General features: G+C 42.9%; 7 protein-coding genes, 2 long non-coding RNA genes and 1 pseudogene across 24 annotated transcripts; 7 read left to right on the forward strand and 3 right to left on the reverse strand.

Annotated features, from left to right (window-relative positions):
• Positions 1-3440: 3440 nt before the first annotated feature.
• Positions 3441-15608, reverse strand: LOC135423368 (uncharacterized). Of its 2 annotated transcripts, none has more exons than XR_010434785.1 (2): positions 15130-15608; positions 3441-8646 (listed from the first exon to the last, which is right to left on the reverse strand). It is a non-coding gene; the product is annotated as an uncharacterized LOC135423368 (long non-coding RNA). The 2 variants fall into 2 exon arrangements; XR_010434784.1 differs by lacking the exon at positions 3441-8646 and adding an exon at positions 13210-13434.
• LOC135423357 (interleukin-9 receptor-like) lies at positions 5000-11874 on the forward strand. The gene is made up of 8 exons (XM_064673541.1): positions 5000-5082; positions 5482-5590; positions 7370-7563; positions 8278-8423; positions 8764-8938; positions 9176-9287; positions 10290-10374; positions 10866-11874. The coding sequence occupies exons 1-8, from the start codon at positions 5004-5006 to the stop codon at positions 11403-11405; spliced, it is 1440 nt and encodes a 479-aa protein (XP_064529611.1). The 5' UTR covers positions 5000-5003; the 3' UTR covers positions 11406-11874.
• Positions 15553-42587, forward strand: PDPK1 (3-phosphoinositide dependent protein kinase 1). Of its 7 annotated transcripts, none has more exons than XM_064673540.1 (14): positions 15553-15678; positions 24719-24988; positions 26039-26081; positions 26280-26417; positions 27582-27726; positions 30120-30217; positions 30980-31055; positions 32434-32502; positions 32984-33080; positions 34229-34402; positions 34764-34981; positions 35631-35688; positions 36596-36748; positions 37342-42587. In XM_064673540.1, the coding sequence occupies exons 2-14, from the start codon at positions 24776-24778 to the stop codon at positions 37447-37449; spliced, it is 1590 nt and encodes a 529-aa protein (XP_064529610.1). In that variant the 5' UTR covers positions 15553-15678; positions 24719-24775; the 3' UTR covers positions 37450-42587. The 7 variants fall into 7 exon arrangements, with proteins under 7 accessions (XP_064529610.1, XP_064529604.1, XP_064529603.1 ...); XM_064673534.1 differs by lacking the exon at positions 15553-15678 and adding an exon at positions 15712-15849; XM_064673533.1 differs by lacking the exon at positions 15553-15678 and adding an exon at positions 15722-15915.
• Positions 42588-42618: 31 nt separating this feature from the next.
• Positions 42619-73473, forward strand: KCTD5 (potassium channel tetramerization domain containing 5). Of its 4 annotated transcripts, XM_064673554.1 has the most exons (8): positions 42619-43000; positions 50359-50467; positions 51552-51643; positions 52484-52579; positions 55686-55802; positions 60716-60841; positions 63450-63508; positions 67396-73473. In XM_064673554.1, the coding sequence occupies exons 1-7, from the start codon at positions 42767-42769 to the stop codon at positions 63492-63494; spliced, it is 819 nt and encodes a 272-aa protein (XP_064529624.1). In that variant the 5' UTR covers positions 42619-42766; the 3' UTR covers positions 63495-63508; positions 67396-73473. The 4 variants fall into 4 exon arrangements, with proteins under 4 accessions (XP_064529624.1, XP_064529625.1, XP_064529626.1 ...); XM_064673555.1 differs by lacking the exon at positions 63450-63508; XM_064673556.1 differs by lacking the exon at positions 55686-55802.
• A 970-nt stretch (positions 73474-74443) lies between these two features.
• UBE2I (ubiquitin conjugating enzyme E2 I) lies at positions 74444-87476 on the forward strand. Of its 6 annotated transcripts, none has more exons than XM_064673563.1 (7): positions 74444-74664; positions 78346-78424; positions 78660-78743; positions 81984-82056; positions 83714-83823; positions 83996-84075; positions 86820-87476. In XM_064673563.1, the coding sequence occupies exons 2-7, from the start codon at positions 78359-78361 to the stop codon at positions 86881-86883; spliced, it is 477 nt and encodes a 158-aa protein (XP_064529633.1). In that variant the 5' UTR covers positions 74444-74664; positions 78346-78358; the 3' UTR covers positions 86884-87476. The 6 variants fall into 6 exon arrangements, with proteins under 6 accessions (XP_064529633.1, XP_064529630.1, XP_064529632.1 ...); XM_064673560.1 differs by lacking the exon at positions 86820-87476 and adding an exon at positions 85555-85765 and having other exon boundaries at positions 74466-74664; XM_064673562.1 differs by lacking the exon at positions 74444-74664 and adding an exon at positions 74738-74874.
• Positions 87477-89445: 1969 nt separating this feature from the next.
• TSR3 (TSR3 ribosome maturation factor) lies at positions 89446-93785 on the reverse strand. Its single transcript, XM_064673553.1, has 6 exons — positions 93658-93785; positions 93344-93560; positions 91982-92175; positions 91041-91214; positions 89820-89883; positions 89446-89741 (listed from the first exon to the last, which is right to left on the reverse strand). The coding sequence occupies exons 1-6, from the start codon at positions 93737-93739 to the stop codon at positions 89585-89587; spliced, it is 888 nt and encodes a 295-aa protein (XP_064529623.1). The 5' UTR covers positions 93740-93785; the 3' UTR covers positions 89446-89584.
• On the forward strand, positions 93775-104301 carry GNPTG (N-acetylglucosamine-1-phosphate transferase subunit gamma). Its single transcript, XM_064673543.1, has 11 exons — positions 93775-93845; positions 93922-93976; positions 94197-94264; positions 97445-97499; positions 97599-97682; positions 98713-98806; positions 100068-100182; positions 100729-100811; positions 101081-101209; positions 102606-102687; positions 103829-104301. Exons 1-11 carry the CDS (start codon positions 93803-93805, stop codon positions 103948-103950), a joined length of 930 nt encoding a protein of 309 aa, XP_064529613.1. The 5' UTR covers positions 93775-93802; the 3' UTR covers positions 103951-104301.
• Positions 104302-104567: 266 nt separating this feature from the next.
• LOC135423365 (ubiquinol-cytochrome c reductase complex assembly factor 4) lies at positions 104568-105849 on the forward strand. Its single transcript, XM_064673565.1, has 2 exons — positions 104568-104728; positions 104917-105849. The coding sequence occupies exons 1-2, from the start codon at positions 104583-104585 to the stop codon at positions 105269-105271; spliced, it is 501 nt and encodes a 166-aa protein (XP_064529635.1). The 5' UTR covers positions 104568-104582; the 3' UTR covers positions 105272-105849.
• Positions 105574-109676, reverse strand: LOC135423367 (uncharacterized). Its single transcript, XR_010434783.1, has 2 exons — positions 109588-109676; positions 105574-108976 (listed from the first exon to the last, which is right to left on the reverse strand). It is a non-coding gene; the product is annotated as an uncharacterized LOC135423367 (long non-coding RNA).
• A 123-nt stretch (positions 109677-109799) lies between these two features.
• Positions 109800-117203, forward strand: LOC135423354 (ATP-dependent DNA helicase PIF1-like; annotated as a pseudogene).
• Positions 117204-139178: the final 21975 nt, after the last annotated feature.

Consider the following 139178-nt stretch of genomic DNA (forward strand, 5'->3'; position numbering starts at 1 on the left):
TCCTAATGGATGGATGGATGTACCTGTTAGTACAGATGTGCTACTGCCTGTCATTGTTTTACTTCATAGGTGCCAGTCAGTGTCCTGCTTTTCTGTAGTGCCTGTTGGTGCTTCCTCTGGAAGAGATGTAAGCAAAGGAAGGGATTATGGCCAAGGGAAAGCAGGCCACTTATCACTAATTACTAAGATGTAATGGATGGAAACAGTGTTCAAGGGTCCAGGTCTGCTGTGTCTGCTCCCACTGTACACCACTCATTGTATCATAGAATCCTAGAATGGTGTGGATTGGAAGCGATCCCTGCCATGGGCTTGTCCAAGCCCTGTCCAGCTGGCATGGAACACTTCCAGGGATGGAGCAGCCATTCCCCCCTGTCATGTTACTTCATACCCTTGTCCAAAGTCCCTCTCTGCCTTTCTTATAGCCCTTTTAGATACTGAAAGGGGCTCTAAGGTTTCCTCAGAGCCTTCTCTTCTCCAGGTTATCAACCCCACTTCTCTCATCCTGCCTGCATAGCAGAGGGGCTCTAGCTCTCTGGTCATCTTCACGGCCTCCTCTGGACTTGCTCTAGCAGCTCCATGTCCTTCTTACGTTGAGGACCCCAGAGCTGGACACAGTAGTGCAGGTAGTGGTCTCACAAGAGCAGGGTAGAGGGTAGAACCCCTTCCCTCAACCTGCTGGTCACACTGCTTTTGATGCAGGCTGATGAAGGATTGGCTTTCTGGGTGGCAAACATACATTGCTAGATCCTGCTGAGCTTCTTGTCAACGTCATATCTTGCTGTGGGAGTGACAGCAAGAAAAACACATTTTGAAAGAGTCCAGAGCCTGAAGCTTCTGACTTCCTCTAAGATTTAGGTGAGCATAGAAGACCAGATGTATGAGCTGCAACAAGAAAAAATTACACTGATGAAACAATGTACTCTATATAAAAATTGATGTCAGAGGTGGAATAAAACCTAGGAGTCCTGTCTCTCTGCTGTGGGCTGGCATGTAATCTGACAAGTATCCAAGGATGCTCAAGCATGTTGAAGAAACTTATGCACGCATCTCCATGTCAAATTTTTGCTCATGCTCTTATATGGCACTTCGTGTTTTGTCAGGCCTTTGTAGAACTTGTCTTACCTGTAGTCATCCAAAAGTCAGAGATGCAAAGGTCCTTTCTTGTGTCCATCCCTTTGAACCTATTACATTTCTCTACACAATTCTTCTATTTCTCTTTCTCATAAGCTTCTTGTCCCGACTTCCAAAGTCACTGACAGCCTCTCCTTGTCCTGTTGTCATCTCTCATTTCTCCATCAAAAAGTGAACTGAATGATGTCAGCTTCCACCTCCCACTAGATTGTTAAATCACCTCCTCCTAATCACCCTTTATGCTACTGCTGATATATTGAAGGTACTGCCTGCAATTCGCCTGGGCTACCTCATTCTTTGGGTCTCCTTGTAAAGCTCTGCTTTACTGAGTTGCTAAAACCCAGATGATGTCTAGGCTACCCACATGATGGGACTGTGTTGTCACCTTCTTGTTCTACTTCCCCTCTGTGTTATCTATCAAATAATTTATTTCACCTTATAAATTCTTAAAAGAAAATCTTTTTATTGTGTGTTCAGCTGGACCTGAAATGTGGAGGTGAATCTGAATATGAATTCCTAGTAATAGATCTACCAATAACCGTCAATCATGTGCCTTTCTGTTGGGAAGCAGCTGAGAGCATTTGAAAAATCTGTGCTGTACAAACTCTGCTTCAAAATTACTTAAAATTACTTTTGGGAAATGGAGGCTGCTGGTGGAACTACAGGAGGGAAGGGGAAAGGCAAGGCTGCAAGGCCTCATTTCCTTGAGCAGGTAACAGGCAGAACAACTCGGCCCTGGAAACATGCAGAAAGGATGGAAACACCATTGCAACAGCTTGAGACTACCTAGGAACTCAAGGTCACTACTCAGCTCCTGGTGCTGAGCTAATATCCAGACCGGTGGAAGCATGTCTGGTGTATTGTTTCAGGGTGTCATCTCAGGCATTTGGTCTCTTTCTTTCCTGCAGAGTAAAGGTGGTTCCTCCAGTTTTCACGGGGCTTTTCTGGCTTCACCCACAACTGCCCAGCGTGGCAGGAACTGGGCATTAGAATGCGAAAAACCAGCAGGCAACCTGGCTAAAAAATTGATTTGTCTTCCAGTGCTGGCAGCTGCTGTAATAGCACCTGGGCTGCTGGCACTGGGTTTCCATCTGAGCTACCGGGATTTTGTATTGTTTTTCAAGATACCCAAGAAAGATTTATAGACTACAAGTCTTGCATCATATGTTTAGGCAAGAGGTTCCAGCAATAAAGGTAGTTCCCCTTTGTACAAATTCTACACTTTATTTCTGTCTAATTGTATCTACCTTCAGTGTCTAACAAGTGCATTCTTTCCATCTGTCTCTAGGAGATTTAAAAAAAAAAAAAAGATTTTTCTCCTATGTGAAATCACCTTCCCATGTAAGATACTTATGGCTGGTGTGAAATTACTACTTAGTGTTTCCTTTGGTTAAGTTAAAGAGATTTAGTTGGTCTTTAATGGTTGATTTCTGAGGAAAGTTATCCAAGATCACATCATTCTTATAGCCCTTTCCAGAACCATTTTTATATTGACAGCATCTCTTTGTCTAAAGTATGGATCCCAACAGAAGAAATTATTCAATATTACATGTAGCTACAATAACATTTCTTTTAACTCATATGCATCCACAGTCTGTGTGTTAGCTCCTCTAATTGCATTAATGTACTGCAGAATCTTGTTCATCTGGTTATGTGCTATTTCCTGAAATAATTTTCTGATAAGCCTTTCAGAAGTCAGTGTTACATGACCTACTTATGACTAACATTCATGGCTTCTAATGCAAAAATTTGCATTTAAACATGCTGTATTTGTTTCCAGGTGGGCTAGAGAGCCAGAAAAGTCTGACACATTTTGAACACTGAAGAACTGAACAAAGAACTTCTTACGTGGGTTGGGGGGAGTTTATAAAATTAATAGCAATTACCTGGAAACATTCTGTCCTGGTTTACTTATCTTGACCTATGTTTGTTTATTTGTTTGTGTGCCTGAACAAGTTCTTGTAAGCACATGTATAATTCTACTTAATGCAGCTCTGTCTATATCATATTTAGTCACTATGACTGTATTTATCTCAGGGATCACACGCAACCCTGATTAGAATGATAAGCAGGAGAGGCTTCATGCCTCCCAGCCTCCTGCAGCTAAAATCAGCTACTGGTGACACTTCCTCTTCACAACCCCCACTCTGAAGAAGGTCTGCAGCAAAACAGAGTGCTTACCAAAAACCCATAAATGAAGAGGTGGGGAAGTGGTAGCCAGAGAGACTCCTTTTCTCTTGATAAGTTTCTGAAACATTGTAATTATTTTACTATTCGTTTCAGAAAAGGGACACCATAAGCAGGCATGATCACAGGCAAGAAGTTTTCTGTGGATGCTGCTGTATAGCTTTGTGAAATTCATGACTGGAAGGATACTCTTGGTCATGGAGTCCAGTTCCTGCTGTTGTAGCCATCAGATCACTTAATCCCTTCAGTAAAACAATCCTAATGATTTAAATATCACAATCCTTGCTAAGCATAGGCTTTTTCTCGCTCACTTCTATTCTAGATTACTTCAGATCCTTTGTTGGTTTGAAATCATGATCTTATTCTATAGCCAGGCTGTATCTGTTTGGTCCTGTGCTAATGCTGTACTTAGTGTTTCTCCTATCCTGACACTCTCTCCCTTTTCCCCAGCTTGTCCTGAAAGAGAGATCATAATCTCTGGCAAATTTTGGTTGATAGTTGTTGGTTTGGGTTTTTTGTTTTTGTTTTTTTTAATAATAACTAACCCAAGCTCTTCTAAGACAGAAAATTCTCAGACCCTTACGTTAGCCCAGCCCTAGAACTCAGTTCAGTGTACGTGCTAGGCAAGCAGTGCAAACAGTGTTCCTCCAAAATTCTTTTATTTTCAAGAAACTGTTTTTGTTTTTTAGTGGTCTCTGTCTACAAACTCACTCCATGTTTTCTGGGTTTCAGGCTCCTTGGAGCATCACACTCCTCGCAGCAGTGCTGGGCTCATTTGCTGTGTTCAGGTAACAGCAAGTATTGCAAACTGAAAACATCTTTTAAAAACACCATGTATTGCTGAGTAGATCAGGTCCATATTCTTCGTATTAAACTTTGCCATAAGAATACCAAATCAGAAGCTTTCAGTGAAAAAGTATAATTTTAAATTAAAACTCGGGAGAGAATTCACAGAATGGAATTTCTAATTAAAAAAAAAAAAAAAAAAAGTGAGTCCAGCTTAACACTGTACAGAGGTAGTGTTCCATATTGCAGAAGATACACTTCAAACATCCTTACACAACCCTTCTGTGAACTGGGGTAATGACTAGGTCCTAAGTATTCTACATCTCTCAATGAATGCTTTGACCAGGAGCATATCAGTTATTCTCTGTTTCTCTTTTCTGAATATGCAGAAATTACATCTGCTCCAGGAGGCCCCTGAGCTGCAAATGTCTGGAGGCTGAGAATGTTTTCAGAGAAGAATATCTATGCTCTATTGCTATGATTTTCTCTAAGCATCTGGTTTCGGTTGCTGTCAGAAATGAGATACAGGGAAACGTGAACATTTTTTCCAACCCACTGTGGCTCTCTGCTGCTCTTAAATTGTCATAAACCAGATGCCAAAAATGCAGGAAGAAGGAAAGATGAAACACCCACCCTTTCACCCACCCTTGATCAAATTGCAGGAATTAAAGATTTCCTTTAATGCAGCTCGTTCTTTAGATTCCTGTACAAAGTATTATTTACTGCCATGAGAAGACCAGCTCCTATAGAAGAAATTATATAGCTGAGCTGGTGCCCTGAGAGATTCAAGATAAGCTTGCATCACACTTGCAGAAGCAAGTAGGTAAAGCTTCAACCTGCTGGTACAAATACTGACAAAACTGCTCCTAAAAATTGTTCTGTTTCAGATATTATCTGGAATGGGAAGAGTTGTGTGGCAGCTGGGCCTCTGGCTGTGTATTACTGCTGTGCTGCTCTTTGGTGGAGGAAGAGGGAGAGGTAAGAGGAGATCTGGAATAGGTTCACCGTAGGAAAACAGGCACATACCTGTGCTCATTTTTCATTCACAGACTCTTAAATATGCAACCCAAGATCCTGCCCTTTCCTAGGTCCCAGGAACTGGTACAGCTGGCTGGTAATGCCAAGCCTAGGGAACTGAGCACATACTGGATAAGCTGGGCAGCAGAAAAAGTGTAGCTACTGCCCAAGGTCCCTGCCCTAAGATCTTACACTCATCTCATGCAGTGAAGTGTGGTACAAGAGAGGAAGAACATGATGGGGAAGATTAGATGCAGTGTCAGTAAAGGAAGTACTAGCAAGTAATGCATTTATTTGATGTACTGAGCAAGGCCTCATCCAGTGATACATGAATCCAGCTCTGGTCTCCTTCCTCTGCAGAGCTCTGTGGCAGCCTGAGCTGCCTGAATAACTACATAACTACCGTGAACTGCACATGGGCGACGGAGAAGCCCGTGGGCGATGGACCTTTCCACCTGCATTTCACCAAGTAAGAGCCACATACCGAGTGCTGCCTGTGGCAGCCCCAGCCCTGGCATGGGCAGGATGGCATGGAAAAGCAGAGATGGGGTCCAGCTGTGGGCTTTGCTCCCTCCACAGCAGGAGACCTGTGGCACAGCTACCTTTGCCACCCCATCACCCCAGACCTGGGCTATCTTGGAAGCTGCTCCCTTTTGTGGGCCCACAGCCTCAGCTGGGGCAGCTGAGGTACAGTGCACACAGCTGCATGTTCTGCCAGCTCTGGCTATCCACTCAGTGAACTGTTCTGGCAGATGCCTCAGCATAGGGAGCCTTTCCTTCCTGGCCTTCAGTCTCTGTGATCTGGGAACTTCCAGAGCCCATCGTCCATGGAGCTCCCTAATCAACTTCTAATAATTTCTTGTCTTTTTGCCTAGAAATTAAACCACTAGTGGTTTAATCTATTAGCTAGTATATATATATACAAGTCCAGTGAGTTATAAGATTTAATAACAGATTTATTCAGTGCTGGTGAGGCCACCCCTGCAGTGCTGTGTCCAGTTTCTGGGCCCCTCAGTTCAGGAAGGCCATGGAGGGGCTGGAGCAGGTCCAGAGAAGAGCAACGAGGCTGGGGAAGGGACTCGAGCACAAGTGCTGTGAGGAGAGGCTGAGGGAGCTAGGGTTGTTTAGCCTGGAGAAGAGGAGGCTCAGAGGAGACCTCATCACTCTATCAACTCCCTGACAGGAGGTTGTAGCCAGGTGGGAGTTGGGCTCTTCTCCCAGGAACCAGCAGTAGGACAAGAGGGCTCGGTCTTCAGCTGTGCCAGGGGAGGTTTAGGTTGAATATTAGGAAAAAATTTTTTACAGAGAGAGTAATCAGACATTGGAATAGGCTGCCCAGGAAGGTGGTGGATTCACCATCCCTGGAGGCTTTTCAGATGAGACTGGATGTGGCATCAGTGCCATGGGCTGGGAACCACAGCTGTGTTAGACCAAGGGTTGGACTTGATGATCTCTGAGGTCTTTTCCAACCTGGTCGATTCTGTGATTCTGTGATTTAGAATATTATCTGAATAGTGTTTCCTCTAATGGAAACAATAGGGTGAATAGTTTGCTATGTGACAGGGTAATTTGAGATGAATGTGTTTAGATTATGCAATAACATTGTCTTGACCACCAGTAACTATTACATGAGGGTAAGCCATGCTGACATTAGATGCCTCATATTCTGGTAGGGTTAAGTCAAAAATAGCCTAGCTCTAAATAATACTGGGGTTTAGATCTATGAAGAACTGCCAAGCTGATAAACTGTGATATCCCTGTTTCTTGTGGGATCACATGCAACGTGAAAAATTTGCTAATAAATGGCTACACCACAAAACAACAAACCAACTTCCAACATGTTTTGCTGTCAGTACTGAAGTTTGTTCCTAGCAAAAGAGGCCTTAATGTACAGCTCATTGCTTCTGTGCTGTGCAGTTGTAACTAACTTCTTCCCCCCTACCCAGCTGCTTTCCTGGCAATGACATGCAGCCCTCTCACTTTCAGAGAGGGCAGATATTGGGCTCTGTATGCAGCTCCTTGAAGGTCTGGTGCTTTCAGCAGAGAGGTTATGAAGGCATCTCCTTCCTCCCTATTCAGCCCTGCCATCCAGCCAGCTTTAGGATTGCTTTCTGTGCTCTCTGCACTAAAGAGGTTCATGGTATTCCGGAGTGTGGTGGTGTGCTAAGCTGCCACATGTTCTTCATAAACTAAAAAAACACTTCATTGTATGCCTTCAAAGAAACTTTCAGCCTTTTTATTCTTCTAGCCTCTGGTCAAAGGGCCACAACGCCAGCTGCAAACTGACTGCCACAGAGAGCATGCAGAATCAGTACCACTGCACAATTCATTTAGCCAGCCAGATCTTGGAAACAGATGGTTATAGAGTCTCTCTCCAAGGAAACTTCTTTGGACGTAATCACAAATACATTACCTTTCCAGTGTACAATCCCCGCAAGCACAGTAAGTATGAACAAGGGCAGTCATGAGCTGTGGCTCTGCCCAGCAGCTTTGGGGTAGGTCTGATATGCTCTCTAACAAAGGGTGTCTCAAAGACAGCAAGTGGAAACAATGAAAACAAGCCAGACTGTCCATTCCTGGAGAGTGTGCTGTGTGGACTGTACCAGTGAGGATGCAGTCCCTGAGTCTCTCCATTCTGACCTTTCTAGGACTTTAGAGAGGGCTGGCTCTGGAGCATCTTTCAAGAAGACTTCGCACTTGCATCATGTTTTCTTGTGCCATAGATAATTTACAATTAGATTGCCACAATTGTTTGTTTTGTTGTTTTACTTTTTCCTGAGGAATTATCTAATGAGAAATCAAAGTCACGGATTTAATCGAATGTCCCGTGGCCTGGTACTTCAGAGAAATGCTCTAGTATCTGAAATACTAGTATCTAGTGTCTATATGTGTGGTATGTTTTTAGGGCAGAATGTGACATCCAGAGTGGTTCTTTGCTTGCAAGATTATCCCCAGAGACTGCTGGAGTTATCGTTAATTTATGTCAGTTCTGTAGCTGCTCTGATCCAACCTGGAAACTAATTTGGTCTACTTCTGGTCTTAGTATCACTCTTCGGACCAAGCTTTATCTTCCAAGACTTTAGTCAGCCTGGTATCACGCATCTCCTTTTGTGATGTTCCAAATATTGTGAAAAAACCTGCCTCCTCTATTTACAGTAAAACTTGATCCACCTTTGAACCTCCAGAGCAATGCCACTGCCAGCAAGTGTCAGATATGGTGGAGTGTGTGGAATGTGCCTTGGTACCTCGTTGAAATTCTCCAATATGAATTGCAGTATAAGGAGTACAGCATGTCCTGGGAGGTAATGGATGAGACACACAGTGATGCTGCCTTGCTCTTTGGGCATAACAGCCTTGCTAATCAGCTCAGGGCTCTCTGCCAGCTGACTCTTTTAATCTGGCCTTTCTGGTTTCCCATATGAAGTCTGAAAGATTTTATATAAATCAATTCTGGAGATCAATAACTCTTCTCATGACCCCTACGTTCATAAGTCACCCATCCTCATGCAGGCCCTCTTCTTGCACCTAAGAAAAGAGAATTTGGAAAAGAAAAGGGAAAAAAAACAACAACAAAAAAGAGTATTTAAAAGACCATCCCTTTGCCCAGCCTTGTTAACAGAAATGCTTTGCAATACTTTTCAGATTGCATTGAACAAGACACCATCCAGTTCACTGCCACAGATAGAAATTGAAGCAACAGAGCTTCGCAGTGGCATTGCTTACATTGCAAGAGTTCGCTGCAAAATTTCTGAAAATGAGAATTCCTACCACAGTCAGTGGAGTGAGTGGAGCCAGACAACGGTGTTTCAAAAAACAGGTACAAAGAATGTTGTTTTCATCTTAATTCATTTCATGTCCATGTTCCAAAAAAAGGGAAGATATGTGGAAAAATGGAGCTTTACAAAACAGAACTAGCTTTCTTCAAGTATTCATAGCCAAGTTACTTTCCTTGAGAACTTTAGCAGCCTGTTTCATTTGGATTGCTTGGTTATTTGGAGTTCTATCTTGACTTCTAGACTTTTGCTAAAAATTTTTGTGCTGATTGTTTTCCTAGATGTACCAAAACTGTCTGAGAAGATCTTAAATACCACTATGCAGCTCTTGTTCATTCCTCTGAGTTTGGGCACTCTACTCTATTTATTCTGGAACTGCAAACTTTCTTCAAGGTATGTGCTAGTTTTTCATTAAGTTCCCCTTGATCTTTATGGCCTGAAGAGGATAAATCAAGAGTTGTTATATCCCTTTTCCTTCCTGTTTCTCCTGCACAGGCTCAGTCACTGTCAAAACCTCTTTTGACAGTCATGGGACATGACATATTCCTTGGCTGATGATAGTTAATGACCCACTATACAGTCCTTAAGGAGACCAAAGTACCCTTGTGACTCCCAAACTCAGCTGAAACTCAAGGATGAGGGTCTCTTGGAGTTAAAGAAATTTAAAGCCATGGAAATTTCTTGTTAAGCTTCAGTAGATAAATTAAAAGTGCAAGTACCTAGCAATCCATAAAGATGGTTAAACTGATGTCAATGTTAAGCTACTCGTGACATACGTGGCAGCAGTCGGTATGTAAAATACCAGGATAGGCAAGCTAGACTGACTCAGATTCTGTTGAGAACAAGTTTACAGAGAACAAAGTGGTTTAGAACCTTGGTTCAACCATCTTCTGCCATTTTTATGCTGTCAGAGCAAAAGTAAATCTCCTACCTCTTTTTTTTTCTGCCTTGACATACATTATTATGCTCCATACACACATCATTCTTAGAGAAACAGAATACTTGACAAAATGCGATAAAGTATTTTACAGGATACACTCTAATAAATGGGCAAGAATGTCTGGCAGAATTTCTCTGTCTAAATCTAATGAAGCTAGAATTCTCTAAAACACTTCTAGAAACAGTGGTTTAGATCAAGGAAGTTGAAAAACAAATGTTTCAATAGCTTGGTGCATATAATGGGTAATAGACCAGTAATAAGTTTTTGGATATTCCTAAGAAACTTTTAAGACTGCTTCAGGCTAGAAACATTAAATGCATGCATAGGTAGCAGACAAACGATTGCATGAGATGTCAGAGATCATGGTAAGTGTGGAGATTGCATCCAATCAGTATCATGGAGACAGAATACAGAAAAATTTTCCGGGTTTTTTAAGAGTTGTTTTCTCGCTTTAGGGCAAAAAGTCTCACCTGCTTTAACATTCCCACGCCAGCTGCTTTCTTTCAGCCACTCTATAGTTTGCACAATGGGAATTTCAAGGTAAGAAATAAGTTTAATTCCTTTCTTATGATCCTCAGTTCATGATGGGAGGATTTTTTTTTTTCTGGGATTAATCATTCTAGCTCCTGAGCAGAGTTACTGACAGGTGGTTCTGCTCTTCCTGAGAGTTTACAGTTTCTCAGTTTCTTGTCTCCACATACTAGCTGACCAGCAGAGCTCCTGTCCAACTTCTCGCTCCTTAGAAGTAGAACCCCTCTAGTCACTTTGAACTCTGGCTGAATCTAAAAGGTGCACCCTGTCCTTTCAAAGCCAAAGCAATACAAGTAGCTCGCATTATATTCTGGAGGTGAAATCTTGTAAAATTTCTTGTAAAGCTTTGTGAAATTAGCAGCTAGATTGTCTACCCTATTACTCTAACTTGGCCTGTTATATTTGCACTAAACCTCTGGATTATTGTGCCAAAGCTATATACACAGAATATTTTGGAATAACTATGAAAAATGACCCAAACTTATTGATCCTTTCACTAGGACTGGGTTGGACCTAATGAGGTTTGTAGCCAATTTGGAAGAGAAGAGGCCAGCAACTCAAGCAAAGTGACTGCAGATAGAGTTTCTGATCTAAACACCCAGGAACTGATTTCCCAGATCTCCTGGAAACCTCAGGAAAGCACAAATCTGGTTGCTGCAGAAGAAAACTTTGTATTTGCCCCAGGTTCAAGCCAGCAATATGTCCCCAGTAGGTATATAAGAGCTGAAGAGATAGAAGTGAGGCCAGGACTATTGTTTGCACTGAACCATGCTGATGACACAGCTGGCCTGAAAATCTCTGAAATAATTAAAGACAATTCTGAGAGCCCTAGCATGGGAAGGAATTATTCCTCTTATTCACAGCATGGAAAGGGTGACTTTCTTATGCTTCAGGAATCTTTGGAGATAGAAGATGTGTCCTTCAGTGGCAGTGACTATTGTACCTTGTGTGACAATGATACCACAGGAGGTCTGATTCCTGCTGAACCACTGAAGCTCTCCGATGGCAATAGTCTTGTCAAACATCAGAATGATCAGTGACCTTCCCTGAGGAATACTGCCTACAAAGATTCTGGTGCTCTTCTCTCACCTCCCAACATTGTCTTCCTAAGTGGCTTAAATGGTGACTGTGCAGACAATTGCAAACTTGTATAATTTTAAAATAAATCTTCAATTCCTGTACTTCAGAACAAGATTGTGACCAAGTCCTCTGGCTAGCAAATACTACCCCTACAGGCATGGCAAAGCCCAACTCCAGCAACATCTGTTGTCTCAGAGATACATTACCATGCCCTTCCCTGAATTAACCTCCTGCCAGCAGAGGTCCAGTAACCGCCGGTCTAAGGAGGCAGCAGCAGACCCGCTGTTTTTCCTCAGGAAGAGCTATTGGAATTGTGTGCCTCTTGGAAGCAGCAATATTTGCAATGTGATGAACCATGATTTAAACTCCATAATTTTTTTAAGCTATGCATAATTCTTCATAAAATCACAATAAACGATTTTCGCTAAAGAGGGTAATTTTGCTTCTTAATGCATTGATGACTTCAACTGGTTCCTGATTTGATCAGAATTTGTAATTGCTCTATTTAAAGATCATCAGACAGTGGACCTTGATCTTTATTATTGTGAAAGGCTCTAACTTTTTATTTTGCAATAACTAAGCCTCATGTACTGCTTTGATTTTAACAAAAATTTATCTCAAGGTTAAGTGGCTGGGCTGATCTAATGGAGAAAGATGAAAAGCAAGAACAGCACACATGAGGCTTACTTAATCACAATACAGGCCAGGCCTACTGGCTCTCCAAGGTGGTGAGTCCTTTGTCTTAACTGCACAACAGGTACAGCCTTTCTGAGCTGGATATCTAGAGATTTACTTTCTGTCCTAGAAAATACTATACACAATTAATTTACCACCAGGCAGATTTCTGGAGTCTTAGTTGGATCTCCTCAATTTAATAGGCTCAACAGTTTTAGCAAGCATAGTGAGATATGTAGGCATGCATCTAAACTAGCTGGCACATGCATATATACAGTCACATACATTTATTCCTCTGTCTTTGGAATGCTTCCCTTGTCTCTCTGCTGACCATTAGCACTGAATAGTTTTGACAAGGCAAAGAAACATTTCATTTATAAGTAACAAAGTAGGTTGAGACATCCTTCCCAAAAAACATGCTAGGCCAGAGAATTGTTGTGAGGAGTCTTCAACTGTGAGAAAAACAGGAACAGAAGGAGAAGTTCACATCCAATTTGCATGACAGCCATAGGAGGTAACAGCAGTGATTTGTTTTCAGTGTTGTAAGCAAAGGGCTTACTTGATATCTGAAAATATTATCCCATTTATGGTTCTTTGTGGTTTTTAACTTGTGAAAACTGTATTCAAGTGTGCTTCTTTTACTATACCTCAATCTAATGGCAAGAGAAGAATGTGCTGTTGCTGTTGTTAAGAGTTGCTATAATTTCCTCAGGATAAGAAAATCATATAACAAGACTACACACCTGAAGGATTTTGGTGATCCTAAACTTTTAGACCCCATGGTGTGGTTTGATGTAGTGTCTCAAATTTCAAATCTTCAGAATCAGAGGGATGCTTTCTGAAATTGTCAGATCAATTGTATCTTAAATCTCTCAGATCTTGATAGCCCTTGCTTATGAACCTGTCTGCACAGAAAGTGAACCAGTTTCATAAAATCTTGCTCAGTTAAGAAGGTATTCTGTACTAGGAGTATTAGCAAAATCAGAGTGGGAACGATTATATTCAGATATGGTAAGGAGCAGCAGGTCAGGCTATGGAAGGGAGAACAAAAAACTTCATGAGATGAAGAAGCAAAAGAAAACAGAGAGATTGAATGTAGTCAGAAATTACTTGAGAGAAATGAAAAGTCAAAGATGATGCTGCCCGAGTCCATTAGGGTAGGACAGGAAGACTGTAACAACTGAGTCTGCAGGTGATGAGAGGCTGATGGTTAAAAAGTTGCAATAATATTCCAGCATCAGCGGTTCTCCAGATGAAACAACTTTCAGCTGCTTCTGCTTTTATGGAGTTACTTATAAATGTTAGTTGTTGTCACTAGAAAAAAAGAACAAAATACCTCCGCTTTACAATTAGGTCTTTGGAACAATCAAAGCCTCATTTTCATTCAGCCAATGAAATACTACAAATTTTTTACAGAAGTAGTCTATAAAACTCCTTTTTCCCCCTGGCCTTTTGCTTTGTGTTTTTATTTTAAGGTTTTCTGTTCATTTTTTGTGTGTGTCATGTTTGAGACTGGTATTAGGATCAAGCTATGTTTTTTAAAGCTTCTTCTAGAATCTCTGAACTATTCTAAGGCTGAGTTTTGCCTCTAAGTATCCTTCCAGTGGAAGATAGAGAACTACAATCTAGTAATGAGACATAATATGGGCTCTGGTCAAGCCTGTGAAGCCTTTCATATCCTGGGACTACCAAGTGCATGCTGTGTGTATCACCTGCAACCAGAACAAAGTGGCCAGCAGTTTCACGTGAGTCTGACAGAACTGTCATGTAATATTATTATAAGTCTGCACTTCTCTGTTGCTTCCTTTCTTTGTGTTCACAACTCTATGTTGTGTAATGTTTGAAACAGCTCTAAACTAAGCTCTGTGCAATCCACACATTTTACTAGTTCTATGATGAGCCTGATACTTTTTGAGCCTTATAAAAATATGCACGGACATAAACAAACATAAATCCAACTGGTCAATCTGCTGTCTGGACCATTGTGATATTGTCTAGAAAAAAATTGTGCCAGATGAAATGGAAAAGAATCTGCCTTTTGACCAGGAGGATCTCTTTGAAGAGCAGCGTTCAGTAGCCACAAACACAGTTACAGCATTAATCTGGGGACAGAGGGGCTAGAGAGCACCCAGACAGAGAGGGACCTGGGAGTTTGGATTGACAAGAAGCTGAACATGAGCCAGCAGTGTGCCCAGGTGGCTAAGAAGGCCAATGGCATCCTGGCCTGGATCAGGAACAATGCGGCCAGCAGGTCCAAGGAAGTGATTCTTCCCCTGGACTCAGCGCTGGTGAGGCCACACCTGGAGTGCTGTGCCCAGTTCTGGGCCCCTCAGTTTAGGAAGGACATTGAGGTCCTGGAGGCGGGCCAGAGGAGGGCAACGAGGCTGGGGAAGGGACTCAAACACAAGTCCTATGAGGAGAGGCTGAGGGAGCTGGGGTTGTTCAGCCTGGAGAAGAGGAGGCTCAGGGGAGACCTCCTCACTCTCTACAACTCCCTGAAAGGAGGTTGTAGCCAGGTGGGGGTTGGTCTCTTTTCCCAGGCAAAGATCAGCAAGACAAGAGGGCATGGTCTCAAGTTGTGCCAGGGGAGGTTTAGGTTAGATATTAGAAAGAACTTCTTCAGAGAGAGGGTCAGACATTGGAATGGGCTGCCCAGGGAAGTAGTGGATTCTCCATCCCTGGAGATTTTTAAAAAGAGACTGGATGTGGCACTTAGCGCCATGGTCTGGGAACTGCAGCAGTAGTGGATCAAGGGTTGGACTTGATGATCTCAAAAGTCCCTTCCAACCCAGCTGATTCTATGAATGCCTAAGCTACACAAAAGCTTTTTGCTACTTGGCAGAGTTTCTCTGAGAGGCCTAAAATGTGACTACAGTCTGAAAATGAGTGAAGGTAGGGTTACAACAATAAACTACACATCTCCACTGACCCACGCATCCAACCTATTAGAAGATTACTATCAGTTGTTCTACTCATCTGTTGAAGAAAAAGATGAGAAAATTATCATACAGGAAAGCTGGCTGGCTGTTGTCCTTTTCTGCCTCATCCTTTTGAGTAATGCCTCACAATTCTGTGAATTCCTTGACAAATTCCAATTGTCCGCTGCAGTTTCGTGGTCGGCGGGGTCCCCACTGGGTCCGGGGGGCGCGGGCCGGGGCGGCGCTCGCACACGGCCTGACAGGGCGCCGTTAACGGGCCCCGCGGGCTCGTGCGGGCCACGGGACACAAGGGCCTGTAGGAACGGCCGCGGGAAGGAACCCCAGTTCGCAGAGCGAACACCCGCCCCGGAACCGCCGCGGTGACGCACCTCAGCCCCGGGCTGCGCTCCCGAGCCCCCGCCCATGCGGTGACGTCACTGTCCGCCCCTCCCTCGGCGTCGTGGCATGAATCCGGATGTGAGCGCGCGAGGGAGGGGCGGCCCCGCCCTTTTCCGCCCTCACCTGGCGCAGCCTGCGAAGCGTCACCCCTACAACTGCTCATGCTCGATCCGGCTCGGGCGCGGAGGCTGCCGGGGCCGCCCTGTCCCGGCCCGCGCGTGAGCAGCAGCTGCGGCCTCCAGTGAGCGCGCGGGGCGCGCGGAAGTCCCGCCCGCGGGGGATTGTTGTGGTGACGTCACGGGCGGGGGACGCGGGTGCCCCTTTGGCTCGGGCTGGGCCGAGCGCCGGGCGCGGAACGGGCGGGGAGCGACCCCGGGCCGGGCAGGCCATGGCCAGCACCGGCAGCCCCCTGGTGAGTCCGGGCGCGGGGGGCGGCCCGCAGGCCGGGCGGGCCATGGCCTGCACCGGCAGCCCCCTGGTGAGTCCGCCCGGGGCCGCGGCCCGCGGGTTGCTTGCGGAATAAGTAGGCCCAGGCGCCGGGGCCGGCCCGTGAGCGGTGGCCGCCCGTGCCCGGCGCTCTGCTGGCGGCGGGGCGCGGTGGAGTTTCGCTGGCTGCCGCACCGCCTGCGGCCGTTGGAGCAAGGCGGGCGGGCGCTGCCCTCTGTGGGGCCGGTCTCGGCGTTGCTGCTCCCAGTCCTCCTTCCGCCCCCCGCTCCTGGGTCGCCGCGGGCCTTGCGTGAGGACCCCGCTCCCCGCTCGAGCTCGGTCCTTCCGCGGGAGGAGGCGAGGCCTTGGCCGAGAGTGAAGGGGCCGCCCCGCGGCCTCTCGTGGAGCTCCGTTGCCGGTTCCGGGTACGGGCCGTTGGCGGAGCTTTGCCGGGCCGTCTCCCACGGGGAAAGCCGGGGCTGTTACCCTGGGGGAGGCAGCTGTTACTCTGCAATCGAGTTCATTTGTAGTGGGAACAAACGCGTGAGGAAGATCGTGAGGGTCACAGTAGGACGCCGTTTCACACGCAGTTGTTTACGTTAGTCTGACACTGTAAAGCTGTGACATTTTGTGTACACTAATATAAGATGGAGTTGTAGCCGGTACATAGGTGTGGTAATGGTAAATCTTAATTCACTCTGGAGGTTGTACAGTTTACTTAGTGTAGACCTTCACTCGTGAAAAGAAAAATAACCCCCAGCTTTCACTGATGCTGGTGTAACTTAACCGGCAGTGCTGTGTTCCTTATCCTTGTGTGCGTGCTGCTGTGCTTTTAGGTCATGTGTTGTTTCTGTCAGTTCCAAGCTGCCAAGCTCCACTCTGCAGCACTCTTCTGTGTGCAGACTGGCGTAGCCGTGGTGATTGTTGACATCCTGTTTCACTGTGCTGTCCTCTTCATGCTCAGTGATTTTTTTCCTTAGGGTGTTGCACATAATCATATTTGTTGACTGAAGAATGGAAATATTGCATGGAGTAACCCTACAGAGCTCATGAGATGCTGCATCAAGGACTATGAAACAAACCAATGTTTGGTTATTAAAGGCATTAATTTTGCTATTTGATGGAGCTCTATATAGCTGTTTCTTAGCATCAGAAATTATTTTTGTTTACTTGGACTCTTTTAAACAAGGAGTATGCTTCCCTTTGTGCTTCTGCCCTTGCTTATTGCCTGTCTTTTGAGGTTTTTCTCTCCAAAGTACTTGCATTTCTGTTCCTTTTCTAGATACAGTTTAAGTCCCTGCCCATAAGAGAAACATGCAGAGGGGGGAAAATTAAGAACAAAGTTGACAACCATTTTTGTAAAAATTAAGAGATTTTTTTCAGGGTAATTTCTTTAATTCCTTCTCTTCCATTCTGTTTAATATTTCTCTGGTCAGGTGAGTGTACTGACAGGCAGCACCAGATAGAGGTGGCTCCATTCAGCTGTTTTTTTAATGCAGGTGATATCACATATGGGAAATTTCTGAGGCTGAGCAAGTTACTGTTAATGTTTGTGTGATCGAGTTAATGATTTGCGTGATGGAGTTCTGTGATTATTTTATTGTAAATGCATAAGATGGAATGGGAGGGAGGGGAATAGAATGCAGCTTTGAAAGGAATATTCCAGCAATTCTCCGCCAAACCAGTTAATTTCTATATTTTTATATGTGAGAACAATTCCAAAAACATTCTACTATTTTTTGAAGACGTGGTAAAAAAGGAGGGAATTGTACTTTTAAGAGGGAAAAAATTTTAGTGCTGCTTTAGTTGCAGAGATCAGTGTGGTCTTAGTTTTTGTTGTTAATGCCTTCCTTGTAAGTATATTGGGTGTCAAATCAAGAAGTGCCCTTTCTCTCAAAATGAAGAGTCTGGGAGTATGGTAATTTATGTCTTCTTTTGCAGCACATCTTCACTGGAATGTTTAGCTGCTCTAGCAATTATTAGATTCTACCAGTGTTTCTGACTTGATAAAACCTATAGTGTAATCATGGATCTGTCCAAACAAAACTGCTAGCTGCCTTTTTTTTTTTTTTTTCCAGTGGAACTAACATGAACTACACTTTTTAAGTAACTGGATTCTCAATAGAGTAAGTTCTGCATCTATGCTAAGAATTAGATTAGGCTATATTAAGAGTTATGTTTGTAGTTATTTGTAGCTGTAAAATTTCCAGATAGGCTTGAGAGGTTTTCCCTACATACCTATCTACTTAATATTCTCTTCTCTTGAGTTTTCAGCATAAAGCTATGCTTAGTGCTTATCACTCGTGTAGGCTTTTAATTGGGATAATTTTTCTGTAAATCCCTTACCAGAGCAGGCCGCAGGAATAGAAAATAGTAAAAGATGTGGATGTTGAAGAGGTACTCAAAGGTTGAAAAACTGAAAGTTTTAAGAGGAGCAGTTTTATATACATTCATATTTCCAATGTAAGAAGTGCTTGTAGCCCTAAGAAAGGAGATGATCCACGGAATAATCTGGGTATAATAGCAATGTTCAATTAAACAATGATTCCACTGTGGAGGTAGCCTGTTTACTTTAAAGCAAATTGTTTTTTGGGTTATTGATCCATTACTTACAGTACCAGAAGTAATGTCTGTTTCTTGTAGCTCTTGAGACTCAATAATTAGATTGCTGTAGCTTGCCATTGTAAGACACCCAGCAGTCTTGGGCTCATTGCACTTCCCTAAAGCAGATCAGCTGGAAAGCAGCAGTGCAGGAAAAACTTGGAAAGAGATGCTGACTATTGAAATTCTTGCAGGAGTTTTTGTACAGAAGGCATGAAACCAGCGGCACAATCACTTTGTTGGACTGAAAAATGTAGTAAACCGGCAAAGTAATAAAAATAAGTTTGATCTATGAAGATGTGAAATATTTTAGTAACCCTTGTTTTTCAACAATAAACTTGTATTTTATATAGTTATTTTTTCTCTAGAAAAACTGTAGGGATTGCTGTAGAACTAGCACATCTCTGGCATCAGAAAATATGCAAATGAACTTACAGTATGTTTGAAAGATAAAATCCTTTTCCAAGTCCCTCGTATTGGAGCTTTCTGAAGAATATGTGTGAAGCCAAGGAATCACTGTTTCTGGTATTTCAAATAAGAAAATCTTTCTTTGCAAGTGGCCAAGTTAGATTATGTGTATGTAATAAAGAAGCAAAAAAGGGGAAGGAGCTGATTGTCCTCCCTCCTCACTTCCCTTTCTGACATCTTACTTGCAGTTAAGCTTGTGGAAAGTTATCACAGTCTAAAGTGTTTGAAAGGACTGAACACAACATGCACACAGTTAGCTGTTTGGTCTAGAACCTTATTTTTAACATCTTATGGATTCTCTTCAACAGCGCTGGAGGAAATAACTGTTCTGCTGTGTGACTAAATACTGAACGTGAGAGTTGCTTTCTGCTTTAAAAAACAAGCTGTAGATACTTCACCTGGCAAATACTTTATAGTTCTTTATGGTGAAAAATTACAAGGATTAACTTGCATAGCGCATTCTTCTGAAAAGAAAGTATTAAATTTGGTGTTTGGTTCTTTAGTAATCCTGCAGAAATTTAATTTACAGTTTTTGACTGTGCCATGGATCCTTTATAGACTCTATCTATATACTGCCACTTCTGTGTGGTTTCTTCTCTGTTCTTCACACCAAACCGTTCTCTTTGCCTCCTCAAGCTGCTGGTGAGGAGCCTGGCATTGGAAGTCCTTCTGTGTGTTAGTGGGCCCCATCCCTGCTGTGCAGCACCTGAACATCCTTGTGCCTCAGGAGTAGCTGCTGGTGTAGCCTGGGATCTATAGACCACTGTGATCACAGATGGCTTTTGTTTTCTTGTGAGCTAGCCTAGATCTGTTTTATGTGAGATGAATTCTCAATGGCTTGTTTACATTATAGCTATTTGGGCCATAGACTGACTTTAGATTTTTTTATTTGGGCCATAGGCGGACTTGGAGATTTTTGTGGTTTCCTGTTTCTGATTTGTTTTGAGGCTCAAGGCGGTGAAAGGAGGCCTTAAATAGTCTCTGTCCCTGAAGGTGCTTGGAACTTAAGTGCTTTGCCTAGCAGTAGAGGAGGTTAGAGTGTAACTGGCTGATATGCAGGTTCTTACAAATCCTTTCATTAGCTTTAATCCCTACCTGAATTTGGAATTAGAAGCCTGGAAATTAGTGGCAGGAAATGCCACTGTATGTAAGGTGGTCAAATTTAGAGAAAGGCATTGACATTAACTAAAATCTTGGATCAGCATTGCTCTGTATGTGAAAAATTAATTTCTATAGAAACAAAATCAGTCTTGTAGATAAAATATCTTTATTCCCTAAATGAAGAGTCAAAACAGTCTTATAATGCGGAGGTGTTCTCTTTGCTTCCAAATCATTGAGCCTATTTGCTATATTTTTGCTGATATAACCTGAAGCTGATATTCTCATTACTCACTTATGTATGAACTGTGTTATGGATTTACTGCACAAAGCAAAGAACATCAGTAGACAAATAGTACTTCTGTTTCCCACTATCACAAAGGTGCCAGCCATTTTAGGTAAAATAGTGTCTTTGAAGAATTATCTGTTCCAAGCTTTTCCCTTCCACTAATTCATATAACGTTTAATCGTGGAATGTATTACCAAGACATGATTTTTAAAGATCTCTTCTTGTCTTTTAAATTATGGTTATTTCTATGAAGATATTTTGTTAAGAGATTTTTTGAGGGGACAGTTTTATGCAGTGCTTCAATGAGTGCTTACCGTCCAGCATTTGAGAAACTTCAGATAACAGTGGGCATGAAGGTGAGCATAGCTGTTTTGGTGGGTCGACTCCTAGACTTGTTTAATCAGTTAGCATAGCATTCTGTTTAAACAACAACAAAAAATCCTCCTTTTATATAGCTGAATGCTTTTGAAATTTACATGGTTTATTCATAAAAATGGTCTATTGAGTAACAGTTTTTCATGTGGCAACTTCTGAGATCGAAAAATGTCACACCAGATAGATGTATGATTTCAGATTCTTTTGCAAAACAAATTTGTGTTAAAATAGTTTTTATAATTGAAATATGAGATTCTAATCTGTTCATTTAAATGTAGTAATTGGTAACCATTTATGAACCTTGATCAAAGTATAGATTTTGACAAATTGTTTGGCTTTGGACTGTTTTGCTGACTAATGGTCAGTTTCTTCAAGATGTGTGGAATTGATGGGCAGTTTGTTGGGTTATGAGCTAAATTCTAAGTTCTCTGCAGTCATCTTTGCATACCATTTGATGATGAGGTTTGAAGGAGTGCTGATGCAGCTCTATGCAACATAAATGCAAACCACTGTGCTAGAGGAGACTAATGTTTGATGTTAATGCTTTTTAAATATCTACAATTAATACTCGGAGTAGAGCTTGTTTGCTGCAATTTGAAGAAAATGGCTTATTCTGATCTTCAAAGAACTTTTCTGTAGAAAAGAGCATCCTGTTGTCTCAGGAAAATATCTTTGTAACATAGTATAGTTTTTAATAAATGCCTTTTTTTTTTTGGAGAGGAGTGTTTGCTCTTAGAAATCCTGTTGAACTTCTGTCAAGCTGAAACTGAGCAAAATACATGTTTGTAAATACCTCCAAATTACTATGATATTTTAATTTAATTTAATGTGGCTGTATGTACTAGAGTGTCAAAGTTAACTTGTTAGGTTAACTTGTTAGGTTAACCACAATTTACTAGCTGTGTGGTGCATTCAGAAGTACTGCTGAGGCTTGGTTTAATCTATGTTTTGTTCCATCCATTACATGCTTGATTTTAGGTTATAATGACAAGACAGTGACAGCATCTAATGACACTTTTTAATGAATGTTTTTTCTCTTTAGGCAAGTATCTTCATTCCTTAGAGGTAATAATAATGTTGGCAGATAGTTGTATTGTTAAATTCTTTAAACTATCTGACAGACTTCTAGCATATATAAATGGAAACTGGCATGCAATGGAGTTTGATAAATTATTCAGTATATTGTTTCTCTATGCACAGATGTACAACTGGTTAACAGAAAGAGGATGCTGTTGGTCACTTAGGGAAGGCCTGACAATCCATTTTTAGGCAGAAGTCCAGAGCAGAAATAGACATGAGCATGTAAGGTCTGAGAATTGATGTTTGCTGCAGTTTATGAGAGCACACTATCTAATGTTGCTCTGGCTTGAGTTCATTCAGGGCACTCTCTCTGGCGTACTCACAGTTTATGAAAGGAAAACTGCTGCTAAATATTGATGGGGATCACACAATAGTCATTACAGTTTCTGCAAAACACTCCTGTGTGGGATTGGTATATATTGGGAAGTGCAACCTGTACTGTGCTCTTTGCACTGAAAGGTGAGGCTTTTAGTTGGATTTTCTTATTCTGAATCAGTGTTTCTTTGTATCTTAAGTTTCTTGTAGCTGAACTACACTGCTTTTGCCTGCATTCTCATTTTAAGTACTAAGAGGCATAGTCTGAGGACATATATTCAGGCCTTGGTATCTGACCTGCTGAGTTGCTTTTCAATTTTGGAATATGCTGGAACTCCCAGGGTGTGTTGCACTTTAGCCTTTGAAGTGGAGACTGTCACAAATAGGTATTGGGGAACACAGAGAAGGTAAACATTTTAATTGTGGGATATGAGGGGGGAGGAGGCCAGTGGGAAAGCTGTGTGTAATATCTGTTAATTGCCCCTTCTGATGCTCTTTTTCAGATACAAGATGTATGTCAGATGCAGTTGCTGCATCTTTGTCAACTGTCTGAAACACTAGTGTGCCATGAAAAGAATATATTAAGTATAACTGCCAGCTATTAATTTTTTCCCTTTAAAGCCCCAGGTTGTCAATGTTTAAATTACAAGCAATACAAAATAAATTTCAATTTCAGAACTTTTAGTTTATATGACAATGTCAAAATAATTTACAAAACCTCTCAGGCCAACCCTATCTAACTTAAACTGTCTTTAGCAGAATCTCGGTATTGATAAACAGTGGCAAGTCAGCTTTATTTCTAAAACAACAAAACACCTGTCCACTGAAAGCAGTTTTGCCTTCTCTTAATGTGAAATAAAAGCTTTTATTCCTTCTTAATTGTGCAGGTTAATATAAGGAATTCACATTTTTACTTCAAGATCTATTAGTTTGTACAGTAAGTCTTAGAGTCGTAGATTTTGGAAGATGTCCCTGTACCAAAGAGCTGTGTTTGGCAGAGATGTAAGACTATTCTGTCACAGAGATGTGATGGAATACTACGACAGCCAGGGAGGCTCTCTTGTACTATATCATGTCATATCTGTTTTGAAAGCCTCTCAGTTTTCATTTGTAAGTGAAAAGATAAATTTATAGATATCTCAGTGTGTTGGTATGTTGCTTTCTGAATCCTGCAATTTCTTAAGCAGACTTTGGTGATATAGGGCATCCATGTTTGTATTGATTTATATTCATGATAGTCTGTGAATTTCTTATAATATTTTAGTCTAGCACTTATGACATACACCAGTCCGTAGTTCTTATATCCACTAAGGGTTCTGTTGAATTGCAGGTGATCCTAATTTTCAGACTTCTGTATTACCACATGGCTGAAACAGTCAGATTGTTTAATAAACACACAGGTTTCAGGAGCTCAATCTAGTCAGATGATTAGATTTTTTTTGTTTCCCAGGAGTTCAGTGTCTTGATTTTTCTCCTGAAACTGGTTTGTTTTGGTTTTTTTCCTTAATGTTTGCACCCTACTAGTGGCATTAAGACCTTGCTTCTCCTAGTTCATGCTTTCTAATTCTGCGTATTCAAGTATGGACTAGCTTAAGTTCATTCTCCACTTGTGTCCCATCGTTATACCTAAGTACTTGGACCATATTTTAATTGTAGTCATGTTTTGGTAGAAAGAAAAGTAAGGTCTAACTCTTTATCTATGTGTTTAGGTACCGTTTAAGTTTTTGTTGTCAGCAGAAGTTTAGCAGAGCTCTGCTATTGTTTACATTTTATGGCCAGTTTCACGTAAAACATCTGAAGCAGGTCCTGAGAGACTAATGGTGTTTTACCAAAAGAGATGGAAAGCAGCTTGACAAGATTCCTTGGTCTTACTTAGGGAAAATTGATGAAAGGGTACCAAATGATGATTTGCTTTGTATATTGCATGAATCAGTTTTAGGAGTGTGTTTCTTGTACTTGCTGTTTTCTGGGCAATGTCTGGTTCTTTGTTTTGCAGTTGGGTTGTCTTTATGTGACCATATGTACAATTTGAATAATATAATCTCCCTTGTTTTAAAAGGTCATGAACCAGAGCATTCTTCAAAAAAAAAAGTATTAGATATTGCTGATTATTAAACCCTCCAGCTGATCTACCTTTTGTATGTTATCTCTTTTCTTCTTGTCCTTCCCCAATTGTACTGAAGACAGTGAAATTCCAAGTAAAAAAATAAGAATGTGTCCTTTGTCTCCAATAAAGTTTTCATGTGTTCATTTACAGTTCATTGTAACTTGGATTTCTGAACTAATGTTACTAGTAAAACAGATATTCATTGTATAACTAGAAGTTTAAAGATCATGTTATTTGTAGGAGAATATACTGTGAAATTTGGTAACTTGGTGTTAGGGAGCATTTTTTTGAGTTTGAAAAAAACATTAATTAAATATTCAGACATTTGACTTACGGCTGTATGACAGCCTGACCTAAACAGAGTTGTTTAACAAATTGGAGCTGCCAAAATAAATACTGACATTCCCTCCTAAAGAAATTTCTAATGATAACTCTTACAAAGAAGACTTTATGTGATTCTTGTATGGAAATAAAGTGCTGTTGCACCAGGTATGGGAATAACAGTTTCATTTCTCTTTTCAGTATGATGCTGTTCCAATCCAGTCAAGTGTGGTGTTATGCTCCTGCTCATCCCCATCAATGGTGAGGAACGAAGCAGATTCCAGCACTCCATCTGTCATTTCTCCCTGTGGCAGCAGACAGGGATCTAACATGGAAAGCACAGCACCTGAATCAAGATCTAATTCCAGCTCCTTGCAGCAACATACAGGACAGCAGCCTCCACAGCCTCGAAAGAAACGACCTGATGACTTCAAATTTGGGAAAATTCTGGGTGAAGGATCTTTCTCAACGGTAACTTTGCTTTTTATAAGAGGTGCCAAATATCTTAGATAAACTTCAAAATTTGTTGTGTGTGTAAGATTGATGAGATTTAAATCTGGAAAGAACAGCTTGAAGAATAAATGAATGGGACATAGCGGTTTTAAGCTGAACTATTAAAATAGTGTTGCACTAAATATGGGTGCTGATTTTTTCCAAGCACCTTCTAAATTCATAAAAAGTTCCATTTTATCCTAATGTCTTCATGCTTGGATTTTCAGTCAACATTGCTTTCTAATATAATTGTGATAGCATAATAGCTTATGTTAAAAGTTTATGGTATAAAGGATTGGAACTGGCCTAGGAGTTTGTCTTTGTAAGAACTATGCAATTAGTATAAAGTTGAGATTCTATCAAGGTGTTGAAATGGATATAAACTTACAATGGGAAAGCCTGAAAACTTTAGTCATTTGTTGTTACAAGATTATTGCTCACATTCAGGCAAGGGGGACTTTTCCCTTTAATTTGAGCTTTAATTTGTGTTCCCCCAAAATCTTCTCTTTAAAAATGTAAACCTGCTTGCCTGAAATTTCGTCTCTTGCTTCTACTAATTGGAAATCTGCCATTGCCTTTATTTAAATCTTCTTAACAAACTGTGAGTAGTTAAAAGTTCTGTGTGACTTTTTACTTTTGGTCTCTCAGATAAATTTTGTCTTTCAATCTTCGCCATTTATGTTAAGGAAAGTACTGTGACAATTAGATTTTTATAAATATTCCTCAGCCTGTGCCTTTTCGTCCCCTCTTTAAGAAGATTTGGCGATTTACTGTGACTTATGTTACAACCTTCAGAATTCTTCTGGAAAAAAAGTAAATCATTGTTTTCCCTCTCAAGTGTGTCTTTTAGCAAAACAAGCGTTGTTGTGCTGAACTGAATTTCCACAGAAGTCTTGTTGAAGCCAGCATAATATGAACACATGCTTAAATATTTTGTTGTGTTCTGAATACCGACTGGAAGATCAAAATCGGTGTTAGTGTACATCTTTAATGACCAGTTACAGTATGTTTTTTCTCCTCTGGCAACAGGTTGTCTTGGCTCGAGAATTGGCAAGTTCTAGAGAGTATGCCAGTAAGTATTGGCTCCTTTAACATGAACTATTAGAAAATATAATATCAATGTAGTCCTGGTACAAAACACCTGTTGAAAAAAACAGAATTAGTGGTTTTATGATAATTTTATCAGACCAAAAAGCCCCAAAACAAATTACTTAGATGGACTTCATTTGATTGTACCTATTCTATTTTCACTCTATTTTTTTTCATTAAGTTAAAATTCTAGAAAAACGTCATATCATAAAAGAGAACAAGGTGCCATATGTGACACGAGAGAGAGATGTAATGTCCCGTCTGGATCACCCTTTTTTTGTGAAACTCTACTTCACCTTTCAGGATGATGAAAAGCTATGTATCCTTTGTGTTTTAAAACTTGCTGTAACACTTTCTTAACAGGAACCCAGTTTAGGTTCCTTTGAAACATGGTCTAACAGGAATGATGAAAATAACTTCAGGTACTTTAAATAGCCTAATGTACGTGCTGCAATTTTTGCAGTCATGCTTTTAATAGAAATTAAGCAGATGGAATGAGCAGGTCCCCTCAAAGAAAAGAGTGGGTGTCTTGTGGGATGGGGGAGAGCAACAAAGCAAATTGTCCGTGTGGTAAATGTTGAAGGGTGACTTGCAACGATCCAAGTTTAAAGTAATTTAAAAATACTAAATTGGGGTGGTGTATGAGAAGTGTTTAAGAAGTATTTTATTTGTGATATGTATAGTAAAACACCACGATTCCTATGTTTAATAGGGGTAGCCAGCTATATTTACCACTATTTTTTTTTTGGCAATTAGAGCTATTATTAAAATTTTTCTTGTGTAAAAGTGCTTACAGAATAATCTGAATCTTCCGTTTGGGCTTCTGTTTCCCGTGCTCTCTCTCTAGCAGTAATTGCAAAGTACACTTTCATCCTGGAAGCTCACTGGTTGACAGTTGGCTTTATTTTTTTCCTTGTGAAGAAAACGTTAATGATGCGAATTTCCTCCTAAACTTTCTGCTTCCAATTGGCTGTGCCAAGGCTAAAGGGATAGATCAGTCTGTTTGTGGGGTCAGTAAGTAGTTGTGGTTTTCCCAGAGGCTGCTGGCAGTGCTCGCAGGCCCTAGAGTTCATGCAGCATACACTAAAAGAGCTCACAGAGCCTCTTTGTAGTGGAAACACTTGCTCTGGTACTTCTCAGGTGATGGGACAATTTTAAACTTATAACAGTTTTTACTGGAAATAATTCTTTTTGAGGGCAATTATGTATACAATTTAAATTAATTAGTTGGGTCACAAGTCTGAAAAAACAACAAAGTTACCCCTTTATGTAGTCTTTGCTGTGCTAAGAAATTGGGACCTGTGTCCTAGGTTGTTAACATATTGAAGTAATTATTTTGGGCTGCTGCCGTGTAAAGTTTCAAATTAACCAACTTCTTCCCTCCTGTTTATGTATTTTTAGTATTATTCTTATCTTTGGAATGAGATGTGGGGATTTTTGTTTTAGAATGGCTTAGAGATAGACCTTAACTACTTACATGCAGATTTTGGGCTTAGCTATGCCAAAAACGGAGAGCTGCTAAAGTATATACGCAAAATTGGTTCATTTGATGAGACCTGTACCAGGTTTTATACTGCTGAAATTGTATCAGCCCTGGAGTATTTGCATGGGAAAGGAATAATTCACAGGTAATACAAAGTTGAGACCAACATGCAGTTGATTATGTCTTTTTCTAGAAACATTCTTTGTGAATTTTGTGGAAATGAGCACATAGTAGCATTTGATCAGCACTGGTACTGTTAACATCAGTAGCTAAACATAGAAAACTTGAGGAGGAGAGCCAATCTCTGTTGTTATACAAACTGTTGTAGCAGGAAGAAGTAAGAAAACCTTTTGACCTAGAATTAACATTACCAGAAGCTTGTCTTTCAAGCTGATCAGTTGGTTTGAAAACAGAAACAGACTTTTTGTTTAACTACACTTTTTTTCCTGTGCTGTTATGTAGCAAATGTAATTAGAATTTTTCTGGTGTGTGATTTAGTGTGTGCTATATAATCAAGAAAAGTAAAATTAATCTATATCAGTTTTCACTGAGTGAACAATTTCCACAAAGCTGAACAATAATTAGGTAAATGGTGAAATCTAGCAAAGTTTCTAATAGTACTTTCACAGTTGTTCTGAATGTAATTGTATTCTTTGGATAATCATGTTTTTTCATTCGTGTTTATTAAATAAATTAAGGTTTTAAGTGCTAAACATCTGAGCTGCAGAACTTCTTTTTGGGTAAGGAATCTATTGTGTCTGTAGGTTACTGAGCAGTTGTCGTGAAACAGTAAATGCTAGTTAGCAGAAAGCTGGCTGATTATAATTCTGATAGCATTACTTCTTTCAGTTACATTTAAAAGGAAAAAATGTTCTTCTAATACTTTTTTGTGTAATAATTTGGAATAGAATCTAAGGGGGATGGATGTGGAGAGTATGAAAGCATAAAATTTTCCACGAGGGTGAAAAAACATTCAAGAACTCCCAGTTTCATTCACTTTTACAGTCCATGTGTTAGGCTGAGAGAAGGCTTATAAAATGAATGTAGCACGATTGTCAGTGTTACTAAGCCTATTTTGGAAATCTTGTGTTACAGAAGAGCTGCTTTATGCTTGTCTTCATATGAAGGCCCTTATGAGAAGCTCAAAAGAAAACAGTGAGATTGTGCAATTAGAGAACTTAGTATGAAGTTTATAAGGCCACAGCTCTAGCAGTGCCTGAAAGCTCTTGGGATTTTCTGCTGCCTAAAGAAATAGGACATGAGATAGAACCAGTTTCAGATGTCAGGCTACTCTGGAAAAGTTATTACAGATATATCTCTATGTATCTAGTTATATAGCTATAGATCCGTAATACAGTATTAATGTAGGTGTATAATATAAACACTGTGTATATGTGTTACAGAGTACAATATGTCTACATACAAATGTATATGTAAAAAAACCCCACACAGAGCTGTTAAAAGGGTCCATTCCATTCATATACTTTCTATATCTCTCTGAGATTAGTTACAGGAAAATGAAGAGGATTTTTATGGCTTGTATGTCATAATTACTTCATTCCAATTGCTCTCTGTGCTAATCTGCAGACTCTAAATTGTACAACCCATGCTTTTTCATTATAGGGGGCTGCAATCCGACGAAAATAATGCTGCACAGTGGTTGATGGAAACAGCTTTAAAACAGCTTTGAATTTGTACTGTTTTTTTTTCTTACCAGTCAACCAAAACAGCTCCCATGCTCCAAATTTCTTTATGAGCATTCAAAGATACTGCTTAAGAGGGGGAAGTATGTCATCTTTTCAGCTGAGGAAACTTTGTGCAAAGTAATACTGTATCAGTGTCACCCTTATTTTATGCTCCTTATTTTGTTGCTGAGAAGCCTCTTGACATCTAACTCTATATTACTTTCTATTGTGTTCGTCATACTGTGAGGTCTGGTTTTATTCAGAAAATGGACACTGGTGGCAGTGTCCATGCAAATGGTAGGCATACATTTGAAAGAGAGATTATACATGGAGGTGGTTTACAGTTCTTACGTAGTCTGGACATTTAGCTGGGGCTGAGTTTGCCAGCTGGAGTTTGACTAACTGGAGTTTTGCACAGAGGAAACAGGCCTAGAAGATCTTAATGCTGTATCAGTCTGTCAGGTGTTATTTAAATTAAGGCTTTGGAGTGAAAGGGCTTGGGTTTTTGTGTGTGTTTTTGTGGGGTGAGATTTTTGTTGGGATTTGTTGGGAGGTGCTTTTTTTTTGTTTGTTTCGGGGAGGTTTGTTTTTTTTTTTAATGGGTTTTTTTCATTTCTGTTGAGATGCACAGTAGTGTAGTTTTGAGATGATTAATTTAGAAAAAATGTTAATTAAGGGGCTTATCCAAATCTGATAGTCTGCAGGTTGACAGCTACAAGTTAGAAGAAAGTTGTTGCAACAATGTTTATAGAATGTCTACATCATTTATGATTACATTGCGTACCTAAATCACTAGACAGTTTTGCAACTTTCATTTGTATGGTGTTTGAATATAAAAATCTGTCTTTTCTAGGGACCTTAAGCCAGAGAACATCTTATTAAATGAAGATATGCACATTCAAATAACAGACTTTGGAACAGCGAAAGTATTATCTGCAGATAGCAGACAAGGTATGCCATGATTTATTTCATTATGTAACACAGATAATTATAGCAAGTGATCCTTTGAAAATGTACATATGTTGTATTTACCAAATTGTAACTTTCAAATATCGTCAACCTCATCTAAATCGCTGAGATCTTGAAACAGTTTTGAGTGTCACTGCTTGGATTATGTCAGAAAAGGTAATATTTGGTGTAGTGTTATAGCCAGCTGGATCACCAAATATAGTGGGAAGTCAAACTACTTCAAATTACTTAGTTTTCATTTGCAAGACAAGAATACAAACAGAGGTATTGTGGCTCAGCTGATACAGTAAGTTTTTACTCTGCTTATGTCTTTAACTCCACATTTGTGCAACTCTGATAGCCACTGAAGGCTATAGAATTCTTGTGTTGCTAGTTTTTAGTAATAACCTGTAAATAGATGCTGCAAACAATGCCTGAAAAAAGCACTAAGCTGAAGTGAATTTGATAACCTTTTTTTCTTGAATGTAGTAAGCTTGTGTTGGTAGATTTTAGAACTGACAGAGTACCTAAATGCCCAACTTCTTGAACCACATGAGTGTCACTGAGATTGATTTGTTTCTTCCGAGCAGGTTGTGTGGATTGATAGAGAAATTAAATTCCCATGGGTTCTTGGTAGCATTATGTAACTTGCAAGGGATTGCCTTTGCAGGTTTCTTTAACTGGGTTGGTACAGGGGAGGAAAGGAAAGATTGGTTTATCCATAAGTATGTGTTTTTGGCTTATTTCTTTCTGTTTCCTTACCAGCACGGGCAAATTCATTTGTTGGGACAGCACAGTATGTTTCTCCAGAACTGCTGACAGAGAAATCTGCCTGTAAAAGGTGAGGACTCTGCATTTCAGAACTTCACTGACTCTGTCAGGATGCTGTTAAATGGGGAGGAGTGGATAAATCAAGCAAGGAAGCTTAGTATTGTAAAGAAAAAAGATGCTTGTGTATAAAAGTTTTTTAAGAAAGTTTGAAAATTTTTTTTTTCTTAACAAGTATTGCTTTTTGTCTTAGTGCTGGTTTCCTCAATTCATCTACCTTCTGGAATTCTACAAACAGGATTAGGTGTTGTTGAAGGTGTATAATGTGAAGTTGGATTTCTTACCCATAAATATATCAATTTTTTTATGTTATCCAAATACTGTAATTATTTTAATTCTGTTTTATAAAACCTTCCTCAAATAATGGTATTTCCTGCTGTAGTAACAACCAATGTCGCATGCTGTCAGTTAGGGGAAAGGCTGCAGCGTTCTTTGACTTGTATTTAGATCAACTTGCAGTTATTTTTGCTAAGCTGTACTTGAGGTTTGCAATGTTTTAAAGCTCATCTCTGTGCCTGGTATGAGTGATGCCCTTAAGAAATCTCTTAACTCATTAAAATTGCTTGTTGATGGTAACCCGCTGAATGTGTAGATCTATTTTATCACGGTGATGGAAGAGTAATTGCTGGAAAACCATAGGGGGAAAAAAAGAACTCTTATGGGAATAACTGTAGTAATTTGTGCTAGGTTTTAACTTTTTTGGCTGATGGAAAGACTTCATCAGGCTATCATCTCCATTTAGAAGTTGCATAATGCCTCATCTGTAATTTGAGTAGTTTTGAGTCTCTGTTAGTATTTTAGTCTTCCATGAGGATTTTGAAACTTTAATCAAATCTATGTATAGCTTACCTTGAAGTACAGTAAGTTTAAAGTGCTATTTCAGGGCAACACGCTAAAACTTAACTTTCCCTCACCCACATACCATATAGTCTGCCTTTTTGTTTGTGTCTTAAGAAGAGCTTCAAGTGAAAAAGCTGTATTGTTTTGTTTGGTGGGGTTTTTTTATAAAATACTTAGAGGAGAGGATTTAAATGCTATTGCATTAATTTGGACACATCTTTGAATTGTCATAGTGGATAAACCAGTATTCTTTTCAGACTTATATTCATATTATTTTGCCTGAGAATTCAGTCTTGCATGTGTCCTTGTAGTTAGTTGTTGTGGGATTGTTACTGTATAGTTTTTTTTCTTTAACAAAGTTGTGTCGCTAGCCTTCTCTTCTGTCAGGGGCTGAAGTGAGAATAGTATGGAAATTATACAGAGCAAATTTATCCATGGGGTTTGTGCTATGTTTTAAGTAGCAGAAAGTTAAGAATTTTTCTTTTTAAATTACAGTTTAAAGACTTCTGTTATGAAAAGATGCTATATGTTTCTTCCTCTTTCTTTTGAAGCTCTGACCTCTGGGCTCTGGGATGTATAATATATCAACTTGTAGCTGGATTGCCTCCATTTAGAGCCGGGTAAGAGATTTAAGCTAATTCTTTATACGTGGATCATAAATATATTGACTTGATTTTGATTTTTACCTTACTACCAGTTCTGAAGTACAACTTTTCACATTGCAGTGTTGGTGTTAATGTCATACCTGCTATTATTTGTTCTTTTTGATGTCTTGAAGTTGCTTACACAGCTGTAACTAGAGTTCCTGAGAGACATTCCTTACGTTATCCTAGAATTTCACATGTAATTTGTACCATAGAGATAACTTTATTTGTGAAGAGGGTATAAGGCATCTCTCTGCATCATTTGAACTTCTCTTGTTATTGCTCAAGTATCTGGTGCTTATAGGATCATAGATACTTGTACTCCTTCTCCTAGGAAGATTTATGGGAATATGACTTAACTTGTAGATTTCCTGTTTAATATTTGTCCGAGTTATGCAGGCTGAGGTGAAAGAACCATGGAAAACTAATAACAAGAGTCAATATTTTTCTCTTGCAGAAATGAATATCTTATATTCCAGAAGATAATAAAGTTGGAATATGACTTTCCAGAAAAATTTTTTCCCAAGGCAAAAGACCTTGTTGAGAAGTTATTGGTAAATATTTGCTGCTGTTAAATCACTTGATGACACTGGAAACATTTGGCTTATGTTCAGAAACTTTTCTGAAAGTTTCTATGCACTCTGTTGCAAACATTATAGTAAGGGCTGTGAGCATTATTGAGTGTAGGGGAGTGTCTTGAGAAATCAACATCCATTATTAAACAGCATTAAACTTAAAATGTGGACAAGGAATGTCTCTGAATGGAAGCAAGTGATTCTAGACATTGTGCCTTACACATAGACATTAAGATTCAAATACTCAAGTTTATATAGTTCTCAGATTAATTCTTTTTGAGCTGTATAATGGATCATTTAGTTGAAAACAGTCTTCTATACATCACAGGCAGATACATTCATTACAATGTAAGTAAGTCCACTTACCTCGGCATTAGCATGCACTTTAACACATCTCAATAGTATCAGTCTAAGAATTACTGTTCATGTGGAGGTTTGACAAGTAGGAAGAGAAAGTAGTTCTATCCCATGAGTGAGATTATAGCCATGACACTAAAGTGAATATGCAGAGAACATTTTGGGTGGTATAAGCTTTTTCAAATTCAATAGTCTAGCATATTAGCAGGGGGCAAGGAGGAAATGCTTATCTTTGTGGATGATGACGGGTACAACGTAAAGGGCCTAGCAGTGCATTCCTGTGTCCAAGGCCAGCTCTATGGCCAAGCCAGTGCCTGCTGAATGGTGAAGTCCAGGTTATATTAACATCCTGAGAACCGTGTCATTTTAGGATGCTTGAGAGGTTGATATTTGACACCAACTACAGCTTCCACAGCTTCTTGCATCACTAGAATGTGATAGTGGACTACACTTAAATGAGATGTTCCATCAGGCCTTCTCTGTATGTTTGCTTCTGTGTTTATGAAGAACAAAAAAAAATAAATTGTGTGGACCGAAAGAAGTGCTCCTTCCTTTAGATCTGTGAGCTGGTCTACTACAAAATGTTGCTGACATGACATACCGACAAATAACATCTTTTATTATAAGCAGTCTCCTTGTATTATACATATGTATGCTTAGGGCAGTGAGACCAATTGGTTTTAAGTTTTCACATGCTGCTGTGCAAATGTGAATGGTGCTTGCCCCTTGTCATTATTTTATGGAGGGTAACTTAATTTTGATTTGCTCAGGTTCTAGATGCTACCAACAGATTAGGTTGTGAAGAAATGGGAGGATATGGACCTCTTAAGGCTCATCCCTTCTTTGAATCCATTGTGTGGGAGAACCTACATCTTCAGACACCTCCTAAACTTACAGCATATTTACCTGCTATGTCAGAGGATGATGAAGACTGTTATGGAAATGTATGTTTATCTGTACATATATTCAGCTCTGATGCTGCCTGAGACTTTCATAATTATTGAATATTAAATATTTTTACTGAAATTACTGTTTAGTTATGTTTTAATGAGAACTTCAAGTATTAATCTAAGATGAAATTGCTGGGTAAAATTTTAAGTCAACATTTTTTTCTTACAGAGCGAGTGTTTTGAAAAAATACTGGTTGGCTTGCTTTTGATCAATCATACTTTTTTGCATAAGTGCCTGTTAATCTATAGAGAATGGGTTTTTTGCCCAAAAGCAAAATAAACAAAAACATGCTTAAATTAAAAAACAAAGTTTAATGCAAAACATTTAATTACTTCGTTTTGTTTCCTCCTTTAGTATGACAATCTCCTGAGTCAGTTTGGTTGCATGCAAGTTTCTAGTTCTGCCTCTTCCCATTCACTGTCTGTCCCAGAGACAAGTACACCACAGACATCAGGAGGAAATATTGAACAGTATATTCATGATCTTGACAACAATTCCTTTGAGCTGGACTTACAGTTTTCTGAAGATGAGAAGAGGTTACTTCTGGCAAAACAAGCTGGTGGAAATCCTTGGTAGGATCTTTGAATATTGCTCATCTTTACTTGCACAGCAATAAAGAATCTTGAAAAATAAGGGATTTTGACTTAAATTAATATTTGTCAATCTTAGTATGTTCAAGCAATTAGCAACTACATATTTTTTGTCTTCTATTTTTAAAGCAATAGCAGCAAAACCCTAATACAGTATTTCTAAAATGTACCAAATCTAGAAGATGGCATGGAGTGTGTTTCTAAGATAGGGAGAATGACATTATCCAGTGCTGAGGAGTCTTTGTTCTGAAGTCCTAGAACTAGAAAAGGTTCCTCCTTTCTTACTGATGCTGTAAGTTGTTGGGTTTTTGTGTGTGTAATATTCTGTTGATATCCAACCAAAATATCTCCAGACTATGTAACTGATAGCATTTCTTTGCATGCTTTAGAGAAGTTTCTCGTGTGTGATTGTGATTTTTTTTAATTTTTTTTTCTACCCCTGTCAGGAATTAGAAAAAACTCCTTGGCCTGGAATGAGGAAGAGTACAAAACTCATCTAGTAAAGTTGCTCAGGACTCTTTGGTGGAAAAGGAGACGCTAGGGAGTGAAATGGAAAACTGCTTGATATTAATAATAGCTGTTTCTATGAAAGAATTACTTCTGGAGTAATAGTTATTTTTCTTTTTTTAAGGCATCAGTTTGTAGAAAATAACTTAATCCTGAAAATGGGTCCAGTGGACAAAAGAAAGGTAAGGGTTTTTTTTAAATTTCCTGTAACAAGATTCAGCTGTCACATTTTTGCACAGTTGCAGCATAGATAAGGAACCTGTTTTAAAGCTTATTTGTTGAACTTATAAATAAGTGGCAAATTGTTTACTTTTAAAAATTCTGTGTTTTCTTGTGAGTAGATTGTTTTTGCTTAATTTTGTGATGTGCTTTTGATTTCTTGGAAAAGCTACAAGTAGAGCTGCTATTGATACTTTCATTTTGAGACTGTAGTAAATGAGTTTTTGCTCCCTCTTCTCTTCCCAATCTGATATAGCCCACTAAACACTTTGTCTTGATGTGTGTCTGAATGTGGTTTGAGCCACAAATACTGAACAATGAAATACAAGCTCATGTTGTTCTTACCTGTGGTGTTTTTCCTGGATCTGACTTAGTGCCTTTATTCTGAGAGGGGCAGAGGTGGCATTAGAACAGCTTTAAGTATTAACTTTAATATTGTACAGCTGAGCAAGGATAGTCTGCATCAACTTTCCAGGAAAGAAGGTTATCTTTCATCTAAGTTAGTACCTGCTTGTTCCTATCTTTTCTACAAAATCACAACTGTTGCTTTCTGTGCTGGAATCTTTGACAAATAGATTTCGCTTCACTATGTACAGGTAGGTGTTTTATGTTTTGCTAGAATTTGAAGATGTTTTCCTGAAATAGTACTTGTGTTTTGCCACATAGTAGGAATGCACTGCAACCCCTTAAAAAAGGAGTGAGGTCAAATAGGTAAAGTACATGGAAAATTGAAGTCCCCCAAATCCAAACATACTCTCCTATCACTGAGCTGGTTTTCATTCTACCGCTGTTGTTCAATTCATAGATCTGCACATTTACATTTTTATTTTGTGCCTTTTTTTGCATTGCTGCTTCTACTTTTCTCACTAGGGATTGTTTGCACGTCGGCGCCAATTGCTGCTCACAGAAGGGCCCCACTTGTATTATGTGGATCCTGTCAACAAAGTTCTAAAAGGAGAAATTCCATGGTCATTAGAGTTGCGGCCAGAAGCCAAGAATTTTAAGACATTTTTTGTTCATACGGTAAGTTTCCTTCTTGGATTTCCTTGTAAAATGTACTAAGGTCCTTGGGCTGCTAATTTCAGTTGTTATCAAATAGATTTCTGTGGAGAAAATATAATTACTTAAATACAAGGGTTGATAGTCTTAATTTAAAACAAAACAAAAACCTGAACAAAACCAACCAACCAAAAAAAAGGCACAAAACCAATTCCCCCATACAAAATCAAATAATAATAAAAGAAACCCCACACAAAACCTCACCCTGACATACACATTTATCACAAAAATACAACTGTATTTTTATTGTTGTTTAAATAAACTGTATGTGGATTTGGGGATTTGAAGGAAGCTCTTAAGAAGGACTTTAAAAATTTAGCCCTCTTTGTATGTAGTAAATTATGAGGAGTATAGCAATAATATATTGACTGCTTAACAATGTGCCAGATGTATGGTTATTCAGTAATATATACTATTATATAGCTGTAATTCAGTTTAACTTTTAGAAGTTTTATGAACTAATTCTGAATAGTTATTTTATTGGTAGGTGCAGAATAATTATGTCTTTTTGCTTAAACTGTGTTTGGAGTAATCATTAAAATGTTGTTCACTTATAGCCAAACAGGACATATTACCTGATGGACCCAAGTGGGAATGCTCATAAATGGTGCAAAAAGATACATGAAGTTTGGCGGAACAGATACCACCAGAATGCTGCAAAATAGTAAAGCTCATCCAAAATTTCCCAGTTTCCCTACTTGCTGCTAGAACTCCGTGTGCAGCCGATCAGAGGAATCTTTTCAACCCACCTATTACCATCTCAAGGGGAAGCATATGTTCGAAATGTTCTTTTTTTTTTTTTTTTTTTTAAGAAAGAAAAAAAAGGAAGAAAAGCAAAAACCTAATGGAATTCAGGGTTGCTTTGCTCGCTCTTTGTGCTTATTTTGAGGCTTCCACATGCATATCATTGCAGTGAAGATCTTGCTTTTGTGCACTTCAGCTCAGTTTCTGCTGCAGACTAGTGGATAGACCTTGCATTACCAGCTTCACTTAAGATGAGTTAAAACCAATCCACACGCACACATGCCGAATCATGTACCAGCCTTGCATTTCATGGGGCTGGAGTTTTCTGTGACTCTCAGATTATCATTAAACTGTATTTCATCAGGGAGCTTTTATATGCCTCTCCTAAGCACCACTTCTTTGTTTTCTCTTCCTTTCCTCACAGTCCCCCAGCTTATTGGTATATGGCATTTGTAGCCAGGTCAGTTGCACCCTTGTGTAATTCCTAATATAGTTCTGGTTGCAGGATTTACGTGGTACTTTAGTAATTACATGAATGAATCAGATGTATGTGTCTGGCAGACAGGCTCCAATGATAAAGGTTTTGAGAGAGTAAAATGCTGAACGTGGCACTGAAAGTTTCCTAAAATTGAAATGTTGGCTTCTGAAGCATATGAGATTTTAAACATTCAGTTTAAATTTTAATATGAATCATGTGTGTTTAATCAAGGGACGATAAACTTACCAGCATGCTTTTAACTAATGCTAACTAAAAAAGAAGCTAGTTAGTATGGGGGGAAAAGGTTACTGTTGGAGTAGTAAATAGTTTTTCACCTTTTCAGCAGATGAGAGTTAGAAGCTTTCTTTCCAGGGTGTGCATGTTTTGTGCGTTTTAGTGGGGCCAACCTATTTACTTGGGTAGAGAAGGAAGTGTGAAAGCTTTGTACAATTGATTACTTGACTTTTTTTGTCTCATTGTATAATGAGTTGTCAAATAGTCCTATTTTTGGTCCTTGGCCAAATATTCAGGAACTCTAGAAAAAAATGTAAGCAATTGAAATATTAGATAATAAAGTAATCTGGTTAGAAAATCAAAAGAAAATATTCGTACAAAGGGGAAAATATATGGTACTTAAAGCATATCTATAAAATGAAAATATTTTTCATATCGATCTCCTTTATCCTCTTCAAATTAAGGCTTTTTTTGTGGTCAGACATTTCTCACGGTGTTGCAAAGACACAACTTTGTGTGCTAAAACCAACTCCCTTAATGGTATTTTCAACATGCCTGTGTTCCTGAACCTTGCAGAGAGGAGTGACCAAGGTCTGGACAAAGGCATTCCTCCTTTTTTTAAAAAGCAGTATAAACATCACACCTATTTATTCATTTTCCACACATACCATCTCTTTTGAGTTGTCATACTATGATATGCTTTTCCTTCCACCAAAGAAAGGTTTCACTACAATGTTGAAAAATCTCGTGGGGTACTGTTCTAGAAGCAGTATTTTAAAAGCAGTGGCTTATCAGGATTTCTCTGAAAACACATGCACGTTGAATATTTTCTCGTACAGGGTGAAGGAGATTTATTATTGATCTCTTAAAAATTGTGTTATGTGGTTGAACTTGATGGCAGTTCAGCTTTTCCAGTATCTTTTACTCTTTAAAAGAGACAGTGCAGTTGCCTTTTCTTTTGGAGGAACTGCATTCTGGTAGTCTTCTGTATCCCACCATGTCCACGGACCTGAGAGAAGTAAATTCCTGGCTTACAGTGCCTGGTGTTAAGGGAGTGAAGGTGTCCTGTAAATGGCTGAGATGAGGAAGAGAGAACAGCATTCCCTTTGCATCATGAGCAGTTCCATCACATACAAAGTACACTCCCTGTCACTCAAATTGGAATAGCACAATGCACCTCTGATCTGTGTCTGTATTAAGCTATATTTGCCATTCTAACCAAGATGACAGGTATTTTAAGTTTGTTGCAGTGCTATCCATTTGTTCTCCGGCTGTCAAATTCCAGCCATATGTTGTGTCCACTGGAGGCAACTCTACCATTTTTGGATTTAGGCTCTGGTATAGAGATGTAGATGTATTCCCAACTTTATACAGGAGAGTTTGGCAGTAATGGAGATTCACGGTGCCACTGCTGTGCAGTGTGACAAACCTTGGTCTCACACAAAAGTCTGGCAAAATGATCTCCATTGGTTTGTTCACTAGGTGGAAATCTAACTATGCTTAACCATGTTTTCTGTAATATTTAGACTTTTAGTCGTTTTGCCATAACAAAGCAATTACTATGCTTTTTCACACCTGGAAAATCCTCTCTCAGTAGACTTCTGTCCTGCCCACCAAAAGCTTTCAGCCAGCCAGATCTTGGTAGCAGGAAGCTGTCAAGAAGGCTGATGTCTGCACTCTAGAATTCCTTTTTTTAATTGACAATGCTGTCATTAGAAAACTGTGAGCATCTCATACAGGCATCCCTCCACTTAGAGCTTCAGTGTTCCTAATCCAGTCTTACTTAGCTGTTGGTTTTTTGAGAAGGATCTAGAATTTTTCTGGGAGAGGTCTTTGTATTTCTTGTACTGTAAGTGAAATCTCTGGTTTTGAAAGGTGGCAGAAGAACAGTGAGGCAACACAAAGCAATTGTGGGTTCAAGTATGTTTTACCAGTTTGTCCACTTAAATGTGTATTGACAGGTGCTGCATACTATGACGGGCTGGCTCCCATTTTAAATGCTTATACCTGGGGTAGGTTCAAATCTTTGTCCTGAAGATCACTCCTATGGTTCATGGAAGTTCATGGAATGAAATGTACACGGGAGGTTCTTCAGAGCTGCAGATAAGCCAGGTGATTTTTCTGCTTTTAATCCAAGGTTTTCAAAGCATAAAAAAAAAGTTGTTAATCACTAGAAGACTCTTCTTAAGACTCTTCCTGACTGCAAACCTACAGAAAACCCAATCTATTGATTCATTCCAGCTTTTGCAATTTGAACAATTGCCAATCATTTATGAAGAATCTGGTCAATAGTATTGTAATTTTTCATTGCTGGGGATTTGAATTTCAGAAAGGTGTCTATTGCATCAGTTTTCTGTGTTGTGGAGCTTAAGAAAGGATGAAGTACTACTTCACATAAGTCATACATCTATTACTACTAGAAAGGACTTTTGAATAACACTGTTTTATTCAGCATCCAGCCCAGTCACAGGAAGTTTAAAACTACTTCGATAAACTGGAGAAACTAGTTTATTACCATTGGCCTTAAAAGTCCAGTTTTGTAAAGGCTTTACATTATGGAAGACTTGCTTCAGATGTGATGTTGAGGCATTGTGAGCAGACTGATATGACCTATTACGATTCCATTTGCTAAGCACTTAGATGCTGAAAACATCAAAGTATCTGTACTGTGCTCCACTTCTCTCTTTCTCACATCTTTTAGTTGTGAAGTATCTGCTATATATAATCCTGGAAATAACTGTTGATTGAAACAAAGATGTGATGATTCTAATCAGTTCTCATAGTTCAAGATTCTTAATTTAATGTGCTTGATATCATTACATTTTGTGCTGGGAACTTTGAAGAATCACGAGAATTTCCCACATGTACATTTTCTTTTGAATGATTTAGTGAAGTCAAGAAAATTACTTCATTTGGCCTGTGGACAAAACATTTGATTTCAACATCTTATTGACTAGAGAACTTGTCTATTAATAGTTGCCTAAAGATATGGCCTGTGTATTCTGATCACTTCCTACTAGCAAATTACACAAATAGGTGTGGTATTTATATCTGAAATTTTGCTGGATGCCTGGTATACTTTATGCAAATATTTTATTAATCAAATGGAAATGCTCCTGCAAAGCTTCATGATGCAGATTGTCCATCAGTTGCTCAAGTGAGCTTACAAACAAGTAGTTCTGTGACCCAAAATGGCATGTTTTCTTTTAAGACTGATCATTTAAGAATGTTTTGTCTTTTGTAGAAGAAATATGACTTTTATACAATAAACAGTTGGAAAGGTTCTTAAGCACCCAATAACCTGGTTTTAGAACATAATATCCTAAGTTGGAAAGGGATTCAGAAGAATCATTGATCCAACCCCTGGCCCTGCCCACGACACCCCAGCAGTCCCACCCTGTCCCTGAGAGCATTGTCCAAGCACTCCCTGAGCTCTGACGGCCTTGGGGCCGTGACCGCTGTCCTGGGGAGCCTGGTCAGTGCCCCACCACCCTCTGGGGGAAGAATCTTCTCCTGATACCCAGCCTAAACCTCCCCTGACTCAGCTTCATGACATTTCCTTGAGTCCTGTCACTGCTCCTGAGAATGAAGTCTGTCTGTCAGCAGGGCACTGAATGTAGATGGTTGCTATTTGACAAAGCTTCCTATGACCATGTACTAACTCTGATTGGATGTGGCAAAAGTTCAAAATTGTGACAATTTAAAGTTACTGTATCTGACAAAAGAGAAAAAATTGGAACTAGGAACCATACTCAGTTTTAATAGATGTATGCTAGCTGTTTTCAGGTTGGTGGCAGTCAGTTACATGTGTAATATGCTCTACCTGGTTTGTAGCTGTAGCTGTGATGTATGGATTAAAAAAAAAAAAAAAAAACAAACCACAAAAAAACCCCCAGCCCCTCTCAACAAACAACAAAACAATCTCCCCTCTTCCAAGAACTTGTGAAAACAGAAGCAAATAATGCAATGATATAAGATACACACTTTTGTATTTTTATTCTTATAAGGTTATTTGCTGGCTCTTGTTGGCCTCTAGTTCAGTCTGTGTTATTTAAATTCTAATATATTAATTATTTGGATTGAATTCATGTTCGGGGCCATGGTGTTGTATGTATTGATGTACAGCCTTGAATGTGAATAATTATTGTAAACTATATTTTACACCTTTTTTCTGGCTTTATTATATAAATTTTCTATCGGTCGATGATTTAATCATATCTCATAATTTAATGACTGTTTATTCTCCTCTCGACAGATCTCTGTGCTGTAGATGTGTAGTTAGTGACTGGATGACGGATTTCACTTATGCTTGGTAGTCTGTAATAAAGGCATGTAGGGTCCTGCGCAGCCTCCGCCTCTTCCTTCCGGTGGGTCGGGGTGGGGACAGGGGTGGGCTCGGGGCTCGGGGGCCGGGCCGGGGCCTCTCCCCGGAGAGAGGGGGCAGGGAGCGGCTCCAGCGGGCGCTTCCGGGGGGCGGCGCGCCCGGGGCTGGGCCGGCGGGGCGGCCCCTTCCGGCGGCGGCGAGGATGGCGGCGGAGAACCACTGCGAGTTCGCGGTGCCCGTGGCCGGCGGCCTCGGCGCGGGCGGGCCCTGCCGCCGCTGCAGCTCCGCGCCGCCGCCCGGCGCGGGGCCCGGCAAGTGGGTGCGGCTGAACGTGGGGGGCACCTGCTTCCTGACCACTCGGCAGACGCTCTGCAGGGACCCCAAGTCCTTCCTCTTCCGCCTCTGCCAGGCCGATCCCGACCTGGACTCGGACAAGGTGAGCGCGGGCCCCGCTGCGGGCCCACTCGCATGTCCTCGCCCCGGGCCCGCTCCCCTGTCCCCGCGGTGTGTCCTGTCGGGCGGCCGCCGGTGCGGAGGGAGCGCTGGGCCCGGCGCTGCCGTGAGGGGCGGTGGGAGCGGCTCTGCCGCCGCGAGGGCAGTTTCTGAGGGGTGCTGTTTAACGAGTCCGTGAGCTTCAGGGGAGCTGAGGTGTAAGGTGGGCTGATGCCGTGCGAAACCATTGGGTTCGTGAATAACGCAACTGCTCATAAATACAACAGAAAGCACAGGATCGTTCATACATTTGTGTGACTTTTTATGTAGTCTGATGGGGTTTAGTTTTAGCATTTTAGTGGAATATCTATGTGCACTAGCATTTTGTTATTTTTGCACTGTCATCACTCGTTCAATTTCAAGAACCTAATCAAAGTACTTTTGATAATAACTTCTGACTTGGGCATGGCATTCTGTCTTTCAGCAGTTCTTTGAGAAAAACGTTACATATTCTGCATAGATTACAAATGGTGGGTGATACTGAATATTTCAGTATTCATTCTGACTCCTTTTTAGTAGGGAAAGAAGAGTTATTATCTATGGTGTGGTACGCAGTAACAGATTAAAAGTATTTGTATATAGTGCTGGCTCTGGAAGCAGTTTTGGAGCAGCATGAACAAAAAGGTTTTTCCAGTACAGTGCGCTTAGGGAAAAGAAAAGAACAGCTTATAACCCTTCAATATATAACCAACAGATTTAAAATAAAGAGTTGCTTTTTATATATGAATTTTTAAAATTTTAATTTTTTAAATATATATGACTTTTTTTTTCAGTGAGACTTGTGGTAGATTTCATTATTTTCTCAGGTATAACTTCCAGGAAGGATATTTCAACACTTAAGAAGGTAGGGAACAGGACCTAGTATTCCAGATTTAGAGAAAAAAAAACAACTTCAAGTGTAGTGGTGTGGGAGTGGATTTTTTTGTTGTTGCCTTTGATTTGGCTTGAGTGTTTCTGGAGAGCTTAAACTAACCTATAAAAGCAAATTTAAAAATGTAGATGACTTGCTGATAGGTCAGAAATTGTCTTTACTTGGGAGAGTAAAGGTTTAAGGTTTTCTTAAATAAAAGATAAGGCACTGCCATATGCCCTGGCAGATTGGAAGGCCAGCCATGTCCTAGGGGGCATCAGGCACAGCATCAACAGCCAGGCAAGGGACGGGATTGTCCCGCACAGTTGGGGCACCACAATATCAGAAGAATCCAAAGTTCTTAAAGGGCATCCAAAGGAGGGACACAAAGATGGTGAAGGGTCTTTTGGGGAAGCCATAAAAGAAACGGCTCAGGTCACTTGGCTTGTTCAGTTGGAGAAGAGGAGACCTAGGGAAGACCCCATAGCAGTCTGCAGCTTCCTTACAAGGGGCAGCACTGATCTTTGCTCTCTGTGACCAGTGACAGGACCCGAGGGAATGGCTGGAGCTGTGTTAGGGGGGATTAGGTTGGATATCAGGAAAAGGTTCTTTTCCCAGAGGGTGGTTGGGCACTGAACTGGCTCCCCAGGGTAGTGGTCATGTCCCTAAGGCTGACAGAGCTCAGGGAGCGTTTGGACAAAGCTCTCACGTACGAGGTGGGATTATTGGGGTGTTGTGGGTGGGGCCAGGAGTTGGAAGGGACCCACAAGGATCAGTGATCCAGCTCAAGATATTCTGTGATTCTGTGATTTCCTTAATGGTTGCTACTAAAAAGAACTGAAAGGCTTAAAGAAAGGGACCACGTTTGCTTTCAAGCTACCTTCAGGTGCTAATGTTGAGTAGGGTGGAGCAGCCTGTCTCTTAGTGTCAGATATGTTCCCACTTGCAACAGAGGGAAGATTAACCTTGGCACTCCCTGAGGCAAAACTAGTGTTTAATGGAATAAGATGCTGACACAGGTTCTCTGAATTTAGTGTGTGTCACAGTGTCATGCACAACTTTGTATTTAAGACTTCTTGGGAATCATTTCAGCAAATGAATGGTGGTAGTCATACTTACTCTTAACAATAGGATTTGTTTTCTGGAATATTTAAATCTTGGTATAGAATTGAATTCATAAAAATAGACAAGCAGAGCCTTGCTCACCTTTTCATCATTGTTTAATTTAATGCTTTTACTGCATTATTTCCAGATATTTTCCTATTTCAACACCTTCCTACTTTAGCTATATACCAGTTTTTCTTTTTGAAACTGGTCTATCGGTCTTTTAATTTTCCCCTAAGTGAGGAGATTGTCAGGCTTTCTTAATAAGGCTTTGGCAACAGTATTCATGCTTGATTTTTAATGCCTTTCTAAAGTTAGATGAATTTGTACTGAGGTAGAATCTGTCGAGGAAGAAAGCAAGCAAGCACTGAATATTTTAGAAAAATCAAAATCTTCCTGGCAGCACATCCTTAACTGTCATTAGTAAGAAATATCTAAATTGTAGTCATTATTCTAAGAAATAACTGAGATAAACTATATTTGTCCGTGACATTTCTAACTAGTTAGATGGGTTGTGTTACTGATGTAGTTTTGATAAGTACTAGCAGTCTGCTGACACTCAAAGTTTTTAGGCCACATAGTTTGTGAAAAATGTGTTCTGGGCAACTAGCTCAAGATTTAAAAAGCACAGAGGGTAGGGGAGACAATTATTTTTAAATCCAGATTTAGTGCCAAATATTACTATATTTCTGTGCATATTGCTGCCTTTAGCAGAACTTGTGCTTGCTCAGTATATGTAAATGATGTAATTTTTTTAAAATACTCATGTTAGAGCACACAACTTTGAGACAGGAGCTTGGTGCTGTGGATTCTGAGTGTAACCATTCTGGAAAAGTATTGGTCTCAGTGAAGATAATTAACTGGAAATAAATTTATGACATTTCAAATACTGTTTTAATGCAGTTCCTGGGGAGACTGTTAAATGGGATTGGGGAGGTGTATGTATTTGGTCCACCGTTCAGGAGTCCTGCTGGAATCCTGAACCGGACTCTAGTGTCCACAGTTCAGCGTCACAGTGGGGTAGTGGGTAGTCACAACACGGAACATGATCTGGCAGAGGGTTATAAAGAACAAAACTGTTTTGTTGGCAAGGAGTTTAAGGAGTGACTTCTCAGTCCAGAATTACATAAATAGAGACTAGAAATCTAATAGTGAAGCCTGTTCAATCTAGCAAAGGTATTGTCAGATCCTCCTATTGAAGTGTCAAACTATAGATGTCCATGCTAGAAAGCACATAATGTTAACAGTGACAGTAATTATTTATTGGAATGGCTTGCACTAAAAGGTTAGGTTTCACCACTTCTTTTTAAAGGTTAAATTTCACTGTAAATAAATTGAATCCTATGTGTGTTTTAAACTAAGATCAGGGTAAGTGTTCATTATGATTCCTTTGAACCTCAGTCTATAATTGAAGTGGAAATGTTTGCAACAGGAATACACAATCATTTTAAAGTTTTGGGCAATATATTTCAAATTCTTTGAAAATACTTGTGTATTGCAGAACTAGGTGATTGAAAATTTAAGAGCAAGTTATTAGGGCTTCCTCTAAAATTTCATGGTGTGGGAGAGTGGTGATAAACAAATGCAGGTTCACTGTACCTGATCAATGCTTTCTTTTAAATGGTGTCCTTGTAAGTGCGTGTGGAAAAGGTTCTAGGACTTATGGACAAGGAAGGAAAAACTTGCTAGAGATGTAATGCAAAAATAGAACTGGGTAAAGATACAAACACTTGTGTGATTAATTAGCACTTTTGCTTTGTGTTTTCTTATGAAGAGTGTCAAAATTTGCATGAAACACCTCTGGGGTCAAAATTTGGGGTGATGTGACTGCTGAATAGAGAGGAAATGAGTTTCAGCTGCTGTTCTGGTAAACATTATCACCTGTTTGCATTATGTATGTATGTATATATACACAAAAGAGAAAACTGAAATCTTATTAAGAATATAGATTTGTCTGACATTTGTGGTATTTGCCTGAAGTTCGGGAAATGTCTTTAAAATACCCACACTAGTTGTGTCAGTGAAGATTCAAACTTGCTCGAAGCTTGTAGAAGCCGAATTTACTAGTTAGCAGAGGAAATTGCTTAGCAGGGACACCAAAGTCTATTAATATTTAAGCTAGCAGATTAAAGCTAGTTATGTCTGTACAGACTGTAACTATGTATTTAAACTGCTAGACCACACGTTAACTGCAATTTAATATTCTTATCTTAAAATAAAACTTTCTTTTAGAAAATGTCAAAATGCTAATTACTCAAGAGAATACAATGTGCTTTCATGTACATGTGGATGAAAACAATCCTGATGATATTCTGATAGACTTATGACATGTATTTTGAGTGTTCTAGGTAGAACAGATAATTACACTTCTGTGTCAGATTTTATTGGATTTATGTTTACATAAATATCCTTAAAGATCTAGTGTAATCGGCTTTTCTTAGATTTCAACATGAAGTGCTTAGCATACATTGAAGGATATTCAGGCAGCTCACTCTAAAGGAGGAGTGATAAGGCATTTTCTATAGGAAGATGCCAAGGAAGTAAATTTTGTGCCCCTTTTGCCTGTGCATTTTTTGCATATGGTTACAATATTCTTTACTGATTGGTTTTCCTTTTAGGGTGATTCCCTGCTGCTAGTCTGTAGCAAACCTGAGCTGTGAGGTCAGTGTTCAAGACACACATCTTCCTCTTTGGAATAATGTTAATTAATGCATGTTTTCCATATCTGTAGACATGTTTGGATAGGCAAATTTTGCAGAGAATTTACATGCTGAAGTGAATGCTATTGACAGAATTTGTACTGCACACTGTTAGCATTTAGCCAGAGTTTATAAGTATTGATATTTGCTAATTTCTGTTGCATCATAAATTATAAGACTTATGTGTGCCGCCTTCTTTTTTATTATTTTTCAAGACATATTATTGCCTGAAAGGCTTCACGGAGTAAACAATGACCCTGCTGGAATTGCGTTTTATTCATACGTGACCTCTCATAAGGTGGAAGTTTAAAGAGAAGGCCTGACATAGCTTCTTCCCTTTGTGGTTATGTTGAAAGCTTGTTTAGTGTATAGAAATTTGCTTAGGGAAGGGTAATTTCAGCTATTGTAGCCTGTTTTAAAAAAAAAAAAAAGAGGAAAGAGGAAAGAAAAGAAATGTTGAAGCCTTTTTTGCAAAGAGTGAAGTAGCCGCTGTTACTTGAGATTTCATTTAGAGCTTTTGGTTACTTTGCTTCCCGGACTGACCTCTCTATCTCTGTAGTGCTGTAGAGCTAGTGGCCAGTATTGCTTCATAAGGTGATGTGAGCAAACACTGTAGTGTAAAGAATTACAATAATCTTATTGAACAAGATTATTTCTAGAGATTTATTTCTGTTAACTGGGAGGACTTCCAGTTTTGTAGGCCCATATGTTTCTTAATTCAGTTCAACTGATGACCAAGTACTGTGCTTTTCTTCTTTAAAATAGTGTTTCTTTTTATCTGTTTTAGATTATACTTTTCAACTTCACTGGTTTCTGTTCCTGTATTGAATAATACATTTCAGTTTATAATTCATACAGTTGTCAGCTAATTTAATTTGTTTGGGTTTTATCTGTAGATTGTTCGCTCTTGAAGTGTTTTGATAATGTAAATGTATTTAAATGTGACATATTAAAAGTATACCATCTTACGCACTTTGTCTATCTGCTGGTTTTGGCACATAGCCTCGCTTCTGTGAGACCTTGAGTTTAGATCAGAAGAAATTGTGATTAGACTTCATCAAGCATTGTCTGATCTGAGTGCAGGTTAGCTGACATCATGTTTTAATGTATTAAACATTTTCTTGAACAGTTAATTTTATATAAAATTAAACACCCCTTCACTTCTTCTAAAATGACAGCGTGTCTTAAGTGTGTACAGCATTTAGCTTGTAATTATAGAAAGGTGCTTGTGGCTTTTGTAGTTCAGGCTGTGGTCTTTCTACATTCTACCAGCCCCAGCTAGACAAGTGCAGTTATTCAGAAACTAAATCTGTGTACCTGAAGATATATTCACCATCTTTTTTCCAATTAAACATTTTTTGGAATTCTAGGTCCTTTTAAGTAGAAAGAGTTTTCAGGTATCTGAGTTCAGTAAGCAAACCTTTATATATAAGCATTAATGTTCAAATGCAAAGGATTGGGTCAGTAGAATTTTTTTTTCATGTGAAACAGCAAGTATCACTAGCATATGTGGTTTCCAGGGAGAATGATTCAAATGTAGCTAGGATTGTTAGTAATGATGCTTATTTGAGTATCTCCTGTAAACTACTAGAATATTAATAATAAGTAAAAGAAGTATTTGGGGTGCTGCCACATCTTCAATACGTATCAGTGAGATATTTATTGTGCCAAAACCTAAAGGATTAATACTGCCAGTGATCCACTTGGTAGTAGAAAGAAGCAGTAGATCTGTTAGACATCTGTCTTTTGAATCTTCCTTAGACCTCTGGCCAGCATGAAATATATCGGTACTGCATTGATCACAGGGGTTCACACACAGATTCTAAATAACATAGGAGATACCAATTTTGCCTCTTTATCTCTTTGTCAGGAATATCAGCTCTGGATTTCTTGATGTGTTTTGCATTTCACAAAATGCTGTAGTCTGTTCAGTAAACTGAGTGTTAGTTAATTTGATCTATTCCTTCACTGTCTGCACGAGGTAGGTAGAAACTGCAACTTCAGTGTATGTTTTTTTAGAAGATGCACATATGACTCTTGCTTGGTACATGGCAGTTCTCAGTACCCTGTGAGGTTTTGTACATTGGAGCTAAGACAAAACTAAATGTTTTTAGAACAAAGTGTTGAGGTTAAAAAGAAGTAGATTTGTTTGCCTTTAATTAAAAAAAAAAAAAGAAAAAGGAAAAAATGGTATTTGATCCTTGCTAGAATGTAGCCTTTGTTCAGGTTTCCAAAAAGAAATAAAATTCCTCATTTTAAGTGTTAATTTTAGCCTTAACTTTTTACTTACTACTTAGATCTTTCATGCTAACAATGTTGATAATCTTTGATAAATGGTTGTGGGTGATTAATCAGGTAAGAGAAGTTGGGTATTACATGATTTGACTGATCAGTCTCGTAAAATTACAACTACATTGTCGAATTCCTTCCTTTTAATGTCTTTAATAAATTTGGCTTTAATGGATGTGGCTACATCTGAATATCTGCTTGCTATTCAGATGCCAAGCTGAATATTTGCTTGCAATTCTCACTTGGATGTTCAAATCATTGTGGTTTTTTTTGGCTTGTTTGTTTGGGGTTTTGTGTTTTGTTGTTCTTGTTTGGGGTTTTGTTTGTTTTTTGTTTGTTTGTTTGTTTTTTCTAATCTAGGATGAAACAGGTGCCTATTTAATAGACAGAGACCCAACATACTTCGGGCCAGTGCTGAACTATCTGAGACATGGGAAACTGGTTATTAACAAGGACCTAGCTGAGGAAGGTAAGACATTCCTAAATATCCTTTATTTGTTTACTTGTCACTTGCTTATTATTTTCACTGCTTTTGAGTCATCAAAACTAATTTAGAACTAGATGGTAAATCTTAATCAGTGTAGCATTTCAATCTGTTTCAAGCAAAGCTGATAGGCATCATGCAGTTATAGTATGTGCTGTTAGCTGAGTGTTTTGAGTATGATTCCTATTTTCACAACCCCTGTAAGTATTCAAGCAGGAGGGGAGATGGCTTTTATTGTATAGTCTTGTATCTTTCATTTATGACTGTGTGAAATATTTGGGTTTAGTCCTCTTCAAGCAAAAGAATGCTGCCTGGGAAACAAGCTTTAGAAGATGTAAATAAAAGTAAGAGTGAAGTTCTGGGATGTTCACAACTGTGGAACATGCTCTTGAAGACTAAATTCTGCTCTCAGCTTCTTCCTCCCTGTCCCCAGTTTGTAACAATTTTACCCTAATGGAGGACTGTTTTAAAACATATAGTACTAAAACTGTATTGATAAGGTATTGAAGAAATTTTTCAAAGAGAAATACAATTTAACAATATTAGCAAGAAATAGTATGAAATATAATTTCCATGTGCATTGTTAAGCACATACTACATGTGGAGAACAGGTAAGACTTGAAGCAGTAACTTTAAGCTTTTGTTTCAGGACCTAAGATCTCAAATGACAGGAAGAAAAATTTCCTGCATGCTAGCAACTGCAGAGCTTTTCAGTAGGATTATTTGAATTTCTCTTTTGCATTCCAGCCAGAGGCAGGGCCTGAGCTATGGTGGTCTATCAGCCTGCTATGGAATGGTATCTGTGCTCCTTTTTTTGTTTCCTGCCTCATTCTGTATGTGAAATGGCATCTGTTTTCTTTGAGAGTTTTTTGGGACAATTTTTTAGAATGAGCTAAACATTGAACTACCTGTGCCTGAAGGAGGGAAGAATCATTAGGTTGGTAAATTATCTTATGGGCAAAATAAATAATTTTCTATAGCTGTAGAGAGGATAATCTTAGGAAATGACGATGATTTTGTTCTGGAATCTTTGGTTACACTGTCTTTCCAAAAAATGTTTTCATACTAGGTGTACTGGAAGAGGCTGAATTCTACAATATCACATCACTAATAAAACTGGTAAAGGACAAAATAAGGGAAAGAGACAGCAAAATCTCACAGGTGAGGCTGTTTTCTAGTGTGCTTTTGATTATTTGTTCTATGACAAGCACTGGGTGGGTTCCATTCGTTTTTTATGTAACTGCTCATTTCCCCAGTAAGATACTGAATGACTGCCTCCATCTCTGGATGAGCTGGAACCCTTAGTATACAAAGATTAATATTCTTAATTTCTGGCTCCTGCCAGTCTACTTGCAAAGTTCACAAATCTTGTTCAAAACATGAAAACCATCTAAATAATTGTTCCAAAATGTGTGGTAACGGTAGAATTTGTCATATCATTTCTGCAAGTAGTTATTTTAGAGAACAGCTTTTTTAGAATATGTCTTTCTCATTTGCATTTAAGTACTCTGAATATGATGAGGTTGCCTAATTATGGTACTACTGCTGTTTATACAGTATGTTTATGCAGCATGCATACAGATGCTATTTAGCTCCTGTCATACGTTTCTGTAGCAAAGTTAGTTTATTTCTAGTGCTCTGTGGTTGAGAAGACTGCTGCTTCTCATAGCAGCTCATGAATATTTCTCCATGGAAGTGAATACAATAGAGAAAGTTTGTTCTTTAACTCTGCTACTCTGGCCTTCTTTTGTAACTGAGTCTTCATGGAGATATTCCAAACTCAAGTTGCCAAATTTCTGTTGAAGTCAGGATGTGGGATCACAGGGTTGCTCTGATAGCATTTACTAAAGGTCTCAGCTAAAATGGTCCTAGTCATTTATTGCTCTGTATGGGTTCAAGGTGGTGTTGCTTATCATTTCTAGAAAGTAAGGGTTGCTTCCGACAAATCACAAACATGGTGAATTCCATGACCTATTGAGCATCTTATATTTCTTCTTGAAGGTGCCAGTCAAACACGTATACAGAGTGCTGCAGTGCCAGGAAGAGGAACTCACTCAAATGGTTTCCACAATGTCTGATGGCTGGAAATTTGAGCAGGTAAAAAACCCATATGGGTTTTTATAGTTACAAAGTCTTCTAAAAGATCAGTTTTGTGAAAAAGGAGTATAAAATAAATTCTGTGCATCTTTTGTCACTCAGTCATTTTCAGAATTTGCATATACATACACAGTTAAGTTAAAATCTGATATTTGCGTTCGTATTTGTCATAGAACAAAAAAATGTAGCTTTCCAGGAGGTAAATTGTGCTGACTTTCTTCAAAAACATCTGCATCATGTCTGAAATGTAATTCTTCCGTGTCTACACATGAGCAGTTGAAGGGTGAATCAGCCAAAATTATCCAATACAAGTTTATGTGAATGGTAAGTTAGATATAAAGAGCTCTGGGTAAAAAGAGGTGAGCTTGGAAGATAAATGTTTGTCAGGCCCAAAGAGTGATTGTTCAGATAAAAAACTGATAGACATAGGAGGGTGGACTTCACCAGTGTGGATGTGGAGCTGGATAGCTATGAGCTATGTGAATGTTCTTTGCACTGCATAAAAATAGCTTTGTATGTACATTCAAGAATGCATTGTAAAATTGCAAGGAGATCTTTCTGTTATTTTTGCTGATCTCTGTAAATAAGAAACTAACTGTACAACTCCATCATCCTTCACATTCCTAACCTAGAAGAATATTTAACTGCACTGGAACGATGAATCTGTTAACTCTGAGACACGAGTGCTCAGCTGCTAGCACCTTTTTCAGTGTCTGATGCCTACTGTAGGAGAGATTGGAATAAGTACAAGTCCGTTATCCTGTGCAGTCTCACTCTAATAATACAACAAAGCAACATTTTTAAAATGTTCAGGACACAAAGGTAAAAGAGAACATTTTGTTTATATTTGATGAAATGTGTAAGGTGCTGGTGTCATGGAGACATCCTGACCAAGCAAACTCAGTGAACACGGAGACAGCTTTTTATTCTTCACTTCTCTGGCTCAAGTATTACCAGGTCTGTTTGCCATGCTATGAGGTGATTGTTGTTGAAGTTCCTGTAAAAAGCTCTCGCTTAATGCACATGACTTTTTTGACCAGTGCATTGACAAAGTTTTTTCAACATTCTTTGTCATGAGAAACTAGCTTTCATTACGAACAGAGATTCTTTACTTTTTGAAAGATTAGATGATACCATGGCTTTTACCTATCCTGAAGCCTTACAGTCTTTGGGGATATGGTATTTGGGAGTAATACTGGTTTGACAGTGCAGCTTCTGAAAGAACTGTTATAATCTCTTTTAGAACTGGAAAATTCCAGTGGTTTTCTTGAACATTACACCCTTGTTTCATTCAGCTTTCTTCCCGCTTCCTCTCTCTCCCATGTTGCACTCTTTTAGACACATAGTTTGAAGTAGATAAACACAATATCTGTATGATCTTATAATACTCAGCATCTTATTACCTCACACTAGGCCATTCCCTTCTTTGGTTGTATTGGAGACCTGCTTTTAGCAGACAGCATTCACTTGCAACAGAATTAGTATATTCTGTATAATGTGAATAGTTTTATTGTGAAGATCTGAGAACACTGTAGCATTTCTGTAATTTTTTATCTTTTCTAAGCCCGTGTTGTTCAGCAGCATGCTTCCTTCAGAAGTTTTTGGGGTGGTATCCACCACACTTTGTACCCAAAAACCACTGAAATCATCAGCTTTTTCGGAGGAGTGATATTCCTATGGATTGGGAGTCCTTGTGCTCTGAGCCCCATGCAATATGTCTAAGTGGTTGGTTTTGATCAAAACCATTTCTTTCCCCTTAACATTTCAAAATTTTATTGTAAAATATGATTGAATGTGGTAATTAAATAGGATTGGAAGGTGCTGAACTTTTGGTGCACTTATGCAGATGTTTTGATGCCCTTTTCCAAATAATGTGAGGAAAAGCTTTGCTAGAACAGTACAGTTATGTATTACTCCCTGTTCAAAATCTATTACCAAAAATTATGGTGCCCTACTTTTCTGATTTCAGTGGGTTATTTTGTAGAGGATTTTTTAGCTTCAATTGTTACTGCTTCAGGCAATCAGAAAAAGCCAATATTTTGGCAATACAACATAAGAAACTTTGGACTATACAAAATTGGTACATACAAAGGCTTTAGACAGCAGTGGTGTTGGTCATGTCAATTTTAATGATCAGTGTAACCTGAGTCTGTCACCATAATGCAGTCTTAAACACGTTCACAGTATGAGGAGGACGATATTTAGCTGCTGCCTTCAAAATTATTCACATAACAATATCAGGATGTATATAACTTTACTGTTCATGGGCCTTCTTATCTATGTCAATCTCCAGTTTACTCAGAATAGGCAGTTGTTGTGTAGCTCTTCACACTTAATTTAAAGCTCTGATCTTTCTCAAGGGCACTGACAGGTATGCTTTATTTTAAATGGGCTAGGAATTGCTATGTATTATTAAGGTAAAATATTTTTAATAGTAACAAGTTGAGAAATTTAGCTGAGGTTATGCTGAACTTTGAATTATTAGATGGTTGGCAAGTGTGACCAGAGTTCTTGGTAGTGTTTTTTATGGGAACAAGACAGACATTTTTTTTTCCACTCCAGTTATTTTCTTGGATCTTCTGTAAATTACCCCTTCTGAAAGCAACTTGGAGCACCCAACTTTTTTTCCTCTAGTTGACTTCTTATGTTTCCTTAGCCGTATTTTGTTTATCAGTATTTGGAACAAGATGAAGCTCTTTCATACCCAGGCTTGATATATTGCTTTACATAACACCTTCCAGTCTTATATCCACGTTACCTTCTCCACTTGGCAGGTATGACAGGGAAATAATGCTCGCTTTCATAATGCACTGAACTTTGTTTATGTTTTTTGGAGTAGTTGGCTACACCACAGTGATATGGGGAGTTTTCTGTCTTTCTATCAGTAACTCTTAACTTCCCTTGAAATTACAAAGGGCTTTGCAGCTGCCACAATAATTATTTTATGTGGAAATGAAGTTGTAGCTTGACAGCAACCTGTTCTAGTGGCAAGTAAATATAACCTAAACATTTCAGCTCATCTATTAATTGTACGATTTGGATAATGGTATGTGCTTCAGCTTTACAAAGGTTTCTTTTTGTGTTTTGCTTTGATTGGTTATTTCAGCTTGTCAGTATAGGTTCCCAGTACAGCTGTGGCCGGGCTCAGCAGTCAGAGTATCTGCTGATAGTGTCACGGGAAGTGAAAGGGGAAGAGAGATGCTTCCAGAAATGCTGCAGTGAGGTGTGTCACACCATTCTTTTTGCCCTCACACTGATATGCTTGGCCTCCTTGCGTTTCTGCTGCTTTCAAATCATTCCACTTTATTCCTGGATGTACAGCACGTAGTAATTTGTGTGTATTTGTGACTGGTTTTTATTTATATTCACAGTATTTCATTATACATTATGAATGTTCATATTGTAAAAATAATAAAAAAACAACCAAACAAAAATTCCCTCGTTATTCAGTTAAATATTTTTCTTAAGAAGGGTTCTTACCTTCTCAATAGGTAACTTTATTTCCTTAAATCTTCTTCTGAAGTTAGCAGCCTTTGATCCATACTTGTTAACTAAGAGGGGTACAATTCAAACCTTACGAACCCTGTAAATACAGTTTTGAGTTCAGTGGGTTCAGAAGGGGACATTTCTGTGTTATGGTCAGACTGGGGTGATGATTATTTCATCCACCAAATAGCCAGTTAAGTTCTGAGTTTGAACCCTTTATTTCTGGTAACTCAAAACTTAGCTGTTTTTTAGATGGATGAAATATGTTCAAACTGGAATAACAAATAACAGGAATTTTTCATATGGAGGAGTGAGAGGAGAACAAAACAGCCAGTTTTAAATTTTGTCTCAAGTGAAAAAAAACATCCTGGGTGGCTTTTTGGCTTTATTGGTTTGTTATTTTGGGTTTTTTCCATCTTGGCACATTTTCTTGAAACCCAAATGGAGAATCCTAACTTCAGTCATTGGTTTTTTAGGCTCATCCTTCCTTCTTCCCTTGTTCTGTTTTCACTGCTTTTTTAATTGCTTTGTTGCTTCTAAATATTCATGGGTTTGGGAAGGATTTTTTGCTAACCAGTAACATTGGAGGATTTTTTGCTTACCAGTCACCATTTTGCTAACTGGTTAGCAAAAAGTCCAGTCCTTTACATATCTGTGCTCTATTTTGAAGTGTCATATGTGAATTAATTTGGGAACCTTGTGCTCTATAGTATTTTTCATCAATAAAATGCTTGGAGTACTTGTTCTTTTCCTTGCTATATATATGGTTATTCAGTCTGAAAGATGAGTATAACATCATGAAGATAACATGATTGTGAAGCGGTTTGATAAAAGCAGAGCTTTGCCTATGATTTTACATGAACACTTAGCCATGCAATTCTGGATTTTAAAACTGGACTGTTACCTCGCTGTATTCCAGAGTCTGCATTTGATGTACCAAGCACTGTCTGTTTCTTTCAGCTGTATAGGTAACATTTGGAATGTGGAATTAATACTATGGGCTTGCAGACTTTCTGGAATAGAATAAGAATTGCAGCTTGTTAGGCATGTGTAGGGTACAGGCAGCATGATGTTATTCATGTGTTCATGTCCTAGATAGCTCAAAGGAAAATTCAGCATCGTAAAATGGAATATGGGGAAGGCAGTGAAGAAATGAATTCAGGTATAAAATAAAAATAATAGTTAAAAAAATCGAAGCTTTGAAGTCTGATAATTACTTTAAGAGTCCTGTAATAAATGTGCTTCCAGGCTTGGTGTCAGTCAGCAGTGCTGAGTTTAAGAGCTGATGTGTCTGTATCTTTATAAACTTCTGCAAATCCTTTGAGAAGGCAGAAGAACAAATGCATTATAACTCTAAAAGGCATAGAGGCCATTCTTAGAGTCATACAACTTGATTCTGTAAAAAAATAATGAGGGGAGGATTTTCTTTTATTCTGTCAACTCTTAGTATAATTAAAAAGACCCATAATCTGAAATACTTTGACTATGCATTGTAACATCTGTTTTGCAGACCTCAGATTACTGTGATTTGTTGTGCGTTCTTTTTTTGGGGGGTGAGGGTTGGTGGTGTGGGGATGGCGGACATGATGGGGGGCAGTCTTCCACTTTATCAGCATCTTTCTCAAGGTGTTGCCACCAACACTGGGAACAATGGGGTGACTTTTGGAATAGGAGTGCTAAAACTTTGCTTTATTTCTGATCTTAATTCCTGACACAATGGTTCAGTTCTAATCTGCAGTCATTTTCCATTGTTACTTTTTGTGCCATCAACCTTATTGCTGATGCATTTCAAAAAGCTACAGTGAAATTTCTAGCATGCTGTTGATACTATGCAAATTATGCATTCTTAGCTGCACACATACAAAAATGCTTATGGGAGTATCATGAGTTGGAGTTTTGAGGAACTTGGGTTCAATGTTGCAAAAGTGACTTTATCTTGAAATGCACCGGCTGATCAATAATGGCAAAAAATCATCAGATGTTTTGCAGTCAGCTAAATCCACAATCCTGTCCAACTGGCTAATAAGTATTCAGTCTACCATGTCTTCTGAAAAGACTTATGTGCAAAACGTTAACTTTTCCGGTTGTATTATGAAGTATTAGCAAGTAATTATCAACTGAGAACCTGTCAGCCTGGATGAACCAGGATTGATGATTTGGCTGATGTTTGGATTTTATATGGTATCTACTTTCAGAGAGATCATTTATTTCTTTAGAGGGTCAATAAATAAAAGAAGTATTTTTCCTTCTGCTAGTTACCACAGCTTATCTGATAGTGAGCTGTTGCCATTTTGCAAGAAGAAAAGTTGACTGTATACTAATCACATTGTATGCTTGAATTTTATTCAAATTTCTCTTCAGAGAAAGTGAATTTTTTGTGGCTTTATTTAAACATGTATTCAACTTTCTGAACATTTTCTAGCCTTCAAGTGGATTAAAAATACTGTTTAATGTTCTACCTTTTACCTCAATAATTGAAGCAGTTACTGTATTTGTATTAAATGGTTTGTAATTGCAATATAATAGATAGGATAAACTTTATACCACTTTGTTGGGTTTAGAGCCAACTTAACTGCTATTTTTTCTGAAAGTTTGTGTATTATATTTTTTGTTGATAGAGAAGACAATCAAAAAGTCATCTCAATATATGAAGTAACTTTGTGTTGATTTTCCAGCTCTTCAGTAGCTTTTCTTAGTCCATTTTGTTCCACTAAGAAACTAGTTACTTTTAGTAGGTTTAGTAGGTTTTGTGATTCTGTATTACACAAATATGGTATGGTGCAGACTGCAGAGTATCCATCATGGAAGATTAGCTGACTTAATATCTCAAGGTAAATAAATGGTGCCTTTATATTGAGGATGCATTGGTGCTTCTAAAAAACCTGGGGTTTTGTAACTTCATAACACACTTTTGGTGGAAAAAAATGTCTTTAACACATTAATTTTTGATCAGCCTGTGTTCATTACTGACTGTTTCAAGTCAGTAATGTTACATACAGTGTTTCAAGTATGTGTTTTGCAGAACTAGAGCAATGTTAGGAGAGAAGGAGGGAAAGGAAGGTTTCTGGTGATCACACTCAGTGTAGTTAAAGTACATCATTTGAGAGTGATGAATTTTGATGGCCAGTTCTGTTCACGGAAGGCTGAACCTTGTATGCTGTAATACCATCAGGGTCCAAAAACGTTGACATTGCCTAGGCCTGGAATCAGCTTGGTTCTTTGTGCCGACGCAGTGGCTGCTGTTCTCTGTAGCCGTCAACTCTGTCCTCCTGTGGAGCTGCTCACTTGGCTGTCTTACCATAGTGCAGGAACATCTGAACATCTCTCTCCTCTCCTTAGAAGTACAAAGAGGCTTTATTTTTTCCTGACAGTGCTATGTGGAAGCTGCTTTTAACCTTTGTCTGACTTCCACTTTTGTTGAGGGAATAATCTTATCCCTCAAGTACAGACTCTGGATGAAGATTTCATGCTGACTGTGTCTTCCATGCTTTAGCAAGGCTTTTACTCTCTTGTAGTGTTCTGCTAGACTGATGGCAGTCCAGTGTTTGTCTTTACACAGATAACCACAGTGTTTCAAGTGCTGTTGCCCTAAAAAACAAGTCAGGCCTTTTCTATGGGGCCATTTCCAGAGCACTTTAATGATATAGTAGAGATTGTGGAATATTGGCCTTATCGTATGTGTGCGATGATTTGGTAGGTGGATTCAATATACTTTTGGTAATGACATTTAGATACAGTATCTCTGCAACTGGTTGATTTTTAGGATTGGATCTGTCAGTGGTAATAGCACCGTACATTATCTTGTCATGCTTTTGAAATAAAACTTTAATATAAGTGAAACAGCTGCATCTGAATTAAATCTGTCTTGGAAAGGCAGGCCATGTAAAGCTTCTAGCATTAGGTAAGTGCATTGTGTGTAAAGTAAGACAATTTCTGCCATTCGATAAACATCTGCTTAAGAGATAGTACTGATATTGAGTATATCCTCCTTTCTCAGTAAATTGGCATTTATCATTCAATATAGAGACTTGCAGAAACTTGTGAATTCGTCACATTTCATTATACATGGCTTCCGCTTGTAGCGCTTCCTTAATTAACTTCCTTGTAGCGGTACATATGAATTTCAGATGTTAATTGGTGTCCCACCATGCTGTGTCTTGCTGTTTTCCAATCAAATGCAAATTTTGGTTTTGTCCATTCAAAATATGTTTTAATAGAAATACCATTATTCTGTAAGTGGTGGTGGGGATCTCTTCAGCTTCCTGCATGCAGGCGTTTACATGTTTACATGTTAAGATACCATGTACAAACTTTTAAAAATTAACTTTGAAGGATAGGAAGGTTCCCAGTAAATAACAGAAACAGAACAAGCTGCTTCTCCACTGGCCTGCCTCTGTAGCCTTTTCTTTCGCAGTATAATCATAACTGTAAATCATTAATTCTGTAATTGTTTAAAAAGAAAAGCTGTGTTTTTCTTATCATCAGTGTCAGTGTATTTGTCAACATCAAAACATATTTGCATTGAAGTGGAGAATCGTGCTTCAGGCACAACCAACAGTGAAGAGTGAGGATTGTTTTTACTAAAGGTGAGACTTTATGGGATTTTATTTTATGTGGAAATGTAATTGACTTTTTTTTTTCATCTTTCAGCTGGTCAGTATTGGTTCTTCCTATAACTATGGCAATGAAGATCAGGCTGAATTTCTGTGTGTTGTCTCAAAGGAATTGCATAACACTCCATATGGCACAACCAGTGAACCCAGTGAAAAAGCAAAGGTAAGTTGCTAGACATTGGACTAAAAAAGCAATGTTGAATTGGGTGGGCTTCACAAAGTCATGATAGATCTACCTCTGTTCTGGACCATTATTTAATTGCCTTTTTCCTCCTCGCTTGTGACTAATTCTCTGTCCATTGTATGAGAGACTGTAAATTGTACAGGTAGCATGCATTAGTTATGCATGCATGGATTATTTAAATACAATACTCTGTACTTTTTCAATACCTGTTTCTTACAGTTGAGAATCTAGGTTTTGTTTCTTATACGTTTGAATGCTTTCTTATTCTGCCACTGGTTCAGTTGAAAACTTTTTTCTTGCTTGACTTCAACTGAAGAAATCTTACTGTCAAGAATGGAGCTTGTAAGATGCTATCTCTGTAAAACAGTCATGGTCAATATGTTATAAGATGAAGGTACTTGTTAGCTTAATGTTTTCAAGGTTCTACTTAATTATCTTTACTTTCTGTAACCAACTTTACAAAAAAATTGTAATGGGCACAGTATCTTAGCATTTTACTCAGTTGTCTTTCAGAGTTTGTACGAGGGAAAATACAAAATCGCAGCTGACTAATAATAAGGCAGAGCAGTTCTGTAATGTAGGTGTATTCTCTGTCATGCATAGTGAACAACTTTTATTTATTGTATTGCTGCATTGTATGAGGAGATGACTACAGGCAAACTGGACACTCCTGTATCAAAAGCTTTTGATTTCATATATGTAGATGGAAAACAATTGGTGAAACATCAAAAGTTGCTTTTTCAAGAATCACCTTTGAAGAAATTAATTTTGAAATAATGGATCCGAGTCTTGGCAGTGAGGCCTCAAAGAGATAAAACCTCATTACTTTCTGTGCTGTGTAACATGCTTATGTAGCTACACACATGGAGTCATTTTATAATATGGACTATAAAGATACTCCAAGCTTTATGTTGGATTTCTAGTGAAATAAATAATATATGTTCTTTTGTCACTGTTGAGATAAAACTTCCAAAGAATTGTAAAGGATTAATGTACTCAAGGGTAAACAGTGAACCTGCTACTCTTTTCAAAACCCTAGTCGAGGTCTGCTTTTGCCAGAATGCTTCAGGAAAACTTTGACAAGTTAGAGCTCTGTGGTAGTAATTTAGGACTGAGATACCTACCTGAAATAAACCATGGAATTCTAAAGCCTATAAACATCTTCATAAGGAATGGTAGTACATCTTCAGGGAATTTCAGAAGTTGCCAGTGTTACATTGCATCGTTATATGTAAAAGAAAATATGTGTCAAATGAAAGTGTAAAAGGCTAAATAGAAAAGCTAGTTCAGACTGCAATTCAACTGTGTAAATTGAGTAGCTCTGAGAAAAGCTGTCTTAGACCTCTCCATTGCTGTGCTGCTTGGTCATTGTTTCAGAGATGGGAGCAGAGCATAATTTGACCAGCGTGATGAGTAAGAATTACTGTTAATTTTGGTTGGTGATAAAAATATTCACTCCTTTTATCCTGGAAGAATTGAGCTGTTGCTAGCAATTAATAGGCAATACTTGCAGAATAATTTTTATATATTTTGTTTCTAATAGATCAAATTTTTTTTACATAGGTATATGCTGTGACTGGGAAAAAAAATATTTTTTGCTTGAGAGGTTTCTGACAGCTGTGTTCAGGAATCTTGACTGAACCTCCGGAGCTGTTACGCCCATAGTTCCCTCTTAGCATTATCCTGTAGTCTGCAATCTGTTCAGTAGTGTCTGAGTTGGTCTTCATGAAGTTCATGTGACAGAAATTCTGGTATCCACTGATATATACAGAATAATATGTTTGTGTACTGGGCCTGACTTTTAGATGCCATGATAAAGTCTTCCTAATACTTTTACAGCAGGTTGGGTTAGAAAAAAAAAACCTGCCAGTATGTAATTTTTGTTGACAAGTACTTCAGTTTTAGTTAATAGTCCTGGACTTTCAGAATTGGAAAAAGGATTTTCTGATAGCCATCTAACCAAGCTTCACCTTCATGCCTTCCTAGAGACTTTTTTCTTGTGTTTTCTTAATCAGCACAGTAAGTTAGTAGATGATTCCGTGTAACCGTGTAATTTACCTAAGCAAAGAAAATTGGTCTTTAATGGTTCCAGTGGCTTTTACTGGTAGCTGTGGCACTATCCCACAGGCATTCTTCTCTTTCATATCACTTTATTGACCTAGCACTCTTGGGACAAATGACCAAAACTTGTTCATAATGTCTGCATCCAAAGTTAGATGCTAGTATTATCCTTTTGCATCCCTGGTGAAGAGTACACAGAGTTAAGTTACCAGCTTTACAGTTTTATTTAACTTATCTCTATACTTACAGTCCCTTTTGTTATGTTGCATGGCACTATTGGCTTCTATCTGCTAATTTTAGGACATTTGGAAAAGGAAATTTTCATGAAATCTGTTATGTTCGTTCTTGAAATTGCCAGCTGTCATACGTTTTACTAAGAGTGGAGGTCCCAGGTAAAAGTAAATAAATGTCATTACCAGATGCTTCAGCTGTAAGTGGACTGTACTTTGTTGCAGCTCTGACTCACTTGCAATCTCTTCTTTTCCCTTCCTTTTTGTATACTTGCTGCATGCTGCATGACACTCAGAGTGAGGATGAAGAAACGGATTACGATATGAATGACTCAGATTAAGTGTAAATGTCATGGTGAGCACTAGCTGCCCTAGGATTTTAACCAGATGCTTTTCTGCCCCATCCAGTTCCCACCCCCACTAGTGCTGTCTTTTGGCTAGTCCTGGTGGTGTGTGTGTGTTTGTGATTATAGTTGTAGCATGGTTAGCAAAGGTAGACTTCCTGTTTTGGATTATTGCTGCTCTGACAGAGTAATAAGTGTTGCTTTTACAAACTGTATTGTGATTCGTTCCTTTAAAGCTTTGCTGAGAAGGAAAGTTCTTCATATAGACTGTAGGGTCAGAATTGCTTTTCAGTTTTATTTCACATACACCACCTTTTCTGTCTAATGGGTTTTTTATATGTAGAGGCATCTGATACAGACTTACAGTATACATTTTCAGTAAATGTTTGATTTGGCAATAATTTAGCAAACTTGACTGAAGTACAGCGTAGTCCAAAGGTGATCTTATCTGATAATTTTGAAATAATTAATTTTTTGAATTGAGATATAGCAAATACAAGTAAATAGAATGATTGTGGTGCAACAGGAAACAACTCTCTGGGGAGGGATTCTTTCCACTGTTGTTTGACATCTGATACAAGATCAAGGTACTTTGAAAGTCACAAGTAGAAGAGCACAAAAAAACTTGCATCTGAAAGAATCTTTTCCTAACGTGTCTGCAAGCACTGCTCATATTTATTGTGCTCTCCAGTTTCTAGAAGATAACATACCATTGACTGTTCAGTGGTACAGTGTGGGTAGTGACATGAACCTGTATAAATCAAAGATATTTATCATTGCATGAGATTAAACTTCAGCTTCTCACCTATACACCTGAATTTTTTAGCTGTAAAGCAGCCTTATATCTATCTCTGAAGTTTGGATAATGCTCCCAAGTATATGATGTGATTCCTGAGGTTTTCCTGTGCAGGGCCAGGATCATCACTTGATGATCCTTGTGCGTCCCTTCCAACTCAGGATATGCTATCAATCTGTGATTCTGTGAAGTTGCTTCACATGGCTGAAGAAAAACCTACATTGTTTTCTTTAGTGATGCTAACAGAAACTAGTGCTACAGTAGAACAAGACCTTTTGCCAAGTCTTCAGGAATGGCTGAAGGGAATTAATCAAATCTGAAGCTTTATTGAGAAAAAAATAAACTGGCACTATGCTGGAATCGAATGTAATATTCTTAAGATGCCTGAGAGGCAAACATTCCTTAAAACACTGTTCTAGCAGCAGCACCTTTATTTTGAGTGGGAGGAAATAGTTCTCATGTTCTGCTTCCCTAAGAAGCAATCGCACTCGGGCTTCTAGAATTTGAGAGTTCATTCAGCGTTGTTTAGAATGTGTAAGTCAACTTTGGATCTGGTGCACCTGTAGGGAAAACAGAACAGAAATGTGAAAACTAGGGTTGGGACAGTCCGAAGTATGAGTACAGACTGGGTGACAAATGGGTTGACTGAAGAGGACTTGGGAATACTGATGGGTGAAAACTTGGATATGAGCCAGCAATACTTGCAGACTAGAAAATCCATTATCAAGGACTGCAACAAAAGCAGCATGGCCAGCAGGTTCAGGGAAGTGATTCTCCCCCTCTACTCCGCTCTCATGAGATCCTGCCTGGGGTGCTGTATCCAGCTCTGGGATTCCTGCTACAAGAAAGACATGGACCTGTGAGACTGGGTCCACAGGAGGGACATGAAAATGGTCTGCGAGCTGGAATACCTCTCCTGTAAAGACAGGCTGAGAGAGTTGGGATTTTTTGGCCTGGAGAAGAGGAGGCCCGGGGGAAATGTTATTGCAGCCTTCCAGTACTCAAAAGAGCCTTATGAGAAAAATGGAGAAAGACTTTTTTACTGGGGCTCATAGTGAGAGGACAAGGGGCGATGCTTTTGAACATTGGGTTCAAATTTTTGAACCAGTTGTTTTTGATTGGGTATAATGATGAACATATTCTTTATTGTGAGGATGGGGAGGCCCTGGCACAGGTCGCCCAGAGAAGCTGTGGCTGCCACATCCCTGGAAGTGTCCAAGGCCAGGTTGGACGGGGCTTGGAGCAACCTGGGCTGGTGGAAGGTGACCCTGCCCATGGCAGGGGGTGGAACTTGATGATCTTTAAGGTCCCTTCCAACCCAACCCACTCTGTGCTTCTTTGATTTCCCCTTTAGTAGAGATAGAGGTTACTGAAGAAGTAGCAAGCAAAGTGTGTTAAAATATTGCCTAATATGATAGAATTTTCTGCTTTACATTGAGTTTACTGCTCAGTAAAGTGTGCAAAGTTCAGTGTCCAGATCTGGCTTAGCTTTATCTTATTACATGTGCTCCTGACGCTACAAAAAATAGTTCCAAGTCTATTAATCTTGTAAGTACGTTTTATCTTCCTGGAAAGAATGCACTCTTCTGCTTCCAATATTAAATTTGAAAGATTAACAACATTAATAGATCGACTATTATTTTCCAACTGCACAGGTATTTGTGGCAGCCATGGTTTTGTCTCTGTTGGATATGGTTTCACTTGCTGACCACATTTGCTGGGTCAGACCATTAGCCACTATTCTACTCCAGCACCTTGTTCTCAGCTGTGACCAACAGCAAATACTTGAGGAAAGAGTTTTAAATATGAAGCATTTATGGTATTTACTCCTGATACATTTCTCCACCTTCCAGTAAACCTCAGTTTAGGAATTTTGGCTTCAAGCCTTCATCCAGAAGATTGTGTGGAAGCTACGATGACACTATAACACCATGAGTCAGTATCAGTGGCATTATCTTCTCTAAGTTTGTCTAGTCCCTTTTGAATTCATTATACAAGCAGTTGCTGAGTAATTTACAGAGGCTGGCTTTTCCTCACGGAATTCACTTGTATCTTTCCTATAGTTTCATATGAAATGCTTTTTCCTTAGTACTCGTAGTAAATTATCCTCATGAAATAAGCAATGTTTGCATCTAAAATATACCCAAAAGCATGTTGTGTCCCAGGGAAAACATCTTTCTGTATCAAGAAGCAAAAGAAAATGAAGTATCATGAGACTTTTACTTGCAGATTAACATTCTTAAGTACCTGTGCTGAGTATGTTTGAAGCTTTGCTTAATGATATATTTGGCTGCTCATGACAGCAGCCAAATATAGAACCCTGGGATTGGTTCTATGGCCTGCTGTCACAGTTCTAGAGTACTTCTCAGCCTGAGAGTTAACCTCATTATTGGTGGTTGCCATTCAGTAGAGCAACAGCATGAAAATATTGTTGCTTGGACAATCAGTCCTAAGACTTGATCCTTTCCTCCCTGGAGGAACCAAACAAAACTGAAACAGAAAAGGAGAAAAAACACTCAGACTGAAAGTAGAATAGGTGGTCTTCATGTTGTTGGTTTAAATCTTGCTGGGTTGTTCTCTTGGCCTTTGAAAACTTCCTGCATCATCTCACCCAGTGTGCCATTTTTGCACATTTTGATTTGCTATTTCATGTTTTCAGTACTAATTTGTGGAACATAATTTGCATCTGAAACTTCAGAAAGTTAAGGATATTTTACTGGAACAGGAAAAATGCAGATTAAATTAAATTTCTAATAAAGTACCCAAGTTCATTTACCACACAGGACCTAAGGATGTTCAAAACTAAGATGAGGTGCAATGGCTTACTTTTTACTTTTGCCAGCTCTTAAGCCTTGGTTATATTAATACTCAGTTCATAGCACTCTTTTAGATCTGTTTTAATGGTGTCTGATAGTAGACATTGTACATATCAATCTGTCTTTTTTCAGCTTTAATGTACAAACCCCAGGAATGTCCTTGAACCAGGTCCTTGACGCTTTACGGGTTATCTGAAATAGTCATTATGTTGCTCTTTGACCTCCATGGTTTAGGAATGACATAGAGCTAATTTTCATTTATAGATTTTTTATTGGTCTATTTCAGATTTTGCAAGAACGAGGTTCCAGGATGTGAAGACAGTATTGAATGGTGACAATTTTTTCACTTTTATTCGAAGATGCAGTGAATTGTCACACTGAAGAGGCTTGGCTGCAAAAGGAAAAATCTGATTTAGACAATTTTCTGTTGGTCTGGGTTCAACCATTTTTGTCTATAAACTGGGTGTCAACTGGCTGGAAGCATTGCAAGATTACATAATGGGAATGGATGGTGTGGGAGTGTGTGTTAAGTTTTGGTTGTAGTGCATGGTCGTACTCTCTTGTGGGCTGATTGACACTGGTCATTTGAAAAGAAATGACCATGCACTCATATTTTCCTTGAAGACATGTAGCACTTAATGTCTGGTGCTCGATGACCCAATGTTGATCAGTCTGGAGACATTTTCCTACTAATTGTTGTAAACCTTAAAAGGACAATGCAATTGGTGCTACACACACTCACACACACACACACACACACACACACACACAAGCGTTACAGCCCACAAATGCAAGTATTTGGGCCTACATTGTTTCCGAATCAGTGGCAGCCCCAGTTGACTGTGTTATACTGCACATTCCTTTTGGCTCTGTGACATGCTCTATTATGTAATAACAGCCTAGGAGATCAACTGAAACTAGCACGTGAAAAAATTACACAACAGAAAAAAGGTTTCTCTGGAGGACGGGTGTATATATTGACTGGATTTATAGCATATTTTATCACCCAAAGGGAAGACTAAACTCAGAGAAAATGGCCTTCATCTGAGTTATTCTTGATGTTCCTTCTGTTAAAAGTCTCCTGCAAAAGTTATGCTCCAGTCTTAGCCAGATGCTTGGAAGGGGAATCAAAATTCACTTAAAATGACCAACTGAACATTCTATTTCTTTTGAGATATTTATACTCATATGTGTGTTTGTGCTTTTACAAAATGCGTATAAGCATTGAACTATGTGGTAGAGATTTTTCTAGAGCTGGAGGTTTTACAGAAGTATGGCAGGGTAGTCCTAGGTCCTTGTCACTATGACTGGGATTAAAATCAACCTTAGTGTGAACACAAGCTCATCCAATTGAAAAACATGATTACTTTGGACATTCAGGATACCTGTAATCAACCTTTCTCTTTCTATACAGTTTCAACTATGCAGTTAAAGAAGAGTGTTTAAAAAAATCTGGTGCAGCTTTATTAGTTTGTCCTTGATGAAGGCTAATACACTAGACTGGAGCTTTTTAATACACTATGTTTTCAGCAAAATCTTTAGCGCATCTTTAAAACACTTAATGAAATGGACAGTATAAAACTCGGCTTCATTAACTTATGGAAGCAGTGGAAGGGAGTTTCAAAAAGCTACAAGATTGTTTTGAATTCTAAAGACATTACAGTTTTCATTCTCAGTAATTTCAGAATTTATGCATATACTGTAGGTAATCCTTTACTCAAAAGCCTGATTTTCAAACACCTAGGGTCTACTCTTTTTTTTTTTATTGCTTTTTTTTTAAAGGACTTACACATTGATAAAAGTTTGGCAGAGAACAATTTGTAAAAAACATTTCTATTAAGCAGGTTAAGCAATGGGCTAAATGTTTTGTCTATGCCTAATGCTTGAAAGGGTTTGTACTGTTTTGCGACTTGGATGTGGTCTGCACAGGAAGCTGCTGGCCCCTCCACAACACATACAATTTTTGTCTTTTTTTAAGAAGTTAAAACGGACTTTAATTTACTAAAAATGTAATTGTGTAGGGGGAAATGTTTATACTTTTATACTTTTTTAGGCACCCATATTTTATCAGCTTAAATTGAACACACAAATTTCCCCTAAATAGTAACAGATTATCTTGTGTATCTGAAAATAAGCATAACAGTTGTCTGTGTTAACTGCATATTAAAACATTTCCTCTGCTGCAGTAGTCACTGTCTTTTTAAGCAGTATGACTCTACCAAATTCTCTGAGCTCCCCGGCTCATGGAATTGCAGCCAACCATGTTATTTGTTGTTTTCCTGATGTGCTCTACAGAGTAATTCAGCATTGGTTTTAATGCCTAAAATGCCTGTTTTACAATGATCATTCTGAATCAGCATTTCTGTTTTTTCTTTTATTTAACCCAAAAAAGACAGACTATTGTTTATTAAAGTGAAATTTTCCTAAATGACATCAACAAAGCATGAGTAACAAACTGAGCAAACTGAACAAATTTAGAATGTGTAAAAGAGTGGGGGTTTTTAAGTACGTTTTTTTTTTCACTGGAGTATTTTCAGTTTTAAAACATGCTTTTATTATGAGATTACCTGCAGTCTAGTTTACATTGTATTCCTGTCATAGCAGATTTTGGGGAAATGAGTGTTTAATCATTTTGCACTTTGTTTCCAATACCTCACAAAGATTTTAAGAAGGAAAGAAAAAGAGAGAAGTTTAGTAGGCAGGTACCTTGTAAATGATTTTAAATATGCCTTTGTTTGAGACCACTTGAACTAACTACTTTTCCATTCTTGCTACTGTCACTATTGTTTTAATTTTTGTGAACATGTGAGGCTTTCAGATAGTTGGAAATGCTATTGTCAGCCTTTTTCAAGGCATTAAGAATTGATTCCTAAATAAGTTTGGTTTCTTTTTATTTGACTCTTGCAGTTTCAATAAAGTTAGCTACAGTAACAAAGTAATTGCCTTAGAGTCCAATCCACATCACCAGGGTTTGCAAACACTGCTTCCTCTTTTAAGATCTTGCAGGATGAAGTAATGTACCAATAGTTTAAACAGGAGTCCTTTGTTTCTTTTCTGCCATTTGGAGAGTACCTACCTGAGAACTGCCTGGGATTCTGGAGACCTGAGGGTTCACTGACAGGCTGGAGATGCAAAGCTGTACTGCAAACCCCTGTGACCGAACTCTGAATTTACACAGCTCCTCTATTCTTACATCAGAACAGTATTCCAGGTTAGAACTTAAGCATGAAGAGATCATAGCGGAAGGAGATAAAGCAGGAAAGGAGAGGTACTAAATTCCTTAAAGGCTTTTACATGACAAACTTCTTGCAAAACTTGTGTAAAAGCTGAGAAGTTGAAATTTGCCATAGCAATTTCTTGCTTTGAGTTAGGAAACAGAGAGTGTATTGTTGGCCTTAAGTTTCCTCAGAGGCCATTTTCCTTTATCGGAAATGACATTTTTATATTATATGCTTTTGACTTCTTCAAGTGCCAAGTGAATCAGAGTTTATCTGCAATGAAGAAGTAATTCTGAGGCCTCTTAAGATGTGAATGTCATATGGTCCATAATAACTGTCCAAAAGTATAGTCTGAGTCAGCAGTTCCCACAGTAAATAGACAAAAGGTTACCTGGAATTTTATCCCATCTCACTATGGGATTTTCATGGATTATGGCTAATTGCAAGGGGTTTATTCCACAGTAATTTAATTGTGTGTCAAAGGCCTGATTGAATTCAGAAGCTTATATTGACTCTTTACTAAAGTGTCAGTCCTCAGAACAAAATGTACTGTGTTTTTTTCAAACTCAGATAGGTTTCTTTTAATGATAAAAGTTCCTTTCATCTTGCATTGTAGGGTTAGGAAAAGATATTTCTTAAAAAAATGAAGCTTAGTGTATCCATCTTGACTTTTTTGTTTTCAGATTTTCTTTAGACAATACTTATGTAGCTCCATTTCCAGCAATGTGAATGCACAGTTATGATCAATTAGAACTATTTCCTGCAGATAACAAAAATTGAATCAATCTCCTTTTCTCTGAAAGAGGTGGTTTGTTGTTTTGTTGTGTTGGTTTTTTTTTCCCAGGAGAAATATGAAAGCTTCTGGCAGATCAAACAAAAGAAAACTGGGTTGCAGGCATGCTTGTGGAACTAGTCTGTTGAGTAGGATGATGGTGTTATCAGAAATGTGCTTCTCAGAATGCTATTCTGTGAATATCTCTTGAGATTGTTGAGAGTTGTCAGTCTTTTTTTGAGCTGTAGAGAGCTACCACCAGCAAATTAGCATACATTTATTAAAAATTACTGGTTTTATTATTGTTACAAAAATAACACCTGGGAGTGCAAAAATGTAATAGTATCTGATTCAATGAAATAACATAAAAACCAGATAACAGTCATGCAGGTATACTGGAATACATTCCTTGAGAAGTACGTGGAGAAGAGTGAAGTCCTGGGCTTTTCATGAAGATCAAAGTCAAGTGAAAGAGAGTCTGGAGATGAACCCTGGAATTTTGTTCACTTGAGATGTTATAAAATCAGAAAGCGTCACTCTCTTATTTTATTCTCTTTCTCACCACATCAAAAGTTTCCAAGTTTTTCAAATTAACTTCTTCAATCAGCCCTGAACTATGGGGCTCTTGAAAAGAGATATTTTGTTTAGCTCAAGACAGTAGGATTAAAACCTGAGTGGTCATTGGGAAGTGTCTTTTCTAACACAACAAATTTGAAATACAGTCTGAGGATGCTGCCTGTTACTTCATTATAGTTTAGACTGCAGTTATCTCCAGCTTTAAGGACAATCTTGGGATCTTACCTGGGTTTGTGTGTAGGATTATTGATTCTTAAAATAGTATAAATATTCAGTTTAAAAAAAAAAAGGTGGAAGGCTCTCTGAACTGTGTCATATAACTTTTCTTTTAGCTCACAAAAATCACAAGCTGTCTTTAAAGGTTTTTTACTGAACTGAGGCTTTAAAGGGCTAAATAGATATTACTGTTCAATTTGCCTAAATGACTGTCAGAAGGAACCCTTTCCATTTTCAGTGCAGAAATGCCAAGGGCTAAAATGCTTTCCAGGGCTAATTTGAGGTTCCAGAGACATACAACATTCAAAAAGTAACTAGTCTGTTTTCTGTTCAACTCCTGGACTCTAAAATAATTTTTAGAAATGGCTGAACCAATTGCAGATATAAGTGTTCCTATATGGCTTGGAATTTCAGTATCCAGATTGGATACAGGAGCACACTAGAGAAGATAGTAGACTTGCCCACGACTTTACTATTGCCCGTGCTGAAATCTAGCAACTTTTATGAACCACACTGCCAATGGAGAGGCTTTGAGGAAGATTCTGCCCCAGGAAATTGTCACAGAATATTTTACTTTAGCAGGGTCTACCAAGGCATAAACTTCTCAGAAGTTCAGTGAATAGACAGTGCTGCAAATACAGGTTTCTGAACCCATCAAAGGGTTCTCCTTAGGATGTTGTGTGTTAATAACTACTATAATGACAGGAACTTTTTAGAAAGTTATTTTGCTACTTTGGGAGTGGGTGGAAGGGGGAGGAGGTTCTGTGACAGTGCTCTCCTTGCCTGAGCCTAAATTTTGACCTGACTTAAGTTGCGATTTCGAGGCCTAGCCATCTGGAATGTAAGGGTTAATGTATTTATGTACGTGATTCTTGCTACTTTTGAAGATTTTCCAAAAGCTTATGCACAACTTTACTCACATTAATTTGGCTCTTGTACTTGCTAGAATGAAGCAAGTGCTAAGGCACTGTAAGAGAAATGTTGCCAATCTCTCTACCTAGAACTGAAACAAGATCACCAAACTGAAGAAGTATCAAATGGCAAATTTTTCCACCCGCTTCTAATCTTAGCCTCATCTGAACTCAGCTGTGAAAAATCTATTTCCTATGCACTCTATAGGCCCACCTACCCAGTTCAACAGATGTTCTTTATTTTTCTTTTTCCTCCAAATCACTGGTCTCAAAATTAGTTGTGCATCAGCTGTTTGTGCTTATATCCAAGTGGCCATACTTGCAACATGTTCTTTCCTGGATAGTGGATTAGCAATAACACTTTATTTTGTGCCAATTCATTATCTCTGAAGTGTTCTTACTGCAGCAAAATTTGAGTTTTGATTTGGTTTTAATGCATTTGCATTAGCCAAAACTCTTAGCACAGACATAGACAAGAAAGTGAATCCAGGGAATTTCCCTGGAAAGAAATCTGCTAGGGCTTCCCATATAATTTGAAGGTGGTTACAGTTAACCATCACTTTTAAATCAAGTGTAAAATTAAAAAGTGTGTGGGTATTTTTTTAAACTCCTTTTCATAACACTGGTGTATTGTAAACTGCATGAAATAAACCTGTTTTTTCCCTTTTAAAGTCTCATGTCTTAAATCTGTTTTTTTTCAAAGGTATTAATTGATATTAACAGTGTAATATCACTGATAATTCCTAGTTTAGCACTTCAGATGTAAATTGTAGTTGCATATTTGTTCAGTGTGTACCTGGACTAGAAACCAGTTTATAAAGGGGACCTAACCAAGTAAGAAATTAACATCCTATTTGGATCTTATAGAAATTTCAGAGTTTATCTGGAGCTAGTTTTACTTTCAATCAGAAGTTTCACTTCAGAAAGATGAAAGTGACCTGCAAATTCATCTTTCAGTGGGCTGAGGTCTTGCCTGGTAGTAATAAACACATAGTCCATATTTATGTGATGTTCTCCAAGACTGCAGTTTTTGCAATTTCATGAGATAGATCTAGTCAGCCGAATGGGAACAGTTTCCACTGCTTTTGGTAATATCACTGAAATTGCTGGGAAAGGTGCACAGGGGGGATGTGTTTGTCCTGGGCCGCCGTGGGCATTTGCTGCCGGTGAAAGTTTTTTCAGCCAGAGGGACCCTTGAGCACACGCTCTGACTAGGGCTGACTGAAATCTACGTGATTAGTTATTGAGACAGTCAATTACAGAGTTACCAAGAACCCCTTTGGACTGTAATAGTACCCAGAACGCAGTTCCAGAAGCACCGATACAGCGCAGGGCCCGGCCAGGCAGAAGCATCCGGGACTAGAAATTTTTCCATTAAAATTAGAAATATAACTCAAAGACGAGATCAGAATGTGACTCATACTCTTCCACTAAAAATGCGTTCTTGGAAACCGAAACCAAACAACCACCCGCTAAAAACCCTCCAAAACCCGAAGAGACCCAAACCCCGCACGAGCATCACGTATCCAGCGCGCGACCGGAACCCGCCCCGCACCCTCCCATAGGCCGCGCCGCCTGCCCATCACCAGGGCAAGGGCCCATCCTCCAATCAGAAGCTCGGCTGGGCACAGTGGGCGGGGCTCGGCCAGACCGCGCGCTCCCACCCGCTGTGGGACGGGGTGTTTTCAGGGTGCGGGCGGGTTCCGCAGCGTAGGAGGTGAAGGTTGCTTCAGTTTTCGGTTGGGACTGGCGAGAGCCAGGGGCGCGAGGAGGGATCGGTCCTGTGAGAGCCCTGCTTGGATTCCTGCCGGTGCTTTGTGCTCAGGCATCGTCCGGGCACCTCTGGGTCCTGTGTCGCAAGGGTGCGTAAAGCGTGGCGAGTGGCGGGCGGCGCGCGGCGCGGACGGGTCGGGCCGAGGGACAAAATAGTGCTGTCACACTCCGCTCCCGGGCGAGAGGGAGGGAAACTCCGGCGTGGAGACAAAAGGGGGGGGGAGCGGGAACATCCGGGTCACTCGCGCGGCCTCGATCCGGGACACGCGCGGCGGCGGCGGCGGCGGCGGCGGCTCTCGGTGAGGCCCGGCCGGGAGCGGGGCTGGGAACGGGAGCGGGGCCGGGAGCGGGGCGGGTGCAGGCAGGGCCGACGGCTCCTGCCCGCGGCGGGCCGGGCCGGGCCGGGCCTGGCGGCCACGGGCGTGCGGGCCCGGCGGCTCCTGCCCTGAGGCCGGGCCCGGAGCGCAGCGCTGCCCGCCTGCGGGTCTCGGTGGAGGAGGTCGCCCAGGAGGGCCGGGAACCGCCGGGCCTGCGCGAGCCGGGCCCGCCCCGCCGGGCACTCGCCCGGCATCGGCGGGCGGGCCCGGGGTGTCCCGTGCAGGCCTCGGGCCGTCCAGCACCGAGCCCGTCGCCGCGCGGCATCTTCTGTTGTTCTCCGTGCGGCTCCGGTCGCCGCTTGGCCTCTTCCGCCTTTTTCTTGCTGCAGGCAGAGGAGACTTTTTATCCCACTCCAGAGTTGGCTTTGATTAAACCTCAGCCCGTGGCTTTCTCCACCCTTCTGAAAAATAAAAGTCTGTACAGTTTGGGAGCAAAACGTGGGTAGAGACCTTTCCCAAATCTTCGTTCGCGAAGCCCAGCCATGACTCCCATAATAATTTGTTCCTATGTCGGTATTTAACCTGCGAAGTAAAAATGTGAGGTTGGTAATCTGAACGTTTTGGGATTTAGAATTAATAAGATCTATTGGAAATTCTTGAAATTTAAAGAGCGTGGTTTTGATGTATTTAGAGACTTTTCTGTGGCACGGGAATGGTTCTTTGCAAGAATTGCATTTTGTGCATGGCAGGAGGTTGTTCCATAAGAGGATGTAGATGGGGAAGATGTTCTGTAATGGAACACAAAAGTTTGCACCTATGATGAGTGTATTGGTTTTGTTTTGTCCTTTTTCCAAAATAGGCAGTAACAGAAGCAGGGATAAGCAACTGAGTAAATTTGGAAGTTTTAATTAACTTTCTGACTTGATAGGGGACACTGCTACCTCTTAATGGCAGGGTGTGTTTGGGGGATTAAACTCAAATAAAGTGTGAAAACTGGTCTCTTAGACCTGTCTGGCATGTACAAGGTAGGGTTGATAGACTTCCTCTGGTGTGAAATTATTTCCAGTGATGTGGCACATAAATAGATGGGGATATAGAGAGTAAATATTGGCAATTTGTTAACAGATTGCTTTTGAGGGGATGCTTACCTAATGGAATCTTAATTTTTGAAACAGGCTTTCAGTCTTCTCTGTCTAATCTCTATTTTCTAGTAAACTGTGATGAGGTTTTAGGTGCTTGTCTGCCCATGTCAGTATGACTGAAGCCTGTGGGAACCATACACATGAAGCCTGTTGTCTCTCACACACACTGAAACTTTGGGTGTAGTCTGTCAGTGCTGAACTAAGTAAAATGCCTCAAGGTTTGAAAAGATATTTGTAGAACATAAGCAAATCTTTAATGTACTAGGGCACAGTATAGTGCATAACAAAAGCAGGATACACGGCCTGAAAACTGAGGGGTTTGTCTTGAAAAGTTATTTGATTGGCCATGTTGTGTAGGACATACGCTGTTAATGTGCCCTGTGAGAAACTGGCATTTCCCTTGGGGTACATGTAATTAATTGGCTACTAGCCACAGGAAATGGAATTCATGTATTTGAAAACATCCTGTAATGTGTCTTTTTGGCAGAAAAGGTAGCTGATTTACTAAACTGAGAATATTTGGATGGTTTATAAGCAAAAAATAGTTTTCTCAGACTATGATGGGAAGGTTGGTATTACTGGACCACCAGATACCAGCAGCGCAACTGAAATCTTGCTGTATAGTCAGTAGTTCGTTTACATCTGTTGCAAGTGTGTGGGCTCACAGCATATTTAAAATGTCTCCATGTATAATTTGGTTAAGGGAGAGGGGTTTTTTTGTTCCACTGGTACCTTTTTCAGTGGCTCCATATCTCCTGTGTGTGAACAGACTAAAACCCAAAGTTGTGTACAGTTTGTGTTGACTAAGTCCTGCGAATCTTCTGACATAACTCAGATACAGGTGCATGTGTTGGGAATTCTAGAGGAAAAATTGAACAATATAGGATTTTTGTATGTGTGTGTTCACTGAGTGTTAATGGTCCCTTTTAAAAAGCTTTATCTCATGTTAATTTAGTTGCTAGTTTGAAGGTGAAAAAAAAAAGGCTGGAAGAAGGGATTTGAAATATCCATTGTCCTAGGGACTGCATAAAATGCTTAATCTGGTGCTTTTAAAGAGCTGCAATTGATATAGTAATTGTAGACTGCAATACTCTTATAAGTAATCTACATGTTGAGAGATTGTAAAATTTTGCGTAATGCTTAACTAGTGTTTGTTTCAATAGAGTGGTAATACTACTTTCCTTAATTCTATGAGGTGGTTAAGTGTTCTAACAGTAAGAGAACAGTAAGACTTCTACTTTCCTGGCTGTCATAAAGGCTTGTGAGCTACAAGCCTCTCAACTTGTGGAGTTGAGAACAAGTTGGCCTGACTTCTCCCACTGCCAATTATCAGCTCTTAGGATGGGTAGAAGTGCAGCTGGGAGGAGGATTAAAAACCTTCATTGGTGTTTATTTTGACCATGTAGCTAATGAAACCCTGAGTTTAGATAATTTGACAATGAAAAATAAACTCTTGCTTCGAGGACTGTTCTGAGTAAATGGAGAATCCTCCCCTGTATTTGAAAGCAGCACTTGTGCAGCCATCGTGTCTGGAACTGCTCTGTGTCATGCAGCAGTGCCCTGTGCTCTGCATGTCTCCTCTGCAGCCTTGGTCGCCATGCTTGGCTGTTACTGAGGCAGTGAAGGTGCAGAGATATCGTTCAGTTGATACTGGAATTGAAAACCTGTCTTGTGGAATGAGCCACTGGTTCTTCCTTAGCTCAGTTCTGTATTGCTGTCTGTTCCTGCTGTTGTCTAGAAGTTGTATAGTGGCATCACTGCAAAAGTGATGTGACTTTGCTAAGTTCTGTGCCTGTGTTGCTTTTGTGTGGAATACTGGCTTTCAAAAGGAATTTACCCTAAAAGTAACATTTCTTATTCCCATTTGCCAGAAATGGGAGAAGTACAGGTGTTTGCCCGCAGAGGAAAACCATTCCTTATGTGGTGTAGGAAGGAAATAGAGATATGTTTATCAGTTGCACAAGTAGGAAGTCTGAGCACTCTTTCCATTACTAACAGAGGTTGTGTTGTCAAGCTGCTGTCAAAGTTGCTTCTGAGATGTAGTTCAAATATAAAGCAACAAGGTAAGGATAGAATTTTGTAGGTCAAGTCCAGTAACTAAGAACTTGATGACATGGGCAAACTTGATGTTATTCCTGATGTTAAATTCTGCATGCTGTGCAAAAACGTGTCTTCAGTTTAAACAGTTACAGAACTGAAAATCAGAGGCCAAAATAATTCCTAAGTGAGCAGGGCTTATTAACAAGTAATATAATGTGTTGTTTAGACTATAAGTAAAAGTTTATGCTAAAAGCAATTACTTTTGTTTTAGAGGGACTCTGAATATGTCTGGCATAGCTCTTAGCAGACTTGCACAGGAGAGAAAAGCCTGGAGGAAAGATCATCCATTTGTAAGTATGAGAACTGCCAAATTTCTGACTCTGCAGCTGTTTTGGTGTTCTGGTGATGATTTTTCTTTACCTTGATGGGATTTCTTTAAAATTAATTTTTTTTTATTAAAAAAAAGCTGCTTAAAAACTATGTAGTGCAAAAAGAAGTAACTCTGTCTAAAGATAAAATATGTCATGAAGTATTTTAAGTACATCTTCTAAAATCCTCACCCTTTGGCTTTTTGCCTTAATTCAGGGATTTGTAGCAGTACCTACAAAAAATCCAGATGGCACAATGAATCTAATGAACTGGGAGTGTGCTATTCCAGGAAAGAAAGGGGTAAGACTTACTATTCTCCTAACTTCTTCTAAATCTGCTCATGCATTACAGCAACAATAGAGAATACAAATTACATTTAGTTTAATAAAAATGCCTAGATCCTGCTGCTACTTTAAAATCCAGGTGCAGTGGGGTGAGAGTATTGGACAAAATACACCATGAGCCTGTTCAACCTGACCACCTTAAGAATAAAAGTTTTCAGAGAAGTGTGTAAGAATCTTGCATTGAACAAACTGGAGATTGTCTTCTGCTTCATGTCAGGGTTTTTTGTGATTTCAGTTCTTACTAAATGTTGTTTTAAGCCCTAAAGGTTAAAAGTAATTACTACCAAAATGTTGCCTCTGCTGGGTTAACTGCCTCTGCTGGTTAATAGTGAGATCCTTCAGAGAAGTGCACCATTTTTATCTTTTTGGATTTCATGGAAAGCAATTTGTGTTATCTACGTGGAATCTCATTGCTTTCCATTTTATGGAACTTTCTCTTTTGTATTGGGGAAAGAAGATAGAGCTCTCTAATAATGTTTCTTTTTATCTGATTTCACTTGTGATTCTGTGTCCCTTACCTTAAAATAACAAGGGAAAGGAAAAAGTCTGTAGCTATCAGAACTGTTAATTTTTATCAGCTTGATCTGGTTCTGGAGGATAGGACAAATGCAAGCTTTCTAGTGAAAATAATCATTAATGTGTGAAACTTCTTTGATTTTTTTTTCTTTTACACTGTCATTATAAGCAGAATCGTTTTTCTATTTTTCAAGATGTTATTTAGCATGTAGATATTATTCTGGAATTCATTGGATGCAGTTGTTTCTTCTGAGATCCTACTATTAATTAGTTGGTGGTTTTAATTCTTCGGGTCTTCAGTGTTTTGCATTGGACATTGGACTTTTTTGCCTTCCCTGTTCTACTGCCTTTTGCAAACTTGTTTGAATTCCCTTATTATCTTGTTTCTTAGCTTCTGAGAAGACACTGTAGGCAAAACCTGCTGGTTCTGTATTGTTGCCTCAGTTTAATGCTGAATGTGGCATTGCTGTTACAGTTACAGCTTAGTTTTAGTAGTTGTCTGCACAGCTCAAGTTAGTTCTTAAAGAAGCAGCTACAAATAATTTAACAGTGTAAGGAAAAACTCATCCCCTTGTGTTCTGCTAAAGCAAGATTATCCCGTATAATTTATGTACCTTATCAAGATGTCACCTTTAAATACTTACGTAAAATTTTCATGCCATACCAAATCTTCATGCTGCTGCTTTGAAGTTTTGTAAACCACAAAATGGAACAAGCAAGACCTTAGAGACAGCTTCTTGCTTACTAGAAAATGTGTCACACCAGGAAAAGATCAGTTATGCTGATATGATTTCTACTATTAAAAAAAAAAGTGTTTTTACTCAAGTAAAAATGCTGTCTCTAACAAGCAGCAGCATGACTTGCTCATCTCTACGAGACCCAGCAGTTGGCTATTGCCTTTATGCTGTGCTGCTGCTGCTTCCCCTGAGATGAGTAGTTGAAACTACTAAAATGCTTACTTGCAGCCAGATCAAAAATAGAAGTGGTGTTAGTCCTGGGTTGGATATCTCCATTCACTTTTTTTTTGACATCAAATCACTTGTGAACTACCTAGAATTTGACTCAAAGGACATCTGCAACTAGTCCTGTAATGCAGTGTGGTCTTGGTGCCACTGCTGTCACACTGCTATCTTAGTGAGGCCTTTGAGTGTCCACTCTCTTTCACCCATAAAGTGTGTTGCTCTATCAGAAAGATAGTAAAAACTTTGTCGACTGTTCTTGTCCTCCTACTCGAAGAAGTTATTAAAAGCTATTTGTCTTCCCCTGAGACTGAAAGCAAACAAAACAGGTAAAGTTTATTTTGTCAAAAAGCTCCTGTTTTCTAAAGAGGGACTCCTCTGACAAGGTATGGAGAATAGATTTTTCTAGTTGTTGACAACTGACTACAGTAGTTGAGATCAAGTTGCTTAAATACACTATAACAAATGTCATCAAACTCATTCACTTTTGAAAATGTTGTTATCTTATTATTTCCTAGTATGGCTTTTTTGCTATTTTAGCTTGAGGCTTTGCATAATGATTACCAATTACAATGGAGTGGTTTTGGTTTTTTCCCTGTGGATTTTTGGGGTGTTCTGTTTTGGTGTTTTGTTTTTTTTCTTCTTTCAGCTAAAAACCATGTATTTCAGGTAAGAAAGAATTAGGAATTTCCTCCTAAGGTAGACTTCAAACATATCTGTCTGCCCGTGAGGATAAGATTTGATCACTTTTTGCTCGTAAGATGTGAGACCATCTTTACTCCAGTTGTTTTAGTGGATGAACTCAACATGCACTTCCATTGCAGTGTTTACATAGCAAGGGCAAGTTACAGAGAAGTGGTCTGAATTTTACATCTGTAATAATATTTTCTGTATTTCTACACTTCTTACCAGAACTCAGTTTGTCAGAAGATGGGTTTTTTTCCTTGTTTACGTGTTTTGTATATTTGAGACAGCCTTTTTGTCTATTGCTAGATGTTTTTTCTTGTTTATGTGACCCTTTTGATTAGTACAGTCCTACTTGGTTTGCTCTGTGCCATGGGAACTGCTCCTATGAGTGCTCTTCCTGGTTTTGGATAGGGATAAAGAGCTTCTTAGAATTTCTATTTTACAAAAAACTGGAATCTGAGACTCCATGCTACCAAATGTAGACAAGGCTAGTTTAGACTAGTGAACCTCATGTAACTGTAGCAATACTACAGTGCTGTCCACATTTTTGTTCATTTGTGGGTTTATTTGCCACATTCTCATAAGGCACAACAGAAGCCATTTACACCCACGTGCTTAAGGGTGTATCCATATCCCATCTTCTCAGACTTAAGTGGGGGTACAACAGCCCCTTCTTCATTGCATGTGTGTATCACGTAAAACTTCGGAAGTATTCTGTTCTTATGTACTGTGAAAATTTTACTTTTATATGGAATTGCTGGCAATGATCCTGACTCTTGTTGATGACTCAGCGACACTTAGTAGCTGTAATGAAGAAAGAAACCCCTGCTTTTCCACTTCAGTTTCTTACATAGTAGAAGTCGGATAACTCTCCTCGGTGCAGACGGGGTGCTGCAGTGTAGGACAGCTCTTTTCTGCTGTGTAGCAGAAAAAGGTCTTGTGCTTTGCCTGAGAAATGGTATTCTTGGTAAGCTGCTTTCCACAAGCTTGACTTTTCCTTGCTGTAACCTAAACTTTACCTTAACTTTTTATAGACACCGTGGGAAGGAGGCTTATTTAAACTACGGATGCTTTTCAAGGATGACTATCCTTCTTCACCCCCAAAATGTAAGTAAAATTACTGAAAACCATGGGTTTATTAGAGAAGTGTTGAACTAATACACAAGATTCTACAAATGGTTATTACTTTCTTACAGCTTTGTGGGGTTTGTTTGGTTTTGTTTGTTTGTTTTTTTTTCTTTTTAGGTCACACTGCTTTCCCCCTACACACTCACCACTTTGCATTAAAAAAGTTGTGATGAAATCAGTTAAGTGCTCAATATAACAAAATTGGGAGGAGAGGGAGATTGCTGTGTGGGTTCCCTCAGAGTTTGACACAAGCATTGCTTGAAGTGTTCATTACATGATCAGCACTCCTTGGAAGCTGGTAGGTAGGGATGCTCAGGCCAAATCCCTTTGTGTATTCTTACTGCTAACTTGGTCTTCTCAGCTAAGAACTCAGAAGACGAGAACTTAGTGAAAAAGAAGGTCCAATAACTTGAACTTTATAATCAGCTTGCTCTAAACCATGAATCTGCTCTTTTTCTGCTACTGTGCATAACAGATCTTCAGATACCCAATTTCCATATTAAGTTTTGGAATTGAATTTTCCTTACACAGTCTCAAAACTTTCGTACTGTAGAAACCTGAAAACATCTATTGCCTTGTGTAGTTTCATGGTTCTTGAATTGGCTGCCATCTCAAAGCAATGACAGTGATTACAAAGGGCTTTTTTGACAGCAGTTCATCTGTCATCACATTTGCATATTTTAGCTCTATCAGTTGTCTTGGCTACTCATTTTGATTGTTACCACCTAAATACATGTGGCACAGGGGGAAACATCCCTTTTAACTAGACAATATTTAACGTTATTATCTTGAGAAATACCAGTTATCACATCCTGAAACTGTTAAATGAATTGTCATGCCTTAATATAAGATGTATATGTGACTGGTAAGACTCCTTGCCAGTGCAGCTTCTGAGGTACCACTGAACTTTACTGAGCAGCAAGATTGTTATGGCATGTGAATACTTGTGATGTTGGATAAGAAAACTGCACTAACATCCAGATATTTCATATATTGCTAAAGAAGTGTTTATTGCTTTACTCAAGATGGTGGCTGTTGCATTTAAGTCCTGTAAAGATTAAAAGAAATGCCAGAATATAGATTGAGTGGCAGAAGGAAAGCTGCACAAGCCTTAAGTCAGTCTTGTAACTTAAACTTGGTTCCTCTTGTTCAGTGCATCTTGATAATACATAGGAAAAGTGAAACTGAAAGAAATGCTGGAAACGTAAGTCTTTCTTGTATGAAAGTTTCAGTTTTAAAGTAAGTAGAGAAAAGATGAGTGAAGGGCCATATCTTTCCTTTATATAGTAGTATGTGAGGCTGAAAAGGCAGAACTGGTTTTAAAAAGTCGTTATCACAAAGCTACTCTGAATTATTTTGTCAGTTTCCATTCTTAAACCAGAAGATTACTGGTCAAAATTATTATCTTAGATTGCCTGGATTGATACCACAGATGCTTAGGTGCAGGCTGAGCCAAAAAAACCCCTGACATTAATAGCTGCAGAAATCTGTGGGGGGTTTTTTTTGGAGGCATGGGGGTGTCTTTTGCCAGTGTTGGTTTGGGGGGGTTGGGGTTTTGTTTTCCCCCACTGATCTAAGCCAGCTCTCTGATTTTCGTCTTAGCACTGCATGGAAATAATTCTCTCTTCTTTATCAGGTAAATTTGAACCACCATTATTCCACCCAAATGTGTATCCTTCAGGCACCGTGTGTCTCTCCATCCTAGAGGAGGATAAGGACTGGCGACCCGCAATCACAATTAAACAGGTCATTAGTTGTACTTACACTTATTCTTTGCCCTTTTATTTGCGTTGTCTGCTTATCTGATGTGAATGTAAGATGTTCACTCTGTGTTTCTGTAGTTGATTTCTATGGGTTATTCAGTGAATATCTTTCAGTAATATCTATGCCTGTGTTACTTCTACTCCTTTTTCCACAGATCTTGTTAGGAATACAAGAACTTCTAAATGAACCAAATATTCAAGACCCAGCTCAAGCAGAGGCTTACACAATTTACTGGTAAGTATCTTTGTGTATTAGCTTGAAAGCTGTCATATTGCATCCAGCTCTCTGTTACTTAGGAGCATAACGTGGAAATGTTTTTAGGAATGATCAGGGGAATTTTCTTACCTTCATGACTATATCCTGTGGAGATGCCTAGACTGTGCTAACCTTGAACAAAATGGTAACCTTATGGTAACCAGGCCTAGTGGAGCTTTTAATAGCGACACAACAGCAATAAAGTGTGAAGACTCCTTCAGTTAGATTATGATTCTCATCCTGGTTCTAACCCAACACAGAATCCTTTCCCCTAAAGGCTGAGTAGTAGTAATGAGGCATAATGGTGTCATGAGACTGAATTAGGTGACAAGAAACATTTGTCAGTCCAGGAGTAACTTACTTCTCTCCAGAAGTGGGTACCTGAAAGCACTTGTGCCTGAAGATAAAGGAGAGCTGTGAGTGCTGTAGGAAACGGTGTTTTGTGAAAATTACATTTCCCAAAAGGGATTAGAAAGTACAGAACACCTGTAGCTTTAGCTGAATGAAGTTTGCATTTGTTGAGAAAGGTGATAATTTGTGAGCTAAAAAGAACTTTTTTTTTTTAAAAAGCTTAATAACTTTCCCACCTTTAAAAGTGGATGGTTGTTCTATAATCTTTAAGGGAGCTAAACAGTTTAAACGAATGCTTTTTTGGCACTGACAGCTACTGAAATAATGACCAGGATAGAAACGTAGAATTACTGTTCTGGACAGAGGAGGCCTCCATGAGATTGCCAAGTTTGAAAAATAGCATTGTATGAGACTGCACATGCAAGCTGTGTCAAAAATGTCTTTTTATAGGATCCTAGTGAAAAGGAAACATAGGGGATGGGTAGTGTGGCTTGCATTTAATTAAAGGCTTCACCGAATGTTATTTTTTTAAATACTTACTGAAGACTTGATGGAGCCAAGTGCATACAGAGGACAGTTAAGTGACCAGAGTTGCAGGGAACACTTTTGGGAGCCAGGAATGATGAGGCAGGCCTCATCAAAAAAAAGCCACTCTGAGGGAATATTGGGCAGGAATAATATACTGTTATACATGTATAACATGTATTTTTTTAATCACCTCTCACACACATGTATGGGAGTCTTGGCTAGTCTTGTTTCTGCTTTAAGTCCTTGGGGGGATAGGGGAAATCTATTGAGATTAAACTAGTACATGATCTTTGTTGCTTCAAGTATATACAGTCTTCCATTTATCTTTCTTCATGTCTCTTGGACATGCATAGTATTTTAGGTGGGTTCCTATAATTTTGCAGTCTGTAAGTGTCTCTCTTACTACTTAGTGAGTAACTTGTACACAGAGCAGGGTTGTGCGTGCATCTGTAATGTGGCATAGTTGATCAATTCTGGGGATGATGCAGCATTGTTTAAATAGATGTCTTTAAGTCAAGTTTCTAATTTTCCAAGACTAAACTTTGTATTTAAGATGAGAATACTTGTTCTCATTCTCAGGATTGCTTTGGTACTGTCGTTCTGTAACTTTCACACTCCTGATGTGCTCACCTGCTTCCCCCTCTACTGCAACCATGCAGGGTCTACTAGGGAAGGCATCCTTCTGGGTGGATTCTGTGGGTGTGAGACTTAACAGCTACTCTGTGTTCTTGTATGACAATGCAATATAACTTATAGGAAAAAAAAATAAAGTTTGTAAATATGTATAGAATACCTTCAGTCTGTTTGCTGGTAATTGCTCATTGGATCTGACCAAAATTGGTTTCATTTCTTTTTCCCTCTTATCAAGTTCTGAGGATATAATTTGCTGCCTTTTTTTTGTTTTCACTGCAGCAAACCTTCATAGCTGAAAGTAAGTTAAATTTCCTGCAAAGCTGTCCGCAAAATCTAGTCACTGTAAACTACCTTTGGCACAAGAGTAATGGGAACGAATTTTTGTTCAGCTCTTGACTGACAGCTAATACAAAATGGACGACTGAATGTAAATGGATGCTCTACTAAGTTATTACCATTCCTTGTTGGCCCAAGAATAGAAAACAAAGAACTCGCCCTTTTACATCTTGAGTCTGAGGCTTAATGACTGGGCATAGTTCCCTCAAGTTGTACTTGCTTGTTTAATCAATCCTGTTGCAAGTATGGTACACTTAGTGAACTATGTTGAGCTAGCTTTTTTTTCCAGCTGAAGATTAGGATCCTAACCCAAAGCTGTGAGTCAAGGTTCACAGTTTTCAGGCTGAAATTACCACACCGTTATTATTTTCCCATTTCTTAAAGAGTAGTTCCATTCTCTCTCCACAGCAGTAAAGATGATACTTTAAAATCATTTGAAGTCCACCAACTGTTAGTGAACTGCTCTCATCAATGACTTTGTGCTGTTAGGAATTTGTTGTTAATGACCTCATGTCTTAACATGAGTGAGGAGTGGAAAACTTAAGTTGAGATGAATGAGAATGTTTGCACATGAGATACATCTGGCCTTGAGAAAGAGCAGGCACAAACCTGTTTGCAGAAGCAGGTATAGTACGAAGTCAAATAGTGCAGTCATTTGACAACAGGTGATGTTTGAGAAGTGATGAGTTGAACAGTACCAATCTTCTATCCAAAGTAAATTATTAAAGTAATGGTCTAGAAAAGCCTTTAATCTATTGTAGTGTTCAGTGAATTCCTATCTGATGGTTTTGCCTTCAGCAAAGACTTATTCTTCTGTTTCTCCTCAATATGAAACTAAGGATTTCTCCAGCTGTAATTACCTCTTCTCTTTTCAGCCAAAACAGAGTGGAATATGAAAAGAGGGTTCGAGCACAAGCCAAGAAGTTTGCACCATCATAAGCATTTGTCATGCAGCATCTTAAAAAGGAAGGGATTGGTTTGGCACGAACTTGTTTACAAAACTTTTGCAAAATCTAATGTTGCTATGTACAATTAATATCCACTTAGGGGAGGGGGTTGTATGTGTGCCATTTTCCATATTCGCCACTTGTATACAGTTCTAAATTTGCTGAATTGCCCCCAGTTTTTTCATACAGGGTCTCTTCCTTCAGTCTTTTGTATTTTTGATTGTTATGTAAAACTTGCTTTTATTTTAATATTGATGTCAGTATTTCAACTGCTGTAAAATTATAAACTTTTATACTTCTATAAATCCACTAGTATCTCTAGTTACTTTGCTATCTGATGCAGGCATGCTTTAAAATGTTAGAACTGTATTTAGCCTCTAGCTGGCTGTATGAAAAAAATCATGCCCTGCACCCCCTTCCCTCCCTGAATTTGTTTTTTTCTATCTTTCAGAAACTAGGTTGTTATTGCTTAAGAGCCTCCGAGATCCAAAGTTAGCCAGCATCCTTATTCTGCGTCACTTCCTTTGTGTTTATATGGCATTCTGTCTGTGTTGCTGTTTAGAGTAAATAAACTGTTTATATAAAGGGCTTTGTTTCATTTATCTTCATTAAAATGATTGAAAGATTGCCATTTAAGTGGCTCTGAACACAGTCCAGTGCAAGTCCTATCTTTAAGGCCTGTGATGCTGCACTTACCTTTTGTTTAGATGGTGTCTTCATTTGTTTTCCCTGCCCCAACCCCCAACACGAATGTGGCCCTTCACTGTGTGGTATCTGCAGCAAGTCACCTCTGATCAGTTCCTTTAGGCAGCACACAGAATTCTGACTCACTGGAGACCAGTTGCTTACTGTGCATCATCATGGGATCAGCAAACTGGTGTGACCACGTTAGCATAAGCATTAGACTGATATGAACAATAATAGAAGCCATCCAAGGAGTTTAAGGGGACCTACAGAAACTGGAGACTTTAAATGGTTTTGTTTATCAAATAATTCTGTGCCTTATTCCGTATGTCAATGTATATAGCTTTTAGGACAAGGACGTGATCTATGCAATGACAGTTTCCTTCTGTAAAGGAAATCAGTTAAATTATGTAAGTTATTTTCATGTATGTCAAGCTGATATGCCCTCTATTAAACTTTCGCTGCCTTTTTTAATTGTATTTTTTAGTCAAAATCATTCTGCAAAACAAATTAATTGTTAAAAGCTTTGTTCCATTTGAGCTATAGCTTCTTCAAGGCTTTTGTTATTAAAAAATGGCTATTGCTCAAGACTTAATCTAAGTGTTTTACAGCTCAGTTCTCAGATCTGTTTTGCTTGTCTGCATTTGATTACTATGGCTTTATAATATAAAAGTATTCCTAAATTAGAATTGCTAACACCCTCATTATTCTCAGTCCTTTAAAAATTTTGTAGGATTGCTTTGTCACTCTCTAGAAACCCTTGCTGAAACAGCTCATTTGGAAAAGACTTCATATGGGTGGGACAGTGAGTTGTTCAGAAACTGAATCAAAGTTTCCCTGCTGAATTAATTTTCTTGTGCTTCTTTTTTTAAATTTTTTTTAAAAGGCAGATTGAATATTTGTACCACTCAAAGTGCTGCTGTTATTCTCAGCTCTAGCTCCAACAGGAGCTCTAGCGGTAGAGGGTTAAGAGGAGAAAGTCTTGCTGTGACTTGGAAAACTTTGATCTGAGAAGGTGAGTCTACAAATTGCCCTTAGTATCTTCAATTCCAGTGAAGAGTTGCTGAAGTTGTTTTAAGTAAGTTTCAGTTGGGTGCTAGAAACTTCAGAGTATTCTATTTAAATGTACAGAACAAACCTGCTACTGGCTCACTTTCACTGTACAAACTGGCAGCATGTGGAAAAGTGGCCTAAGGTGCAAGTGCTGGTACGAGTCTGACTCAAACCTTTAAGGGCCAGACAGTGTGTATTTGTGACTTGGTGCAGTGCTCTTGGAGTGCAGAGAATGCACAGAGACAGCACTGCTGAACCTGCCATCTGAAATTTAATGGTACAGTTTTGAATATGAAGTCCCAAAACATGGTGTTGCTTAGGACTGTATGAGAGTAAACAGGAGCAGTAAAGTTACTGAAGACACACTGAGATGTTAAAGGAATTCCAGGAAGCATTTTTTCCTTTTATAAGCTTAGGCAGTCAGTTTACCCTAAACTAGAAGTAGTAGTTGAAACACATATGGCAGGTTCAAGCCTGCAAAGTCAGAGGCACCTTATACGGCAGGTCCTCTGAACAAGGCAATAGCTTAAGTCATGTTTTCCTGTTGAAATGTAGCCCAGAAGTTAAAAAGCTTTACCTAATATACCATTAGGTAAACAAACATAATCCCTATAAACTACTTTCCAGACACATTGATTAGAATAAAGGGAATTTTTTTTAACTTGTTACTAAGCTTCAGGCTCCTTACAAAATAATTAACATTCCATAGTTACCTACCTAAAAATTAAATAACTCTGGAGCTCTCATTAAAAGACCTATAAACCCACACAGTGACTGAGATTTGCTAAGCACCAAGTTACAGGTGAACAAGACACACTTAACTGTTCACAATGAAATTTCTTTATACAAGATGTTACAACTCTTTGGGATTACTGGGGATGTTTTTAATGTTCTTCTGGTAGGTGGAGGGTTTTGTTTCTTGAGGAGGGTTGGGTTTGATTTTCTTTTTTTTTTTTTCACTTTTCAAATAGTTGATTTATTGGCAGCTGTTGCAGTAACTTTACAGTACCATGATCTTCTGGACTGCTCTCATCACTGCTTTCACTGCTTTCAGTGGCATCCTCTGGAGTGCTCACGCTGTCCTCCTCAGAGTCTTCCTTGCTTTGTGCTAGACTGGAAACATTTTTCAGGATTATAAAAGCAAAATAAATTATAATAAGAAAAACTAGTATTTAAATTAAATTTCATTACCCTGGGGAACTGACTGGCCTGTTGGGATTAGAATACTCTTTTCCTGAGTCAACATCAAATGGATCTGGAAAAAGGAAGAAAAACTGCACATGATGAAAAAGGCATATTTTAATCATCTGCCCTCATTTTCACAGAAAATTACTGGCAGGGAGGGGAAGGCCTAGGAAGTCTGGTTCAGTCTTTCTGTTAAGTTTACTATAGTTGTTTGATCAGAAACCAGGGGAGGTGGGGAAGAGAGGGGAGTGGCTTAGACAGCTGGGGAGAACTGTTACCACAGAAAAGTCAAACAAGGCATGATGGCTGAAGTCCATCCAGAAAGTGCATAGATTCAAGTGTGCTTTATTTGGCATAGTCGTGTTGCCCCTTAAGAACTGGCTTGAGTTTAATGTAACTAGTTAGGTTTCCACCAAGAAACAGGACGGTTTCATTCCATCACGTTCCAGTGCGTAATGGCAAAGAGATCAAAGTTCAGAGCAATTTAAGGCTGTTGACTGTCTCCTTACAGTATGAGCCCCTGGCCTGTTTTATGGGGCTTAACCACTGTGACAGGAAAATGTTAATTAGGAGCATCTCTTTTCATATGTTCTTGATTATTTGATTTGTCTTTCTTTGTGCTGTCTTGAATAAGACCAAGCAGTCACTTGTGAATATAGCATCCAATAACTTTCTGGAAGAATTTGGGAATAAACTACTTGTATTTATTACAGATGATTTTAATTATCTTGATAAGTCTGATTTGAAACATCTTGATTGGGGACTATATAAATATGTTCACTGAAGGTCTTTCTTAGGTTTATGTGTAATTAATTTGCTGTCAGACTGTATGGTTGTATTTTTATTATAGTTCCTTCTCAATTACTAGTCTTTTTACTCATATTCAGCTTTTAACATCTGTGGATAAAATGAGAATGCATCATATTTTCTTTTTGCTCCTTAGTTTTCCAGTATCCTTACTTGTATCAGGGTAGCTGCTTCACAGTTCGGCTGGAAAAGCACTGCTCTATGCATTAACTCGCTTTAGTCATTTTCATCTATTCCAGTTGAAAAAAAATGGGTAAAGTTTCTTATAAGAAGAATACACAGTATAAGGATAGAAGAACACATCTCAACAAAGCACTTATCTTCCACCTTGCCAATATTTTCACGAGATCAAAGGAAAAGACTGTAAGGAAACTAGTTAGGAAAAAGGGGTGTGTGGTGTCCCTGTGTTTTTTTCCTTACCTACGTCTTCATCTTTTGTTTCTTGGACAGTAGCTAAAAAGTCCTTCTCAATGCTTAGCACGTCATCCTGGCAATGACAGGCTGCATATTTTTCCAAGAGATTTTTGTTCAAGTCAATAAATGCCTTACCCCATTTAAATTTCCTCAGAAGAATGGTGGCTAGGTCTGGGAATCCTAAAATAGAAAATATGTGATCAGTTTTCCAGTGTGAGATTTCACTCAGCCGACAGGTTTCTAAGTTCAGTACATACCTATGTATCACTAAAATAGTGAGATGTTTGCCAGCATTTTTTTCAGCATTAGGGGATTAAGACTTTGAAAATATTTGTAATCTTTTTAAAATTTCAGTTTAACTTGAAATATCTAACTGAATCCAAGAAGAGTTCATAGCCTTTTAGTGAGTGTTACATAAAAATACTTTGTACAGGTAATGAATGATTCAAGCTCTAGGTCCCACAGTCCTTCAGTACAAGAGCATTTGTACATACAGTATTTTCAGAAAATAATATTTGTCTGCAGTATGGTAGAGTACTTCTCTTCAGTTGTCAAGGTTCTGCGGTGAGTTTGCAGAACATCACAAGAAGGGGCAAATTCTTTTGTTCTTACCCAGAACCCGCCCTGTTAACAGACAGCTGCTACCTCTCACTAAGGCAAAGGTGCCTAAGGATTCATATTCTGTCTTCTGTCTTTTTTTTAACAGTTTTTCTAACATTACACACCATCCAGACAAAACCAGGATTTAGTTTATGTGTCCTGTTTAGTAGCTGACACGAACAGTCCACAGGTACCCCAATGCAAGTACTTGGAAGAAAGCTAGACAATCTGATCCCAAACTCAGCAAACTGATAACCAGTGGGACAGCATTACAGTTTATTTTATTGCAGATCATTTCTTCTAATTTATTAAGGATGTAAGAATTGCTGGCAACAAACCGAGCCTACCAACAATGCAAAACGCTGCAGCAAAAGCTTCCACGCAGGACAGCTTGCACGGCCGACCATAGTTTACAGGATTTGCAGCCACCAAGTAAGGCAGCAACCGAGGATGATTCCCCCTCATTCTCTTAAAGGGAGTTTCTTCTAATTTGGCCCATGAGCAATCTATGACTGCAATTCCACTCTGAGCAATGACATGCCTGAAAAAAAGAAACATTACTGTATTTGAAAAATTGTCACCATTATATTGATCATAGAATCATAGAATCAGCTGGGTTGGAAAGGACCTCTGAGATCATCAAGTCCAACTCTTGATCCACTACCGCTGTGGTTACTAGACCATGGCACTAAATGCCACATCCAGTCTCTTTTTAAAAATCTCCAGGGATGGAGAATCCACCACTTCCCTGGGCAGCCCATTCCAATGCCCGATTACCCTCTCTGTAAGAATTTCTTCCTAATATCCAACGTAAACCTCCTCTGGGAGAGCTAAGGTCATGCCCTCTTGTCTTACTGCTAGCTGCCTGGGAGAAGAGACCAACCCCCACCTGGCTACAACCTCCTGTCAGGGAGTTGTAGAGAGTGATGAGGTCTCCCCTGAGCCTCCTCCTCTCCAGACTAAACAACCCCAGATGAAGTGAGAATTCCAACTGCCACTTTATATCAGCAACAAATTTGCATACAACCCCTGCTTGTGTCAATCATAACCTAAAATAGAGAATAGAGAGAGAGAATGAGAGTTATAACATGGGTTTCCTTCAAACATGCATATGGTAAAGAATGTTTATCCATGTTTCAAGCTGAAATGTGAAAGATTCTAGGTTTAAAAATGTGATAGACAAATGTGGTTAATAGTAATGTTCACAGTCATAAAGTACACCAAAATTCAGATTGAGGTTCTCTGCTAGCTTCTAAAGAGAAATCTTTTCTCTGAGGAAATACATCTTTATAAAAATTCTGCAGGCACATTTGAAGAAAATTCTCATTTCCCTCAAAAAGTTTTCCAGTTAATGCATTGTGCTGCCTAGCTGAAGTACTTAAATATGACATCATAAAGATACAGCAGCTATAGGCCCATGCTCTGAACAAATTAACCTACGAGATGTTCCTTGATTTCTCATTGGGATCTACAGAAGCTTTTCTCAGCTGATACCAGCTATTGTAAAAGTGTTAACCTGATTTGATGAAATGGCTCTATTTCTCGTGTTCATGCATCAGGGCAATGTCACGGGAAGGTCAAATCTATTCTGTATCAGAGTTTTGGCCATGAATCAGTGGTTAAAACGTTCTCCCTAATACAGCATCAGGACGGTATTTGAACGAAGAGCTTTCCCTCACAGCCCGCGCCAGCAGGCACCAGGGCCTAACCTGTCAGCGGGAGAGACGTATTCCGTGGCCAGCGGACTGAGGACGACGCCCGGGAACCTCTGGCGAAGGCGCAGGGTTCGGAGTAACCCTTTCCGGGCCAGTTTTCTCCCGGTGCATTTCTTGGGATCGCAGTGTCCGAGCTCCCACATGGCAAGGGGGCAGGGGAACTTGGCCTCCGGGCCGCCTCCGGCCGCGGCCCCCTCGCCCTCCAGGCAAGCTGAAAACAGCGGGCACACATCAGCGTCCAGCGGCCGCACGGCCCAGTCCTGCCGGACCCGCCGGCCCAGACCCGCGGCCGGCGGCCCCTCACGCACCTCTCAGCGCAGCCTCCGCGTCCGCCGCGAAGGTGTCGAGGCTGCGAGCCCCGCGCCGGCCCCCGCGCCGGCTCCGCACCATGGCCGCGCTGGGCGGAGCGGCCGCCCCGCGGCCCGCGCGCTTCCGCTTCCCGCGGAAGGGGCGATGGCGGCCCGGCTGCTGCTGGCGGCGCTGGGCGCGGCGCTGGGTGAGGCGGGGGCCGCGGCGGGAGCGGGCGCCGCGGGTCGGTCCGTGCGCCGCGGCCAACGGCTCTCTGCTCGCAGGTCTCTTCGCCTCGGCGGGGAAGATGAAGATCGTGGAGGAGCCCAACACGTTCGGGTACGTGCCCACCCGCTCGCTGTGCCCCGCGATCCACTCGCACTCGGCGGGCTTGAGCCCGTCTGCCGCTCCGCCCGCTCCAGCCCGTCCCTTCCTCCGGGGATGGGGCGCCGGGCCGGGGCAGGGGCCGTCGGTGTTGGGACACACACAGGTAGGGGAGGATATATCCACGGCCAGATGCGTAACAGCCTTAAACGTTTAACTTTCCTTCTTTTGAAAGGTTGAATAACCCGTTCTTGCCTCAAACAAATAGGCTCCAGCCAAAGATGTCCCCGTCTGCAGTATCAGGTATATGCAAGCGTTACCTTTTTTTTTGTACGGTTTTCATAATTTAGCAACAGTTGTTTGCAATGCAAATTGTCTACTTTGACTTTATGCAGCCGCAACCTAATTTTGCATGTCATTCTGTAAGCATCACGGAAAATAAGCATGGCAAATATATTTTATTGTGCTTCTGAAGGGTTGAAACCTAGGTTAACCTCATTGGTGTTCCATGTCTGTAGTGGGTTGACCCTGGTCTGGATACCAGGTACCCACTAAAGCCGCTCTCGCTCTCCTTCTGCAAGTGGACAGAGGAGAGAAAAATAAAAAACCAAACAGCTAAGGATTCATGATTTGAGGTAACAGCTGGGAGAGGTCAGTTACTAATTACCTTCACGGGCAAAACAGACTCAAAGTGGGGATAGTACTTACATTTATTACTAACAGGATAAGAGCCAAAGACTGAGAAAATAAAATAGTCTTAAAAACACCTTCCCCCCACCCCTCCTTCCACGTTCTCCCTCCTCCCCCCAGCAGTGCAGGGGGACGGGAATGGGGATTGCAGTCAGTTGTTATTTCTGCAGCTGCTCAGAGAGAGGAGTCCTTCCCCTGCTCCCGTGGATCCTTCCCACGGGAGACAGTCCTTGATGGACCTCTCCAGCGTGAGTCCAACCCTCAGGCAGCAGTTCTTCCCATACTGCCCGTGGGTCACTCCTCCATGGGGCGCAGTCCTTCATGAATGAGCTGTACCCACGTGGGTCCCCCACAGGGGCCACGAGTCCCACCAGGGAAAAACCTGCTCCAGCATGGGCTTCCCTCTCCAGGGGCCGCAGGTCTCCGGCAGGACTCTGCTCCATCCTGAGCCTCCCACGGGGTCACAGCCTCTTTCATGCATCCACCTGCTCCAGCACGGGCTCCTCCATGGGCTGCAGGTGGGTCTCTGCACCCCGATGGTCCTCCACAGCCTGCAGGGGCACAGCTGCTCCACCATGGTCTGCACCACGGGCTGCAGGAGCCACAGCTCTGGCACCTGGAGCACCTCCTCCCCCTCCTTCTGCACTGACCTTGGTGTCTACGTTGTTATTCCCATGTTCTCACTCTGCTCTTCCCTGGCTGGAATTTTCTTCCGCGCAACAATCTTCTGTTCTTAAATATGTTATCACAGAGGCGTTGCTGTTACTCCTAATTGGCTCAGCCCTGGCCAGCGGCAGGAAGTCGGTCCTGGAGCCGGCTGGCATTGGCTCCACGGGACAGGGGAAGCTTCTAACAGTTTCTAATAGAAGCCACCCTTGTAGCCCCCCCAGCTACCAAAACCCAGCCACAGAAACCCACTACAATGTCCCGGTGCTGTTTGGACTGCTTTTGTCACAATACTATCCATACGTTTTACTCTCTTTCTTTGAGCCAGTCACAAATCTTTCTGACCCATGGTAAAAACTATTTTCTTCTTGAAACAATCTCTGACATCCTCGAGATTGTCATATAAAAGTCATTTCATCATACAATAGCACTTAATACCAAAAAATGGTTATAAAAAAAAGTCTTAAGAGTAGTCTTGGAACCTATCACAGAGGCTTAGTTTCACACACAACATGGGTGCTGTGATATAAATACACCACTTAAGCAAAATAAACAGGAATATAAAAAAATCTAGCCCATATATGGGGGAGAGCAGATAAATACTGAAGGCAAAGACTAAGCAAAAGTGAATAACTCTAATCTCTCTGCTAATCTTATGCACAGACCTAAACCTTGTTCAAATTCAGTAAAGGCATTTTGGTATGGTGACACTGAATGTGATTGTGCTTAGTGTTTCTTTGTCATGTTTTATGCACCCAAATCAAGTTTATAAATTCTGCGTTTGTAGTGTGTGGAAAGTGAAATAGTTAGGAATGGGATTAGTAACAGAATGCTGAATGGAAAGGTGACAAAAGTAGCAGGAAAAAAAAATTAAGGACAGCATGCTAGAAATCCTTCTTTCTTTGTTGTGGGAACTTATGGGTAGCCAAAAATTGGGAGTGTGTACGGAACAGGAATCCAGGGCATGGAACCCTGTCTTGCACAATTATTTCTTTAGCATAGAAACCTTTCCTGTTCTTTTACAAGACAGCTGGTGGAATAGTTCCTGTAATTTCTCTTCTAGAGCATCTGCCCAGGAAATGGAGGCATGAGTTTAATGCATTCCTCAAGGACATTCACATTTGCAGAGCATCCTGATCACTAAGGCACAGATTTCATGTAGCAAAGGGACAAACCCTTTGGCCAAGCCTATGTGTAGAATGAAATGCAAGATCACACAGTCAGAAAACACACTTGGGAAAGAAAACCTACTCATATCCTAGTGGTTAAGCTATTCTGAATGGCATGATTCTGGTGGTCTGACTGTTGTTTGTAGGATTGCTTGGCTAGATCTTTCGAAAAAGGACCTAGGCAATCCTGACAGTCGGGAATTAGAATCCAGGATGGGGGTTTATTTTATATGCTTTGAAATCTTTATTCTTCTTTCCTCATAAATATTTAATAATTCCAAGCAAAAATTCTATAAACAAGGGACACTGAAATACTCCTCTAGCACATAGTTCAGAACTTTTGACCCTCTTTTTACTGACCTGTCTTGGATTCCTTTGATAGAAAGGCTGGAACAGTCAATTCCACAAGAGTAGAATTGCAGCTGCTGACCTGTCTGACAGCAAAAGGTTTATCTTGTTGAGTACTATCTGGAACAGACCATGAAGGCAAACTGTGAAAAGGAATATTCAGTTTCAGAATCTCAGGGAAACTTAAATATGCAGCGCTGTCAACAAATGGGCTTTACTTGAGGATTTTGGATGGCTCTGGGGACAGACAGCTCCCAAGCAAGAGTTTTGGTGATTTCAGTGTTAGATTTTGGAAAGATCTGCACTGATGATTCCTTTTATGGACCTTGCCTCCAAATATTTGTTTTTACAGGGGTTTCTTGTTTTTGTTGTAGACAGAGGCTTATCTATTTCACTGAGTATTGAAGATGAAAAATGTTAAAGATTATGATGGAAACCAGTATAGGGCTAGTGGGAATTTACAGTAATACATATGGAGGATAAGAATTTCCTTATGTATAGCAGAGACCTAAATTTGTCACATATTCCTTGCAGTTTTGTCACCACGGTAACTTTCTTAAATTTAACCAAAACATTATTCTTCCTTTATGTCATTTTGTGGTGTTCTTAGGCCCTGCACATCTCTTTGGGCTTGCTGGCAAGTGTTTCAGTTTTGTGGAATCCACGTGAGTAATGGATTTGGGTCTTTGTTTACTTACTAGGAATTTACTAGTTTTCCATTTCAGTCTGAAACATTTCTTATTTCCTTTTTCTTTTCTTTTAAGGTACAAGTATGAGTTTTGTCCTTTCCATAATGTCACTCAGCATGAGCAGACTTTTCGATGGAATGCCTATAGTGGGATTTTAGGGTGAGGCATTTAGATCTTTAAGTTTTACCTATGTTGTTAGCAGGCCATTTTATAGACTGTAAAAAGGAGGCAGTTTTAACATGAAGATTCTTCTGTAGGTTAACTTAGGTCATTATAGTTCCCAAGGCAATATGCATAAAGATATCCTGTCTTGAAAAATTCAGATTTTTTTTTTTTAGTTGATAAATACTAACCTCCTATTTTAGTTGGAGACTGATTAATAACCAGTGCCAATTGCAAGTGTGATATGTTCACATGAGAAATTTAATAATGTATAACTATAGCTTATATTTACAGAGATTTCATAGCTGTTAACTATTTTCAGTTTGAGTTAAATACAAAAATTACAAAATGAAAAGAGTGCTTTATGCCTAGTGGTTGTATTAATCATTTAATGAAAAGTTATAAAAGACTCAGTGTAGATCCCCAAAAAAATTCCCATATTTAAAGACCCCAGATCATATAGCTCCCAAATCATGAGACTTAAAATAAATTTAATTCTAAACCAGAGCACTGCTTTTCTAAATATTTTGCATATAGATGTCTTTTCTCTGTGTGCAAAATGGTGAGCCAGTATGTGAGGAAAATGGTATATCAGCATGCTGAGGGTATCGTTTGCTTTAGGACTAGCAGAACTAGAGTAGATTTTTAGGTGCTCTCACCAGCACTAAAAATCCTGCAAGCAATCTGAATTGCACAGTGCACTTAGCATCATGGAATTTTTTGTGGGATTGATCTATAAGTGATATTTTACTGGATTTAAACACAGATTTTAAGTGCAAATGGTTTGCAAACTGAAAGCTGATCCAAAACTGTGCTCTCAAAAGTGATACTGACATGCCCTATACAGCAGCTTGGATAACAAACTATGCTGCATGTAAGGTGTTGGCTGTAAGAAGTGGAAATACTCAGACAACAAAAATGATTCATGTACACTTGAATTGAACATGGTATAAGGTATTCCTGGTTTTATTCCTGAGTGTTCAAGTTTTTCTTTCCGGTAACTTAATAGAGTGTCCTGTTTTTTCAGAATCTGGCATGAATGGGAAATTAACAACAACACATTTGTTGGAATGTGGATGAGGGAAGGAGACTCATGTGAAACTAAGACCAGACAAACAAAGGTATAATAACCTAGGCTATGCTAATTCAGACAGCATGACTACACATACACTTGTGACACTCTACAAACTGAAACATTCCTACCCTGAAAAAGTCCTTATTTAAGCTATGATAGAAAAAGATGAATTCCTGTAGGAGCTACATGAATATATGGAGGAGGGAATCTAGATTCAGGATGAAATTTTGAAGAAGTGTACTTACATGTTCTCACTGATTACTTAAAACTCTTTTTTTCCTTGATAGAGTGGAATATTCTAATTACTACTGTAGAAATATACTTGTAATTTGTGTCAGGAAAAATAAAGAAAAAGAGCTGTTGGTTGAATTCAAGCTACCAGCCTATTGTAGTAAGAACATCCATAAAAAAGGAGGGAAAAGAATTAGGGAGTTAACAGTAGCATACCCAGAAGTTAAGTACGATGTTAAAAGAAGCACCAAGGGCATTTCAAGAAGGACATTGAGGTGATGGAGTGTGTCCAGAGAGGGCAACGGAGGTGGGGAAGGGTCTGGTGCACAAATCTGACAAGGAGAGGTGTCAACCAGCACCCTCAGGTCCTTTTCCACCAGGCAGCTTTCCAGCTGTTCTTGCCCAAGCCTAGAGCAGTGTGGGGTGGTTGTGACCCAAGTGCATGACCCTGCATTTTGCCTTGTTGAATCTCTTGTGATTGGCTGCCAACTTGGCTGCCAAGGTGAAAATATTCTGTACTGTACTGGAGGTGCCTTTATCTCCCATAGGGGCTGCAGAAAAAAATTAATATTCTTGTATGACCTTTGATATTGTGATTGAAGTCTTTCACAGGCATTTTGTTTTGACAGACGGAAAACACTGGTGCTACAAATGTAATGAAAATAGTTTTATACAGTCTACATGCGTCTTGTACTCTTTGTTTAGCACATTGGTCAGAAATAAAATTTAAGCAAACTGTGCTTACGTCAGATGAGGCTCTAAAGGATGTCCTTTTCCCCCTCCTTTTTACTCTCATTCTTGCTGGAAATATGGTGCTCGGGAGTTGAAGGAACAATGGTAGGTGGGGGAATCATTTCCTGTTAGAGGAAGCAGTGTTCACATTTGATAAAATAATTTGACAACGTGCTTGCTATGATTCTTTTTCTGTGGAAAAATGAAAAAGGACTGGAAGCTTTGACATGACAGTATGTATAGAAATGCTTCTGCTAGCATTGGAACACAGCAAATTGACCATCAATGCTGGTCCTGTTTCATGTGGACCTTTTTTGCTCATCTTTGTTTTTACTGATGTTTAGGTTCATCTTGTTTGTGGAAAGAGCAATAAATTGGCTTATGTGTCTGAGCCAAGTACTTGTGTTTACTCTCTGACATTTGAGACTCCTCTTGTGTGCCATCCCCACTCTCTTTTAGGTAAGATTTAGAAAATCATTTGTGGAGCAGTTGGCATATTACACTAACCTCAGAGTGTACATTTTTAGGTTCTTCAAGTTTGTACCTTGATATAAATGAGTATTACATGTAACATATAATACAAAGTGTATTTTAAATCCCAGTCATTAGAACACAGATATTTCTCAAATAAATTGTCACTGCTGATATAGACCCAGTGAAGGATTTTTTTTTTTTCTTTTTTCTTGGACTGGTTGTAGGAATCAGCCCTGTAGTATCTGCTCATGTTACAAAAAGGCAGAGCTCAGAATCACACTGAGCAAATAAATGTGAGGCCTTGCAGCTGGAAATAAGAGAAAAATTTCTGGTCAGAGGCATTTTCCAGAAAGTTTAAATGTGTGAAGTGCAATTTAAGTTTAACCCCAACTCTTGAAAGTAGTGGAGACTATGTACTGTATGGAAACACTGAGTTCTTAGAACAAATATGCTTGCATGCTACTAGAGGGGGAATTAACTAATGCAGGACAGTGCTGTTGGTTTTTACATGGTTTGCCTTCCATTTTTCAGTTTATCCAACTCTGCCTGAAGCACTGCAAAGGAAGTGGGATGAAGCAGAGCAGCTTCTGTATGATGAACTAATAACTGACCAGGTTTATTAACTTTTTCCAACTCTGTTCAGTGAAAAAACAATTATTGTCAATAGCCAAACCTGGCTTCTGCAGTTTCTCCTTTTGGAGTAGATGCATTTATTCTGCAGTTGGCAAATAATAATTTTATGTTCTGTAACTGCTGTGTGAACTGGTAATTGTAATGTTTTCTACAATGAAGCTTGAGGACTTGGAATGGCCATTGCAAATTACAAGCAGAGATCAGAGTTGAGTGGATTGATCTATTGTCTTTTGAAAACTTTCTTTTTTAGGGTTACAAAAAAATACTGAAAGAGATTTTTGAGGAAGCAGGACTTCTAAAAGCAACAGCAGAAAAAGAAGCTGAGAAACAGAGTAAGAAAATAAGTCTGGAATTCAAAACAGTGGAAAAGTGCAGTAAGGTATAGAGCAAAATATTTACAATATTAAATTTGTGGAATTAAACTGCCACCTTTTTACTGTATCACAGTGTCAGCATGAGAGCATTATGTAAATGCTCTTTGGATTCAGCTGAAATCTGTCATGGGATTATCTTTTCTGTTTTCAATACGTAACACTGCATAGAGTGTGAGTTGATATCTTTATTCTAGCCCTTAAGTCAAAACCGAACCGGTACAGATGAATGCCCAGTAAGAAGATGGTGGGTATGTAGGACTTAGGGTATGCACCTGGGTTACCAACACCTTGTAGGTACTCTTTCTGGGGAATACCAGTCTGGAAATAGGAAGGAATTAACAGTGCAAATAAATGTGTAACCAACCTTGAGTATGCTGGTGCTTCTCTCTGTGGATAATTACCCACACTTGTGTCAGGACACATTGGCTGTAACACAAGCAAAAGGCAGAATGACCTATGCTGTGTCCATTTCTGAAGGACTTCTGTGTGTGTGAACAGTTCTGCAACAGAATTGGAATAGGGAAAACAGAGGTAGAAGGGGTGCTCACTCTAAAAGAGTGCAAGCTGAACATCAAAAAAAGAGCACAGAAGGGAATTAATTATAATGCAGAGAAGAAGTTGCTGTTGTCATTTTATTTGAAAAATGTAGCAAAGACAAAACACCAAATAGCTATTAATATATAATCAGACAGACTGTGCTTAACCTGAATATACATATATAAAGATCACCGTTCTGAACTCATACGAGCTCGCTCGTTAACAATACAGTACTTAATAATTTGTACTTCTTTTTCTGGGTTCATCATAGCTTAATTGACATTAAATTGGCTGTTTTGGTAACCACAGAATTTTAAATAGTTACTGTTTTGCTCTGTCTTTAGTCATGTAAACACCAAAAGACAACAAAAAATTGGGGCTTCTCTTGAGATTTCAGGTATATGGTTTGAGTGTCAAAACTACTAAGCAATCCCTCTCTCTGCAAGTTAACAGAAACTGCTGAAAGCAAGAACCTTAAGTTACTAGGTCAAGAGTTGAGGAGGTGACAAATTTCCAGACTGTAGCATTATGATACAACAAAATAAGGCCAGTCCTGAAGAAAACTTAAGAATGCAATTTTGTTCTATGATAAAATGCTACTTAGAGGACAGATTCAAAATAGTTACAGAAAGCACTCCTAATTTTTACACTCAGGCTTGAGAAAAGCTGGCTCCTGTTTTGGCAACATAGACATGTATCTTCTAAAATTTGCACCTTGTTCTTGGAATAAGCAGTTTATCTTTATGATCTTTTAAGTGAAAAGCTGTAACAGCTTTGCACAGACCCGTTATGTTTTATAAACTCCCATTTTAGATATGCATTTGGAAAGTGGGAGAACCACTTAAAATGTATTTTCTTTTTTAGGAATACAAGCAACTTTCTGAAGAAATAAAAAAACTTAAAGTTTTATTAGATCAGCATGGTATTGCATACAAAGCAAATTCTGGTGAGTTTTTTTGGTATTGTTCTTTTTTATTGTTGTCTATTCAGAATGTGAATACCCCAATGCTGTTTTCAGTTATAGCAACATTTAAATAATCTGGCATATATGAAGGAAAAATTCAGTAGACAAAGTATCTAATAAGTACTTAGGTTTTGATTCCTGTGCAAGAGGATTTATTTTGTCCCCCAGAAAATCTGTTGATGACTTGAAATTCTAGCTTTATAGAAAAATGCTGACTGCCATTGTAATTGAAGTTTGTCTCTAGTCTTAAATGTGCCAAATTAAAAGGAAATCAATGTTACAGCACTGATAGCATAAAAGTGTCTTTTAAGTAATTCCACTTTCTGTATGTTAACCACAAGGTCTGACTTCTTCTATAACATTTGAAATGTTCTCTGTATCTGTTTGAATTGTTTTTTTCCTTTACTAAGTCACCTGTTTCTTTTTCCCTCTCTTTGACTTCTGTTAGGTAAGTATCATATCACATGCAGTTTTTAAAAGGAAAGACTGGTTCTGGCTATGAAGTAGTAAGGCTAATCTGGATTAATTCCAGACAAGTCGGTTTTTTTGGCTTTGTTGTTGGGGTTTGTGGATTGTTTTTTGTGGGCTTTTTTGTTTGCTTGTTTCCTCTCCCTCATTTCTTCCAGGCCATCATGCCCTTTATTACATGAACTGTTTGTCAAAGGAGAATTTAATTTCCTGGAAAATAAATAGATATAGATATATTTACACTTTTTATGTTCAGAATTGAAGAAAACAAAGCACTGTTGAGCTAATTAAAGTAGCTTAAAATTAGTGACATACTTTTTTTTTCTTTTTGCTTTGAGAAACTTTCTTACCTGTTTTTTTTTAAATTGATGACTTTCTTTTCTAGGAAAAAATCATAATAAAATTTTTTAAAAACATTTCATCTTCCCATATAAACTATTAACTATGTAACTTGCACAGTATTTGTGTGTGTTTGGTAGTTCTATTAATTATTGCAGTAGTTTTTTTAATTATTGCAAATTAGAACTGTATAGTCAAAAGCAGAATTCAGTTTACTCTAGATGACTTATTTCAAAACTATTTAGTTAATTCTATGACAAAAATGTTTTGGTGTTTAAAAGCAAAAATAACTGATGTCTTAAACTAAATTTTACAGCTGAAAATACCAGTGTTGAATATGTAAGTCACAAACTGGCAACTGCAGTGACAACAGTTCTTAATGGGTCAAAGGATGAGCACCTGCATGGCGACACAGGAATTTGGAACTACACTGTATGAAGAAACTTGGGTGGTTCATACGGAATGTCAATTAAGTTGAGCACGTATCATGCCACTGAAATGATTTATCTTCTTGCAAATATTTTTGACTTTATGAATTTCTGCCCTAAAGCAAAGGAAATGTGAGGGCTGACCATTATGAGAACAGCTGGCTAGTTTCTGAGAACATTTGTGAAACTTTCTTTGCTAAGACTGGTGTTTGGCAGAGGTTTACAGATTCTGTGTGTCCAATCCTAGCCTTTTTTTTATTGATCAAGTGTGGTAACAGGTGGTATAAATAGAAAACAGCTCAAGACCAGTGCTGTTAGATGTTGTATGAAAGGTAATAAATACAATGTTAACAACATGTTATTTCATCTGTATGCTAAAATGTTTTCTGCGGACTTTAGCAGAAAAGGAAACGTTTTCTGTCACAGCAGTGCTTAACACACCACCCACCCGCATTCAAAGGCCGATGTCATCTTTAGCTATCAGGTTAAATGAAAGCCGTTCGGGATCTGACTGAAACGTGCAATGAAATCAGTGAATTGTTATAAAAGCATAGTTGTGGTAACCTGGCAATTCTCTGTATGTAATACGGAACAAAGTGGACTCCGCGACCACCAGCTGCGGAACCACCACCGCCCCAGACGATGGACGGCGAGAGCGCCGTCCCCGCTCGCTTTGGCTCCTCCTCCTGCGCAGTTCGTGATCCCGTCACGGCTGCGGGAGCCTTCGCGCCTCCCCTTCCGAGCGGCGCGGGGCGGTGCGGGATGATCTGGGCGCTTGGCCGCTGGCGGTGAGGAGCGGGGCCGGGGCCGGGGCTGAGCCGGGCCGGGCCCGCTGGCGGTGAGGAGCGGGGCCGGGGCCGGGGCTGAGCCGGGCCGGGCCCGCTGGCGGTGAGGAGCGGGGCCGGGGCCGCTGGCGGTGAGGGCCGGGCCGGGCCGCTGCCCGTGCTCCCCGCGCCGCTCATGCGTGTCTTTACAGGGCGCGGCGGCCCCCGCGCCTGCCCGAGCCCTGGAAGGGATTCGCACGACGTCCGGACCCGGAGGGTGCGGCGGGCGCGGATCCAGAGAGCGGGGTGCCCACTCCCTTCTCCAGCAGCAAGGCCAGTCCGCGGGTGTGGAGCGTCAGCCGGTCCATGGGGAGCGACCACGAGAGACCGTGGCTGAAGGTGTTGCCTTTCAGTGTGCTGTGCACGGGGCTGTTGCTCTGGTGTGTGTTCAGGGAAAAAACGGAGATTGATGAGCGATTGGAAGCGGTTTTCTCCGGCGAGATCGTGGACTCTTTAGATATGGCCCAAGAAAGCAATGCTCCCTTGCAGCTGCCGAAGGAGCAATGAGGACGGGAGTGCGGCTACAGTGAAGGAGCTGCCAAAAGTTTACTGGCATTCACCTGGTTAAAAACTGTACCTACTCATTAATGGAAAAAAACCTTGGTTTTTTTGAGTCTTTCGGCAGCCTTATCTTGCAAACTTGATTTCTTCATGATTTTTTCTGTGCTGGTCTTACCTTAGTAATTTACTTTGGTAGCAAAAGGCGTAGTTTCTTTCTGGATTGCACGGTAGGGATGAACAAGACATATTGCAATTCAACTTGAATTTTAATATAAGTTTTATATAACCCATCACTTTTCCATGGATCATTTTTCTTAGATGCTAGAGGTATTAAAAAATACGAAATCTGAATGTCTTTAAAATTGCTGCTGAAGGTGACCTTCGTTTGACATTTTGGTAGTCACAGAGTATGTTCAATTTATATTGCAGACCAGTTGTAAATGTAGTCATTAATATGTGATTGTGGTCTGATTTTTTTTTTTCAATTCTGCCAAATAATGTAGAAATTACCTTCACGGGTTCGTGCTTTTGGGACTAGAACTTTTTAGGCTTGGCTGATTAAAGTGATCATTACTGGTAAGAGAGCATTTTGCAGAGAATCAAAATGATTGGCTTGCATTATATTGGGGAGGAAACCCCTGGTTTCCTTGAACCATATAGTGCCTAGGCTTTTTCTGCAGATTTTTAGACGCATACTCTGGAGACTTTTCTTGGAGAGGAGAAATGTAAGATACTAATACAACTTAGTTCCCTTCAAAATTAGAGGCATTTTTTTTTAAGCTTTCAAATGTAAAAACAGAAGATTGGTTTTGTGCCATTAAAATCTGTAATTAAAAACCAAAACGCCCCAAAGATGGCAGCAGCTGTTAAGATAGGCTGAAGCTGTGCAGAAAACTGGTGTAGGATCATGTTTGTCCAATACCGCTGATGAGTCTCTGAACAACATGCACTGTCGTGGCATTTGATTTTGCCATAGAGTCCCTCAGTTTAACCACACGATGCCTAGTAAATGAATACACCTAATTTGGTACTGTCACAGGGTTTAGTCTTGGTATTCAACCTGTACTACAGTAGAATATTCCAAGTGAGGTGTATGCATGGGGGTGTTCTGGTGAATAGAAGAGTGATCCTGAATTGCTTTTGTATTGAAGCTAAGGTGTAACGCCTGTTGCTCTTGACTAGCTTTCTTACTCCAAGTTCTATGAAAACAATGAACCTGGCAACGTGCTGCTTTGTTTAAGGAAATACAGAGCTGCCCCTTCATGCGTGCCTTGTTTTGGGTGATAATAAGTGTTTAATAATAAAACTATTCTCATAGTCTCTTGCTTTCACCGTGTTGGGAAACTTGTCTGTGGCATTTTGTTGTTAAAAGCAGAGTACGGGGCCATCAACCGAGGCTCCCTGGACCAGCTCTGCATGCTCTTTTTACAACATCCCTTCTTCGGGGCGGCGGAGGGACCCTCGGCGGGGAGCGTGGGCCTGTGCACTGCTGTGTTGGGGTTGTGGCAGGTGCGGCCCCAAGAGGATGCCGTGGGTTTGCAGAGCAGTGTCTCGAGGGCTAGCGACACAGGAGCGGAGACGAGCGAGGTGAGAATTTTACTCTCGGACTGAATTTGGTGTCAGTTTTAGGATGTTGTCTATGCATATATGTCGTAACTGCTTTTTTTTTTTTTCCTAGGCGATACACAACCCTTTGCCTGTCTGCTGAATGTGACGAAGGTCCATCCAATAAGAGGTTAAGGTAAAGGAGCCTCAGATAGTCACTCAGATAGTCACAGAGCTGTTCAGTTTTCCTGGAACATTTCGGTGACTTTTGTAATAATTGTATTTCAGATGCAGGCGGAAACGATCCCTGAGGAAGTTCAATACATCAGGTGAGCTGGCCTGAAGGCCAGCCCTGGGGCCTGTGCAGGGCAGGCCGCTGCCCCTCGGCCCCGGAGCGCATGGGCGTGTGGAGGTGTGAAGGGAATGGACTGGCCGGGCTTTGGCAATCTGGCCCCTCGAAAGACTAAGTGACCTCTTCCAACAGGGGAAGACTGAAGCAAGCGGTGCCAGAAAGAACTGGAGTTTCTGGAGAATAAAACCTGGAAGTGTGCCCCTGGAAATCCCCCTGGGTGGTCACCGGTCTGACTTCCACAGACTGATTGCCTTGGCCAGGAGCATCCCGGCAGTCCTGCCATAAGTGCGTATGCCTGGAGTTTTAATTTCCGTTTAATGCTGGCAAAGCCCCTCTGGGTGAGCCCCAGTGCCTGGCATGAGCAGAGCGGGCTTCCAGGGCACTCATTGCAGGCGTTGTGTTTAAGGGAAGAGCAGGGGAGCCTTTCTTTGGCCCAGAGGAGCTGCAGTGTTCTTCCTCTCTAGAAGAATAAGAAATAAAAAAATTAAAACCAAACGAGAAAGAAAAGAAAATGAAAAATAAAGAGAATAAAAAATAAACGAAATAAAGAAGGAAATATAAAATAAAAAAGAAAATTTAAAAAATTAAAAGCAAGAAAACTAAAAAGGAAATAAAATGAAAAGTGAAATAAAAGGAAAAAAAAACCTTGAGCACCCCATATACACCCCCCTCTGCCCTCCGAACAGTAAATTGGGGGTCACTCCTAAAATGTGAGAAGGGGACCCCAAAACGTGGGTGAGGGAACCCCAGGGACCCGAAAAAGTAGAGGGGGAGCCCCGAAATGTCAGGGAGGGCCTCAGAATGCGTGGGGGCCCGAAAAAGTGGGTGAGGTGTGCGCAGGAAGAGGAAAGCCAGCAGATCAGATGGTGGGCGCATGCGCACTCATCAGCAAGAGGCCCGCGATCATGTGGTCATTGGGGGGGCCAGGAGAGGAAACGACGCATGCGCAGTGGCTCTTGTGCTGCTGCAGCGCTGCCCGCTCAACTTAAGGCCCGGCTCCGGCGGCACGGCAGGACTTGTGGTCTCCCGTCTCTCCCGGGGTGTGTGGGGGGGGAATAACATGAAGATTTTTGAGGCGAAAGCGCGCAAATTAGTGAGGGGCGTTCTCCGGGTAAACTCGGTCACCGGAAGTGAGAGCGACCGGCCTGTTTTCGACGGTTTGGAGGGGAATCCCAGAGCGATTTGGTTTGAAGGGGACCTTCAAAGGCCACCCTGTCTTCCGTGGGCAGGGACACCTTCCACTCTCATCCCCGATTGGATGCTCCAAGTCCCATCCAGCCTGGCCTGGAACACTTCCAGGAATGGGCTCAGCTTCCCTGTGCAGTGTGCTCTAATATCTCTCCACTGTCATCATGAAAAATTTTGTCAGCACATTTTGTTCGACGATGGTAAGCAGGACCTGGGTGAAAATGACATTCTGTTAGGTGCAGAGGGAAATAATTATCCTTTGAAGTCAAATGTATTCAGATTTGCACGAGTCTTGTCTGCCTTATGTTTGAATTGCTTTCTATTGTAGGCAGTTGTTTTAAATTAAACTTTTATTTTGTGTCTCTCCCCCAGTATCTTGTCCAAGACAAAGCTACCTTTCCTCGTGGGAATGGACCGGCCGGGCTTTGGCAATCTGGCCCCTCGAAAGTCTTAAGTGACCTCTTCCAACAGGGGAAGACTGAAGCTTCCTGGTGACTATGTAAACTGGAAAGAAATGATACAGGTGAATAACATGAATTTAGCATCACAGCCAGGTACAGAATATGTATCATTGCAGATGTTCTTTTTGGTTATTCCCCAGTGTGGATCCAGCTACTTCACTGAAGCTGTAAAGGAAGAACGGCACGTGAATAGCAGAAAATGAGTTAGAAATACTGATTAATGGCAATTTCCTAGGAAGGCAAGGAGCTTAAGCATGCTGAAGGCCCTTCTACCTAAAGCTGCCTGTGTTCACCACACCAAAGTCCCACCCCAACCCAAGTGGTGGCCTGTGAGTGCCAAGTCTCAGGAAATTATTTTCCTTTGGTTTTTGTTTTACTGCAAAAGCTAGACCTGAATGAATATACTCCCATCACCTGTCTGTGCCAGCACAGACTGTGATATTCTGTGACTCTGAATTGACAGGTAGAAGGTTCAAGGGCTGAAGGAACGTGGTGTAGTGATTGGGCTCTCTACCCCATCTTGGCTCTGTATTTGCTCGGGATTTGTAGGTTCCGCATCCTAAATAGTTGCCTCACTTCTCCAAGGTTACTAAAGGCTATCCGGGGCATGTCTCCTTGCTGCCTCTGAGTGTGCAGACCGGCTCCTCAGGCGAAAGAAAGGCCCTCCGGTTGCTCCTTACAGCTCTACCCCTGTCCCTGGCCGCTGCTGCCATTCCTGGGTGCAGCTGCCTATCCCCGCTGCGCAGCTGAGCGCTGCGGGCCCGCCCCCGCCTCACCGGGTTGGAGCGGGTTCACGGTGTACTGTGTGTAGAGCCTCTGGTGCCGCATCTCCTTGTGCACCCGCTCGCTCAGGAGCCGGTCCAGCTGCACCGCGTCCGGCCGCTCCCGCTGCCCGCCGCGGGCGGCCATGGCCGCGCCGGCCCCGCGTCCCGCTGCCTGGCAACGCCTCACGTGGGGCCCGCGGGGCCGCCCATTGGCCGGCTAGCCTTCCCGCCTCCCATTGGCCGCCGGGTTAAATCCCCCGGGCGCCGATTGGCGGCGGCGCACGTGGCGCGTTCAAACGGCCGGCGGGGCGATGGAGGCGGCGCGGTTGCGCTGCACGGTGGCCGTGGAGGAGCCGCTGCCGGGGGGCTGCGGCCCGCGCCGCCGCGTCCTGCGGGACGCCACCGTGCTGCTGGGCCGCGACGAGCTGCGCCAGCCCGTGCTGCGGGTGGTGGGCGGCGGCGGCCGCGGTGCTGAGCTTCGCGCTGAGCGGGGACGCCGTGCGGCTCTTCACGCAGTTCGCGGGCGAGGGGCGGGCGGCGGTGCGAGTGGGGCCGGGCGGCGCGCAGGTCCTGCTCTCCGACTGCCCCCCGGACGCGCTGCGCCGCTTCCTCCGCCTCCTGCGGCTCAAAGTGGTCACCGGGTCGCGGGGCCCGGCGCGCCCCCCGCGCCTGCTGGAGCGGCCGCCGGCGTCCTTCGTCGTGATCAGCCCGGTACAGGAGCGGGACCTGCTGCGCAACCCCGGCCCCCGCCGCGGCTGCGGAGAGGGGCGGGGGGAGTGCCCCGCCGAGGTGAGTCCCGGGGCGAGGGGCAGCCCCGGTACCGGGCCCGGGTTCGGGCGCTGCCCTCACAGCGCACCGCTGGCTGTCTGTTCCGCAGGTGCCCCGCGCCGAGAGGCGGCCCCCGGCGCGGCTCTCGGCGGAGCAGGAGGCGGTGCTGGGAGCCGTGCGGAGCGGGAAGAGCATCTTCTTCACCGGCTGCGCAGGTGAGGGCACCCGGCGGCTCTCGCTGCGGAAAGCCCTCGGGCCTCGCTGTTGACCTGTTGCTTCTCTCTCCTCGAAGGGACTGGGAAGTCCTTCCTGCTGAAGAGGATCGTGGGCTCCCTCCCTCCGAACGTCACCTATGCCACAGCCAGCACGGGAGTGGCCGCTTGCCACATCGGTGGCACCACTCTCCATGCCTTTGCAGGTAATGCCTGCCCGACAGCGAGGGGCTGGGAGCTTTCACTCCCTTCCCAATGAATCAGGAGCTTCCCAAAGCTTTGCTTTCTTCTCCCCTGCCAGGGATCGGCTCTGGGAAGGCACCGCTGGAACAGTGCATTCAGCTGGCGGAGAGGCCGGGGGTGCACCAGCACTGGCTGGCCTGCCAGCACCTGATCATCGATGAGATCTCAATGGGAGATGGAAAGTTCTTTGACAGGCTGGAGGCAGTGGCAAGGTAAGCAAACGGCAGGTCAAACAACTAACTGAAATGAATTTTCCTAAATTTCCAGGCTGCTTCCTTCCTCGGGTTTTGTGAATCGATACAAGGCAGCTGCTGGCATAGGACTGCAAGGAAGCATGGAATCATAGCGTCTGGGCAGATCTTTATCATGAGATAGGTTTTGATTGTGTCCCGTCTTCACTCACAGCTGTGGCTGTTCTAGTTGCTCTTTCCATCTCCTGAGCTAAGTGTTGTCTATAGAGCTGAGTCCAGAATAGAGCTGTTCCCAGAAGTTCTCTCTTGCAGAGAGAAGCAGCTGTAGCATAATAGCCACCAAAGAAAGACTGGCAATGGCATCTGGGTGGGTAAGCAAAGCAAATTTAATGTCTTACCATTGCTTAAGTGTATGAGCTCTTCTGATTCAGCTGAGGATAAACATCTTTTAAATGCAGGTGGTGTATATTTGAATATCCTGACAGATTAACAAGTAACTTCTGAGATCTGAGTATGTCCAGGTTCTGGAGGACATTCAAAACTTCTCTCTTCCATCTCTTTTCAGGGCAGTCAGAAAACGGGATGAGCCTTTTGGGGGAATTCAGCTAATCATCTGTGGGGACTTCTTGCAGCTCCGTCCAGTTTGCAAGGCTAATGAAGAAAACAAGTTCTGCTTCCAGGTACAAAACTGCCCCTGAACTCATTCTCATACTTCAAGTCTGTCTCTTTCTTAACCAGAGAATGATTTTTGCAGGCAAAAAGCTGGAGGAAATGTATCCACATAAACATGGAGCTGACTGAAGTGCGGCGACAGACTGACAAGACCTTTGTCTCACTCCTGAGTGCAATACGTTTAGGCAGGTGAGGAGAAGCTCATCTCTTTGTAATCTCTGCTCACCACCTATGGAGCAGAAGAAAGAGCAGTTTGTCACTTTTCTGAGCTCTATCAGGAATATGTAGCTGGGGGCAAAAGCTATAAAAGCTTTAGTTAACATAGGCAGATTTCATATATCCTGCTCTGGTAAGGAAGGACACTTTCTAGGGTTCCTCCTTGATTTCTGTGAGTTAATTCAGTGGATCCTGAGCTGGCAGTGGCCAGGGCCCACACACTGGCACTGTTCTCCAACTTTTATATATCTTTCTCTGTCCTCCTCTCTGGAGGCCTGCAGCTTGCACAGACAGATCCAGCTGTGTGAAGGTTACTGCTGCTCAAGACCTGTTCCTGATCACTTTAAAGAATAACTCCCTTTTCCTGGTTACCAGGTGCACAGAGGAGGTTACCAGGCAGCTGATGCAGACAGCTACTAACAGGTCTGAGTGTGATGGGATCCTGGCTACACGGCTCTGCACCCATAAAGATGATGTCGAAATAACTAATGAGAGACGCTTGCAACAGCTATCAGGTGAACTCCCTGGAGGAAACTGCTGGCTCTGGGGCTGAGCTCTGAGTGGATGCAGTGGGGATACTGTGGTGTCAGGAAGAACTAGTGTTCTGTCATGCACAGCAGCACCAGTCAAAGCTCTGTGTGTTGGAGTTCGGCTGCCTGGGGAAAAACTTCAGGTTTTTGGTTAAATATTCAGTGTCACTTCTTGGTGTGTAATAGACAGCAAGCTCATTGATTGCTATGAAACAGGGTTGGTCATTTTTTGCCTCCACACCTCTGCTTTTCCTTTCTATAGCATCTTATTAAGGGCTTTCTCAATTTTTGCCTCCCTTTCTGGCAATATTTTCTGGATACTTCCTTTAGTGATCTGATGTTGGCAGCAAATGAAACTAGTCATATGCTCAAAATGCTGGCTGCTCAGTTCTTATTTACTGCTGGCCTTTGATTCCTGTGCCTTTTCGTGCTCTGCAAATTCTGTTGGGAAGAGAGGCAATAGTGAACTCTGTTGTTAGATGTGACAAGGTTTGTGTGAAGATGTCCTAGCAGCAGAGCAGAATGGATATTAAAAGAGAAATTGCTATTAGAAATAAATGCTGAGCCTCCTGTCATGCTGTGTATAATGTGTTCAACAGCTGCAATTTGTTATGTCTTTCTTTCCTTAACAGAAGTGCACACATTTGAGGCTTTGGATAGTGACCCAATGCTAGTGAAGTTAATTGATGCTCAGTGTCCTGTGGGTGGTAGAGTTAAGCTGAAGCTTGGAGCTCAGGTAAGTATGTGTACATACACATGGAATAGAACAGCAGATCAAATGGTATAAGAAAAATAAAGGAATATCAGATAAATATATAGAGTAGATTAATACACAGAATGCAGATTCAATATAGAATGTCTATGCCAGGCCAACAGAAGATTCTGTTCCAATCTTTTATATTTTCTCTGCTTGGAATCTTATCGAAACAGAAAATGAGTTTGATTTGAGTGCAGTCCATGTCTTGGGGACAATGATGATTGCTGTGACTTTGACACACTTTTCCAATCAGGTTTAGAAGCTTTCAGTAGCAGAGAGCATAGGCAGCTCATAGCTGTGGATGGAAGCAGCTCAAGTGAAGTGTTCAATGCTGTAAAATAGCTGGGAATCCTAGGAAGGAAAGGCTATGAAATAATTTCAGTTGGAGATGGTGCTCTCTCCTGCAGTAGGCAGGATAGGATGATATGGTCCTATCAGCCTGATGTGCTTATGCTTCCTGGAAAGAAGCTTAACTGCAGGTGGCTGAACAGGCTGAAAACCCAGTGCACTGAAGGATTTTTCTTTTTCTCTGTAGGTGATGCTAGCAAAGAATCTGGATGTGTCTCAAGGGCTGGTGAACGGGGCACGAGGCGTTGTTGTAGGATTTGAAAGTGAACAGAAGGGTAAGTGAGCTTCTTGATCTCTTGTTGAAGGAAGAGGGGGAAAAATAACAAAACGATTTTTCATTGATGGCTGATGATTTCTCAACTTTGTTTACTGCCTGGTAAGAATAATTAGAGGGAAAGCAGGGAGGAGATCTCTGCAGGCTTGGGGCTCTCACCAGCTGTTATGTCATGCACTGCATCAGCTGTAGCTATCTATGGGCCTCTTGTGTTTGCTTTTCTGTGTTGTCTAGATGTGGGTGCTCATTTGCATTTCCTGTTTTCTTTTGTTCAAGCAAGTTTTTGTTTGTTTTTTCTCAAAGAATAAAGTTCTGCTACCTGCAATGTGTATTTTTCTCTGCATCTCAGCTGATAAATTACCTGACTTTAATTCTCCTGCCTTAAGTAGGTGCCAAACATCATTTCAGTGCATGCTATTTACTGTCTGCGGGTTTAGGTTTGGTTTAGGAGGGGGGGAAAAAAGTGTTCTTAGGCTGCTGACTTCCTGGCTTTTGAGTGTCAGGAATACATCTCTGTTTCTCTCCTGCTCCCATTCCTACAGGGCTGCCTAAGGTGAGGTTTCTCTGTGGGGTCACACAGGTCATAAGAATGGAGAAATGGGTCTTCAAAGGACCATCAGGAGTTCACCTGAGTCGTCAACAGCTGCCTTTAAAATTGGCATGGGCCATTTCCATTCACAAGAGTCAGGTGGGTGTCCTTATACAGCTGTCTAAAGACTTGCACACCATCATAAGCCTTATTTCCTGGGTGAGCTTGCATTGCTGGTAAAACAAAAGGGAAAGCTGAAAGGCCCTTGTTGGGGGGGGAACTCCAGAATATGTGTGTTTAGCTGCACCTCTTCTGCTCATGATACCTGCCTATAGGGTCACAGATGGACTAGATACACTGCTGGAGTTTCCATGGGGTGCTGCCATCTGCATAGTTGGTGTTGGACTATAAAGCAGCATTATTTACCATTGTGGGCTGATGAGAGCAGTGTTTCCTTGAGAGTCATCAGCACCAGAGACCCTGAGGTTTACAGTATAACTGAGGCAGCTGCCAGAGCCACAGCTCTCTTTGGGCTGATGGTGGTGTGTGTTTGGTTTTTTTCAATGTAACAGTGTAACTTTCTCAAAGTTCCTTCCCTTCCAGAAGGCTTCGTACACTTTGATGAATACTGGTCTTGGAAACCTGTGAGTTTGTTCCCGTGCCACTGCTTATTGTTCCTGTGCCACTGTTTAAACCAGGGCAGGCTGTAAATTCTGCTGTGCCCAGGACAGCCCTGCAGACAGGCCTAACCCAAACTCTCTGATCTGCCTGAGGACTGCTTGAGAATGGTGACTGCTCTAGTTAACTACTAGGAGTGAAACCAGCAGGATTTCTTTCCCTGCTGTGTTGATTAGATGGGATTTATGGAGTTTCATGCAACAAGAGGTTCTCTGGAGTTAGTGGATTCTACTATCTGCTAGCAATTTACTGACAGTAGGAAACTGCCTTTCCTTTCTGATTCTCGTCTTTTAATCAGTTACACAGTAAAACAAAAGACTTCTTTGTTTTTTTCTTTTTTTTTAATCAAGCCCTTACACCAAGAACGGTACCTTTGACAGACTCACAGGTTAGTGTTGGTACAGCACAGTGTTCTTGTTTGTTTGTTCTGTAACAAAGTTCTCTGTGTCTTTGGCAGGGCATGTCTTTAGATTGTGTGGAAATCTCCCTGTCTCGTGTCTTTGAAAGTGGGCAGGCTTACGTAGCCCTCTCCCGAGCCCGCAGCCTTGCAGGTCTCCGTGTTCTGGATTTTGACCCAAAAGTAGTGAGAGCTGATCCTTCTGTGCTGCACTTCTATAGACAGCTGAGGCGTCATCAGCTTTTAACCCAGGTAAAGAAAAACCTCATGCTAGCAAAGCCTGCTTTGTGCTACCAAGATGAGAGGTGTTGGCCCTGAGATGCTTCTTTTTCTTCCTAAGCAAGACCATTCAAATTAAAACTTGTAGTGGCAGGAGAGATGAAACTGCAGAGAGAGCATGTGGCAGGGCAGCTCTTGGTGGTAAAATAGCTACAGTAGTTTTGGGATTGTATAAAACTACCTGGCACTGTGGGTGAAAGGATAGGTTGGGATTCTTTAGTCTTCCTCTTGCAGTAAGGAATGAAGGGGAAGTGCCAGTGAGGGGCTCAGCTGTGCCCCGTGGTGGGGTTGTCCTGGAATTGGTTGGAATTCGCTGTGTCGGGCACGGGGCAGCCCCGACCTCTCCTCACAGAGATTCCCAACGCATGTGCACAGGCACCTCATACACCAAGTGTGTGAGCATCTTTCAAACTGCCCCACCACTCTTGCCTGCAGCAGTTGGGTGGTTGGATATCCTGGGATACAGAGGAAAGGCTGGAGGTGCTGTGGTAGGTGAGGGGGAATGGCTGGTGATGGAGGAGCTGCCATGGCCATGGGGCACCGGGCAGGAGCTGGCCTGGGGTGCAGCTGGAGCCCAGCTGGTGGGAGAGGCACTCCATGAGGGCACATGGCTGTGCAGCAGGGGCCTGGGTCCCTGTGGAAGAGGAGGCTTCCATTACTGCACTCCCATAAACATGGGGAATTAATATTGTCCTCTGCTTTCACAAACTGAAGAGCAAGAATTTAAGCTTGGTGTTTGCCTTAACTGCAGCTATCATTAAGTGAATTAAACTAAGAGTTAGATACATAATTGGTATTTCTGTTACCACAAAGTACAACCATTCTCTTTTCAAATACATTAAACAATAAGAGACTGCTTTATACCAGCTAAAGCTTCATAATACTTTTATGTGTTATTGGAAGCCTAATTCACAAGCAGAGTGTTATTAAAACCTTACCAGCTTCCAGTTTAAATCTTTGTACAGTGATTTAGCACTCTTCTCGTTTCTTTATGTGACATTTTCACAATAATTAAACATGAATGTGTCCTCAGAGTCTGTACCCACAAGTCCTGTGAGTGCAGGAAAGGCAGCAACAGTCCTGTTGATCTCAGATGCTGTAATAAGATTGTGTCCAGGAATTAGATCTTCATATCCAGAGTTGCTCTGAATAGATGAAACAAATACTACTCTTAAGTGATGGAAATAGAGTACATTATAGGTTATGTTATGAATGCTAATAATGTAATTTTTCTCACAGATATTAAAAGTTTCTCATTTTATATTTTGCCACTCTGTGACATGCAATTGTCTTCTACTGTTGAATCTAAGCAGCTCTATTATTAGCCTGAGAAAAGACCTGAATTGCTAGAGATTGCATTTAGATGTGTAAAATCTCTATTTCGCTGCTTCCTGTATAATTATTTTATGCTTGTTTCTATTACAGATTATAAGGATGTTGGATGGAATTTTTTAGCTAAACTACTGACTAGGATATAATGTATGAAATCTGGTTGTAAAAGCAAAATAAGTTAATAAAAAAATCTAAGAGTAAAGTTTTTCACTTATAATTATTGAATAGTGCACTAGCGGAATTTTTATTTTTTTTTTTTTTTTAATTTGGTATGGTGTTGGTGCAGAGGGCTGTCAGATGTGACAGAGAACCTATGAGAACACTTCGGGGATGGCAGCTGGGTAGGCACCAGCAGCATCCTAACTGGTACCCTGTGCCCATGTGTGGGCAAACAGATTAAGCCTGCAGTGTTCAAAATGTAACTGTAACACTTTTTTTACTAAATTGTTTATTACAGTCCCTTTGCAAGAAGGTAGAGCTATGATAAAGATGCCTCTGACAGAAGTTTGACTAAGATTTTTAATTATAATTATTTCTTTTATCACATGGAGTTTGGCATTTTGGGTTTTTTTCTCTTATTTCTCAAAATGTATGTTTTTTGTCACCAAGTAGGGGAATATGTACACAAACCACACCTTTCATCTACTCTTCTCAAGCCACTGGGCTATATCAGTTTTCTGTGGGGGTACATAATTTTTTTTTTTTTTCAATTATTAACACCCTGAGAATTATAGGGAGATTTGCCCAGACTTTGTTGGAGGTTAGGAGCTGGTCCAGCTCTTTAAAGATTCTGGATCTTGTTTTGTTTATTGAAAGATCTGTGATTCCCTATCATCAAATATCAGCTTAGAGAGGGTATAATGTATTTTGAAGACAGTGCTAGACAGTAAAAATATTACTAGAACTTCTTAAGGTTATTCCAGCAGCTCATAATTCACAAAAGTGAGGCAACACATATCTTTTAGTATTTCCAGGTGAAGGCTGGACAGACTTATTAAACATAATAAATGTCAAAAATATTTATGTGGATTAGTGAGAATAACTTGGATTAAAAAACAATTTTTAAAGTTTGTAATTTATCTTGGAAGTTGTACATATGATCAGCCTGGTTTTAAGTTGTTCCGTAAAAACATTCCTGGTAAGCTACCTTCTTGTTTTTATTGGATTAGTGGGACTCCTTCTAATAAAATATTTGACCATACTAACACCAGGTACTTTCAACTGACACTTTGCAATACAAAGTAAATTTTAAAAAGAAATCTTGAACACAGTATTCATCACTGTACCAAGTGGTGACAACTCCAAGTACCGTGCTGATTTAGAGTAGTTCCCAAGCATATTTGCAGATTCAATATGCATATGGGTCTTTGGGATGAGTAAGAGATCTAGTGTGTTCCAAAAGTGCCTGAAAGAATCACAGAATCAACCAGGTTGGAAAAGACCTCTGAGATCATCAAGTCCAACCCTTGATCCAACCCCGCCGTGGTTCCCAGGCCATGGCACTGATGCCACATCCAGTCTCTTCTTAAAAACCTCCAGGGATGGTGAATCCACCACCTCCCTGGGTTATGGGCTGGTTATGTATTCTTAGATTTCATCCCAAACAAGTGGCAAAAGACACAAAAAAACCTTGATAAAACTCATCAAAAGGGAAGACTTAACAATTACTGTGGAGCCTAAATAGAAGAGAGGATTTTGCAAATGAATTAGATTCTGCAGTGGTCCCTTTCCTTCAAAATGATCTATTTTACTTTTACATTATGGAGCCCCCTCATTTATTTCCAGAGTCCATTTCTCCCCCTCTTTTCCTAAGGTGTGGCTATGTTGTGAATAATTGATGCTTCTGCGTAGAAAAATATTTTCTTTATCATGTTGCAGAGTTTGGACTTCCACCAACCCATTAACTCAAAATAAACTCATAAGCATTCTCCTGTCTGATCAGTGTCTGCATAGTGACATTTATCAGGAGAGAGAGAGACACAAGAAATAGTCAGCAACTGGAGATTCTTACAGATTGCAATAGTGACACTGTAATCTTGCTCGTTCCCTCCCTATACCTATCACCCCCTTTTCCAATCTCTATATTGTGTGTGTGTCTATATTGTGTCTATATTTAGACACAGCTAAAACGACTGTTAGAAGTGTCCCTTGACATGTGTTCAAATCCAAACCACAGGTATTAAAATTCACTTGAAAAAACAACAACAACAACAAAAGACAATTTAAGCATTTTCTGGTTCCAGGACATACAACAGAAAAGACATCACCATTACTAAGCTCATTTCTGAGGTCAACAGATAGTCTTGCTACATTTAGAGTCCTTGGAAGTTGTTTGCTCTGTTCTTTGTTACAGAAAACACCTTGGAAGTAGATTCAAAAGACTGTATCCAGTAGACATGATCCAGTAGACATGATCTGAATTAGAAATAATAAAGGAGAGTCTGATGTTATCACACAGTATATTTCATGCATCCAGTCGGTGGCAGCAGCCCACAGATGCTTAGGCTAGAGATGCTTTAGTAAATAGAACAATTTGCAGCATTGTGTGAGCCATCAGCACAGCATAATAAAACCTCACGGAGGTATGTGGTTATACCTTTTTCTGAAAAAAGAAAAAAAATTTGAAAAGCACAAAATAACTTCTTATCTGCAAGAGTTCATTAACAACTGCCAGCTATGTATCATACAAGTGAAAGGAAGAGTTCTTTAAATGGGAACTTACAGAGGTACCATGGCACTTGAGTAATTAATACTGTACCCTTGTATCAACTATCTCTGCGTCTTGTTTAAGGGAAAAAATACCACACACTTTTTTCTTGTCATGGTTTTACACTGCCATCCAACACCTGACACACAAATGATCGATATTTAGCATCGCTCCCCACTCTGGTCACATCCATTGATGATCCATTCAGAGTTAACTCCTTGCAATTATCATAACAAAGACTGGGGATAGACATGCATACGTGGTACTAAAACTGAATAACCACAAAGTATTTCGCACAGGCATTCTCCAATTTTCTCTTCCATTTATGGATAACAACACTATTTGCAGAAAGGGCAGCAAAACTTTTCTCCGGGGATTTATTTATAACACATAGTCTTGCTTACTCAAATGTAAATAACAGGCACCGCGACCGGTCTGTAGCCAGGGTCTGGGCGTGTGCCCGCGTTGGAGACCCCTGTAAGCAGGGCGGCAGCCTGTTTGGCTGTTGAATGGTTTAGGATACAGGAATCTCTTCCCTGAGGTTAAAAAGCCTTTTAATACATGGTATGTTCTCCGTGTGTTAGTACTTCTCTGCTACAATCAAGTTACTTTTCAAACTCTTTTTTCATAAGCTTAGCGAATTGCATTCATTCTGTCCTTCACAGTAGGGCTTTTTTTCAAGCATTCAGACAATCTTTGTGGCTTTCTTCTTACACCGCCTTCATTTCTTCCACTGTTAGAAACACTTGACACCTGACTTGTAAGCAATATTCTAGTACTGGCTTCATTAAAAAAATTGCCTTCCTATTCCTACACACTGCCTTCCTGAATAGATTTTAAAAGTCTTCTTAATCCTGTTTACCTCACACACACAACAGTGTGTTGACTCACTTGTTCAACATGACTTATAAGCACTTTTCAAAGTTGCTGTTTTCAACGATACTGTCCTCCCCTCCATACTTAAAAATTTTATTTTTTAGACATGTGAATATATTAAAACAGCAGCTAACTGCACGGGTTTATTCTCTTTACCAAACTATCCATGTTACTCTGTGTGACTTCAGCATCATTATCTGTCATGCTGTCAAATTTCTGTGTCATCTGCATATTTTGTCCATGGTGATTTTATATTTAAATCCAGGGGATGCATAAAACTGGCATCACTTTTCTTTGAGTGCTTTCCTTTGGAAGACACAATTTTAAACAGCCTCACTGGATGATTATTTCTCACTGGCAATATTTTTCTAACCCATCAGTTCCAGACTGTATGTGCTACAGTGCCAGCTATTTTAAATGAGCAGTAGCATATTGAGCTCGCTAGATTAACAAGCTAACAGTTAAAGCATATGATATCTCCACAGTAGGATTACACCTGTAATCTCTCAAAGAGTTAAATTAGGCCTATTTTCTATAAATTACTTGTATTAATTTAATTCTTCATCACTGAAATCCTTTGCCTTTTTCCTCTATTGCACCTGGATCATGTCAGGTTAACAGGCCCTTTAACTACAAGTCCTTCATAAATATTCCTAAGTTATTCACAGGCTTCATGCTTCTGTAATTTCCCGAGCATTCCAAAATTCATCTCAAAAATCTGGTTAGTGGGTGTGAAGTGCCTCAGCCAAAGGCCGAAAAGGGTGCTCTGGACGGTCACCAAGGCCCCCTGAGGGTGCCCTGAGGGAGACGGGACGGGGCGGGGCGGGGCGGTCGCCATTGGCTGCTTTTCCCGCCCTCCCCCCAGCCCCCTCAGCCGCCTCAGCCCCCTCAGGCCCCTCAGGCGTCCTGCCGCTCCCCGGTCCGTGAGGCGGGCGCAGGTAAAAGGCGCTTTGGAGGAGCTCGACAGAAGGTTGTGGAGTCGCTTTAGAGAAGATTTTGGGCTGTTACAGACGTAATACAGTGTTCAGCAGCAGCGTCAGAAGGGCAGCACGGTCTTTCAGAGGAGTTATTGAGGAAAATACTTCTTGAACTTCGTCACCCTTGGTAAGGTAAGACAAAGGGGACTAAGAGTTTCAGAGAGGTAAAGCTGAGGGAACTTGGAAAGCACATGCAGGGGATGTTTTGAGGGAAGATCTCAGGTAAAGTGTGAGGGACAGACTGAAAATCTTGGAGGGAAAAGCTGAGTAGGGGACATTTTGGGGGTCAAAATATGTGGTGTCCCGAATGTCACTGAGGGGTTTTGAGGGTCACAAGAGGAGGAGGCTGGTGCCCCCGGTTTCACTGAGGGGAAGGAGGATGTGCTATGTGTCAGAGGGGCAGGCAGGTTTCCTGCATGTTGCTGAGGGGAGAGGCAGGTGCCCGATGCGTCCCTGAGGATCTCTGAGGGGGAAGAGGGTGCCCCGAGGGCTAAGCGGGTGTCTCCTGTGTCCCTTTAGGGGCTGTGAGGGACACAGGGCGAAAAGGGTGCTCCGAAGGGTTACCGAGGATCCCTGAGGGTGCCCTGAGGGAGACGAGACGGGGCGGGGGGGGCGGTCGCCATTGCGCTGCTTTTCCCGCCCTCCCCTCAGCCCCCTCAGCCCCCCCAGCCCCCTCAGGCGCAGTGTCTCCCGCCGCTCCCCGGTCCGTGAGGCGGGCGCAGGTGAAAGGCGCTTTAGCGAAGCTCGAGAAAAGGTTGTGGAGTCGCACTAAGGCAGATTTTGAGCTGTTACAGAGGTAATACAGAGTGTTGGGCAGCAGGGTGTTTCAGTAGAGTTATTGAGGGAAAAGCTTCTTGAACTCCGTCACCCTTGGTGAGGTAACACAGAGGGGACTGAGAGTTTCAGAGAGGTAAAGCTGAGGGAACTTGGAAAGCCCATGCAGGGGATGTTTTGAGGGAAGATCTCGGGTAAAGTGTGAGTGAGGTGAAGTGTGAGTAAGGTGGTGAATAAGGCACAAACGCCGCCGGTGACACAATCAAGTGCCAGGGCAGAATTAAGGTTTATTACAAAACAGTTTGGTTTAAATACAGCGCTTAAGCATGTCACATGATCTTCCAAACAATGACAATCAAGTATTGATTGAGCATGTGTGAGAACGTGGAAAACTACAACTCCCATAATTCCTTGCCACATCTCCCCTTCTCTAAATAATTAACAAATTGTAAAACAATACATTTTTTAAACATCCTTAATGTAACCAATCTTATCTTAACTGTTTATAAAAACCAGGGCCTCTCATCACAAGGCCTTTATTGAGCTGTTTACAACTTTATTGGTTCGTGCAATATTCAAGCAACCTTGAATTACTCAGGGTTTGTAGATGTGTAGAGTCTTTTATCTGAGGGTAATTTTGTGTGATTGGGTAAAGGCATCGTCTTTATTTGAAAGGGAAATGTGTTGGGTTGTAGATGTTGTGTTTGAAGTAGTGTTGTTTGAGGTAGTGTTGTTGAATGAGTGTTTAAGATATCTTGCTGTAAAGTGTATTTGCATTCACACACATACATATCTCCACTCAACTTTCTCATTCACATTCCGGTGGCCACTGTTTCATTCTCTCCTAACACATGCATTCTTAAACCCTTTATTGTGTTTGAATCATGGAGTTTTGGGTTTGTATTGGTTACTGTTTGTGTGTTTCTTTTGCTTCTGTTTATTTATTGCTTCTTTGTGATTGTTCCTGTTTTGAAGAAGTATTAATGTAGATTTACACATATAGGGACCAGACCCATATCTCTTTCCCTCCCCTTTTTGTGTTTTTACAGCATGTTTCTCAATGTGTGGTGTGTTCCTTTTACTATTGTTGGTTATGTTTCTTCAAATCCAATTTCTTCACTCATTTTCTCTGATGATTGTTTCAGTTGTGAGGGAGGGCTAATATAAGGCCTGACACATTTAGAAGAGATCCTTTGTAATTTGGTACCCTTGGATACACAGGCATATATCCTCCCTCAAGTTCTGAGATGTACTGGTCCTGACCATTGCCTAGATATTAGATTTTTAATCATAACTGGTGCTTTGGAAGATGAAAGTATTTGAGTTTTATGTTGGTATTCGTACCTGCTATGGTTTGTATCATCACGGTTTAAGAAATTTAGAACATATGATGCTTTCCATAAGCATTCCTGGGGGCTATATACCAACTCCCCTCTTTTTTGCCTTTGAAGCATTTCTTTTAGTGTGCAGTGTGCTCTTTTTACAATTGTTCTGTGGGTGTGGAATGGAATATCCTCTGATTTGTGAGATCTGTTTTAGCTTTTGTTGAATAACATACAGGATCATTGTTTCTGTTTATGGTTTTTGGAATGTTTGAAATTGCAAAACAAATTAGTATTTGGTAGTATCTTTTGCCTTTTTCTAGTGGGTTGTATTATTCTATCTGGAATGTGTGTGAATGGATGTGTCTTATGTAAGAGTTAGATTTTGTGTGATTAACAAGGAATTATGTGGTGTGTATTTTTCTAGGTAAATGAGGGTTAGTGAAATCTCGAAGGAAGGAGGCTTCGAGATGTGAAAGTAGCATAGCATGAATCAATTATAACCATTCATAGGTTAATTACAAAACAATTTAAATGTCTTGCATATATGAGTAAGTTGTAAAACTTATGCAGAGTCCCGGTCCGCGGTTTGTACCTTATTGTTCCGTTGTCTTCTTTAGTTTGTCCAGATGTAGATGGTCTTAGTGTCCCATTTCCTTACTACATCTTTCGTTGTGTAGTTTTCTTTGTATTGGAGATTCCATTGTTGGTCCTGTTAAATTTTTTTTTGGAATGTTTTACAGTCCCCATTTCTTAATAATATCAGTTAGAGCAACTGTAACCAGGTTTAATTCAGTCTCTCAGGTATTGCAATTTACAAGCAGCTATTTTGCACTCTTGTTGACATTATGTATGTTGTTCTGTGATAGCAAAATGTTTTGAGAATGTTTGAATGTAACAAATATGGGGATGTTTAAGATTCTATACTTATTATTTGAATAACATTGTTATGATAATTGCACGTATGTGGATGTATTTGAGAATTTAATAACTTCTAATAACTTTTATTTTTAATAATTCAAATAAAGCTACTGAGAAATTAATGAAAAAATAGGGAAAAAAATTTTAAAGCTGTAGTGTTCTGGTTTTGTGGAAATAAATGTTTTTGGTTAAAATGACACCAATTTACATAGTGAAGGGCAATAGCAAGAGCTTGTAGGCAACAAAGAGAATTTTTCTCTCTCTTTACACTAAGAAGGTTTCAAATCTTCTTTTTCATCTTGAGTCCAGCAATTGATTGGTAATCAGCATGCAATCTATGCTGAAACAATCTGAGGGGAAATTTATTTAATTCAAATTTATCTCCCTAGTAAATTGCTTATGTTGCTCCAGTTTTTATAATATGTGTAGCAATTTTGTTTGCTGATTGATAAAAGGTTTATCTTGCATTCTTTAGCATAGCTAGAAGAATATGAAACTGCTAAACCTAATGAAAGTTTTGTATCAGCCAGTTTTATATTTAAAAAATATGAATTAATGAATATATTGGGCTTTAAAATGGTGAGATGCTAAATTTTATTCCATGTGTAAATGTTTTTAAACTATTTTCTACCCTTTATTTCTATTGTTAAGAAAACAATTTACAGTACTTTTAAGAAAACTGATTTGAAAACAATAAAGAAAAAACCACAAATGTTAGAAGTAAAATTTATATTTTCTTGAAAATGTAAAATGCAGTGCTATGAGTGAATAGTTAACAAAGTTTTAGTTCGCTATGTTTTGCTTTCTTTTTCCCATACTATGTAAGAAAGGAGATTTTGAGTGAGAGATGAGAGGGGTTTGCTTGTTGTTTTCCTCACCAAAAGGCAAGTCACTTGTTTGTTTAGCCAAAGAGTTAGTAGGAAAGTTTTTATAGGAACAGGAATAGTGGTAGAAGATGACAAAATCTAATTCCACCCAGTTGTTAAGCAGTAAACCATTGTTATGTTTGAGGGGCAACACATTATTTCTTGTTTTGCAAAGGCAATTATGCAAGAAGTGGTTTTTATCCTTTTCTTTAACTCAAAAAAGTCATTTGTAAAATCTTGGTTTTCAAAAATTCTAATCTTTTTGCACTCTGAGACAGGGGTAAAAAATATGAAAATCCATTTTTCTCTACTTTGAGAGATTGATAGATTAGTGAAAGGGTTTTTGTACGTAGCAAGGCTGTGTTTATATGGTTTTCTAGTGTTGTGGAAATGCATCACCTCTTTTTTAAGGAAAGGCCACTGTATCATGGATTTAGGGCTATTTGTTTCTTGGGCCACTTGTGGGTTTAGCTGCAATGAAACTGCCTTTGGGAAAAATCCACTGTTAATTGACTTCCTCTTTGACTGAGGCAGCCTCTGTTCTACAGAATGGGTGATTTCAGTGGGTCCAATGAAAACAGGGTTAATGTCTGGGCTATTGCTGGTTACGATGTCTCTGTTTTGTTTTGGGGGTGCTAGTTTAAGAAAACTTGTTAAACAGGTTTGGATGTTTTTTAAGAGCCATTGTGAGGTTACATCTGTTCTGTTGTTAAAAATGTTTGATACTTCTGTCTTTGCCTCCCATTCTAATTGTTTAATTTGAGTATAGGCCAATTTATGCACGTTTGTGTTTTGAATGGATTTGGAGGTGTGTATTGCTGTATGTTGCAGCCTTGTGAGGCATCTTTGGGCTTGTGTTGTATGAGGGATTTGTTTGTTTTGCTTTATCAAGGCTTTTGCAGTGACTGTGTGTAAAGGGTTATGTGTTTCTGCAGTTGAAATTGTAATTGGTTGTTTCTTTGCTACTTGTTTAGGTTTGGCTTTCCATGTTGTGTATGGCATACTGTCTAACAGCATTTTAAAATAGTGAGAAGTAAATACTCGATTTAGGGTCCCTCCTAGTATTTCTATTCTTCCCCCCTGTAACACAAAAGAACCTTTTATAATAGTAGATAATTTGTCAATTAGTAAAGTTGTCCTTTTGTGACTTAGTAAGTTAAATATGGTAGCTGATAGATGTATGTCTGCTGTGTTTTGCAATGTTACCCTTAGATTGTTGGTTGTGTCAGTAGGTGGATTGTGTTGTTCCAGCTGAAATTCTCGCAGCATAAAACCAGCAGCTGCTATTGTTAGCAACGTAGCCAATATATATATTGTCCATTTTAACATTGGTAGCTTTGACTTCACTGATGGTCTCGGCTTGGGCCGAGGAATATGTTTTGTGTTTTGTGTGCTTTCCCAGTCTGTATTCTCTTCTTCGAGCTGAAGTAGTAGCTGTAGCCATGTTTGCTGTTCTTCCTCTTCTGCAGGATCCAAAACTGCTTGTCTTCTATCTGGTTCTCTCATCTTGCTGAGTTCGGTTTGCCACAGCTCGGCTAAGATTTCTAGGGTGTCAATTTCTAATCTTCCTCTTCCATCAGGCCGTCTTCGGCATAGAAGCTGTTCTGAGGCTGGCAAGGGCTGTGGGTTGGTTTCTTGGTAGGAGTGCCACGGTGGTGTTTTAACTGTTGTGCATTTGTTGGCTGTTGGTTGAACTGGTGGTGACGGAAGAGGCACTTTAACTTGCGCCTCATGACAGGAGTAAGCTGGCTGTGTCCATTGTTCTGCAGAAGTCTCATGGCAACTGCGCGGCCAAAGAGAGTTACTGGACCCCCCTGACCCCGCAACAGCAGTCCATCCGTTGCCCCCTCGTCGCAGCCCCTGCAGCTGATGCTACTGCTGGTGCCCTAACCCAAGTGAAGTTTGGAGGGATTTGTGGAGGTGGGGGGACCTGTGGGAGGGTGGGTGGGTGGGTAGTGGCTTGGAGATCTCCCTCTGGGGGTGTAGGGATGTTTCCCTTCTTGGGGAGGAGCTGCTGTTTCTCAGGCTCAACTGTGTCCTCCTGCCTTGGCAGAAGCTGTCGGAGAAGAAAGAAGAGACTGGAGTGCAACTTCGAGGCAAGAGCGAACAAGAAGAGGAGCAGCGTCAAGCTGAAGAGGGGGCAAAACAGAGACCCTCTGGGCAAAGGCCCCTCCCTTGGCATCCCCGGGGCAGGGATCCCAAAGAGTCCGGCGGGCAGCTTCCGGCTGCGCCGGCCGGCTTGGCGCTGGGCGGACCTCCCTGTAAGCAGGGCTGGGTCCTTTGCTTTGCTTGGCGTTGGCCTTTTGCCATCGCGCTCCTGTGGCTGCCCGGAGAGATGGGCAACCGCCCTGTAAGGAGGGCGAGAGTGCCCGCCTCCGCGCCCGAGGGGGGACACGGAGCTCTCCCGACCCCCGGCCCGCCCGCCCCGTAAGCGGGGCAGGGCTTTTTCCCTTGGCACCTTTGGTGCCTGCTGGCGGCCCCTGGCCAGAGTGACCCCCCGTAGTCGGGGTGTGTCACGGCCTGTGTCCCTTGCCCCTCAGCACGCCGAGGCCCTTCTGGCCCGCGCGCAGCCCGGGGCCACTAACGGGCTTCTCTCCGTCCTCGGGAACAGGGGGCGAGCCCGAGGCTCTCCTCCCCTGCTCGGCGGCAGGGCCGGCTCCCCACGGCTTGGCGCACAGAGCTTGCTCCCTCTTCTGGGACGTTCCCCCTTTGTGTCCTTGTCCCGTCGGTGTGAGTGAGCGAGCGAGCGAGCTGGTCCCTCCTGTAGCCCCCGTAGAGATGTAGGCAGCGTAGCTTAGACTTCCCAGGAGGGAAAGAGGGGCTCTGTGTGCCAACCCGTGGGGAGTCAGCCCCGCTGCCGAGCAGGAGAGGAGAGCCTCGGGCTCGCCCCCTGTTCCCGAGGACGGAGCGAAGCCCGTTAGTGGCGCCGCGGGGCCGCCGGTCCTGCTGGCGATGTGCCAGCGTGGGCCCCCCCCCCGTCCTCGGGGCTGGGGCCCTGTCCCTGCCGGCCTTAGGCCGCGAGGCCGTTGCTGGGAGTGCCGGGCCTCGGGGGGGGCGGCCCCCTAAGTGGGGCTTTGTGCGTCCCCCCTGCTTGGCGGGCGGTTGGAGGGACCCCCTGTAATCAGGCGGGTGTCCCGCGGGGTCCCCCGGCCTCTCACGGGCGTGGGGCTGGGCGTGTGCCCTCCCTGCCCTCGGGGCCCAGCTCAGGGCCTTAGGCCACGAGCCCCAGTGCCTGGCCCTTGAGCCAGGTACTTGATGCCGCGGGGGAAGGCCGAGCTCCGTGGCTCCCTGGGTGTGGACCCGCCTGTAAGCAGGGTCCGGGTCTGGGAGCCTTTGCGCTCCCTCAGCTGGCAGCCTGTGCGGGGCGACCGCCCCGTTAGCGGGGAGCGGGTCAGGTGCCCCCCGAAGCGGAGAGAAGGAGCCTCCGTAGGCCTTTGGGCCCAGGGCCCCCCTGTAAGTCGGGGTCAGTGCCCTGGTGTCCCAGGCCCTTTGTGGTCCAGGCAGCGGCCGGAGCCCCCTGTAAGCAGGGCGGCAGCCTCTTTGGCCGCTGCTTCGCGTGCCCAGCTGCCTTTGCCCAGAGGGCCCGGCTCCCCGCAGCGGGTGGGACTGCGCCGTGCGTCGCCGTGGTGAGTCCAAGTGAAGCTTGGAGAGTTTTGTGGGGGGAAGTGGGGGGGCCTGTGGGTGGGCGGGGAGGGTCTTGGAGATGTGCCTCCGGGGGCGTGGGGTCCGGGTTGCCTTGGTAGGGAGGAGCTGGTGTTTCTCGGGCCCACCTGCCTCCTCCCGCCCTGGCAGAAGCCGTCGGAGAAGAGAGCGGAAGAGGCGTCGCGCGGGACGGCAGCGCCGGCGCGGGAAGACGCCGCGGTGAGAGCGGCTGAAGTTGGGGGGTGGTGTGGAGGTGTGGGGGTCCTGCGAGTGGGCGGGCGGGTGGTGGCTGGGGCAGCTGCCCCTGGGTCCTGCTTTCCTTCGGTGCAAGGACTCGGAGCTTCTGAGTCCGAGCTGCGTCCTCCTGCCTTGGCAGGAGCCCTCCGAGAAGAAAGCAGAGCCGTGGAGCGGGACGGCGAGGCAAGAGCGAGGAAGAAGAGCGTCGGCTTCGCGCTCAAGAGGGGGCGGGAGAAAGGCCCTCTGGGCAAAGGCCCCTCCCTTGGCATCCCCGGGGCAGGGATCCCAAAGAGTCCGGCGGGCAGCTTCCGGCTGCGCCGGCCGGCTTGGCGCTGGGCGGACCTCCCTGTAAGCAGGGCTGGGTCCTTTGCTTTGCTTGGCGTTGGCCTTTTGCCATCGCGCTCCTGTGGCTGCCCGGAGAGAGGGGCAACCGCCCTGTAAGGAGGGCGAGAGTGCCCGCCTCCGCGCCCGAGGGGGGACACGGAGCTCTCCCGACCCCCGGCCCGCCCGCCCCGTAAGCGGGGCAGGGCTTTTTCCCTTGGCACCTTTGGTGCCTGCTGGCGGCCCCTGGCCAGAGTGACCCCCCGTAGTCGGGGTGTGTCACGGCCTGTGTCCCTTGCCCCTCAGCACGCCGAGGCCCTTCTGGCCCGCGCGCAGCCCAGGGCCACTAACGGGCTTCTCTCCGTCCTCGGGAACAGGGGGCGAGCCCGAGGCTCTCCTCCCCTGCTCGGCGGCAGGGCCGGCTCCCCACGGCTTGGCGCACAGAGCTTGCTCCCTCTTCTGGGACGTTCCCCCTTTGTGTCCTTGTCCCGTCGGTGTGAGTGAGCGAGCGAGCGAGCTGGTCCCTCCTGTAGCCCCCGTAGAGATGTAGGCAGCGTAGCTTAGACTTCCCAGGAGGGAAAGAGGGGCTCTGTGTGCCAACCCGTGGGGAGTCAGCCCCGCTGCCGAGCAGGAGAGGAGAGCCTCGGGCTCGCCCCCTGTTCCCGAGGACGGAGCGAAGCCCGTTAGTGGCGCCGCGGGGCCGCCGGTCCTGCTGGCGATGTGCCAGCGTGGGCCCCCCCCCGTCCTCGGGGCTGGGGCCCTGTCCCTGCCGGCCTTAGGCCGCGAGGCCGTTGCTGGGAGTGCCGAGCCTCGGGGGGGGCGGCCCCCTAAGTGGGGCTTTGTGCGTCCCCCCTGCTCGGCGGGCGGTTGGAGGGACCCCCTGTAATCAGGCGGGTGTCCCGCGGGGTCCCCCGGCCTCTCACGGGCGTGGGGCTGGGCGTGTGCCCTCCCTGCCCTCGGGGCCCAGCTCAGGGCCTTAGGCCACGAGCCCCAGTGCCTGGCCCTTGAGCCAGGTACTTGATGCCGCGGGGGAAGGCCGAGCTCCGTGGCTCCCTGGGTGTGGACCCGCCTGTAAGCAGGGTCCGGGTCTGGGAGCCTTTGCGCTCCCTCAGCTGGCAGCCTGTGCGGGGCGACCGCCCCGTTAGCGGGGAGCGGGTCAGGTGCCCCCCGAAGCGGAGAGAAGGAGCCTCCGTAGGCCTTTGGGCCCAGGGCCCCCCTGTAAGTCGGGGTCAGTGCCCTGGTGTCCCAGGCCCTTTGTGGTCCAGGCAGCGGCCGGAGCCCCCTGTAAGCAGGGCGGCAGCCTCTTTGGCCGCTGCTTCGCGTGCCCAGCTGCCTTTGCCCAGAGGGCCCGGCTCCCCGCAGCAGGTGGGACTGCGCCGTGCGTCGCCGTGGTGAGTCCAAGTGAAGCTTGGAGAGTTTTGTGGGGGGAAGTGGGGGGGCCTGTGGGTGGGCGGGGAGGGTCTTGGAGATGTGCCTCCGGGGGCGTGGGGTCCGGGTTGCCTTGGTAGGGAGGAGCTGGTGTTTCTCGGGCCCACCTGCCTCCTCCCGCCCTGGCAGAAGCCGTCGGAGAAGAGAGCGGAAGAGGCGTCGCGCGGGACGGCAGCGCCGGCGCGGGAAGACGCCGCGGTGAGAGCGGCTGAAGTTGGGGGGTGGTGTGGAGGTGTGGGGGTCCTGCGAGTGGGCGGGCGGGTGGTGGCTGGGGCAGCTGCCCCTGGGTCCTGCTTTCCTTCGGTGCAAGGACTCGGAGCTTCTGAGTCCGAGCTGCGTCCTCCTGCCTTGGCAGGAGCCCTCCGAGAAGAAAGCAGAGCCGTGGAGCGGGACGGCGAGGCAAGAGCGAGGAAGAAGAGCGTCGGCTTCGCGCTCAAGAGGGGGCGGGAGAAAGGCCCTCTGGGCAAAGGCCCCTCCCTTGGCATCCCCGGGGCAGGGATCCCAAAGAGTCCGGCGGGCAGCTTCCGGCTGCGCCGGCCGGCTTGGCGCTGGGCGGACCTCCCTGTAAGCAGGGCTGGGTCCTTTGCTTTGCTTGGCGTTGGCCTTTTGCCATCGCGCTCCTGTGGCTGCCCGGAGAGAGGGGCAACCGCCCTGTAAGGAGGGCGAGAGTGCCCGCCTCCGCGCCCGAGGGGGGACACGGAGCTCTCCCGACCCCCGGCCCGCCCGCCCCGTAAGCGGGGCAGGGCTTTTTCCCTTGGCACCTTTGGTGCCTGCTGGCGGCCCCTGGCCAGAGTGACCCCCCGTAGTCGGGGTGTGTCACGGCCTGTGTCCCTTGCCCCTCAGCACGCCGAGGCCCTTCTGGCCCGCGCGCAGCCCGGGGCCACTAACGGGCTTCTCTCCGTCCTCGGGAACAGGGGGCGAGCCCGAGGCTCTCCTCCCCTGCTCGGCGGCAGGGCCGGCTCCCCACGGCTTGGCGCACAGAGCTTGCTCCCTCTTCTGGGACGTTCCCCCTTTGTGTCCTTGTCCCGTCGGTGTGAGTGAGCGAGCGAGCGAGCTGGTCCCTCCTGTAGCCCCCGTAGAGATGTAGGCAGCGTAGCTTAGACTTCCCAGGAGGGAAAGAGGGGCTCTGTGTGCCAACCCGTGGGGAGTCAGCCCCGCTGCCGAGCAGGAGAGGAGAGCCTCGGGCTCGCCCCCTGTTCCCGAGGACGGAGCGAAGCCCGTTAGTGGCGCCGCGGGGCCGCCGGTCCTGCTGGCGATGTGCCAGCGTGGGCCCCCCCCCGTCCTCGGGGCTGGGGCCCTGTCCCTGCCGGCCTTAGGCCGCGAGGCCGTTGCTGGGAGTGCCGAGCCTCGGGGGGGGCGGCCCCCTAAGTGGGGCTTTGTGCGTCCCCCCTGCTCGGCGGGCGGTTGGAGGGACCCCCTGTAATCAGGCGGGTGTCCCGCGGGGTCCCCCGGCCTCTCACGGGCGTGGGGCTGGGCGTGTGCCCTCCCTGCCCTCGGGGCCCAGCTCAGGGCCTTAGGCCACGAGCCCCAGTGCCTGGCCCTTGAGCCAGGTACTTGATGCCGCGGGGGAAGGCCGAGCTCCGTGGCTCCCTGGGTGTGGACCCGCCTGTAAGCAGGGTCCGGGTCTGGGAGCCTTTGCGCTCCCTCAGCTGGCAGCCTGTGCGGGGCGACCGCCCCGTTAGCGGGGAGCGGGTCAGGTGCCCCCCGAAGCGGAGAGAAGGAGCCTCCGTAGGCCTTTGGGCCCAGGGCCCCCCTGTAAGTCGGGGTCAGTGCCCTGGTGTCCCAGGCCCTTTGTGGTCCAGGCAGCGGCCGGAGCCCCCTGTAAGCAGGGCGGCAGCCTCTTTGGCCGCTGCTTCGCGTGCCCAGCTGCCTTTGCCCAGAGGGCCCGGCTCCCCGCAGCGGGTGGGACTGCGCCGTGCGTCGCCGTGGTGAGTCCAAGTGAAGCTTGGAGAGTTTTGTGGGGGGAAGTGGGGGGGCCTGTGGGTGGGCGGGGAGGGTCTTGGAGATGTGCCTCCGGGGGCGTGGGGTCCGGGTTGCCTTGGTAGGGAGGAGCTGGTGTTTCTCGGGCCCACCTGCCTCCTCCCGCCCTGGCAGAAGCCGTCGGAGAAGAGAGCGGAAGAGGCGTCGCGCGGGACGGCAGCGCCGGCGCGGGAAGACGCCGCGGTGAGAGCGGCTGAAGTTGGGGGGTGGTGTGGAGGTGTGGGGGTCCTGCGAGTGGGCGGGCGGGTGGTGGCTGGGGCAGCTGCCCCTGGGTCCTGCTTTCCTTCGGTGCAAGGACTCGGAGCTTCTGAGTCCGAGCTGCGTCCTCCTGCCTTGGCAGGAGCCCTCCGAGAAGAAAGCAGAGCCGTGGAGCGGGACGGCGAGGCAAGAGCGAGGAAGAAGAGCGTCGGCTTCGCGCTCAAGAGGGGGCGGGAGAAAGGCCCTCTGGGCAAAGGCCCCTCCCTTGGCATCCCCGGGGCAGGGATCCCAAAGAGTCCGGCGGGCAGCTTCCGGCTGCGCCGGCCGGCTTGGCGCTGGGCGGACCTCCCTGTAAGCAGGGCTGGGTCCTTTGCTTTGCTTGGCGTTGGCCTTTTGCCATCGCGCTCCTGTGGCTGCCCGGAGAGAGGGGCAACCGCCCTGTAAGGAGGGCGAGAGTGCCCGCCTCCGCGCCCGAGGGGGGACACGGAGCTCTCCCGACCCCCGGCCCGCCCGCCCCGTAAGCGGGGCAGGGCTTTTTCCCTTGGCACCTTTGGTGCCTGCTGGCGGCCCCTGGCCAGAGTGACCCCCCGTAGTCGGGGTGTGTCACGGCCTGTGTCCCTTGCCCCTCAGCACGCCGAGGCCCTTCTGGCCCGCGCGCAGCCCGGGGCCACTCACGGGCTTCTCTCCGTCCTCGGGAACAGGGGGCGAGCCCGAGGCTCTCCTCCCCTGCTCGGCGGCAGGGCCGGCTCCCCACGGCTTGGCGCACAGAGCTTGCTCCCTCTTCTGGGACGTTCCCCCTTTGTGTCCTTGTCCCGTCGGTGTGAGTGAGCGAGCGAGCGAGCTGGTCCCTCCTGTAGCCCCCGTAGAGATGTAGGCAGCGTAGCTTAGACTTCCCAGGAGGGAAAGAGGGGCTCTGTGTGCCAACCCGTGGGGAGTCAGCCCCGCTGCCGAGCAGGAGAGGAGAGCCTCGGGCTCGCCCCCTGTTCCCGAGGACGGAGCGAAGCCCGTTAGTGGCGCCGCGGGGCCGCCGGTCCTGCTGGCGATGTGCCAGCGTGGGCCCCCCCCCGTCCTCGGGGCTGGGGCCCTGTCCCTGCCGGCCTTAGGCCGCGAGGCCGTTGCTGGGAGTGCCGGGCCTCGGGGGGGGCGGCCCCCTAAGTGGGGCTTTGTGCGTCCCCCCTGCTCGGCGGGCGGTTGGAGGGACCCCCTGTAATCAGGCGGGTGTCCCGCGGGGTCCCCCGGCCTCTCACGGGCGTGGGGCTGGGCGTGTGCCCTCCCTGCCCTCGGGGCCCAGCTCAGGGCCTTAGGCCACGAGCCCCAGTGCCTGGCCCTTGAGCCAGGTACTTGATGCCGCGGGGGAAGGCCGAGCTCCGTGGCTCCCTGGGTGTGGACCCGCCTGTAAGCAGGGTCCGGGTCTGGGAGCCTTTGCGCTCCCTCAGCTGGCAGCCTGTGCGGGGCGACCGCCCCGTTAGCGGGGAGCGGGTCAGGTGCCCCCCGAAGCGGAGAGAAGGAGCCTCCGTAGGCCTTTGGGCCCAGGGCCCCCCTGTAAGTCGGGGTCAGTGCCCTGGTGTCCCAGGCCCTTTGTGGTCCAGGCAGCGGCCGGAGCCCCCTGTAAGCAGGGCGGCAGCCTCTTTGGCCGCTGCTTCGCGTGCCCAGCTGCCTTTGCCCAGAGGGCCCGGCTCCCCGCAGCGGGTGGGACTGCGCCGTGCGTCGCCGTGGTGAGTCCAAGTGAAGCTTGGAGAGTTTTGTGGGGGGAAGTGGGGGGGCCTGTGGGTGGGCGGGGAGGGTCTTGGAGATGTGCCTCCGGGGGCGTGGGGTCCGGGTTGCCTTGGTAGGGAGGAGCTGGTGTTTCTCGGGCCCACCTGCCTCCTCCCGCCCTGGCAGAAGCCGTCGGAGAAGAGAGCGGAAGAGGCGTCGCGCGGGACGGCAGCGCCGGCGCGGGAAGACGCCGCGGTGAGAGCGGCTGAAGTTGGGGGGTGGTGTGGAGGTGTGGGGGTCCTGCGAGTGGGCGGGCGGGTGGTGGCTGGGGCAGCTGCCCCTGGGTCCTGCTTTCCTTCGGTGCAAGGACTCGGAGCTTCTGAGTCCGAGCTGTGTCCTCCTGCCTTGGCAGGAGCCCTCCGAGAAGAAAGCAGAGCCGTGGAGCGGGACGGCGAGGCAAGAGCGAGGAAGAAGAGCGTCGGCTTCGCGCTCAAGAGGGGGCGGGAGAAAGGCCCTCTGGGCAAAGGCCCCTCCCTTGGCATCCCCGGGGCAGGGATCCCAAAGAGTCCGGCGGGCAGCTTCCGGCTGCGCCGGCCGGCTTGGCGCTGGGCGGACCTCCCTGTAAGCAGGGCTGGGTCCTTTGCTTTGCTTGGCGTTGGCCTTTTGCCATCGCGCTCCTGTGGCTGCCCGGAGAGAGGGGCAACCGCCCTGTAAGGAGGGCGAGAGTGCCCGCCTCCGCGCCCGAGGGGGGACACGGAGCTCTCCCGACCCCCGGCCCGCCCGCCCCGTAAGCGGGGCAGGGCTTTTTCCCTTGGCACCTTTGGTGCCTGCTGGCGGCCCCTGGCCAGAGTGACCCCCCGTAGTCGGGGTGTGTCACGGCCTGTGTCCCTTGCCCCTCAGCACGCCGAGGCCCTTCTGGCCCGCGCGCAGCCCGGGGCCACTAACGGGCTTCTCTCCGTCCTCGGGAACAGGGGGCGAGCCCGAGGCTCTCCTCCCCTGCTCGGCGGCAGGGCCGGCTCCCCACGGCTTGGCGCACAGAGCTTGCTCCCTCTTCTGGGACGTTCCCCCTTTGTGTCCTTGTCCCGTCGGTGTGAGTGAGCGAGCGAGCGAGCTGGTCCCTCCTGTAGCCCCCGTAGAGATGTAGGCAGCGTAGCTTAGACTTCCCAGGAGGGAAAGAGGGGCTCTGTGTGCCAACCCGTGGGGAGTCAGCCCCGCTGCCGAGCAGGAGAGGAGAGCCTCGGGCTCGCCCCCTGTTCCCGAGGACGGAGCGAAGCCCGTTAGTGGCGCCGCGGGGCCGCCGGTCCTGCTGGCGATGTGCCAGCGTGGGCCCCCCCCCGTCCTCGGGGCTGGGGCCCTGTCCCTGCCGGCCTTAGGCCGCGAGGCCGTTGCTGGGAGTGCCGGGCCTCGGGGGGGGCGGCCCCCTAAGTGGGGCTTTGTGCGTCCCCCCTGCTCGGCGGGCGGTTGGAGGGACCCCCTGTAATCAGGCGGGTGTCCCGCGGGGTCCCCCGGCCTCTCACGGGCGTGGGGCTGGGCGTGTGCCCTCCCTGCCCTCGGGGCCCAGCTCAGGGCCTTAGGCCACGAGCCCCAGTGCCTGGCCCTTGAGCCAGGTACTTGATGCCGCGGGGGAAGGCCGAGCTCCGTGGCTCCCTGGGTGTGGACCCGCCTGTAAGCAGGGTCCGGGTCTGGGAGCCTTTGCGCTCCCTCAGCTGGCAGCCTGTGCGGGGCGACCGCCCCGTTAGCGGGGAGCGGGTCAGGTGCCCCCCGAAGCGGAGAGAAGGAGCCTCCGTAGGCCTTTGGGCCCAGGGCCCCCCTGTAAGTCGGGGTCAGTGCCCTGGTGTCCCAGGCCCTTTGTGGTCCAGGCAGCGGCCGGAGCCCCCTGTAAGCAGGGCGGCAGCCTCTTTGGCCGCTGCTTCGCGTGCCCAGCTGCCTTTGCCCAGAGGGCCCGGCTCCCCGCAGCGGGTGGGACTGCGCCGTGCGTCGCCGTGGTGAGTCCAAGTGAAGCTTGGAGAGTTTTGTGGGGGGAAGTGGGGGGGCCTGTGGGTGGGCGGGGAGGGTCTTGGAGATGTGCCTCCGGGGGCGTGGGGTCCGGGTTGCCTTGGTAGGGAGGAGCTGGTGTTTCTCGGGCCCACCTGCCTCCTCCCGCCCTGGCAGAAGCCGTCGGAGAAGAGAGCGGAAGAGGCGTCGCGCGGGACGGCAGCGCCGGCGCGGGAAGACGCCGCGGTGAGAGCGGCTGAAGTTGGGGGGTGGTGTGGAGGTGTGGGGGTCCTGCGAGTGGGCGGGCGGGTGGTGGCTGGGGCAGCTGCCCCTGGGTCCTGCTTTCCTTGGGTGCAAGGACTCGGAGCTTCTGAGTCCGAGCTGCGTCCTCCTGCCTTGGCAGGAGCCCTCCGAGAAGAAAGCAGAGCCGTGGAGCGGGACGGCGAGGCAAGAGCGAGGAAGAAGAGCGTCGGCTTCGCGCTCAAGAGGGGGCGGGAGAAAGGCCCTCTGGGCAAAGGCCCCTCCCTTGGCATCCCCGGGGCAGGGATCCCAAAGAGTCCGGCGGGCAGCTTCCGGCTGCGCCGGCCGGCTTGGCGCTGGGCGGACCTCCCTGTAAGCAGGGCTGGGTCCTTTGCTTTGCTTGGCGTTGGCCTTTTGCCATCGCGCTCCTGTGGCTGCCCGGAGAGAGGGGCAACCGCCCTGTAAGGAGGGCGAGAGTGCCCGCCTCCGCGCCCGAGGGGGGACACGGAGCTCTCCCGACCCCCGGCCCGCCCGCCCCGTAAGCGGGGCAGGGCTTTTTCCCTTGGCACCTTTGGTGCCTGCTGGCGGCCCCTGGCCAGAGTGACCCCCCGTAGTCGGGGTGTGTCACGGCCTGTGTCCCTTGCCCCTCAGCACGCCGAGGCCCTTCTGGCCCGCGCGCAGCCCGGGGCCACTCACGGGCTTCTCTCCGTCCTAGGGAACAGGGGGCGAGCCCGAGGCTCTCCTCCCCTGCTCGGCGGCAGGGCCGGCTCCCCACGGCTTGGCGCACAGAGCTTGCTCCCTCTTCTGGGACGTTCCCCCTTTGTGTCCTTGTCCCGTCGGTGTGAGTGAGCGAGCGAGCGAGCTGGTCCCTCCTGTAGCCCCCGTAGAGATGTAGGCAGCGTAGCTTAGACTTCCCAGGAGGGAAAGAGGGGCTCTGTGTGCCAACCCGTGGGGAGTCAGCCCCGCTGCCGAGCAGGAGAGGAGAGCCTCGGGCTCGCCCCCTGTTCCCGAGGACGGAGCGAAGCCCGTTAGTGGCGCCGCGGGGCCGCCGGTCCTGCTGGCGATGTGCCAGCGTGGGCCCCCCCCCGTCCTCGGGGCTGGGGCCCTGTCCCTGCCGGCCTTAGGCCGCGAGGCCGTTGCTGGGAGTGCCGGGCCTCGGGGGGGGCGGCCCCCTAAGTGGGGCTTTGTGCGTCCCCCCTGCTCGGCGGGCGGTTGGAGGGACCCCCTGTAATCAGGCGGGTGTCCCGCGGGGTCCCCCGGCCTCTCACGGGCGTGGGGCTGGGCGTGTGCCCTCCCTGCCCTCGGGGCCCAGCTCAGGGCCTTAGGCCACGAGCCCCAGTGCCTGGCCCTTGAGCCAGGTACTTGATGCCGCGGGGGAAGGCCGAGCTCCGTGGCTCCCTGGGTGTGGACCCGCCTGTAAGCAGGGTCCGGGTCTGGGAGCCTTTGCGCTCCCTCAGCTGGCAGCCTGTGCGGGGCGACCGCCCCGTTAGCGGGGAGCGGGTCAGGTGCCCCCCGAAGCGGAGAGAAGGAGCCTCCGTAGGCCTTTGGGCCCAGGGCCCCCCTGTAAGTCGGGGTCAGTGCCCTGGTGTCCCAGGCCCTTTGTGGTCCAGGCAGCGGCCGGAGCCCCCTGTAAGCAGGGCGGCAGCCTCTTTGGCCGCTGCTTCGCGTGCCCAGCTGCCTTTGCCCAGAGGGCCCGGCTCCCCGCAGCGGGTGGGACTGCGCCGTGCGTCGCCGTGGTGAGTCCAAGTGAAGCTTGGAGAGTTTTGTGGGGGGAAGTGGGGGGGCCTGTGGGTGGGCGGGGAGGGTCTTGGAGATGTGCCTCCGGGGGCGTGGGGTCCGGGTTGCCTTGGTAGGGAGGAGCTGGTGTTTCTCGGGCCCACCTGCCTCCTCCCGCCCTGGCAGAAGCCGTCGGAGAAGAGAGCGGAAGAGGCGTCGCGCGGGACGGCAGCGCCGGCGCGGGAAGACGCCGCGGTGAGAGCGGCTGAAGTTGGGGGGTGGTGTGGAGGTGTGGGGGTCCTG

This window comes from Pseudopipra pipra, chromosome 16, assembly GCF_036250125.1.
Source record: "Pseudopipra pipra isolate bDixPip1 chromosome 16, bDixPip1.hap1, whole genome shotgun sequence".
NCBI classification, from domain to species: Eukaryota; Metazoa; Chordata; class Aves; order Passeriformes; family Pipridae; genus Pseudopipra; species Pseudopipra pipra.

Coding starts and splice junctions, on each gene's coding strand:
- LOC135423357 (XM_064673541.1), top strand. CDS start 5,004: ATGGGAAGAGTTGTGTGGCAGCTGGGCCTCTGGCTGTGTATTACTGCT. Junction 5,083..5,481: donor TGGTGGAGGAAGAGGGAGAG/GTAAGAGGAGAT, acceptor CTTCCTCTGCAG/AGCTCTGTGGCAGCCTGAGC. Junction 8,939..9,175: donor AACGGTGTTTCAAAAAACAG/GTACAAAGAATG, acceptor TTGTTTTCCTAG/ATGTACCAAAACTGTCTGAG.
- PDPK1 (XM_064673533.1), top strand. CDS start 15,826: ATGGCCAGCACCGGCAGCCCCCTGGTGAGTCCGGGCGCGGGGGGCGGC. Junction 15,916..24,718: donor CCTGCACCGGCAGCCCCCTG/GTGAGTCCGCCC, acceptor TTCTCTTTTCAG/TATGATGCTGTTCCAATCCA. Junction 36,749..37,341: donor AGACATTTTTTGTTCATACG/GTAAGTTTCCTT, acceptor GTTCACTTATAG/CCAAACAGGACATATTACCT.
- KCTD5 (XM_064673554.1), top strand. CDS start 42,767: ATGGCGGCGGAGAACCACTGCGAGTTCGCGGTGCCCGTGGCCGGCGGC. Junction 51,644..52,483: donor GAGACAGCAAAATCTCACAG/GTGAGGCTGTTT, acceptor TTCTTCTTGAAG/GTGCCAGTCAAACACGTATA. Junction 52,580..55,685: donor ATGGCTGGAAATTTGAGCAG/GTAAAAAACCCA, acceptor TGGTTATTTCAG/CTTGTCAGTATAGGTTCCCA.
- UBE2I (XM_064673559.1), top strand. CDS start 75,460: ATGTCGGTATTTAACCTGCGAAGTAAAAATGTGAG. Junction 78,425..78,659: donor GGAGGAAAGATCATCCATTT/GTAAGTATGAGA, acceptor GCCTTAATTCAG/GGATTTGTAGCAGTACCTAC. Junction 82,057..83,713: donor TCCTTCTTCACCCCCAAAAT/GTAAGTAAAATT, acceptor CTTCTTTATCAG/GTAAATTTGAACCACCATTA.
- TSR3 (XM_064673553.1), bottom strand. CDS start 93,739: ATGGTGCGGAGCCGGCGCGGGGGCCGGCGCGGGGCTCGCAGCCTCGAC. Junction 91,215..91,981: donor TGCAGCGTTTTGCATTGTTG/GTAGGCTCGGTT, acceptor TTTCTATTTTAG/GATTCCCAGACCTAGCCACC. Junction 89,742..89,819: donor AGGCCAGTCAGTTCCCCAGG/GTAATGAAATTT, acceptor AAATGTTTCCAG/TCTAGCACAAAGCAAGGAAG.
- GNPTG (XM_064673543.1), top strand. CDS start 93,803: ATGGCGGCCCGGCTGCTGCTGGCGGCGCTGGGCGCGGCGCTGG. Junction 93,846..93,921: donor GGCGCTGGGCGCGGCGCTGG/GTGAGGCGGGGG, acceptor CTCTGCTCGCAG/GTCTCTTCGCCTCGGCGGGG. Junction 100,812..101,080: donor ATGAACTAATAACTGACCAG/GTTTATTAACTT, acceptor TTTCTTTTTTAG/GGTTACAAAAAAATACTGAA.
- LOC135423365 (XM_064673565.1), top strand. CDS start 104,583: ATGGACGGCGAGAGCGCCGTCCCCGCTCGCTTTGGCTCCTCCTCCTGC. Junction 104,729..104,916: donor TGGGCGCTTGGCCGCTGGCG/GTGAGGAGCGGG, acceptor GTGTCTTTACAG/GGCGCGGCGGCCCCCGCGCC.